The 144,179-nt window shown below is 35.7% G+C and overlaps 2 protein-coding genes across 3 annotated transcripts; one reads left to right on the top strand and one right to left on the bottom strand.

The window, feature by feature from the left end:
* Window positions 1-29,078: 29,078 nt before the first annotated feature.
* Window positions 29,079-87,454, top strand: IL7 (interleukin 7). 2 transcript variants are annotated; one of them, XM_047074062.1, is made up of 5 exons: window positions 29,079-29,579; window positions 35,781-35,914; window positions 74,197-74,277; window positions 75,371-75,502; window positions 86,410-87,454. In XM_047074062.1, exons 1-5 carry the CDS (start codon window positions 29,570-29,572, stop codon window positions 86,527-86,529), a joined length of 477 nt encoding a protein of 158 aa, XP_046930018.1. In that variant the 5' UTR covers window positions 29,079-29,569; the 3' UTR covers window positions 86,530-87,454. The 2 variants fall into 2 exon arrangements, with proteins under 2 accessions (XP_046930018.1, XP_046930019.1); XM_047074063.1 differs by lacking the exon at window positions 74,197-74,277.
* Window positions 87,455-95,861: 8,407 nt separating this feature from the next.
* Window positions 95,862-137,994, bottom strand: ZC2HC1A (zinc finger C2HC-type containing 1A). The gene is made up of 9 exons (XM_047073862.1): window positions 137,991-137,994; window positions 133,747-133,820; window positions 131,520-131,636; window positions 123,778-123,919; window positions 121,819-121,967; window positions 114,205-114,304; window positions 113,476-113,575; window positions 100,776-100,883; window positions 95,862-96,030 (listed from the first exon to the last, which is right to left on the bottom strand). Exons 1-9 carry the CDS (start codon window positions 137,992-137,994, stop codon window positions 95,865-95,867), a joined length of 960 nt encoding a protein of 319 aa, XP_046929818.1. The 3' UTR covers window positions 95,862-95,864.
* Between the last annotated feature and the right edge of the window lie 6,185 nt (window positions 137,995-144,179).

Below are 144,179 nucleotides of genomic sequence, written 5' to 3'. Positions count from 1 at the left end.
GAAGTTTAGACAGGAAAGGGAGAGTAGTTGGAGGTTTACTCTTCAAGAAGCAGAGGCAGAAGAGGAGAGAGGCTGAGGGCAGAACTCTAGCAATTTTGACTGACCTTAGAGCACCGAACTGCCCTGAGCTACCATGGTTAGGGTGCCCCCCACACATCCCCACATGCTTGTGCACTGTGATTATCTAAAAAAACAAAAAAGAAGGGGTGCCTGGATGGCTCAGTTGGTTAAACGTCCATCTTCAGCTCAAGTCATAATCTCTCAGTTCATGAGTTCGAGTCCTGCTTTAGGCTCTGTGCTGACAGCTCAGAGCCTGGAGCCTGCTTTGGATTCTCTCTCTCTCTCTTTCTCTCTCTCTCTCTCTCTCTGCCTTTGCCCCTCCATTGAACCACACTCAGACCAACATCTCCAATGACCTCCAGATTACTAAATCCAATTCTACCTAGTCTCAATTTTCATTTTATTTGATCCACTACAAAGAATCCTTTAAAATGGTTCTTTACATGGCGTTCAAGACATGTTCCAGATTTTCTTCCTCCGCACCCCTCCTGCCCCCACTGGTTATTCCTCCTCCATTTTCTTTTCATCCCTTCCTCTCCTCCCAGATCCTTTAATGCTCAAACATCTGACACTGAGTCTTTTAGCCCCACTTCTAAGTACCTTAACTGCTTTGGTGATTTTATCCTGATTCATGGTTTTCGATATCACTCTGTCATGGAGAACACTTTAATTTATATCTGCAGCTCACAATCTTCCTGAACTACATATTCATACATCTAGGGTATTTATGTGACATCTACAATTTAGATTAACATATCCAAAACAGAGCTTTCTTCTTTCCCAAATGCTGCACCTTTTCCCCATCCCTGGTAATGCAATTACCATCTATTCAGGTGCTCTGATCAAAACCCTTGGACTTGCCTTGATTCCTCTTTTTCCGCATACCTTACATCTGTTCTCTTAACAAATTCTGATGACTCATTCTAAAAATTATATATAGTATCTAACCTCTCCCTAACACCCTCAATATCATCACCCTGAACTATGTTACTAGCTCCTCTCACCTGGATTATTACAACACCCTCTGAACTGGTTTTCTTGCTTTCACCCTTAACCCACTCCAGCCTGTCAATAAGGCAGCCAGAGTGATCATTTAAAAATATCACTCATAGCCAATTACTCTTCTGCTTAAAACCTGCCTGTAAAATAAATATGCATTTGAAACCCTGCATGTAGGGGCACCTGGGTGGCTCAGTTCGTTAAGCGTCCGACTTCGGCTCAGGTCATGATCTCACAGTTCGTGGGTTCGAGCCCCACATCGGGCTCTGTGCTGACAGCTCAGAGCCTGGAGCCTGTTTCAGATTCTGTGTCTCCCTCTCTCTCTGCCCCTCCCCCACTTGTGCTCTGTCTCCCTCTGTCTCAAAAATAAATAAACATTAAAAAAAAAAAAAGAAACCCTGCATGTAAAATAAATAACTCCCACTTTAGAGCAAAAGCCAAATTCTTAAAATTGCCTACAAAGTCCTACACATCTGGCCCCACCATTGTCTCTCTGACCTCCTGGTGTCCTGCTCTCCCCCTTGATCCTTCTGCTTTTGCTACAATGGATCCACTAGTATTCCTAGAAGAAATGAGAAACTCTTTTGTCTCAGGGCCCTTGCACTGGCTATTCTCACAGCCTACATCCAACCTGTTAACAAATCCTGGTGGCTCTATCTTCAAATTAATTCTAGAATCTCATCTCTTCTTAACACAACAAAAAAAATGTTCTCACATTTCCACCCCAAATATCTATAGGGCTCACTCTACTCAGACATCACCTTGCCCATGAGGCCTACCCTCACTGCAACCCCTAACCCTCTGGGTATTCCCAAACCCCCTTATGTTGCTTTATTTTTTTTTTTATTATACTTACAATCTTCTTACATACCTTGCAACTTAATTGTTTATTATGTCTTATTGTTTCTCTCTCTCTCTCTCTCTCTCTCTCTCTCTTTCCTTACCAGAATAGAAGTTCTGTAAGAGCAGGAATATTTGCTGTCCTGTTCACTGTTTTATTCCCACTATCTAAAAGTACATTAAAACATAATAAATCAATAAATCATTACATGACTGAATGAATAAATGAATCTAATTGAGTAACTCATTACCACAATGGGATTTACAACAAGAATATTTTGCTTCCAGAGTAAGCTTGGTGTAACTGTCAAAAACAATGACATCTTACATTTGCTTAGCACCTTACTCACTGTTACTCACCTCAACTCAGAGTTGCAAAATGATTTTCTAGAGAAACAGGTTTCCAATTTAAAGCTTAGATAATCAACAAGATATTTCCAAATAGTTGAATCTTTGTTAAAACTCAGCCTTGGTTTGTGATATCCCAGTATTTAAGCATGTGAATTTTCCACCTGCTTGCCTCATATCCTTAGATTATTAACTGACCCACTCTTTCCTTTTGCTTGTCACAGTATATTTTAAATTTATCTAATAAAACATGTAGCTCAAAATATAATTTAGTCTGTAAACCCATCTGTTCTGTGACCTCTTTCTTGTATAGATAACTTGCCTGGTAGTGCACTTGAAGCTCTAAGTATAAATAACACCAAGGTCATTTCCCACACAACATTGGAAGTATTTAGATCATCTTCTGACTGTATGTGGACATGTTGCAATTACATTTCAGTATTAATAACATATCAATTTGTGATAAAGGATGATAATGCTTTCTAATCTGTAGAGTATACAAATCTGCTTTTGAAGATACCAAATTGGAGAAATGAGACCAGATTATATAAAGAATGGGTCTGTGCTTTGAGAAATTTAGAAATGTGATCCTGTCAATTTTTCGATCACCTGTCTTTAAGCACAAAACATCACTGATGCGTGGGTGGGTTTTTCCCCTACCTCTTCTAGATGTTAAAATACAATGGATTTCAAAAAACAATAACTGATGAAATGTTACCAATATTTTTTAAATTCTATCTAATATCAAACCAACAGATCAATTCTATGTAGATTTCCAACTGCAACTTCCTGGGAAACCATGATGGAAGCAGTATTTTAAGCTGACACAGTAGGACTTGATATTTCTGCAAATGTAGAAAACTGGTAATGTGACTATTACCAGTACTCTGCATTGGTGGTACTAAGACTCATCTTCCTGTTTTCCTAGAACCATTGTAGCCCAGGATCACCTAAAATTCTTTGCAAAGTGAGTCAGGCTAAGACAGGGTGAGAATGTGGTCCACTTCATGGAAGAAAAAGACCCACTGCTAAAGCAGAAGACTGTAGACCATGTAAATAAACCTGCCTCTGGCCAGGCTGCATCTGGTTAGGCTCTCTCACTCTCTCTCTGTCCCTGTCAGTCTCTCTCTCTCACTCTCAGTCTTTCTCATTGCCTTTATACCACCCCCATCACTCAGACACATTTCTGATTGCGATTTGTAGAATCTCAGTTTTGTGGATTCTTATAGATCTTGTGTTCACCAGACCTTTGTGTTAAGGGAGCATCTACATGTACTTGGTTAGAGAACTGAGGATTATTACATCCTAATATAAATCTTAGAACATATGACATGTAACTGAAAGAAATAACGAGATAATTTTTCACTATCTATACCGTCTTTATCTCCAAGCATAGTGAAAGTCTCCATTACTGTAAATTACTACACTGTTTCACTTACAAAACTGAAAAAAAAATTTTAAAAAGAGTGTTTCCCATGAGCCTAGCAAAATGCTTCTCAGTCCTCAATCTATATTTTACTACCACATAAAAGACTGAAATATCACTAAGTGAAGAAATCAAGTGCTAACCAAAAAGCGACTGAGGAAGAGAGCTGTTTCCCGCTCTAGTTCCAGAATGCTTGCATCACAGAATCAGGCCATTTCCCCTTGCTGCTGGAAATGTCTCTGCTTCCTGCATGTCCTCCTGTGGTGGGCTCTGTGCCCCTGTAGTAGATAGACAGATCTTTAGCGTAGTGCTAACTGGCCAAGGTGTCCCAAAGGCACTGAATGGATAATTAATGTGATGAGGATGTTGTTTAGGGAGGAATAATTCAAAAGCACACCACCAGCATGGTCTTTTTAATTTGGAAAGAGCCAAGTTTTAAGACCATGTTTTCACTACAAAGCTATACCCCTATCTGGCACACACATCAACATAAATCACAGCACAGATTACAGAATTTTATGTTTTAAAAAATAAGAAATAACAAAGAGAATTAACTAGAGAAATGGGTCAAAGTGGTCAGAATTTTACAAACTTTCAGTTATAAAATAAGTAAATCCTGGGGATATAACGCACAGCATGGTGACTATAGTTAACACTATTGTATTGCATGTTTGAAAGTCCCTAGAAGGGAGTAGTAGACTTTAAAAGTCCTCAATGAAGAAACAAATTCTGTAACTATGTGTGCTGAGGGATGTTAACTACCTTATCATGATAATCATTTAGCAATATTCACATATATCAAATCATTATATGATACACCTAAAACTTATACAATGATATGTCAATGACATTTCAATATTTAAAAAAGCTAGAGAAAAAAATCAAAATATCAAATTTCAAAAGACCTTTCTCATCCTAAAACAAGAATAATTTTAAATTTTTATAGATTACTGTATATATTATTTTAAAATTTCTGAACATGAAAATACATTATAAAATCAAAAGGTAATTAATTGGAAAAATTATGTCAGCATAGATGAATAAAAGGGTTAATGTTACCTAATATATAAAGATGTTTTATAAATCAATATGAATAGCCTGGTAGAAAAATAGGTAAAGGACATGAACAGGAATTTTACCAAAGAAGTACTAAAGACCATGAATAACACTTAAATGTTCAATAAGCATATGAAAGCTCAAACTCATTAGTATTGTGAAGAATGAAAATTAAAACCAATGGTGCAATGGTTTTTTTTGATAGCCTAGGTTATGGTGTGGCACTATATTAATTCCCAAATCTCCATAATTTAGCAAAAGAAAGCTGGTTTCTCATTCATGCAACAAATTTATCACAGATTAGAGGGGAGCTCTGTTTCATATAGTTACTTAGAGATCTACACTGAAGAAGGTCCCACTAACTCACAGCTCTTCAATCTGAAACCCGTGCCCTTCTTAGCCAATGAAGTATGAGAAGAGATATGAGAATCACATATAATCTTTTCTTTGGCTTAGCCTAGAAGTAACACATGCCGCTTCTGTTCACAATTTCTTTGGCTGATACTTATCACATGCCTTTCCAATTTTAGCATTGTTCTCTGCCAACCTTTCAAACTGGCAAAGATTTAAAAAAAAAAAAAAAGGATGGACGGATGGATGGACAGAAGGAAGGAAGGAAGGAAGGAAGGAAGGAAGGAAGGACCTGTGTGGATCAAGATATTTATCAAAAAAAAAAAGCCATGCAAGTAAAGGAAAGAGACATGAAACTGTATGACACATTTGGAATTCTGCAAGGTATTTGCCTGGGAGAGAAATGAAGATAAGAAATAGATTGGGAGGCAAAGAACAGCCACCTGATAAAGGTCCTTAAAGGCTCCACTCTGGAGATAATGGGTATTACTGATAAATTTTAAGCAGAAGAATGGTATGATCAAATGTGCATTTTTTAAAATTGCTTTGGCTTCTATAAAAAATGGAAGCAGAAAAACTGGAAACTGAGAGATCAAGGAAGGCACTGTTGCAGGTAGTAATAAAAGTATAAATTAAAAATTAAGAATATCTACCACCTAACAAATTTGGGTATGTCTATTATGTTAAATCAGGAGGGGGGGATCATATTTCCATGTCAATTTCATACAAAAACTGAGCATTAAAAACCAACTTTAGGGGCGCCTGGGTGGCGCAGTCGGTTAAGCGTCCGACTTCAGCCAGGTCACGATCTCGCGGTCCGTGAGTTCGAGCCCCGCGTCGGGCTCTGGGCTGATGGCTCAGAGCCTGGAGCCTGTTTCCGATTCTGTGTCTCCCTCTCTCTCTGCCCCTCCCCCGTTCATACTCTGTCTCTCTCTGTCCCAAAAATAAATAAAAACGTTGAAAAAAAAAAATTTTTAAAAAAAAACCAACTTCATCAACCAAACTATAAGATTTAAAGTTAATATTGCAGCTGGTACAAGAAGTTGCAAAACCCTTTTCCCGACTGTTCACAGCACTGGGATCTTATCCTTGTGTGTGACATTTTTTGGATACTGTGCCCTCCTTCCAGTTACTGTAATGAGATGGGTTCTAATAAGCTGCAGCCCCCAGTAAGCCATCTATCTTCAACAGCATGCCTCTCCCTTTCCAAAATCCATAGAATACATGCAACCTTTATTTGATTTCAGAAGGAGGGTTCTTAGTGTCACCTTCTTACTATGATCCTCATTTTTTTTCTATATGGCTTGTTCTTTCTCTCTCTATAGAGTTATTGCAAAGCCCCTTTGATACCCTTTGCCTTTCCTCCTCTATCATTCCACCAACTGATTTAATATCTCACTTGGAAGAGAGTAGATTGTAGCAGTTAAGAGCACAGACTGAACCAGACTGCTTGAATTCAAACACTAGTGCCATCATCTAATTACTCCATGACCTTCATCCACTTACTTAGCCTCTCCATATCTCAGCTTCTTCTAAAATGAGCATAATACCCATCTGTGGAAAAAGTTGCAAAAATGGCTCCAGTTCTTTACTGGATCCATACACTTGGCATTTGACTTCGCAACTGTTCTTATAAAGAAGCAGATTCTATTCCCCATCTCTTGAACTTGGACTAATGTCTCGACCTACCTTGTCCTTTTGAATATATAGGAAGTGATAGTGTGCAGTCTGAGCTTGGATTTCAAAAGTTCCACTTTTCTTTCTTGGAATCTTGCTGTAGCTGTGAGAATAAATCCTAGGCTGACCTTTTGAAAAATTGGGGACCACACAGAAAAGGACCAAGTTGTCATTTCTGAGACCTTCCTAGACCCCACAACTCAACCCAAGTAGGCAGCTGAGTGTAAACAAGTGAATGATCCAGGTCAAGGTCTTTTGGGCTTAGTCCAGATCACCAAACCAGTGACTTCTGAAAAATAATAAACAGCTATTGTTGTAAATTGTTTAACATTTTTAAGTTTTAGAGTGGTTTGTTATACAGCTATTATGGCAATGGATAACTGATACACTATCTCATAGGGTTGAGGCTGAAATTAGTTAATATGTGTCAAGTACTTAAAGATGGTTAGCATTTAGTGTTATTTAAATTGGTAGCTAGATTTATGGCAACCACCCAATTCTAAGAGATAGGAAGAATCTTCTCTGCTTTTAGCAAGAGACGCAGATAACAAAACAAAGAAAGGGGGTGGGAAAGACTCAAATAAGTGCAGATAATGTAGGTAAAAAATGGGACAATTAAATGTCTTTTTCTCTCTCTCAACATAAAAGAAAATATTGCAGCCACAAATCAATAAAAGCTTCTCTACAAAAAAAATAAAAGCGGGAATCAGAAAATAAGAGCTCAAAAGTTGGGGTTTAATTAATCACTCATTACTTTAAACTGAGACATCAAGGGGCGCCTGGGTGGCGCAGTCGGTTAAGCGTCTGACTTCAGCCAGGTCACTATCTCGCAGTCCGTGAGTTCGAGCCCCGCGTCGGGCTCTGGGCTGATGGCTCAGAGCCTGGAGCCTGTTTCCGATTCTGTGTCTCCCTCTCTCTCTGCCCCTCCCCCGTTCATGCTCTGTCTCTCTCTGTCCCAAAAATAAATAAAAACATTGAAAAAAAAATTAAAAAAAAAAACCAAAAAACTGAGACATCAAAAAGTTGTGCCTTCACGGTAGGAGCACTATGAGCAACACAAGCCTCATCTACGCTGATAGTCTGGTTTTTCGTTATCTGGATGGTCCAAGAAACTTCAAACCTGGAACTCAGATTGATGGCCCCAAACTGGAAGTACATCTAGTTACCTGTCATAAGAACACAAAAGTTCTGTCTGGAGAAAGATGTCTATCATTCTAGACCTCCAGTCATTCCTACAAATAAGGTTTCTACAACAATGTCTGGTGCAAAATGATAGGACCATAACCAGGCACACAAAGAAACAAGACTTTACGAGTGAAAGCAAGCAGAAATAACAGTAGATAAAAACATACCCACAAATACTTAGCATACTATCCTTACCATAAATAAGTGGAAGTATAAGAAAACTATAAAACACACGTGCTTACTTTATTCAATAAAAAATAAAATTTTTTAATGTTTTTTATTTATTTTTGAGAGAAAGAGAGACAGAGTGCCAGCGGGGGAGGGGCAGATAGAGGAGGAAGACACAGAATACAAAGGAGGCTCCAGGCTCTGAGCTGTCAGCGCAGAGCCCGATGCAGGACTCCAACTCATAAACCACAAGATCATAACCTGAGCCAAAGTCGAACACCCAACTGACTGAGCCACCCAGGCACCCCTATTCAATAAAAAATAAAAGACCAAGCTTAAATATTTCATCAGGGCACTATAAACTACCTGAGTAAGTTTTACAATGTATCATATCAAAAAGTAAATCTCTAAAATAGAGTTAACACTTCCTGTGAGTTAGGCCATTCTTCTGTGTGATGGCCCTAAATGTTTAAAAACTACTTTCTTCTGCTAAGCCAATATCTCACAACTCTTGTGTATAATGGTGTGTTGGTAAATGACACATCTGTATCATTTTCTAGTTTCTGTGGCAGAAATACCGTGGCTGGCTTCAAGCAACCAATAGGATGTCACTAAATGCGCAGCTGAGAAGAGATGCATACAGTCAGCTCTCCTAGTCCAGTATGAACCAACACACTGTTGGATGTATTCCTGATCATGTCTTTTCTTGCCAACGTTAAATATCCCTAATTTTTTGTTATTTCCCCCATGCAGTTGATTATATGTGGAATATTCATTCATTCAATGGGTATTTATTAAAGGCCTACTATTTCCCAATAACTGTTCCAGGAACTTAATATACATCAATGAACAAAAAATATCTTCATGGAGCTTATGTTAAAATGGAGAGGAAAAGATAATGAATAAACAAAAACAAGTAAACATACAATCTGTCAAATGTCGATAAATGATATGGAGAAAAATATATGGGGATAAGGTAGGGGGGATTTCTATTTTATATGGGGAGAAGGCCTCACTGATAAAAGACCATATGATATATTTAATCTTCACAGTTTTCCATAAAGCTTTTGATAAATTAGAGAGAAAAGCAGTTGGTGTGTAGAGAGTTGAACTTATAAAAACTTTAAGAAGCTTTCATACAATATAAGTACTATGAAGAGGTATTACTCCTAAGAAGAGATTGCAAATGAAGTGTTGAAAAGAACTGACCCACCATTTAAAAATTGGAAAGATCCAGTGAATATGCAAATTTTCAGTTTTGCCTACAAGACTGGAAAACCAGGCAATGCTGATCCTACATTCTGATTTCCTTTACAAAGGCCTGATCTCCCCAGGCAGTCACTGCAGTCCCTAAAAGGCTGTCTAGCTTTCAAATGGCCCCTGCAGCCATTTGAATTCCTGACCTTGCCAAAATTAATTAAAAATTATTTTTTTAAGGATTCCACTGGAGTGCCTGGGTGGCTCAGTCAGTTGAGTGTCCCACTTCAGCTCAGGTCGGGTTCTCAGGGTTTGTGAGTTCAAACCCCACACCGGGCTCTCTGCTGTCAGCCCAGAGACTGGCCCCCTCTCTTTCTCTGCCCCCTCTCTTTCTCTGTCCCCCTCTCTGCCCCCTCTCTTTCTCTGCCCCTCCCCTGCTCATGCTCTCTCTCTAAAAATGAATAAACATTTAAGAAAAAGAATTCCATAATTCTTTTAGTTTCCAAATCAGTTTTTTCATTGTCTTTGAAAATCAAACCACAAACTTTTAAAAAGTAATATACTAATGAGGCTCTGTAACCTATTCTATAAGGTGTTTCTAAAATACATTTTGAAAAATGATGGCATGAACATAAAATTGATTTATAAATTCACAAGATAGCCACTTTAAAGGGAAAAAAATTAAGAAGTAAAAATTCCAGAATGTTAAAATAGTCATAATACTTTTTATTAGTAATCAAGATATATAATATTATATAGATATTCATATTTTTCAATATGTGTCCGTTTCAACATAAATTGTTAGTTTTGGAGCATAGTTTTTTCTTGTGATTGCCCTTACCCTATCAGCATTACTAAAATATAGTGACATACAAGTGGCATTTCATACTTTGAAAGTATTTAATATATATTAGACAATATGGAGGAAGTCTGACAAAATTAATTACAAATTAATGAAAATAACTTCATCAATGAATGAAGTGTAAAGGATATCAAATTACTGCCCATCCAATTCAGATAGAATATTTCTTTAATTCATAATTCCAGAATGCAAATAAAATTCAAAACAAACAGCAAAACCAATACCTACACTAATTTATAAAACAAATTTTCTGGACTCACTTTATGCAACATCACCTTCTGTCTGCCAAGACACATACTTAAAAAATTTTATTTACAATGCTGCCTAGAAACCACTATTAGTCATCATAAATATTGCTATAACCAAAATAATTCCCATAAACCAAATGTTGCAAATAAAAACAAGTGATTCTGGAATAATTTCTAGAACCAGTCTCCTTGATTTCAAATTGTTTGTTTGTGGGAAGGAATAGGAAGAGGATAAAATAACTAAAGTAGATCTTACAACTAAACCTATAATATTTTCAACTTAATAGTATAGAATGAATGGAAATGTTTGACAAAAGAAGCTATTTCATAATTAATTCTCTTCCCCATCACTTTACGATTTCCTTTTATGTATTTCTTAGTTATAGAACACATACAACACACACAAAGTTGTTTCATCTTTATAGTGTTATTTTATGTAGATTATATGAGATTTAAAGATATTGAATTTTCAGGACAGTAATTGTCTCTTATAGCACATTTTTTTTTATTTGAAAGAGAGAAAGAGAGAGTGGAGGAGAAGGGCCAATGGGGGGGGGGGGTGGAGAGGGAGAAAGAGAGAGAGAAGCAGAGAGAGAGAGAGAGAGAAAATCTTAAGCAGGCTCCACACTGAGTGTGGAGCCCAACATGGGGCTTGATCCCACGAACATGGGATCATGACCTGAGCTAAAATCAAGAGTCAGACACTCAACCAACTGAGCCACTGAGGCACCCCTCTTATACTACATTTTTAACATAGCCAAATATGTTAGTATGTTGATATCAGATATGCATGATGAAATCATAATACATTTGTTGTGCAAGTATATAACTAAATTGAATATGTCTAAAAGGTAGAGTCTGTCTGTATTTAGAATTTCTGAGTGAGATATTCCAAATAATCTAAACCCTAGTTATGAACTGATGTGTAAATAAACCAGCATGAATACATGCACCTACCTCTAAGATGATATTGGCTACATGTGTACTGAGTGCCTGTGATGTCCTGGGATTATGCTAAATACTGAGAATAGAACCAAAAATAAGATAGGTGCCTATCCTCAGGAAACTGTGAAAGTCTAATAGTGTAACATACAACAGTGGAAGTAGCCATCCATTCATTCAACACACATCAAATGCCTAAGGCAAGATAGCTTTGTGCTGGGCTCAAAAGATAGCATAAACAAAAAAGAAGTCTGTAGCCTCAAAATCATCAAAACAATTACAATATAGCTGCTAAGTGTTAGATAAAATAAAGACCTAGTTCATACAAGGGACACTAGATAGAACGTCCCGTAGGAAATAAAAACTGAGCTTAACCTGAAGAATGTTAAGAGCACTCTAGACTGCAAGGACAGCAGGTGCAGAGCGAGGGAAGCCTGGGAGTCTGAATGACTTGAGGATTCAGGATGCTGGTGGAGTGTCTGTCTAAATGATTGGATGGCAGGAGGGTGGAGCTAAGTCATGAAGAATCTTGTATTCCATGCAGAGTGTCTATTGACACAGCCCTTAAGAAACAGGAAGTCACTGAAAAACTTTAAGCAAGGAGTGACATAGCTAATCAATTTTTTTTCAAAAACATCTTTTAAGGAGGTTTTGTAGTGGAGGAAAGAGAGAGTGATTCCTATTGCCTAAACAAAGGCAATGGATGAGAAGATAGTAATAAGCAAATGGTATCACAAAGGGTTTAGTGGTTAATTTTATTATTCCTAGGTTTCTAGCCTAGGGGATAAAACGTACAATTAAATTATATATTCTGGAAGGATATAGAGTGGGAATAATGAGGTAGAAAATAAGTATATGATGGTATATGTTGAGTTTGAGATATGTTTGAGAAACTCAGGTAGATGCACCATAGCCTGTTGGATAATGGGATTGGAATTTAAGGTCAGGTAGGATTATCCCAGAAACAAAAAATGTAGGCAATGAGCAGAAAGTAATGGTTAAAACCGTCTGAATGAATGAAGTAACTCAGGAAGTGAGTGTAGCATGAGAAGAGATAGGTGAAAACAGAACCCTGAAAAATAGAAATGTTACAGGGGTGCCCGGGTGGCTCAGTCGGTTAAGTATCTGACTCTTGATTTCAGCTCAGGTCATGAGCTCACAGTTAAGGAATTGAGCCCTGTGTCCAGCTCAGTGCAGAGCACAGAGTTTCCTTGGGATTCTCTCTCTCTCCCTCTCTCTGCCCCTCCTTTGCTCGTATACATGCATGCTCTCTCTCTCTCTCTCTCTCTCTCACTAAATAAATAAACTTGAAAAAAAAAGAATAGAAATGTTACAACAAATAGGCAGAGGAAGAGAATCAAAGGAATGAGAAGGAAAGATTTTCAGTTTACAAAATGAGAATTAAGGATGGCCATGAAAACATAGGAAGGAAAAAATATTCCAAGAAGGAGTGATTAAGTGTCAATGTTTCCGAGACATCAAGTAAGCTAAGTAGTAAAATGGACACAAAGTGCTTTTACAAGACTGCATCCAAACCAAGTGGCCAGCAATAGATAATGTTTAAAAAATTATGAGCCATTTATATATAATGCAGCTACCACACACACACACACACACACGCACAAAGTCTCTATGCTCTGGTTTAGAGAACATATTTACCTACTGGGGGAAGCAAAGAAGGGATAGAAGAGGAAAGAGAAGTAGAAGTTCTGCCACACAGAACTTCTGTAGTAGGCTTTTCTATGTATCTCAATTTAGAAAATATCATTGGAAACAACTGAACCTATCATATATTAAATCAGCAAAATAGCCATAAATAAAAAAGATTGATTTTAAATTACCCTATAATGCAACATTTTGATGCTATATATGTCCTTAGAGGGATGTGTTCAGGAACAGAAAGAAGTATGTAAACGGTTTAAAATTCCATTAGAAGGTATGTTGTTTAATATAATATTAGTATTACTATTTTGCAACTACTTTATGTCTGTTGTCAAAAAACAAGGAGTTAATTTAGGGATATCAAGAGTCAATATCCTTCAGTGAAAGAGAAAAGTGATAACATTCTAAATAAAGAAATTAAGTGAAAAAAAGCTGAACTATTAAAATGTAATTAGAAAGATCAACACTAACTCATAATTTTTCTCCGCTGTGGCTACTGAAAGATCTAGAAGAAATGGGCACTTCTAGTGCCCAGAATGTGATCTCTAATACAATAACCTACTAAAATAACCCAAAGCTCTAGTGTAATAGAGGTTTGGGGTCAATTTTGGAAATTTGAATATCTAGATATTAGATATGAATTACTGAAATATAAAGGTAGAGACAGATAAATGAAAACGAAGCATGTTGCAGATCAATATGTATAGTATGATCTCACTTTGATTAAAAATATATATTAACAGCATGACCATCATAAATATGATGGCTAGATGGAGTGTTAATTTTTTAAAATTTGTATGCCTCCATTTATTCAATGTTTACACTTTACATGTTCTGCTTTTATAATTTTAAGAAGTCAATTTAAGAAGCAACATCATCAAGAATTTACCAACTAGTTCTCTGAAGACCTGGAACATGGTAGACAGAGGCCAGAGTGCAGTGATGAATGAATAGGAGTGGAAACTGTAAGTGAAAACTATTCGGGAGTCCCATGCCGAAGAAGGGGAGAAAGAAGGAGAGCAATTAGAAGCAGGCAGCTCAAAGGCTCAAATGCCTGTGGGGTGGCTGCAGGCTAAAGGCATTCTTTGCCCTAGAGTTTTGGTGCTGGATTTCCTCTCTCCAGAAGATGCTTCTTAGACATATCCATGTGACTCACTCAATTACCTCCTTTCAATCTTTGTTCAAGTGTCAGCTTCCTACTGAAGTCTGTTCAAAATCACAGCTCTCTCCCCTACCCTCTCTTCCACTTGCACAAAGCCCCTGCCCTGATGCTACTTTTTTTCCATTGATCTTGATAATTTTCTAAATTTTATATAATTTTTACCTTTTTCTTGCTTATCTCCTCCCCTGGAATGTAAAGTCAATTTAACAGAAATTATTTTGTCTTTTTTATACACTGATATATTCTAAGTACCTAGAACAGTGTATGCCACATAGTTTACTTGATAACTATGTTTTGAATTAAAAGAAGGGTTAGTTAGGACTGGGAAAGACTTAAGCACATTTATGTGCTAATCTTAACTATTCCCAGGAAGAAAGGAAGAAAGGTAACCCCTGATCAATGAAGTTCACGACGGCAAAGCAATCTTTATGACATTTCCTTTGTATCTTCCTAGAGCGTATATATCACATGTATAGCAGTAAGCAGATAAAAACAGTCCAGGATGTCTTATATGCCATTGAACGAGTGGAACTGATTACCATTTTGTGTACTTGCTATTTGGCTTTTATTTCTAGTAACATAAAATGCACTGCCAGAACAGCTATACCAAATTTTGTTGGTGCTTTTTCAGTGGAAGATAGTCATTGCTTTGGCAACCATGCATTTCAGAAACACAGGCTGTTTGAGTTGGTACTAACTACCATGGAAAAGCAAAGGTCCGGTTAATTCCATTTAATGATATGATATATTGAATTAACTGCATGCACACAGAAGGAAAAGTACCAAAAGAGAACTGTCAAAAAGGTCTGCTTACAAGAACAGGGGTGTCATAAGGTTTACTTCCTTTTACAGTTTAATATTCAATAAAGATTAAAAGGAGGGGAAAAAAGCAATTGTATTAAGTCAAAGTCAACAATACAAATATTTATTAAGAGAATCAAAAGACATAGAGGAAATTAAAGTCAGAAAGATAGTAGTCTCAATCAATATTAACACAAAGTAACTATAATAATATGTTGGAGGATGTGACTGCTGGTTGACCTTGAACTGGACCACCAAATCAGAGATTCCTCACTGCCCTCCTCCTCCCCCCATTCCTTGTAATGTAGGTTCCACTTGCATTCTCCCTTCCCAGTGGCTTCTTCAAAGATACAGCCTTGAAACAATGATGTGGTGTTGAAACCATCTGGATGGTATACGTGATTGAACTCAGTTAAGGCCTCTGTATAAACTTTTAAGATTTGGTGGGCAGGTGCAGAGATCTACTCATCTTACTTCTGCCCAGGACAAGCCCCTTGCCAATCTGGAGTGGCCTGCCTCTTTCTTCTGTCTCTCCCTGACCCCTGAGAACATGGACCAGTTTTAGGTTACACCTGGGAGGTTCCTAGGAGCTTGCTTGCAAACTGAAACAAGAACAAAAGTATGAATTTGCTCTACTCCGTATCTCCTAGCACTTTTCTAGATCACCTCCTGAAATTTCTTTGGGCCTTTAATCTTTTTTGCCTTTTGATAGTGTCTTGTGGCTCTTGAAAGTCTTCAGTTTTGTATTGTTCTGATTGTTTGGGGATCTTACTTTAAAGTCACTGATTTATATGTGGCTATGGGACGATGCTTGAAAAAAACTTCTAGTCTCAAAGGATCATTCTTAAATGATCAATGCACCAGCACATGCAGTATTTGTTTTCGTCTTGTCTTTTGGTTAGATCTCATTGGAAGCCACTTAGATCATGTATATAAAATGAAAATATATATTCTTAAAAGTTTAAAAGGAAATTTAAATCATTTAATACCTGAGGACGTATTTGTACTTGGTAAACAGCTCTAATTTCATAAAGTTTAAGATTAAAAAAAAAAGTTCCGAGGGCTCCTGGGTGGCTCAGTCAGTTAAGCCTACGACTCTTGATTTTGGCCCAGGTCAGGATCTCATGTTTTGTGAGTTTGAGCCCTATGTCGGGCTCTGCACTGACAGTGTGGAGCCTGCTCGGGATTCTCTGTCTCTCTCTCTGTCTCTCTCCCTCCCCCTCTTGTGTGTGTGCACGTGCTCTCTCTCTCTCTTTCAAAAAAAAAAAGTTCTAATATGGGTTAGTTTGGAATTAGAACGAAAAGATCCTCACTTTTCTAACATAAATAAAAGTTTAAAAGTCTCAGAGAATGAAAGTAACACAGAACATCATTTTGAAAGGAAAGAAATAATAAGAAATAGAAATTATTGGTCACTGGGGGGAGAAGCCAAGATGGTGGGACAGCATGGAAGTTTTTTTTGCATCTTGCCTCTATGAAATGCAGCCAGATCAACACTAAACCATCCTGCACACCTAGAAAACTGATTTGAGGATTAACACAACAATCTGCACAATCTGAACCACAGAACTCAGCAGGTACGTAGTGCAGAGAGGTGAACGAGGGGAGGGAGAAACCCACAGAGGACAGGGAACTGTTTTTGCTTGCAGGAAGATGACAGAGACGGGGTGTGGGGTGGGGGAGCTTGGGAAAAGCACCCTCCCCCCCCAAAGTAGGTGGAGAGAAAGTGGAAAAGTGGAAATAGCCACAGGGACTGAACTGAAAAGGGAGAAAGGAGAAAAGAGTGAGTTTAAATGCCATTAAGACTCTATAAACAAGGGGAGCGGAGAGTCTGCAACTCCGCAGCTCTATACCTGGTGGTGCTCTGATGAGAAGGGCGAATCCCCAGGAGCAGAGTGAAGTCCGGGCAGTTCTCGGGCGACATGGGGAAAAGCGGCTCCTTTGCTGGGAGGACATTTGGTAGAAGCTGTGCAGCTGACAAAGGTGCCAGCAGACCCCAGGGAACAAACACATTCTCTGGTGCTGGAACAAAGTCGCTAGGAGTGAAGCCTGGTGCCAGATGTGTGTTGTGATTTTCCATAATCCCCGAAATGCTGCTGCTACACAAGTGCATGAACATTTTCTGGGGTGGGCTGGCATCCAGCAGCAGTCTCTGGACACCAGCAGCAGCACAGTCCTGCAAACGTTCCAGGGTGTGGCCGGCACCCGGCCATTGCTCGGTGAGAACCTCCCCCAGAAAGTCAGAGCGGGATAAAGCCACAGTCCCCAGGAAGTGAGGGGTTGGGAAACACAGCCACATCTGAGATACAACTCAGGAGGGAGGTGCCGCCGGGCAATCTGACGGCTTGGTCACGGGCAGTGTAAACGCGGGGAGTGGACAGAAAACAGAAACAAAGGACAGGCGCGCGATTGCTGATCTGGAGAACAAAGGTCTGTAACTACAGACTCGGTAACTGGCTGACGCCATTTTCACCCCTCCCGCGCATGTGCATACACACCTACAAGCGCCACAACAATCCACTCCAGTAAGCTAAGCAGCACCATCTAGTGGAGAACAGAGCTGTTACACTAAGCCCCGCCCACCTGGGCCAACCTCCCTCTTCAGGAACACCGCAAGTCTCTCCGCCTGCTTAGTATACGGACTATAAATTGCTTCATAGTTTGACTTCTAGGGGAAAATGATGTAATTTCAGTAGTAATTTGGTCTCTTTGCTGGTCCATCTATTCAATTTTCTTTTCTTTCTCTCCTTTTCATTTTTTTTCTTTTTCTTGAATACAGAAAGAAAAAAATATTTTTATTTTCAATTTTTATTAAAAATACTTTTCTTTATTTTTTACTATATTTTTTACTTTTTTGTAAATTTCTCAAATTCGATTTTACTTCCATAATTTCATATTATTCTATTTCATTGTATTCATTTTTTCAAATTTTCAAACGTTTTCCTATTTTTTTTCCTTCCTCTTTTTCTCTAATCTATCAACCTCCATTCAACAACCAGACCAAAACACACCTAGGATCTAGCATCATTTATTTGATGTGTGTGTGTATGTTGTTTTTAATTCTTTACTTTTAATTCTTTTTACCTTATTAATTCCTCTTCTCCTGTCAAAATGATGAAATGAAGGAATCCATCCCGAAAGAAAGAGCAGGAAGAGACAACTGCCAGGGACTTAATCAACAAAGATACAAGCAAGTTGTCTGAACCAGAATGTAGAATCACGATAATAAGAATATAGCTGGGGTTGAAAATAGATTAGAATCCCTCTCTGTGGAGATAAAAAAGTAAAAACTAGTCAGGATGAAATAAAAAATGCTATAACTGAGCTGCAATCTCGAATGGATGCCAAGGTGGCAAGGATGGATGAGGTGGAGCAGGGAATCAGTGATATAGAGGACAAACTTATGGAGAATAATGAAGCAGAAAAAAAGAGAGAGACTAAGGTGAAAATACATAATTTAAGAATTAGAGACAAGAGTGACTCATTAAAAAGGAACAATATCAGATCATAGGGGTCCCAGAAGAGGAAGAGAGAAATGGGGGAAGAAAGGTTATTGGAGCAAATCATAGCAGAAAACTTTCCTAACCTGGGGAAAGACACACACATCAAAATCCAGGAAGCACAGAGGACTCCCATTAGATTCAACAAAAACTGACCATCAGCGAGGCATATCATAGTCAAATCACAAAATACTCAGGCAAGGAAAGAATCATGAAAGCAGCAAGGGAAAAATGGTCCTTAACCTACAAGGGAAGACAGATCAGGTTTGCACCAGATCTATCCACAGAAACTTGGCAGGCCAGAAAGGAGTGGCAGGATATATTCAGTGTGCTGAATCAGAAAAATATGCAGCCAAGAATTCTTTATCCAGCATGACTGTCATTCAAAATAGAAGAAGTTAAAAGTTTCCCAGACAAACAAATATTAAAGGAGTTCATGACCATTAAACCAGCCCTCTTCTGCAAGAAATTTTAAGGGGGACTCTCTGAGGGGAGAAAAGAAGGAAAAAAAAGACCAAAAGCAACGAAGACTAGAAAGAACCAGAGAACATGACCAGAAACTCCAACTCTACAAGCATCATAATGGCAATAAATTCACATCTTTCAGTACTCACTCTAAACGTCAATGGACTGAATCCTCCAATCAAAAGACAGAGGGCAACAGAATGGATAAGAAAACAAGATCCATCTATATGCTGTTTACAAGAGACCACTTTGGATGGACCTAAAGACACCTTCAGATTGAAAATAAGGGGATAGAGAACCATCTTTTGCTGAATGGTCGACAAAAGAAACCTGGAGTAGCCATACTTATATCAGACAATCTAGACTTTAAAATAAAGACTCCAACAAGAGATGAAGAAGGGAATTATATCATAATTAAGGGGTCTATCCACCAAGAAGACCTAACAATTGTAAACATTTATCCTCCAAATGTGAGAGCACCCAAATATATGAACAATTAATCACAAATATAAAGAAACTCATCAATAGTAATACCATAATAGTACTGGACTTCAACACCTCACAGCAATGTACAGATCATCTAAACACAAAAGCAACAAGGAAACAATGGCTTTGAATGACACATTGGACCAGAGGACTTAACAGGTATATTCAGAACATCTCATCCTAAAGCAGCAGAATATACATTCTTCTCCAGTGCACATGGAACATTCTCCAGAATAGACCATATACTGGGACACAAATGAGCCCTAAGTAAGTACAAAACAATCGAGATCATAGTGTGCATATTTTCAGACCACAATGCTATGAAACTCAAAATCAACCAAATACTTGGAGACTGAAGAACATCCTACTAAAGAATGAATGGACCAACCAAGAAGTTAAAGAGGATAATAAAAAGTATATGGAAGTCAATGAAAATGATAACACCACAACCCAAAACCTCTGGGGACACAGCAAAGGCGGTCATAAGAGGAAAGTCTATAGCAATCCAGGCCTTCCTAAAGAAGGAAAAAAGATCTCAGATACACAACCTAACCTTATGCCTTAAGGACCTGGAAAAAGAACAGCAAATAAAACCCAAAACCAGCAAAAGACAGGAAATAATAAAGATTAGAGCAGAAATTAATGCTATCGAAACCAAAAAAAAACAAAAAAAACAAAAAAAACAAAAAAACAAAAAAACAAAACAAAACCACAGTTGAACAGATCAATGAAACCAGAAGCTGGTTCTCTGAAAGAATTAACAAAACTGCTAAATCACTAGCCAGTCTGATCAAAAAGAAAAAGGAAAGGACCCAAATAAATAAAATCAAGAATGAAAGAGGAGAGATCACAACCAACACAGCAGAAATAAAAACAATAAGAAGAGAATACTATGAGCAATTATATGCCAATAAAATGGGATATCTGGAAGAAATGGACAAATTCCTAGAAACATACACACTACCAAAACTAAAACAGGAAGAAATACAAAATTTGAACAGATCCATAACCAGTAAGGAAATCGAATTAGTAATCAAAAATCTGCCAAAGAACAAGAGCCCAGGGCCAGATGGCTTTCCAGGGGAATTCTACCAAACATTTAAGGAAGAGTTAACACCTATTCTCTTGAAGGTGTTCCAAAAAATAGAAATGGAAGGAAAACTTTCAAACTCTTTCTATGAAGCCATCATTACCTTGATTCCAAAACCATACAGAGACCCCACTAAAAAGGAGAACTATAGACCAATTTCCCTGATGAACATGGATGCAAAAATCCTCAACATGATATTAGCCAACTGGATCCAACAACACATTAAAAAAATTATTCACCACGACCAAGTAGGATTTATACTTGCGATGCAGGGCTGGTTCAATATCCGCAAAACAATTAACATGATTCATCACATCAATAAAAGAAAGGACAAGAATCATATGATCCTCTCAAAAGATGCAGAGAAAGTATTTGACAAAATATAGCACCCTTTCTTGATAAAAACCCTCAAGAAAGTAGGGATAGAAGGATCATACCTCAAGGTCATAAAAGCCATATATGAAAGACCCAACGCTAATATCATCCTCAATGGGGAAAAACTGAGATCTTTCCCCCTAAGGTCAGGAACAAGACAGGCATGTCCACTCTCCCCAAGGTTATTCAACAGAGTATTGGAAGTCTTAGCCTCTGCAATCAGACAACACAAAGAAATAAAAGGCATCCAAATCAGCCAGGAGGAGGTCAAACTTTTACTCTTCGCAGGTGACATGATACGGAAAACCCTAAAGATTCCACCAAAAAACTGCTAGAACTGATCCATGAATTCAGGAAAGTGGCAGTATATAAAATCAATGCACAGAAATCGGTTGCATTCCTATACACCAGTAATGAAGCAACAGAAAGAGAAATCAAGGAAGCGATCCCATTTACAATTGCACCAAAACCATAAAATACCTAGGAATAAATCTAACCAAAGAGGTGAAAAATCTATACACTGAAAACTATAGCAAGCTTATGCAAGAAATTGAAGAAGGCACAAAAAAGTGGAAAAAGATTCCATGGTCCTGGATAGGAAGAACAAATATTGTTAAAATGTCGATACTACCCAAAGCAATCTACATATTCAATGTAATCCCTATCAAAATAACACCAGCATTCTTCACAGAGCTAGAACAAACAATCCTAAAATTTGAATGGAGCTAGAAAAGACCCCCAATAGCCAAAGAACTCTTGAAAACGAAAACTAAAGCAGGAAGCATCACAATCCTGGACTTCAAGCTGTATTACAAAGCTGTAATCATCAAGATAGTATGGTACTGACACAAAAACAGACACTCAGATCAATGGAACAGAATAGAGAACCCGGAAATGGACCCACAAATGTATGGCCAACTAATCTTTGACAAAGCAGGAAATAATATCCAATGGAATAGAGTCTCTTCAGCAAGTGGTGCTGGGAAAACTGGACAGCGACATGCAGAAGAATGAACCTGGACCACTTTCTTACACCATACATAAAAATAAACTCAAAATGGATGAAAGACCTCAATGTAAGATAGGAAGCCATCAAAATCCTCGAGGAGAAAGCAGGCAAAAACCTCTTTGACCTTGGCCGCAGCAACTTCTTATTCAACATGTCTCCGGAGGCAAGGGAAAAAGCAAAAATGAACTACTGGGACCTCATCAAAATAAAAAGTTTCTGCACAGTGAAGGAAACAATCAGCAAAACTAAAAGACAACTGACGGAATGGGAGAAGATATTTGCAAATGACATATCAGATAAAGGGTTAGTATCCAAAATCCATAAAGAACTTATCAAACTCAACACCCAAAAAAACAAATAATCCAGTGAAGAAATGGGCAAAAGACATGAATAGACACTTCTCCAAAGAAGACATCCAGATGGCCAACCGACACATGAAAAAAAGCTCAACATCACTCATCATCAGGGAAATACAAATCAAAACCACAATGAGATATCACCTTACACCTGTCAGAATGGCTCACATTAACAACTCAGGCAACAACAGATGTTGGCGAGGATGTGGTGAAAGAGGATCTCTTTTGCATTGCTGGTGGGAATGCAAGCTGTTGCAGCCACTCTGGAAAACAGTATGGAAGTTCCTCAAAAAACTAAAAATAGAACTACCCTACGACCCAGCAATTGCACTACTAGGCATTTATCCACGGCATACAGGTGTGCTGTTTTGAAGGGACACATGCACCCCCATGTTTATAGCAGCACTATCAACAATAGCCAAAGTATTAAAAGAGCCCAAATGTCCATTGATGGACGAATGGATAAAGAAGCTGTGGTATATATATACAATGGAGTATTACTCGGCAATCCAAAAGAATGAAATCTTGCTATCCACTACGTGGATGTAGAGGGTATTATGCTAAGTGAAATTAGTCAGAGAAACACAAATATCTTATGACTTCACTCATATAAGGACTTTAAGATACAAAACAGATGAACATAAGGGAAGAGAAGCAAAAATAGTATAATAATACAAAATAAATATAAAAATAAAAAAGTAATATAAAAACAGGGAGGGGGACAAAACATAAGACAAAACTCTTAAATATAGAGAACAAACAGTGTTACTGGAGGTGTTTTAGGAGGGGGGATGGGCTAAATGGGTAAGGGGCATCAAGGAATCTACTCATGAAATCACTGTTGCATTATATGATAACCAATTTGAATGTAAATTTAAAACAATAAATTAATTAAATTAAAAAAAAGAAATAGAAAATATTACATTTCACTGGTAAAAACAATGTCTTACCCAGGACAGACCAGGAACAAAAGTGTTTGTCAGAGAAATAATGTAATGAGGAAGACATGATTAGAAAATTTGTTAGTTAAACATTAGGGAGAATTGCTAACATAGTAAAAGAAACAAGGAAATCAAAGCATATAACCGCCATTTCATAGGCCATATTACTCAAGAAACCAATGACACTCTGCTCCATTGTTTGAAGAAATCATTTCCTGAAACACTAAACTCAACAGCTCAGTGTTTTGATCTCTCAAAAACTTCCATTTTTGTGCTTTTCACATTGAAGTGTATATGTCACTACCAGCTAATATATTGAATTTTTAGGCAAGCATGTCAGTGGTAGTTCCAGGCTTTTGGGTTGCTAATTAATCGACACACTATTGGCATAGAGGAACAACTGATACCCTGGGAACTCAGGGACATATAAGATCTTTTTTAATTATTACTATTTATGGACTTAATTACTGCTGCAATACACTTAATCATTCTATGTCATGTACAAGTTAATGGATATTCTAAGAGTCCAATCAGAATCCGACACAGTGACAATGTGCTGGAGCAACTTGGCTTGCCTGAAGGAGAAGCAGATTGAACTAACTTTGTAATTTAATAACAATAAAAGGATTTAAATAAGACACACAGTCCTCCATACTAGAAAAAGAAGTCTAAATTTAAATTAAATATAAGAATTTTGACATGCCTACCAGATCCCTAGACATATCGATGTCAATCAGTAGTTGTTACTATAACATTCTTGGATATTACCACAGGTTTGTCGAGAGCATTGGTTCTCTGTAAGAATAGCAAGTCAAGACCCGCGCAATTGGATATCTCCCTTTTCTACAAGTCATACTTGGAAAGAATCTGTAACTTGAATTCTATTGATTTCAGAGAATTCCAGGTTGAATAAGATACTGTCGCTATTGTCCATGGAGCTCACAAGAACAACTCAACATCTTCACATAGCAACTGGCTGATATTAAGGGACTCTGTCCAGGGATTTTAAAGCAATAAGGGGAAAATATTTTTCCACTTTCTTCAAATAATCTCCACGAGGAAAATTGTCATAAGTGTAATCTTCTTTAATTAATCATCTATAAAGGCAATAGTTAAAAGCACAGTCCCTCCAAAATTTAGTACCTAAAAGAAACCCCTAATTGCCAACAACATACCCATTAGTGTAAAAAAGGACGGGATGATGCAAACTACATAAGCTACTGCTCCTCCCTCTGAAAGACAATTTGGGCAATATTTCATCCTTACCCTAGCCAATACTCAATCCAGAGTACACAGGTGAGGTCATAGAAGACATTGCAATAAGAAACATGAAATTAGACACCAGATTTATAATCAATTCTGATTGTTTAGAATTACACAATTTAAGGACTAAAATGAAAGAGGAGAGAGAAATGAAGGGATCACATGAAGAAATCGTGTATCTTGGGTTTCTCAGTTCCATCCTTTCCTGCTTCTTCCAGAGAACCTAATTTCACTAATTATTATATAAATATGCTTTAGTACCACTCATGCATGAAAACAGAAACTTCTATTATGCTTTACATGCCTTTCAAACCATAGCCGGATTTCTTTTATCTTACCAAAGATCTTTTAAACGCTGTCTCTTCTCCTTGCATCTTCCCTGGTACCCCACAAATTGGAATATAGCTTTTCTCTATACTGCTCTTCTCAAATAGTTGTCACAAGAACCACGGACAAACTCTGCTCTGCCAAATTAGTGGGCACACTTTACAATCTTCATTTTTCTCGATCTTTTTGTGACATTTGGAAACACTGACGACTTAACCTATTTTGAAATCATATCCTGGGACACTGACTTCTGCCTCTCCCACTCTGCTGTCCACTAGTTGTTAGTTTATTGGTGGGCACCCATTTCTCCATCTACCCTAATGTTTGTGTCTCACGGTCCCTCCTGGCATTAGCCCTCTCTCTTTCTTATCTCTTCTAAGTTGGATGATTTCATTAATTTTCAATGGCTCAAGCAATCATTGATATGCTGACATACACATTTCCAGTAGGGTTCCTGATATTCTGATTCAGCCTCAGAAGAATCTTTTTATTTTGACTCTTCTAATGCTTGAAATTGACAGTCTCATCTGATCCCTGGGCTGTATCCCATGAAATTCAGTATGTTTTCTTGTTGAACTCTAGTCAATCACCCAGAAACAAATAGTTCATATCATGATTAAACGTTTACAGTTTTAGAAAACAATAGAATTCCCAAATTCCTTTGTGAAGCTAAGAAAATCTGATGAAATATCCCAAGTCTGGTTAAATATAATATGAAGAACAAACACATACCAATTATAAATATAACTGCAAAAGTCTAAGTTAAATATTAGCAACTTGAATTTAGCATTATGGTAAATTTGATTCAGGAATACAACAAGAAAAAAATATGACCATGTAAATAGACGCTCAGCAGTCATTTGATAAAATTCAAAATCCATTCTCAAGCTCAGGCTTGAAAATAAAACAGATATGATTTAGAATTATAGGTTATCCACTTACAGCTATTTTTCCATCAGACAGGTAGATTAACATTTTTTAGATTTTAGTTTCACTAATTTTTAAAATGGGTCTAGATTGCCTTAACCCTTATTTGACATACACTCATCCTTTCCTTTTCATAACATTCTTTATCTTTGAAGTCATACGTTTAACATACATTCCCCCCCTCCCCAGATTGAAACCACCTTGAAGACATGCATATATGTGTATGTGTGACCAGTTACAGAATTTGCAGGGCCCAGCGCAAAGTGAAAATGAAAGTCCCCTTATCCAAAAATAATTAAGAATTTCAAGACAGTGACTGCAGAGTATTAAATTAAGCAGGGAGCCCTTACATGCATAGGCCCCTGTGCAACTGCACAGTACGTATAAGGCTTTATGTGTGTGTGGTGAGTCTGTGTGTGTGTCTGTGATTGACATATGTTGAGTATTATGCCTGGAAAATTAAGTCATAGATACCTCAAAAAATATCCATAGACAGGGGTGCCTGGGAAGCTCAATTGGTTAAGCATCTTAATTCAGCTGAGGTCATGATCTTGCAATTCACGAGTTTGAGATCCATGTCCGACTCTGTGCTGACAGCTCAGAGCCTGGAGCCTGCTTTGGATTCTGTGTCTCCCTCTCCTCTCTGCCCCTCCCCCCCGCCAAACTAAAATAAAAACATTAAATTTTTTTTGAATCCATAGACAGAAAGATAGCTAGCATTCAGATCTCAGACTATAAACAATAGTCATATTAAGTTGGGTAAAAAGTAGTTCATATAATTAATAAAGAAAATGTTTTCAACTTTACCACAAACTAACTAGTTTGACTGAAGATTGTAGAACAACTAAAAAGACATTGATTAACCTTTAACGATTCTCTCTTTAAGTAGACATTCCTATCGTTTTATTTCAGTTCTTTCTATTATATTGTTTAAATCATTCTGAGATGATGTCTTCCCTCTTAATATTTATTGATTGTAATTTATAAACTGTGTACTATTTTGTTTCCACGGTGATTTTTCTGCACGATTCATGGATTCTATGAGTGAACATTATAGTAACCACTCCATTTCTCTAGTTATAAAACATGAGCATATAAAAAAAATAAAATGTTTAATCCTTGTCCATCTGTTTGATAAAAAATAATGTTCAGCTTATCAAAATATCAACCACTGATTTAAGACTTCATTTTGGAATTTTTTCCAAACAGTATTTATTCTCTTACACACAGAAAAATAATAACTTGATGTAGTCACAATGTATCCCTTTTCATATATCAATAGCAATTTCAAATTCTTTATGAATATTTTCTTCAGAGTGATTCTTTACATTTGGGGCCAAAATTTAGTGAGGAATTTACATGTCCTCTCCTGGAGCTCTACATAATTTCCCTTCATGATTCCCCAAAGTTCATTTATGCACAAGCCTTTATTCTGTCATGTTTTATGGTGACTGCATGAAAAAGGAAGACGGATTTCCTCTTGAGCAAGTTATTGATGAATGCTCTTTTATTTGTCCCTGAAAAGTTTTTTTTTTTTTTAAAGGTGTAGGCTATGTGCAATTGCATACCTCAGTGGTGCTATCAGGGATTTTAAATTTATAAATGTCCAATCTAGGTGTGTTCAGTTACAGAATTCATTTTTAAAAGTCATTCCAGCCTCCTGTTTCTCCACTCCCCACTTGCCACTCTAGGTTCCACTCAAATGGAAATACTTGGCCTTTTCCACCCCATTCTGTCTCCTGGTCTCTATTGCTTCCCTCCACTCTTCCTCTTTTCTTCTATTCCCCTCTGCCTTTATGTACGTCCTCTTCATGTGTGTTCTCATTCATGCATTTTCATACAATTGTTCTCTCTCATTCTGTCACTCACTTCCTGAATGCTTGTGTACCGGGTACTGTTCTTCTAAGTGGATGTAGGCTTGGCTGGGCACAGGAAAGAAAAGGCTTGGGGAGCGTTGTGAGATGTGCAGCAGGGAAGATCAGAGACGGCAACAGTACCCAGATCACCCTGAACCTGGAGGGCTCGGTACACAGTGGGAAGTGGCCAGAGGGTGACCACAGAAGGTGGCATCGTGGAAATCAAATATCCTGCTGCTGTGAGGAGAGTGAAGGAGTCTTCAGCAAGGGTGAAAGCTGGATGATCCCCCAGACAGCAGGGTTTTAATGATCGGCCCATAGGCAATTCACATAATGGATAGACTGGTTCAGGGTTCATTTTAGAGGTAAAGTTGACAAGACATGCTTATGGATTGGAGGTGAGAAGTGAGACTAAAAGAGGAATCACAGATCCAACTGTCAGGCTTGAGCAACTCTGTCTCACTCTCTATTTCACTCTTATTCTCTATTTCTTTCTCCCTTCTTTCTTTTCCTCTTTTCTTTGTTCACACTGTAATAGACTCTGGAAGGTTCACATCCCTACTTTAGTTCCTGCTTAAGTCTCCATTTAGAACTCAGAAACTCCAGAAAGCTTTCCTGAGGTCCCTACAGTGGGGAATAGACACACCCACATGATACCTGACCCTGCCTCCCTCTTGGCACCAATCTCTACACTATTCACAAGGATCACTAACACAGAGTTTGCAAGCATGAACTCTGAGTCAAAATACAGCAGGTTTGTGCCCAAGCTCTATTACTTACTAGCTAAGTGAACTCTAGCAAGTTACTTAAGGAAGTCTCTGTTCCCACATCTGTGAAGTGTAGATAAGAAAATTGTCTACTCAGAGAAAAGTTTGCATGAGAGGATATATATAAAATGCTTAGTACAATACTACTACAAAGCAAATGCTAGATAGATGATAGCCATTATCATCATCATTATTGTCACTTTACAGTACCCATCTTCTTTTAAGCAGGGTTCCTGCCGAATATCAGAAAACAAATTCAAACAGGAAATAGTAAAATAATTCAGGCTTAGAAAAACACACTAAATCTTCAGTAAAACACGGTAAAAATGGATAGTATGATTTATTGGCCAATTCTGACAAATGTATACGTGGAAGTCATAGTCGGGTTCAAACATACCACTTACCAGATTAGATGCACCCACAGGGTTATTTTTCTTTGAGGTCTCACCTGGGCAGGTGCATCTACAAACCACAGGGCAGAAAGAGACTGATTACAGAGGTTGAGGGGCTGAGGGCGTGACCCTCTTAAACATTCTTTACTTCCTTCCACCACCCCCCCACCCCCCACCCCCACCCCCGCCCCAAGACGTCTTGGCATCACTACATCCGTGGCGACGCCTCCCTTGTGGCGTAGGCTTGCAATAGCCCAGCTTTCGCCCTACACATTTGCGGCTTCCGTGGACACATTAGCAACCAACGCTTTTAGATCCCAGTCGCCTAGCTTTGCCAAGGCGGTCAGAGGTCACTTGGAGAGTGTTTTGCCTCGAATGGTTCTCATTCAGAAGGCCATCTCATTCCTTCTGTGGTGCTTTGGAAATTCGCGCCCTCCTCTGGTCCCGGTTCAGGTGCACAGAAACGTCTGGGGGAGGACGCAGGTGCTCAAGAGAGGTGGGGCGCTGAAGGCGCCCGAGTGGTGAACCCAAAGATCGAACCTGCAGACCCAGCGCAAAGTAGAAACTGAAAGTACATTGCCGGCTGATCCTACGGAAGTTATGGGAAAGGCAAAGCGCAGAGCCTGGCCGTGGTGTGTGCCGCCCCCCTTGGGATGGATGAAGCAGCAGGCGCGGCGTGGGTGAAAGGAACCAGCCGCAGAGACCGCCCTACCCCGCACGCGCTCCCAGCAACTCCGCGGAAGACCAGGGGCCTGGCAGCGACTATGGGCGGTGAGAGCTTGCTCCTGCTGCAGTTGCGGTCATCATGACCACGCCCGCCTCCCGCAGACCATGTTCCATGGTAAGGACTCCTATTCCAGGCGCACCGGTTCGCGCGCCCTGCACGCCCGGGGACTCCAGGACGCTTTGCCGGGCCCGGCGCCCAGGCGCGTCCGGGAACAGTCCAGCCTTGCACTTTGGACCTGCCGAGAGCACTGGCTCTCTCACAGGCAGGCGTCAGCCGCGCCTCAGTACCCTGGCCCACAGCCACTTGCACTTGGGACTGCTGCTCCTGGCCGGCTGCGAGAAGCCGTCCCAGACGCCGGCTTTCCGTCCCGAGCCCTAGAGCTGCAGCCTCGGCGCCGCTCAGCGGTGGCAACCAGGTCTCAGAGGTAGCCAGTGGCTCGCCGTCAGTCTTCCCGAGCCAGCGCTGTCCTCGGTCAACCCGGCTCCCAGCCCGCCCTTCCCGTGCTCCTGGCGGCGCCCAGTTACTCACAGGCGCCTGGAGAGGGGCGAGTACCTGGGCTCCTGTAGCTCCGTACTCTCTAGAGAAGTGAAAGCGAAGCTCCCACGGGACGCGCTTTTAAACCCTAAAGGGACAGGTCTCTGGAAAACCCCGCTTCGCCCCCTCAGTGAGGCTGGGAGTTTCCGACTGGGGCTGTACCTCGTGCCCTTTGCTGGGAAACCGAGTCCTTGAGCTGGCACCGAGAAAGGCGAGTTTCGGGTTTTTGCTTTTTCCTATATGGGTACTCCTTGGAGGAGGCAGGATTAAATAGGCAAAAGTTCAAATTCTAGACTTTTGCTAGGATCCGATATATTTTATTTGTGCGGACTACGGACAGAGAGTAAAAAGGACAAGGGCAGAGCTGAGTCGAGGGACCGGGATTCCGGTGGCAGCCATATGGCCAAGGAAAAGAGCCAGAAAGTTTACTGGAAGGGGAAAAAGGAGAAGACGAGATGTGAGGGGCGAAGATCTGTTGAGGGAAATTAGAATGCTTTATAGTGAATACTTCCTCAAGCAAAAAAAGACGGGTGGGGGAGGGTGCGGGAGTAGGGAGCAGTTTGCTCTTCCGTTTGATGCCTGGTCTGTGCGCTTTCCAGGCTACACCGTTAGATCAAAGGAGCCTTTCCTTCCTCTCTCGTAGGTGTTAAAGAATCAAGAATTGGCATAGCGAAGAAGTACCAGATCAGTACCAAAATAAAGGGGGTTGTGGGGATAGAGTGTGGAGGACAGTTATGGAAAAAGATTTGTAATGGGTGCCGTCCAGAAGTTCAGCATAGAATTAGAAATTAGGTATATCCCTGCCTTCCTTACAATGCCATGGATCGCCTGCAATTCTTTCTTTCTTATTGCTCTTGGTTCTAATCTCTGCATCACCTCTGATTTTAAGTGGAGAGGTTACAAAGAGAAAAGAAAAGAAATGGAAGCTAGGGTATGCATTATTAACAGGGAGATTTATTTCCTGAAGTGTATCTATATTGTTCATTTACCATAAGGTATTATTAGCAAACAATAGAATAGAAAACTGAACTTCTCATAATGTGTGGCTTTTGCATTTTGTTCCAAGAGATTTCACTAGAAGCTTAAGGACAGAGTTACTGTAAAGAGGGGCTTTTTTGTTTGGTTTGGTTTGGTTTGGTTGGTTTTTGTTGTTTTTTTGCTATTTGTTTTGGGAGTTGAAGTCGTTGAGACCCTACTATGTGGTTCTCAACTATGCTGTCTAGTTTAGGTAATGTAATCATATTTGAGGGGCAAAAGTGGAATAGTAATAAAGACAGGGAACCGAGAAAGATGAGAACGCCTGAACAGGTACACAGGACAATCACACATGGTACCGCATTGATATTTCCATATCTGAAACAAAAATGAAAAGGCTATTTTATAGGACCAAGTTACATGTCATATTCACACTCATGCACATGAGATTATTTTCTAGGATCTCACCTCTGACACATAACCTAGTGTAATAAGAACAAATATTTAGTGTCTGTTTTCTGAAATAAGAGTGTATTATGGTACAGTATTTCAGAGCTTGGCCAGGAAGCACCTTAGTGAGGTTCATGTGGGAAAAGATGGGTTTTTGTACATTCCCCCTAACTACACACACACACTTTTTTTTTTTTTTTTTTGTAGCAAGCAGTGTAGCTCGGTGGCTAAAAGCTGAGTTTCTAAATTCTTCACTCTTCACAAAGTTTCTTTGTTCCTCAGATTCTCCATCTGCAAAACTGAGTAACTGGTAGTACTTACCTACAGAAGTGGTTATGAGATTAAATGAAATATTGTATGCAGTATCATAGGACAGCTGCAGAAATGTCTTTAAGGGTTTATCATGGGATTTGTGGATAGAGTTTACAGTGCAATCTTAATATTGGCTGTGGCAGATATTAGATTTCTTTAGCTATAATCAAACTTATGTTTTGAGATGATTTCCATACAGCAGATGGTTTTCTGTTTATTAATTTTTTGTTTGCTTTATTGCACCAATTTGCTTGCGCCGGTTGTTCATATTAAAGGCAAGTCTTATATATTCAGATAATGTTTTCTGTTTCATCCTGAATGTCTTTTGAGTACTTTTTTTTAATTCCCAGTGAAAATGGGTCTATGAAATGTTATAATGGATATTAAATAAGCACTTATTGGTCTTAAAGACTGATGAAAGATTGGATTTGATACACAGTAGAAACTAATTTTTTCTAAGTTTATTTATTTATTTTCAGAGAGAGGGGCACAGAGAGAGAATCCCAAGCAAATTCCATGCTGTCTGCACAGAGCCCGACTCAGGGTTCAATTTCATGAACTCTGAGATCATGACCTAAGCAGAGATCCTGACCTGAGCCAAGATCAAGAGTCAGACGCTGAAACCACTGAGCCACCCAGGCTCCTCTGTAGAAACTAATTTTTTTACGTTCACTTTGACCCCATAACTTATACAGCTGAGGATTGAATGTATTATTTGGCTTAAATTAAAAACCAACAAGAATTTTTTAGACAGTCATCATTCTGGTTTGACCAAATTCCCTACTGAAAACAAATTCTACAGTTTCAATCCCTTCAGGAAATCTAAAGACAATTCCACAGGCCCAAGCTTGCCTTGCATTATTCCTTATGGTTTGTCTTTTCTGTAACCTGAAGAAAAGTTCAGGGTTGGGAAAAGGGTGCATATCTATGTATAACCTGAAACAAAACAGAATAAAAGCAGAGATTGTTTCCTGTTGTGACAACGATGTCAAAAGCATGCTCACACGAGGCAATATTAATATGTTTACTCTCTATATGGTGTGCAGAAAAGACTTCAATTGCAGACCAAACTGCAAATTGTTAATTCGAGAGGTGGGAACCTGAGAGATGTGAGTCTGAAGCCCTGGTGTGTTTGCAGTATTGTCCAGAGGTGATGTCAAGTCTAAAGAAATGCCTTATTTGGATGGCCAGGGGGATTCTTAGAATTACGGTGCTTGAAAGTTGAATGAGACGTTGAGAGATGATTTAGTCTAAAGATTTCCTTTTACAAGTCAGTTAAACGAGACTTAAAAGATGCTGTCATTCAATCAGTCTCACAACACGTTGTCATACAACCCCTTGTCAGAGCAAGACAAAACCCCCAAGTCTCCATACTCCAAACCCTCTGTGTTTTGTATTGCTCTAGTCCCTCTGGAGCTAAGCTGTTTAACAACAGCAACAAAAGACACTCTTTACAGACAAGGCAAATTATGTTTCAGAACTGAGAAATTAGTTGTAGTACATAAAAAAGACTGAGGTTTCTACCAAGCCATCATTGAAAGCCCTGATAAAATGTCATTCAATGAATAACTGAATTGATACGAATTTCGGGAGCACTAATTACTGAAAGTTAGGGTGAAGAGGACACAACACATACTGCTCATAGAAAGTAAAACAGCCTCCTTTATTAAAACATGAAAGGTGGATGTTTGAAATAACATTCATGTTAAGTAGTAAAAATGTCTCTTTTTTCATTAGTATTTAATTATTTTATTATATTCCCCCTAAATTGTATGCTGTATAGCTTCTCCTTATCATCTACTCTTTCCAAATACCTTTGGGACACCTGTAAAACGACAGAAAAAATGAAATTTGGCTGTATGCAATCTATACAAATCCAGTATATTTAGTGAATAAATAGCAATTGATTATTGTTTGAGAATCTTCAGGATGCAGGAACATTAGTACAAGAGAGAGGCAAAGCTGTGTAATATTACACAGAGATGGGTTTCATTCAGAGGGCTAATGTAATTACATGTTATTAAAAGATTATGGCCATTTCTGATAAAATGCTGGTGAGGCAGTAAACTCAGATTAGAATCTGGACCTGGGACCTACCATCTGATTTTTAGAAAAAAAAATTTGCCGGACTCTTTTGATCTTTACAGATAATGTATGTAAGGTAACAAAGTGCTTGGCACATGATAGGTACTCAAGAATAACTATCGTCATCATCATTATTCATCTCCTATGTGAATTTTGCCTGAACGCATATAGACACTTAGCGGCAGAGCTATGAATACATTACGTGTCTCATTTTCCTTCTCTTACCTTGTCAAGTGTCCATGATATATGAAGATGAGATATAGGATTCATATTTGTTGTTACACCTGCTATTTAGCCCAGTTCCACTATTTGTAAAAATCTGGGTCACTAATAGCATATAATTTATTGGGGAGTGCTATTGATTTTTATATGACAGATAATGATATAATAGATGATAATGTTATTGGGAACTTTATGATGTATTTAACAGTGCTTAGATTGTCATATTAGGCCCTTGGGTTCCAAGGAGTATTGTTTGTAGTACTACTCAGAAAAGGCACAGATGTGAAATGTCTTGCAGTCAACAAGTACAATTAAACTTCACTTGGAAATTCACAGGAAATATATTGTCAACTTAGGTCAAAAGTTTGCAGAAAGATGCAAACAAGACATTTTCACAGGCTTACGAAGAATAAGTCTGTATATGACCAGATTTTAATGTCTCTGGGAATAACTGGCTTTCCATCAGTGCATTATTACTGTCTGAAATGATAACCATTTTTAATTTCATTCCTTTTGTTTAGACGATTGTCTCTAACTGGGAAGGCTTACCCAAAACAGATATAAATCATTAGCTAACAGGGTGTGAATTTATTTATTGGTTTTTTTTATAACATGTCAAGAAGCTAGATAGAACTGTGTTTGAAGAAAATAGGAGTCTCTGGGCACTTAGAAACTGAAAAGATAAAATGTCAAAATATAAATGCCAACTTTGTCACAGTTCTGGGAAGGGTAAACCCTTTAAGGTCCGGTATTAGAAAGAAAGAATGTAATTACAGTGCAGAACCTTCTGCACTGCTGCCTCCAGAAGCAGCTGGATACCTGGGCAACCATCAAGGTTTACATAAATATACATGCCACAAATCATAAAATTTCAAAAAATTTTAATTGTTTTTTTTACCTATAGTTTACTTGTTTACCTGTAGATGCTTTTTTTGTAGAAATGTTCAACATAAACTGAAATTGAATAAACTGATTTATACCCTAGAGTGTTTTTCAGAGGCAAAGAGGCTGCTTTCATCACGCCTGTTCGGCACTTTTCCAAAGAGTAATTTTTAAATAAAAAAGTAAAAGAAATCTGAACTCTAAAATGTAATCTTACTTTGGCTGTTACATAATATTGAATTTTAGGGTTCTTCCCACACTATCCAAAAGCCAAGATGCATTTTAAAAACTTACTAGAAATAAATGGTCAGTCTGGGGTGCCTGGGGGGTGCTGAGTTGGTTAAGCGTCCGACCCTTAATTTTGGCTCAGGTCATGATCTCACAGTTCGTGGGATACGCCCCATGCGGAGTTCTAGCTGAGAGCTTGGAGTCTGCTTGGGATTTTCTCTCTCTCTCTCTCTCTCCCTCTCTCTCTGCCCCTCCCCGGCTTGTGCTTGCTCTCTCTCTCAAAATAAATTTAAAAAGAAAGATAGAGGGGCGCCTGGGTGGCGCAGTCGGTTAAGCGTCCGACTTCAGCCAGGTCACGATCTCGCGGTCCGTGAGTTCGAGCCCCGCGTCGGGCTCTGGGCTGATGGCTCAGAGCCTGGAGCCTGTTTCCGATTCTGTGTCTCCCTCTCTCTCTGCCCCTCCCCCGTTCATGCTCTGTCTCTCTCTGTCCAAAAATAAATAAAAAACATTGAAAAGAAAAAAAAAAAAAAGAAAGATAGAAATGGTCAGGCCAATTGAAACAACACAATCAAACTATGTAATATGACGTATAACATTTAGCTTATTCTTACTCACTGTTCAATTTAGTTTCTTTTAGGTATATCTTTGGAATTCCTCCCCTGATCCTTGTTCTGTTGCCAGTAGCATCATCTGATTGTGATATTGAAGGTAAAGACGGAAGAGAATATCAGCACATTCTAATGATCAGCATCAATTACTTGGTATGTGCTTGTTTGTTTTTCTCACATTTTAACAGTTTTATATTCAAGTATCCATCTGTATTCCTTGGAAGAAAGTGGAATAACTAAAGAGCAAAATTTAATGAGCTACTAAGTACATATTTTTATAGTTGGCATCATTATATCCTTTTAAAATAATTCCTTAGTAGACCTTCAGATTCCCACCACTATCCATTTCAGCCCAGTTCCATTCACTACTAAATTTCTTATAAGCATAATTTAGCATAACTATCTGCATTTCCTCACTTCCTGATGACAGTCACTGTAGAACACTATAATAGAAAAGGGAAAATAACAGAATACAACATTAAAAAATTATCATGAAAAGAGGTATATAGTTATTTTATCTGACTGTGTGTACATGCATATGTATTATACAGATATTTTTATACCCATGTATATAAGTAACTTGCTGTGAATTAATTTTTTAATTTACTGTGGACTTTTTTTTACAATATATTTTATATTTTAGAGCAGTTTTAGGCTTGCAGAAAAGTTAAACAGAAAGTAGAGAATTCCCACATACTCATTCTTCCTCTGTACAATTTCCCTTATTATTAACATCTTGCATTTGTGTGGTACATTTGTTAAATTGATGAACCAATATTGATACATTATTATTAATTAAGGTCCATAGTTGACATGAGGGTTCACCTTTTTTGTTGTCCAGTGCTTTGGGTTTTAACAAATGCAGTATCATGTATCCACCATTACAGTATCAGAAAATAGTTTCAGTGCCCTTAAAAATCCTTTGTGCTCCACTGATTCATCCCTCCCTCCTTCCCTCCACTTGAATCCATGGCAATCATCAATCTGCTTATGGTCTCTATAATTTTGCCTTTCTAGGATGTCATATAGTTGGAATCATGCAGAATGTAGCTTTTTTAGACTGGATTTTTTCACTTGGCAATGTATATTTAAGGTTACTCCATGATTTTTTTTGTGTAAGTGTTTGGCTTAATAGCTCGTTTCTTCTTTTGCTGAATAAAATTCCGTTGAATGGATATACCACATTTCTTTCTCCATTCATTGATTGAAACACATGTCTTGGTTGCTTCCCATTTTGGGCAATTATGAATAAAGCTTCTATAAGCATTCATGTACAGGGTTCTGTGTGGACATATGTTTTCAATTCATTTGGATAAATATCTAGGAGAGTTATTGCTAGATCATACTGTAAGACTGTCTTTAGTTTTATATAAAACTGTCAAAGGGTCCTCCAAAATGACTATACCATTTTGCATTTTTACCAGCAATGGATGAAAGCTCTTGATGCCTTTACCAGCATTTGGTGTTGTCAGTGTTTTTAATTTTAGCCATTCTAATAGGTGTGTGATGGCATCTCATTGTTGTTTTAATCAAGTTCCCTAATATCGTAACATGTTGAACATCTTTTCATACGTTTATTGCCATCTGTACATATTGATCGCTGAAGTATCTGAACTCACATCTAAACTGAAATCTTTTTTTTTTTTTTTAATTTTTTTTTCAACGTTTATTTATTTTTGGGACAGAGAGAGACAGAGCATGAACGGGGGAGGGGCAGAGAGAGAGGGAGACACAGAATCGGAAACAGGCTCCAGGCTCTGAGCCATCAGCCCAGAGCCTGACGCGGGGCTCGAACTCCCGGACCGCGAGATCGTGACCTGGCTGAAGTCGGACGCTTAACCGACTGCGCCACCCAGGCGCCCCTAAACTGAAATCTTAAAAATATTAAATCCTATTGTGAAATATCTTTCCATTTATTTAGATCTTTCTTTGATTTCTTTCATCAGTTTGATATTTGTCCTCATATAGATCCTGCTTACATTTTCTCTGATCTGTATCTAAGTATTCCATATTTATGGTGTTATTGTAAATAGCGTTATGTTTTGAATTTCAAATTCCAATTGTCCATTGCAGATATGTAGGAAATCAATTGACTTTTGTATATTATCCTTGTATCTTGAAACCTTACTGTAATCACTTTACTAGTTCCAGGAGGAAAAATCCTTTGGGATTTTTTACACAATTATGCCACCTACAAAAAATGAATTTTTTGACAATTTAAGAGCTATATCAACATAATCAGATGTGTTGATTTAACAGATAATCAGTTCTTGAAGCCCCAAATGGCAAAGGAGAACCTCTCAAATGTTCATGAGTTGGGAGAAATTGTCTAATCTGCCCCCTCCTGCCATTCCTTATCATCCTCTCCACATGCTTATACTAAAGTAGCACGTGACACATAGAGAAAATCATTGTTCTACCTCTTAGAGGGATATGGGAAATTCAAGATAATATTGAACAGGGACCACAGAGGTCCCTGATTTTTCTCATTGACAAGGAAAAAAATGTACACTAAATGGTAATTATATCATTTTATATTTCATTCATTTTTGACACTTGACATTTTCTGCATTAATGCTACTAAATTAATGTTTTTGAGTCAAGATAATGTTTTTATTAAGTTTTATTATCTGGGCAAGGAATCAACTAGTATTGGTCCTACATTTATAAATAACTATTATGTGTGTAAAACTGCAAAAAAAGAAAAAAATGCTACTAGCAATCCAAAAGGAGAGTTTTATCTACCAGATTCATAGCACATTTTTCCTGGAAATTTAGAGGAGCTTATCTCATTAAACCACACAGCAGCAACAAGAACAACAGCAGCAGCAATGATGCTATTTAAACAAAGCAAAATATGGCTACTCTTCTTAAGAGATTAATTCACAAGACATGGAAGAGTGTATGAACTAATCAATTCCAGTGAATAGTGCCATGATAATCTCGAGAAAGCTGTTTGTAAATGTGAGGTGATAAATCAGAAGGAAGGAGAAAGAATTCACAAAGAATTATTCATATCAACATGAAGACTATTCATTCACTCAGTGTGTGGACATTACTGGGTTTGAGTCTCAGGGACACCATAATAATACTAATATTTACGAAATGTTTGTTATGTTCCAGGTGCTAGCCAAATAAACAGTATGCCTATAAGAAAGGTGCTTTTATCACATTTATTTCACAGAGGAAGAACCTGAGGCTTGGGGCGCCCAGTTTGTGTCAGAACCCGGATATGAGCCTCTGCTGTTAACCAGCACACTCACCTGCCTCTTGATAGCAATATCTGTGTTAGCGTATTCATGAAGCAAACATCTATTTGGAGCCTGCTATAATGGAAAACCTTTCTGTGGGGTGAAGTGGTGGGGGCTTCAGGGTAGATATAATGATGGACTAGGTATGGACCCTTTTTTAAAGAAGCTTTCATTTGGTGATGGTTAAGTCTTGGTGTGAAGTATGCAACTTGCATACTTCATACGGAGCAGCTGCCATACCGTCATTCAAAACAAACAGACTGGTTGCGAGCTAGATTTGGGAATCAGAAGATATAAGCTGGGTTCTCTGAGGAGGAGAATAGATTAGCGTGGCCCTAGGAGAGAGACCATGCTGTGGGATAGTGCACTGATCTCCAGACTTTAGACAGTACACTCGTTAGTAACATTTTTGGAGCCTGCACTACAAATACACAGTTAGCATTTATTTACATATTAGAGCATTTCATAGTATCTTTTTCATGCATTAAGAAATATATATATATATATATATATATATATATATATCAGAAGAAAATTTACAAAGGATGAGATAAAAACCACATGTAGATAGGATTTCTAAAATTTTCTTCCCACACAGCAGTGAAATCCCAAGCAGGCCCTGCACTGTCAGCACAAAGACTGATGTTGGGCTTGAACTCATCAACCGTGAGATCGTGATCTGAGTCAGAACCAAGTCCGACGCTTAACTGACCAAGCCACCCAGGTGCCCTCACATACATTATCTTATTTGAGCTTCACAATACCCCTATGAGGTGATAATAATAATAATAGTAATAATAATAACTAATACAAATACAAGGTTTACAATGTGCCAGTGCTGCTGTGAGCACTTTCTGTGTATCAACTTATATGATTCTTTTTTTTTTTTTAATTTTTTTTTCAACGTTTATTTATTTTTGGGACAGAGAAAGACAGAGCATGAACAGGGGAGGGGCAGAGAGAGAGGGAGACACAGAATCGGAAACAGGCTCCAGGCTCCGAGCCATCAGCCCAGAGCCTGACGCGGGGCTCGAACTCACGGACCGCGAGATCGTGACCTGGCTGAAGTCGGACGCTTAACCGACTGTGCCACCCAGGCGCCCCTCAACTTATATGATTCTTAAAACACCTCTAGTAATGGGGAAACTGAGACCTGGATCACATAGGTAGAAAGTGGCAACACTGGAAATCAAACCCCAGCAATCTGGTTCCAGAAAATACACTCATTATTGTGAGGAAAAACAGAAAATAGCTCTGCTATTGTTTTGGCTATTTCAGGTCCTTTGCAATTTCATATGAATTTTAGAGTCAGCTTTCCATTTTTAGGAAGAAGTCAGTCAAGAGGCTGATAGGGATTTTGTTGCACCTGCAGATAAATGTGAGGGCTTTGTCTGTTCAACAATGCATAACAGTGCTTCTGATTCATGAACACATGAACATGGGATGATTTTCCTTTTATTTAGATCTTCAATTTCTTTTAACAAATATTTTGTATTTTTCAGACTGTAAGCTTTGAGCTTTTTTTGTTAAATGTATTCCTGGGTAATTTATGTGTCTTCGATGCACTTGATATTGTTAATGGGATTGTTTTCTTAATTTCATTTTAAAATTGTCTGTGGTTCTTAACCCAGTACTCCTTGTACACTTACCTAAGTTTATATCTTATTTCCCCATACTAGTCAGTAAGTATCTTAAGGACAGTTTATGCTTGATTTATCTTTGTATCCCATAGAATGTTTAACAGAGTACCTTGCATATAGCAGTTTTTCATAAGTAACTATATGAATTATAATAATATATGATAATAATAAATGAATTCAAAATCAGTACCATAAGTTAATGAGAACCCAGACCTTGTTTCAAATAGGCTAGAAGTCTCTTTACTTGAACATCTGTTTCTTTGGTAATTTGTTATGAATCAAATGTCAGGTACCTTCCTGATATTAAGTCTGAACTACTTTGAGATGGTGAATACTGTTGTGTTTTTTCCATAAAAAAAATATTTTGCCTAAACATGATTCATATGGTTGAGTTACATAACTCTTAGTCACCAAAACAGAGGCTGATAAAAAAAAAAATGCTGCTAGATATGGTCACATACTTTCTAGGAATGAGTCAGTCTGATTATAGGCACATGAAGGGCTGTTCTTTATTGTAAGTTATTAAGTTATAAAATGTGAATAGGTGATAACTGGCTTTACAATTTCCAATGTCCTTAACTCCATCTCCATCTTTATTTGAGGGGCCTTCACGGATTCAACTTCCGTCTTTGCATACATAGATGGCCCTAAGGTTTACACCCCTTTCATAAACTTTAGCACCATTTAATTTAAATATCAATTAGAAGGGGCGCCTGGGTGGCGCAGTCGGTTAAGCGTCCGACTTCAGCCAGGTCACGATCTCGCGGTCCGGGAGTTCGAGCCCCGCGTCGGGCTCTGGGCTGATGGCTCAGAGCCTGGAGCCTGTTTCCGATTCTGTGTCTCCCTCTCTCTCTGCCCCTCCCCCGTTCATGCTCTGTCTCTCTCTGTCCCAAAAATAAATAAACGTTGAAAAAAAAATTTTTTTTTTAAAAATAAATATCAATTAGAAGTCTTTACTCAGATGTACTGTACTGGCACATCATGCGTAATAGAAAACTCATTATCATCACTTTTCACCTGTTCCTGCTTCTACATTCTCTATCTTAGGTAACATCATTTGCATTTGCCCGGTCTATCAGTGTTGAAAGCCTGGAATTATCCCTGGCACCCTCACTCCTTCATTTCATCCATCACAGATTATTATACCTCCTTAACACCTGTTTAAGTCATTCATCTATTGACTTCCACTAGTATAATTTTAGATCAGGCAGTCCTCGAACATCACCGAGATGGCTTCCATAGCCATCAGGAGGTTCCCCGCTGTCTGATCTCCCCGCCACCAGAGTGCATCTGTCCTCTTTGCTGGCACTTTGTTATCTTTCCATAATTCAAACCTGATACACTCTCTCTCCTTTTCAAAAAGCTCTTTAACATTTAAAAATCTCTCTCACCTGATACCTATTAGACTTTGATCTTGCATTTCATTTCATTGGTTTGCTGATAAAGGTAGCCAAGAAAATAAATGATCAAAGTCTTGTCAAACATTACCTTATAAACATGTCTAAATATGTTTAAAAACTGTTATTAACAGAAGAAAAAAGATTTAAAGGAGCTAAAGTAAACCTTAAATTAGTTCTTTTTATATCAGATTATGCTAGAAGATAAATTCTCTGTGTATATAATTTAGCAGTCTGACTGAATCAGTTGCAATTTAACAAGAGAAGTTAGCTTTTAAGAGGCCAGTCTTTTTGTTCTATTAATGCTTTATTTTAGTTATAAAAATAAAATCAAAATACACTACTTCAAAGACAGATTTTCTGAGTGGATTTTTTTTTAAAAAAAAGGAAAAAAAAAGGCCCAACTATATGTTGTGTACAAGAAACATACTTTAAGTATAAAGATATACATAGACTAAGAGTAAAAAGATGTAAGATGATATGACATGTTAACACTAAACAAAAGAAAGCTGAAGTAGCCATGTTCATTTCAGGCAAAGCATGCAGTAAGGAAGATTATCAGTAAGGCATTAAATAATAATAAAGAGGTAAATTCTTTAGGACAGCATAACAATATTTAACGTGTATGTGCCTAATAACAGCATCAACATTTGTGAAGCAAAAACTGGTAAACTGCAAGAAATAGATACATCTGTTATTATAATTGAAGACTTCAACACCCCTCTATCAGTAATTGACAGATTCAGCAGATAGAAAATCAGTAACCATATAGTTGAACTGAAAAGCACTATAAAAACTGGACCCAAACGACATTTATAAAATACTTCATCTAATAACAGCACAATACACATTTTGGGCAAGATGACATGGAATATCATTGGAATATCAATATCCAGGTCTGAACATATTCTGGGTTATAAAACACATCCTAACAAACTTTTAGCATATAGAAATCATGTGAAGTATGCTCTCAAACTAAAACATAATTGTAATTAAACTGGAAATCAATAACAGAAAGATAGATGGAATATTTGGAGTTTAAACAACATTTTAGATAACATATAGGTCAAAGAAAAAGTCTCAAGAAAAATTTAAGAATATTTTGAACTAAAGAGAAAATATACATTACCAAATTTGTTGGACACAGTGAAAGCAGTACTTAGAGCATTGAATTCATATATTAGAAAAGAAGAAAGATGTAAGTCAGTCATTTAAGCTTCCATATTAGGAAAATAAAAAGAGAACAAATTAAAACTAACTTAATCAGAAGAAAAAAGATAATGAGAATTAAAAAAGTAATTCAAAACAAGAAATCAATAGAGAAAATTGGTGAAATCAGAATCTGGTTCTTTGAAAAGATCAATAAACTTGGTAAACTTTTCTCTAGCCAGGCTAACCAAGAAGATAAGAAAGACACAAATTACACATATTAGAAATAAAAGAAAGCACACCACTACTAATACCATGGATATCAAAAAGATAATAATAGAATATTATTGTGATGGTTAATTCTATGTGTCAGTGTGGCTAGGCTATAATACACACCCATTTGGTCCAGTAGCAGCATAAATGTTGCTGTGAAGGTATTTTTTAGATGTCAACATGGAAATCCATAGACAATGAAGAAAATAGATTATCCTTCATGATGTGGGTGATACTCATTTGTTATGGACTGAATGGCTGTATTCTACAAAAATTCATATATTTAAGCCCTTAACCTCCAATGTGATGATCTTATTAGGAGGTGGGACTTTGGGAGGTAATTAGGTTCAGATGAGGTCATGAGGGTGGAGCCCCCATGATGGGATTAGTGCCCTTAGAAAAGCAGGAGAGATACCAGAGCTTTCTCTACCATATGAGGCCACAGTGAGATGATGGCTCTCTGCAAATCTGGAAGAAAGTTCTCACCAGGCACCAAATTGACTGGCACCTTGATTTTGGACTCTCCAGCCTCTAGAACTGTGAGAAATAAACATCTGTTGTTTAAGTCACCCAGTCTATGGTATTTTGCTATAGCAACCTGAGCAAACTAAGACATCATTCAATGTTCTGAAGGCTGTAAGAAAAAGCACTGAATTGTCCCAAAGAAGAAAGAATTTTGCTTTCAGACTTAAGACTACAACATCAACCTCCCTGGGCTTCCAGCCTACTGGCCTATCCTGTAGATTTTGAGCTTGCCAGCCCCCAAGATCAAATCAGCCTATTCCTTAAAATACCACCCCCCCCACACACACACCTCTTTCTTCCCCTCCCTCCCTCTCTCTCCCTCCCTGTCTCTCTCTCCTACTCCTTATCTATCTATCTATCTGTCTGTATCTCCTATTGGTGGTTCTGTTTCTCTGGAGAACCTTGACTAATACAATTATGAACAACTCTATGGACACAAGTTTGATAATTTTGATGAAGGCACCAGTTCCTTAAAAGACACAAATGATAAAAACTCACACAAGAAGAAATAGATGACATGGATAAGACTATTTATTAAAGAAATTGAATAAGAATTGATAACTTTTCAGAATACAAAATGCCAGATCCAGATGGTTTCACTGGTGAATTCTACCAAACATTTAAGTAAGAAAGTATACCAGTATTCTACAAACTCTTTCAAAAACAGAAACAGAGGGAATACTCACCAACTCATTCTATGAGGCCAGTATCACCCTAATACCAAAATCTGACAATGACACTGCATGACATGAAAGCTGAAGGTAAATATTTCCATGAACAGATGGGGAAAAAAATACCTTAACAAAATATCAACAAATTAAGTCCAATGATGTATTAAAATAATTAAACATCATGACTATGTGGGATTATTCCAAGTATGCAAGGTTGGGTCAACATTTGAAAATCGATTAAAGTATAATATCAACAGATTAAAAAAAATCATGATCATATCAATAGATGCAGAAACAGGATTTGACAAAATCCAACAGGGATTCATTACAAACGCTCTCAGAAAACTATGACTAGAAAATAATTTAAGCAAACTGATAGAATTCATTTGCAAAAATCCTACAGGCAACATCATATTTAATGGTGAGAAATCAGATACTTTCCCTTAAGATTAAGAACAAGTTAATGATGAAGGGTCTCCTGAGTGGCTCAGTCAGTTAAGCAGCTGACTCTGGTTTTGGCTCAGGTCATGATCTGAGTGGTGAGTTTGAGACACATTAGGCTTTGCACTCACAGCACAGAGCCTGCTTCGGATCCTCTATTTCCCTCTCTCTGCCCCACCCCCACTCGCACTCCTGCTCCCTCACACACACTCTCTCTCTCTCTCTCTCTCTCAAAAGTAAGATGTGGTATGTATATACAATGGAATACTACTCGGTGATGAAAAAATGAATTCTTGCCATTTTTAACAATGTGGATAAACTGGAGGGTATTATGCTAAGTAAAATAAGTCAGTCAGAAAAAGACAGATATCGTGTTTTCACTCATATGTGGATCCTGAGAAACTTAACAGAAGTCCATAGGGAAAGAGAAGGAAAAATAAGTTACAAACAGAGAGGGAGGCAAACCATAAGAGATTCTTAAATACAGAGGGTTGATGGAGGTGCGGAGTTGGAGGGTGGGGAAAATGGGTGATGAATATTGAGGAGGGCACTTGGGATGAACACTGGGTGTTGTATGTAAGTGATGAATAATGGGAATCTACTCCTGAAGCCAAGACTACACTGTATACACTGTATGTTAGCTAACTTGACAATATATTATTTTAAAAAAGAAGAAAAAAAGGTTAAAAATTTTTAAAAGGACAAGTTAATGATATACCCTCTTATCACTCCTGTTCAGTATTATTCAAGAAGAACTAGGTGATACAATAAAATAAGAAGAGAAAATAAAATATACTCAGGAGAATTAAAATGGTTTGTGTTTACTGGTGACATAATTATCTTCATAGAAAATTTAGAATAACCAAAAGAACTCCTGGAATTAATAAGCAATTACAGCAAGGTTGCAGGTTACAAAAAGACAAAAGACAATTGCTTTTTTATATACCAATAAATGAACAATTGCATTTGAAATTAAAACACTACTTACATAAGCATAAAAGAAATTAAATACTCATGGATATATCTAATAAAATATGTATAATATCTATATGAGAAAAACTATAAAACCCTAATTATCAAAGAAATTGAAGAAGAACCAAATAAATGGAGATTTATTTCATGTTCATGGGTAGGAAGCCTTAATATTGTTAAGATGACAATTCTTCTAACTTGATCAAAGCATTTCAGTCAAAATATAACAAGTTATCCTGTGGATCTCAAAAACCTGATTCTAAATTCACATGGAATGTCAAAAGACCCAGAATTGTCAACACAATACTGAAAAGGAAAACAAAGTGTCCTGACATTGTCCAAACTCAGGACTACTATAAACCTAGAGTAATAATAGCAGTGTGTTATTGGTGAAATAATAGACTAATCAGTAGAACAGAATAAACAGCCCCAAAGAAACCACACTAATATAGAGAATTGATCTTTGACAAAGGATCAAAGCCGATTCAGTTGGAGAAAGGATAGTCTTTTCAACAAATAGACCTTGTAGCTTTCACAAAAATTGACTCAAAGTAGAAAGTAGTCCTAAATGTAAAACACAAAACTATATAACTCATAGAAAATAAAATAGGAAAAAAAATCTAGGTAAACTTGTATTTGGCGATAACTTTTTAGATATGATACTCAACAGTGCAACCCATGAAACAAACAAACAAACAAAAAACTGAGATTGGACTACATTAAAATTAAATCTCTGCTGTGAGAAAGACACTGTTAAGAGAATGAAAAAACAAGCCACAGACTGGGAGAAATATTTGCAAAACACATATCTGGTAAATATCCAAAAAATTATTAAAACTCAACAATAACAACAACAACAACAACAACAAAAAACAACCTCATAAAAAAGAGGCAAATACCGGACTAGACACCTCACCAAAGAAGATAATACACATAGGAAATAAACATAGAAGAAGATGCTCAAGATCATGTCATTAGGGAATTGTGAACTAAAACAGTGAGATAGCACTACACACCTGGTGAATGACTAAAATCTGTCATGACTAAAATGACTAAAAACAGTCACACATCAAATGCTGACAGAGATGCAGCACAATGAGCGCTCTTATTCATTACCAATGGGAGTGCAAACTGATACAGCTATTTTGGAAGACAGTTTGGCAGTTTCTTACAGAGTTAAACATAGTCACACCATGTAATCATGATTCTAGGTAGTTACCCAAATAAGTTGAAAATGAATGTCCATGCTAAAACTGTCATGTTAATGTTTATAAAGGTTTTATTTATTCATAATGGCCCAAAATGGAAGCAACTACATCATCCTTCAACAGGTGAATGGATAAACAAAGTGTGGTACGTAGATTCAGTGGCATATAATCAGTGATAAAAAGATACGAGCTATCAGGCCACAAAAGGACATGACGTTATCTTAAATGCATATTGTGTAAAAGAATTCAGTTAAAGGGCTACATACCTTATGATTCCAAGTATATGCCATTCTAGAAATGGCAAAACTATGGACAAAGTAAAAAGATCAGTTGGGGAAGGAGGAAGGTAGAAATGAATGGGTGATGCACAGAGTAATTTTAGAGCAGTGAAACTATTCTATATGACACAGTAATGGTGGATACATGACATACATTTGTCAAAATAGACTTTATTTCATAAAGAGAGAACCCTAATGTAAACTATGAACTTAAGTTGATAGGAATGTAACCATACTGATTCATGAACTCTAACAAAGATACCACACTAATGCAAGACATTAATAAAGGGGAAATGATGGATAGAAGGAGTGGATATATTTGAACTGTGTCCTTTTTTCCAAGTTTTTCTGCAAGCCTAAAACTGTTCTAGAAATAAAGTTTATTAAGGGGCGCCTGAGTGGCTCAGACGGTTAAGCATCCGACTTCGGCTCAGGTCGTGATCTCGCAGTCCATGAGTTCGAGCCCCACGTCAGGCTCTGTGCTGGCAGCTCGGAGCCTGGAGCCTGCTTTGGATTCTGTGTCTCCCTCTCTCTCTGTTCCTCCCCTGCTTGTGCTCTATCTCTCTCTGTCTCTCAAAAATAAATAAATGTTTTAAAAATAAAAAATAAAGTCTATTAAAACAAAGCAAAATTCACTCATTCATTCATTCATTAAAAAATAAAAGAAGGCTAACAGTACTTATTTTATGGCTACAAACTTTCCAAATCCAACATCCTTTTGTATGTACAAGTAGTTGCTGGGGAGGAAATGATTCTATTTCCAAAGACAGTTCCCTGGGCAAAATGAGATTAAGAACTCAACCTCTTATATTTTGAGGCCCAATGAAAATAGGTTCTTTATGAAGGACTGAATTGTTCCTGGCTGATATCCACTGGCAGGAAGATTCATCATGAGAGAAAGGAGTCTTGACTGGTTACCTGTACTGAACACCAACAAGATACTTACTATTGTTCAAGATACTTGTTAGGAAAAGTTTACTCTGGAGAACAGTGTAAGGATTGGCATCACTTTTAGATCTGAGTACCCCGCTATTGTAGATCTCTTTGGAGACAATGGTGGGCATACAAGAATGAATAATTGTGAATTTGGGACCTCAAGCCTGTGCACAGTTGGAGCATATACACATATATGGACCAGGAAGAACATCAGACTATGTTGCACTGATTTTCTGTGTTGATACCTTATATCCACAACAGAAATTAAAACAGAGAGAAAAAGCATAAGCAGAAAGCTATGGATGGATCACACAGTCCTGTTTTCTTTACATGGAATTTGGAAGGAAACTTAGTCTGTTTGCACTGAATAAACCCTCCACATTCTTGGCTAATTCAGAAAACTGAAAAGAGAGATTTATACAAGTGTAACAAGTGGAAATAGAGCTAGTTTAGTTGGAAAGTTTTTAAAGACGTGACATTCTGACTACTCTTAGTCTACTGAAGCGTATCATACCTGTTTTGAGAACTACTATGATCTCATTACATACAACAAAGAAATGACGTAACATATGTTCTAACCTTCATAGCGGGCTTTAACAGGTGATCACACAATGGAGTCTAAAGGTGTATGTATCATTGGTATTCATGATTTAAAATGTACTGCTGGGGTGAGATGACAGATAGAAGCACATTAAAATGAGCTAAAATTGGGTACCTAAAACCTTACAAAGTATAAAACAGAGAATCAAACTAAGGAAAAGACACTTTTTATGCAAAAAAGTCATGGAAAACTGTCAGCCCCCAAATGAGAAAGATCTTTCAGGAACCCTCACGACTTACAGCATGTCCTAAAACAACACCCCTCCAAAAATGGTAATATAAGTGGTGTAGTGGTTTGAATGGTGGCACCTCTATTACACCTGGGATGTATAAATGTGATCTTATTTGGAAAAAAGGTGTTTGCAGATATAATTAAGAATCTCAAGGGGCACCTGGGTGGCTCAGTCCGTTAAATGTCCAACTTCGGCTCAGGTCATGATCTCACCATTCGTGAGTTCCAGCAGCCCCACATCAGGCTCCATGCTGACAGTTCAAAGCCTGGAGCCTGCTTCGGATTCTGTGTCTTCCTCTCTCTCTCTGTCCCTCCCCCACTTGCGCTCTGTCTCTCTATCTCTCTGTCTCAGAAATAAATAAACATTTAAAAAATTTTTTTAAAAATCTCAAAGTCAGATCAATCTGGATTAGGTGGGTTCCAAATCCAATGACAAGTGTCCTTAGAAGTAAAGAATATGAGAAGAGACAAAGAAAAAGCCAGGTAAAGAGAGACAGAGATTGGAGTTATGAAGTTACAAGCTAAGGAATGCCAAGGATTGCTGGCTGCCTCCAAAAGCTAGGAGAGAGGCATGTAACTCTGCCAACCCTTGATTTTGGATTTAGGCCTCCAGAGAATACATTTTTGTTGTTTTAACCTACCCAGTTTGTGAACATTTGTTATGGCAGCTATAGGAAACTCATATAGATGGTGGCAAAAGCGTACATAATTCTGAAAAAGATCTCACTAATAACTCCATCTTGGAAAGAAGCAGTGGAAATATCTGCTGGGGAAAGGCAAGTGAAGCAGACAGAGGACTCCCTGAATATCAAAGTCTCTACCAAAAGCAAAACACCTTACTCTTAATTGGAAGAGAACCTTGAAAGTGAAGTGACCACTCTCTTTCCAAGAAAGGCAGCTCACCAAACCCCCCACAATGGACTTGAAAAGATTGTTATGGAGTAGACAATACCATGACCTCATCTACAAGTACTGAGAAGAGACAGTGTTCTCTAATAGGTGAGAAGGGACATATGAGGTCAAATAAATATCAGCCTAGAGTGGTTCCCTATAAACTTAAGATGAAAACAACATGGGTACCCTGCAGAAATATCACAGACAGTAATAAGTCAATTTATGAATAATTATCTCTGAAAACCCATCAAATGGGAGAGTAAAATAACCTATGATAGAGGAAAATTTCCCCCAAAATGGCTGAAAAAATGGAATTAACAAATTAAAGGGGCGTATCATGTACTATAAAAAATTGATATAACATGATTGTCAGTGAGTTATATCTTGGTAACGTGATTGAACTTCAAGATAAAGGAAGAATAATTCAAGCATTCAGACAGAAATGGCAAATCAATTTTGGGAAAATCAGAGTGGCTTCAGATTTTTCACATCTAAATGCAAAAGATAATGAAATAATAGCCACAAAATTCTGAAGGAAATAAAATGTGACTCAAGAATTTTATACCTAGCCAAGTTATTGTTTATGCATAAAATGCAGAGACAGAAAATTATGCATCAATGCCAAACTGTAGGGGAACAGAGCACTCATAAGCCTTAACGAAAAAGAAGAAAGGGGCACCTGGGTGGCTGAGTCAGTTAAGCGTCGGACTTCGGCTTAGGTCATGATCTCACAGTTCGTGGGTTCGAGCCCCACATTGGGCTCTGTGCTGACAGCTCAGAGCCTGGAGCCTGTTTCAGATTCTGTGTCTCCCTCTCTCTCTGCCCTTCCCCTGTTCACGCTCTGTCTCTGTCTCAAGAATAAATAAACATTAAAAAAAACTTAAAAAAGAAGAAGAAAAAAACTACCAGCCACAAAATCCAGCTAGCCAAGAGAAAAAAGGATACAGTAGCAAAAGGTTAATTGATGAGCATAAAATGTACTTTCTTTTAAAGTTAGAGTGGTCTCTCCTCTCCCCAAAATATATTGTATTCTTTTATTTTTTTCATGGTTCTTACTAATATCTGAAATTTTCTTATCTGTGAGGCAGAGGCTTTCTTGTTAATCACTGTATCCCCAGAATCTACAATATTACCCAGCACAGAGTTGACCCCCTCAAAAATATTAATTGACTGACTGAGTGAACATACTTTACTATATTTACATAAAAATCTTAAATGTTAATTTCAAATTATAGTGTAAAGATGTTGATATGCATTAGTGAAACTGTAAAATTTATATGACTTACAGTTTTTACCATATTGACTGTACTCATGACTCCTCACCACTCTTAGTTTATCACTATTAGAACATGTAACCCACCTAATGTCTTGCTTACTGTTGGTGGGCCAGGCAGTGTTTACAGTTATGCTGCCAGAGTAAAGCACTCCCTTCTGATTCTGCATGATACTTTGTTCTACCATATTTGATTATATTGCTTTGCCTGACATTTTCTTCAGTAAATCTTCATCTTTGTTCTACCTGTGACCACCCCACTTCAGCTCACTATAATCTCTAAATATAGTCAATCTAGAACTTGGTTCACTCATATTCTCTCATTAATAAAATTTGATGTGTCCTAAGGTTGAAAGTGATATATAAAGTTCAGGCAAGTAATAAGACAGTTAGAAAATGATGATTTTCATCCTTTAGCATCAGCACTGATGATTACAAATTCATATTTGGCACATTTTTAATTGCTGGTTGTTATACTTGTAAGATGTTATATAATCATTACTGCCTATTAACATTAACACTGGTGAGTGATTAAAATCTCCTAAAATGATTAATGTGCATACGTTGGCAGGTTTGCAACTGGTTTTCCTGATATATGTAAAATAGCAACTTCTGTTCCTTAGTGGTTCAGTTAAACATTCATTAAGCATCTGACAATTGCAATCTTCCAACTCAAAAATGGATCTTATTCTAAGAGCTCTAGTGACTGAATGGAAAATTACAATTTTTATAGGGCTTTGAAGAATGGTAGGTCTTAAGGAGGCAAATGAAAGAGAATAGAGGACTACTTGAATCAAGTTTGAAGTCCAAGGTTTTCAATGCAATTTTGTATGCACTTATGAAATTCCTGTTAGTGGTTGTATGCAAGCAGTTAGATATTGAACATAAGTATAAAAAGACCAGTCTGGCAGAATGGGTTCCAGTCCTGTGAAGTTCACAGTTTTGTCATTCTATGAGGCTAGCATTACCTTGATTCCAAAACCAGACAAAGACCCCACTAAAAAGGAGAATTACAGACTAATATTCCTGATGAATATGTATGCAAAAATTCTCAACAAGATACTAGCAGATTGGATCCAACAGTACATTAAAAGAATTATTCACCATGATCAAGTGGGATTTATTCCTGGGCTGCAAGGATGGTTCAATATCCTCAAATCAATCAACGTGATACATCGCATTGATAAAAGAAAGGATAAGAACCATATGATCCTCTCAATAGATGTAGAAAAACATTTGACAAAACACAGCATCCTTTCTCGATAAAAACCTTCCAGAAAGTAGGGATAGAAGGAACATAGCTCAACATCATAAAAGCCATATATGAAAGGCTCACAGCTAATATCATCCTCAATGGGGAGAAACTTAGAGCTTTTCCCCAAAGGTCAGGAACACAACAGGGATGCCACTCTCACCACTGTTGTTCAACATAGTACTGGAAGTCCTAGCCTCAGCAATCAGAAAATAAAAACAAATAAAAGACATTGAGATCAGCAGGGAAGAAGTCAAACTTTGACACTTTGCAGGTGACATGATACTTTATGTAGAAACCCCAAAAGACTCCACCAAAAAGTTCCTAGATCTGATACACAAATTCAACAAAGTCGCAGGATAGAAAATCAATATACAGAAATCTGTTGCATTTCTGTACACCAGTAATGAAGCAGCAGAAAGACAAACCCAGGAATCGATCCCATTTACAATTACACCAAAACACAAGACACCTAGGATTAAACCTAACCAAAGAGGCAAAGATCTGTACTCTGAAAGCTATAAAATGCTTTTTAAAGCAAGATTCCAAAGGAGTAGGTGGGACTAAAATAGCCCCCAGGGGTTGGAAAACGAAGAAGTGGGAGTGGATTAAGTCCCAAAAACCATGTGACTGTTAAATAATGAAGAGGGGGAGGAATTGATAAGATATGGAAAGAAAACACCATAGGAGCGTTTGGAGTTCCAACAGCCAAGAAAATGCTTGCTACACAAAAAACTGTGATTCCTCTCCACGACTGGGTGGGAACATTGTGGTTGTCACTAGACAAACAGCTTTACCCAACAAAGTCGTGATTTCATGAATATCATCATTTTTAGAGGAAGATCTTGACAGAAAGTTGACGAGATCAAACAGAAGAATTGAGGAGTTATTACAGAGTAAACATTAGATAATACCCTGAGGACTTCCAGAAATAACATGGCACTTTGAGAGGAGTTTATCTCAATCGGGTAGGAAGTTAAAGGCTTATATTATAATGATGTATGTATAAAAAAGAAGAGTGAATTTATGTTCTAATCATTAGATGGACACACATGTAAAGATCTCCTAAAAAGAAAAAGGAAAAGCAAAGACTTTATGTAACTATACACATTACTTTTCTACCCACTTATAAACACTGTCTTACAAACACTGGCACAAATAACTACCTATTCATCTGTGTATGTGTGAGTATACATATTTAAGAGAAGGTAATTGATACCAAAGACGTAGTCCGGAGAGCTAATCTGTGAAAACAAGTGATTCTAAAGAAAAAAAAAATGAAATAGAAGCAGAAATTCCAAAATTGAAGAAAGATCTATTTCTGTATTTAAAAATATGTATATAAAGTCTCTTGATTATGTCAACAGTAATAAGGAGAGACAAACACTAGGGTATGTCAAAGAGAAATTTTTCAAGCAAGCATTCATCCTCGAAGAATAAAGAGGAAAGGTTTCCAATAAAAGAAAATAAAATTTGGCTCCTCTCCATTTTTTCATTCATTTTTACCTCCAGTTGACCAGTCTCTACTGAGATTTATAATAACAAGAGCATGAATCCATAATCCTACACATAGGAAAATTTTAATTAATGTGCCAAGGGAAATAAAGATAAACAGAGCTCAGTTAGGATACAACTTTCTTATATTAACAACAACAACAACAACAACAAAAACCTGACTGCAGGATTGTCCAACAAAAGAAGGTATTAATATATTTCAATAGTGAAGAAATGATACTATAAAAATGACTACTATTAAAAACTGAACTGTTTGGTGATGTCTGGATGGTTATTATAAATATAGAAACAATAACATGTTTTGCCTAAAAACTAAAAATATTCAAAGCATGTGATTACAGAGGGACTGAGAGGAAGTAAAAAAATAAATAAATCCCTCTTCACATTTCAGAATAACCAAATATGTTTACCACTTATATTGAGAAAGAATATAATTTTAACAGTTTTTTGGAAAATACTTTTTTTTTTTATTTTTAAAGAGAGACAGCATGCAAGCGGGGACGAGGGGCAGAAGGAAAGAGAGAGAGAATCCCAGGTAGGCTCCATGTTCAGCACGGAGCCTGACATGGGGCTTAATCCCGTAACCATGAGATCATGATCTGAACCAAAATCAAAAGTCCACTGCTCAACTGACTGAGCCACCCAGGCACCCCTAACTTTCTCTTTTGATTGTTTTATTGACCCATTGGTCATTTAGTATTATGTTGTTTAGTCTCCATGTGTTTGTGATTTTTCATTTTTTTCTGGTGATTTCTAGTTTCATGTCGTTGTGGCTGGAAAAGATCTTCTTAAATTTATTGAGGCTTGTTTTGTGACCTAACATGTGATATATTTTGGAGAATGTTCCATATGCACTTGAAAAGAACATGTATTCTGCTGTTTTGGGATGGAATATTCTATATATATCGGTTAAGTCCATCTGGTCCAATGTGTCATTCAAAGACACGGTTTCCATGTTAATTTTCTGGCTGGGTAATCTATCCATTGATGTAAGTGGATTGTTAAAGTCCCCCACTATTATTGTATTACTATCAATTTCTCTCCTTATGTCCATTAATGTTTATGTATTTATGTGTTTCTGTGTTGGGCGCATAGATATTTACAATTGTTACGGTCTATTTTAAAGTCTATTTGATTTGATATAAGTATTGCTAACCCAGTTTTTTCTTTTTAAGATTTTAAAAAATGTTTTTTATTTATTTTGAGGGAGAGAGAGCATGAGTGGGGGAGGGACAGAGAGGGAGAGAGAGAATTCTAAGCATGCTCTGCTGTATGCTCAAACCAGCATACAGTCAGATCATGATCTGAGCCAAAATCAAGAGTTGGGCACTTAACCAACTGAGCTTCCCAGGCATCCTTAACCCAGCTTTTTTTCCACCTGCATTTGCATGGTAAATGTTATTACAACCCTACACTTTTAATTTGTAAGTGTCTTTAGTTCTGAAGCAAACATCTTATAGGCAGCATACAGATGGATCTTGTTTTTTAATCCATCCTGCCACTTTATGTTTTTTGATCCAAGCATTTAGACCATTTACATTCAAAGTAATTATTTATTCGTGTGTACTTATTACTATTTTGTTATTTGTTTTCTGGTAGTTTTTGTAGCTCCTCTCAATTCCTTTCCTCTTCTTTTCCTCTTTGTCATTGTGATTGATGAGTTTTTAGTGTTATGTTTGGCTTTCTTTCTCTTTATTTTCTGTGTATTTGTCATAGGTTTTGGGTTTGTGGTTACCATGAGGTTTGTGTGTGTGTATACATATATATATATATGTTTCATGTATATGATATAGTGATTCAACACTTCCATACAACACACAGTGCTCATCACAGTAAGTGCCTTCCTTCATTCTATCACCTACTTAACCAATCCCCCCACCCACCTCCCTTCTGGTAGCCATAAGTTCACCTGTATAGTTAAGAGTCTGTTTCTTGGTTTGTCTCTCTCTTCCTTTTTTTCCTCTTTGCTCATTTTTTTTTGTTTCTTAAATTCCACATATGAGTGAAATCATATGGTATTTGTCTTTCTCTGACTTATTTTGCTTAGCATAATACTCTCTAGCCCCATCCATGTCATTGCAAATGGCAAGATTTCATTCTTTTTGATGGCTGAGTAATACTCCATTGTGTATATATATACCACATCTTCTTTATCTATTCATCAGTTGATGGACACTTGAGCTGTTTCCATAATTTGGCTATTGTAGACAATGCTGCTATAAACATTGGGGTGCATGTATCCCTTTGAATTAGTATTTTTGTATCCTTTGGGTAACCTATCTAGTAATGCAATTGCTGGATTATAGGGTAGTTCTATTTTGAGCTTTTTGAGGAAGCTGCATACTGTTTTCCAGAGTGGCTGCACCAGTTTGCATTCCTACCAACAGTGTAAGAGGGTTCCCCTTTCTCCACATCTTCACCAACACCTGTTGTTTCCTGAGTTGTTAATTTTAGCCATTCTGACAGTTGTGAGGTGATATCTCATTGTAGTTCTGATTGGTATTTCCCTGATGATCAAATGGTATTGGGAAAACTAGACAGTAACATGCAAAATAATGAAACTAGATCACTTTCTTACAACATACATAAAAATAAATTCAAAATGGATTAAAGACTTAACTATAGGACATGAAACTATAAAAATCCTAGAGGAAAATACAGGCATAGCACAGCCATAGCAACTTCCTACTAGATATGTCTCCTGAGGCAAGGGAAACCAAAGGAAAAACTATTGGGACTTCATCAAAATGAAAAGCATCTGCACAATAAAGAAAACAATCAATAAAACTAAAAGACCTATGGAATGGGAGAAGATCTTTGGAAATATATATATACACACACACACACACACACACATATATTTATATATATGGGGCATATATATATATATATATATATATATATATATAGGGTTAGTATCCAAAATGTATAAAGAACTTATAAAACTCAATGCCCCAAAAATGAATAATCCAATTAAAAAATGGGCAGAAAACATGAATAGACATTTTTTCAAAGAGGACATGCACTTGGCCACCAGACACATAAAATGATGTTCAGCATCACTGGTAATGACTTTTTAAATAAAATTCCAAAGGAATGGTTAATGAAAGTAAATGATAATCTGGAGTTTATTAAAATCAAAACTTTCAGGGGCGCCTGGGTGGCTTTGGCCCAGGGTCGGTTAAGTGACTGACTTCAGCTCAGGTCCTGATCTCACAGCTTGTGAGTTCAAGCCCCGCATAGGGCTCTGTGCTGACAGCTCCGAGCCTGGAGCCTGGTTTGGTTTCTGTGCCTCCCTCTCTCTCTGCCCCTCCCCTGCTCACGCTCTGTCTTTCTCTGTCTCAAAAATAAATAAACAAAAAAATTAAAAAAAAAAAAACAAACTTTGGGGTGCCTGGGTGGCTCAGTCGATTAAGCGTCCGACTTCGGCTCAGGTCATGATCTCACAGTTCGTGAGTTCGAGCCCTTTGTCGGGCTCTGTGCTGACAGCTCAGAGCCTGGAGCCTGCTTCACATTCTGTGTCTCCCTCTCTCTCTGCCCCTTCCCTGCTCATGCTCTGTCTCTCTCTGTCTCAAAAATAAATAAACATTAAAAAAAATTTAAAAAAAAATCAAAACCCATTCATATGTATATATACATATATGTGTATATATACAAATATATATGTATATACATATATGTACATATGTACATACCTATATATACATATATGTACATGTATGTGTATATATACATATATATGTATATATACATATATATATTTCCCCTGATTCTAGTAATTATAGTAGCACTATTCATATTTATATATGTATGTAATGTAATTTATGATATATGTAACATATGACATATGTTATTGTAGCACTGTGTACATATAGTTACATATTTATTATATTCACACACACATACACCTATGTCTTTGAAAACAAAGTTTGCAAAATAAATGTTTTTAGGGACTTGTTTACTAAGGTTCTTCACATAGATAAGCAGGGAATCAACAGAAGATAAACATGCTATCATCTAAATGACTACACCTCTGATTAGCCTTGCAGCCACAGTAAATAATTTCTTAAGAATCTAAGTGTCTTTAAATGATGCCATTCCACCCAGAGGTGATTTTTCCCTAGACCAGATGAATACCAATGTAGAATTATAACATTTTTTTACCACATAAGGTTGTACGAAGTGATTTAGCATACAGTCAAACCATAGATTCCTGCCTTAACTGTATCGGCCTCCTAGACATTTTTTTTTTAGTTAAGATATAATTGGCACGCAACATTAGTTTCAGGCATCCAAAAGTGATTCACTATTTGTGTATATTGCAAAATAGTCACCACAATAAGTCTAGTTAACATCCATCACTACACAGTTACAATTTTTTTCTTGTGATGAAAGTTATAAGATTTACTCTATTAGCAACTTTCAAATATACAGTATAGCACTATTAATTATGGTCACCATGCTTTACATTACATTCCCCAGACTTAGTAATTTTATAATGGGAATTTTGTACCTTTTGAGAACTTTCACCCATTTCGCCCCCTGCATCCAACATTTTTAGAGCATATTTGGCTCTATGTCAGGCCCTAGCACACAAACATGCTGGAGATAGGATTGTTGTATTTGAAAGGAAACAGCTTGTAGACTGGAGGAGGTAGAAACAATTTTAATTGGACTGAGGTAACATTAAAGTTTATGGAAAAAGTGGAGAAAACAGGAAAATAAAGAGGGGTATCTTAGTAATAATGATAATATAATTGAATTTTTAAATTTAACAGATATTTACTAAACAACTTAAAGATTCAGGTGTGGTTCTAGGGACTGAAGATCCACAGATGAAAAGGTACTCTTATGATACTTTCATTCACAGTTTTCAATGTGTGTTTCTGTAAAAGACACAAAGTTTAACTACATATCTCTCCTACTCTCACAAAGACCTTTTGAGTTCAGTACTATTATTATTCCTTTACTACACTGGGATATAATATACAGTTTCTTTCATAGGAAAAACTGAGGCATAATGAAATAAAGTAATTTGCCCAGAGTCACAGCTAGTGGATACTAGAATACAAAATTATGCCCAGACCATCTAAATCCAGAGCCCTTTTCATAACTGTATTGCTGTAACTGCTTTCTTTTGGAACAGTTATATGACATATTTGTTATGGAATGGGATTTTTTAGTAGAAAAGCCAGTGTTTCAAGAAAAAGAATAAACAAATAATTATATCCAAATTGAGTCTGAGCATATAAAATTTCAAGAGCATTTTCTCCAAGACAGAAGGGAATGAGAAGATTGGCATATTTCTAAGACAGGATTCTCTTATTTTGATTCACTTATTTTGAGAGACAGAGAGAGAGAGAGACAGACAGAGAGAGACAGAGAGAGAGAGAGAGAGAGAGAGAGAGAGGCAAACCAAAAAACAGATCCTTAACTATAGAGAACAAACTGAGGCTTACTGGAGGAGAGGTGGTTGGGTGGGGGCATGTTAAACTGGTAATGAGTATTAAAGAGGGCACTTGTGATAAGCACCGGGCATTGTATGTAAGTTATGAGTCACTAAATTCTACACCTGAAACTAATATTGCTCTATCAGTTAACTAGCTGGAATTTAAATAAAAACTTGGAAAAGAAAAAAAAAAGAAAATGTTCTTCTTTGTTCTCTGTGATAATACTTTTGAAGTTTATTTTTTTCACAGGGTGACCACATACCCCAGTTTTCTGGGACCATTCTGGATTGTACCAGAATGGCAGCCTATTTGGTTAGTTTCCTCTTGCATTCTTAAAAGTGTTCTAGTTTGTGCAATAAATTTTTTGCTCACACTATTTGTACTATGCTACTTTAATTTTTGGTTTGCATGGTACAGAGCTTTCCTATATTTGCATTTTTTACTTACTTTGAACATAAAATATTTTTAATGTCAAATATGTTACTTGTTTGCCATTATTCAAACAGTACTGAGATGTATGAAACCTTTTTAATTTCTCTCCACTGTCCCCACCAGAATCATGCACCTGAAATAATTAATATTAGCAGTTTGATGAAAATATCCTTCTTGCTCAAGAAAAGCTATGCATATATGTATTGTGCATACAAACATACAAAATTCACACACATATCTGCATATATAGGACATATGAAGGTATTTTCCTTTACAATTTTTAATAGAGGGTTCATAATATATTCATGGCTCTTCTATTTGTTATGCATTATTTTCACTTTATATCATGACTATCATTCTAGGCCAAATATATCTAGAACAGTTTTTTTCATAAATGCATTATGTTCCACATTTAGTGTATTCTACAGTTCTTCCAACAGTTTTCTTATTGGTGATCAGTCAATATTTAATCCTACAATGTTACAACAGACATCTTTGTATGTGTATACATATATATATTTGTATGTGCACATTATCTCCTTTGAGTTAATCCTTGAATTTCTTTTTTTCAAAGTTTATTTATTTGGAGAGAGAAAGAGCACTAGCAGGGGAGAGGCAGAAAGAGGAAGGGAGAGAATCCCAAACAGGCTCAACGTTGTCAGTGCAGGCTGGATGTGGTGCTCAAAACGTGACCTGACCTGAGCTGCAACAAAGAGACGGACGCTCAGCCAACTTAACCACCTAGTTACTCCTTATCCTTAAATTTCTGTAAAATTGGTTCCCCTAATTGAGATTTGCTGAAGAAAATGGTATATTCATTTGAAAAATGATTCACACTTTGACCAGCAAATAAGGGAGCACATTTTGTCACATCCTTGCCAACAACAGATGTCATTAGCCTTTAACATTTTTACCAATCTTGATAAGTGAAAATCTGTGCCTAATTATAGGCTAAATTTGCATTTCTATTGCTACTATAAAATGGCCATCATTTCATGTTGACAGTGTGCATTTCCTTTTATATTAATCAAGCCTATTCTTACCCATTTTTAGGTTGTTTGTCTTTTAATAATCAATTTGTACATTTTATGTAAGAAATATTTTTAAAATTTGTTTTATTTCCATTGTATATCTCATATAATCCATTTTTTGTGCAGTTAGTCTCAATTTCAGAGTTTAAAGTGATTCATACTTACTGTCAGATACTATTCTTTCTTTATGCTTCTTTTCATATGTTTTATAATTTTGGTATATGAATTTTGGTATTTAAGATAATTCTTAAAAAGAATTTTCCAGGGGTGCCTGGGTGGCTCAGTCACTTGAGCATTTGACTCTTGATTTTAGCTCAGGTCATGATCTCACAGTCAAGGGATCAAGCCCCACATCAGGGTCCACGCGTAAGCCTACTTAAGATTCTCACTCTCTTTCCCTCTGTCCCTGCTCACACGCTCTCTCTCTCTCTCTCTCTCTCAAATAAAAAAAGAGAGAGAGCAATTTTTTAAAATGGAGAAAAGTGAAAATGAAAACACAATGGTCCAAAATCTTCAGGACCCAGTGAAAGCAGTTCTAAGAGGGAAATATATAGTGATACAGGCCTACCGCAAGAATAAAGAAAAATCTCAAATAAACAACCTAACATTACACCTAAAAGAACTAGAAAAAGAGAACAAACAAAACACAAGGTGAGTAGAATAAAGAAAATATAAAGAAATAGGTGAGATAGAGACACACACAAAAAAAGGAATAAAGGGAAAAAAATTAATGAAACCAAGAGCTAGTTCTTTGAAAAGATAAACAAAATTGATAAACCCTTAGGCAGACTTATCAAGAAAAAAAGAGACAGGACCCAAATAAATAAAATCAGAAATGAGAGGAAAATTAACAAGTGACACCACAGAAATACAAACAATTGTAAGAGAATACTATGAAAAATTATATGCCAACAAATTGGACAACCTAGAAGAAATGGATAAATTCCTAGAAACATACAATCTTCCAAAACTGAACCAAGAAGAAATGGAAAATCTAAACAGACCAATTACAAGTAACTGAATTGAATTTGCAATTTAAAATAAAAGGTAGCAAAAAATAAAAGTCTGGGACCAGATGGATTCACAGGTGAATTATGCCAAACATTTAAAGAAGAATTAATACCTATTCTCAAACTATTCCAAAAAAATAGAAGAGGAAGGAAAGCTTCCAAATTCATTCTATGAGGCTAGCATTACCCTGATATCAAAACTAGACAAACATACCACAGACAAACAAACAAACAAACAAAAACACTACAGGCCAGTATTCTTGATGAACACAGATGCAAAAATTCTCAACAAAATATTAGAAAGCCACATACAATACATTAAAAAGATTTTTCACCATGATCAAGTGGGATTTATTCTTGGAGATACGTGGAGGGTTCAATATTTGCAAATCAACAACATGATATACCACATCAACAAAATGGAGGCTAAAAAACTTATGATCATCTCAAGAGATGCAGGAAAAACATTTGACAAAATTCAATATCTATTCATGATAAAAAAAACTCTCAATAAAGTGGGGTTAGAGGAACATACTTCAACATAATAAGACTATATATGAAAAATGCCAAATCTGCCAAAATTTACCCAGAAATAGACAACCTGAATAGGCCTATCAGTATTAAAGCAATTCAGTTAATTGCCAATAACCTTTCAAAACAGAAATACCAGGCCCAGATAGATTCACTGATGAATTCTATCAAACACATAAGAAATTATATATAGCAGATTATGTCTTTCAAAAAAGTGGTCCATTTTATCTATGTTGTCAATTTGGAGATATAGAGTTATTAATAGAATTCTCTTAATTGTCCTTGTAATGGTCATGGAATCTGTAGCGATGTCCTCTTTTTCATTTCTGATATTAGTAATTTGTGTGGTTTTTCTTCTTAGTTAAACTGGCTAAAGGTTATTGATCTTATTAAACTCTTCAAAGAAGCCACTTTGGGTGTTACTGATTTTCTCTGTTGATTTCTTATTTTCAATTTAATTGATTTCTGCTCTTTTATCATTCTTCTCTTTTGCTTACTTTGAATTTAATTTTCTCTTCTTTTTATAGTTTCCTAAGGTGGAAGCTTAGATTACTGATTTTCTTAGATTTTTACTTAGATTTCAATATATATATATATATATATATATATATATATATTCAAAATCAATACTTTTTCCTTTTTTTTCCAGATACTTTTTCCTTTTTAACACAAATTTAAAGCATTCAATACTTTAAATTTTCCACTAAGGATTGCTTTCACTGCATCTCAGATTTTGATAAATTATATTTTCATTTTTATTTATTTCAAATATTTTAAAATTTCTCTTTAAATTTCTTCTTTGATCCATATATTACTTCAAAGTATGTTGTTTAATCTCCAAATATGTTGTGATTTTCTAGCTGTCTTTCTAGCTTAATTCCATTGTGATCTAACAGCAGACATTGTATGATTTCTATTCTTTTAAATTTGTTAAGGTTTATTTTATGGCCCAGAATGTGGTCTGTCTTGGATCATATTCCATGTGTGCTTGAGAAGAATATGTAATCTGCTGTTGGATTAAATGGTCTTGGATATCAATTATATACAGTTAACTGACGGTGCTCTTATGTTCAACTTGTGTTCAAATGTCCTTACTGATTTTCTGCTTGCTAGATCTGTCCATTTCTGAGAGAGGGATGTTATTGCTTCCAATTATAATAGTGGATTCATTTATTTCTCTGCATCCTATCAGTTATTGCCTCATTTATTTTGTCTCTGTTATTAGGCACATACACACTAAGAATAGAATTGACTCCTTTGCCATTATGTATTGCCCATTTTTTTCCCTGATAACTTTCCTTGCTCTGAAGTCATCTCTGTCTGAAATTAATACTATTACCCCTCCTTTCATTAGTGTTGGCATGGTATATATGTCTCCATCACTTTACTCTTAATCTACATGTCTCTTTATATTTAAAGTGCGTTCAGGGGGATGAGGTGCCTGGGTGTCTCAGTCGGTTAAGCTCCGACTTTGGGTTGGGTCATGATCTCACGGTTCATGAGTTCAAGCTCCATGTCTCATAGTTCGTGGGTTCAAGTCCCATGTCTGACAGCTCAGAGCCTGGAGCCTGCTTCAGATTCTTTGTCTCCTTCTTTTTCTGCTTCTCTCCCACTCATGCTCTGTCTCTTAAAAAAAAATACATTAAAAAAATTTTTTAATAAAATTTTTAAAAAGTGCATTTCTTGTAGACAATATATACTTGAGTTATGTCCTTTTGATCCATCTGACAATGTTTTTTAATTGATGTAGTTAGACTATTGACATTTAAAGTGGTTATTAATACAGTTGGATTAATGCCTACTATATATTTTTTTACTATTTTCTATTTGCTCCTATATTCTCTTTGTTCCTATTTTCGTTTTCCATCCTTTTTTTTTTGCCTTTTGTGATTTGAAATTTTACATAATTCCATTTTCTCTCCTTTGTTAGTATAGAAATTATACATTTTTTACTTTTTTGTAGCTACCCTAGAGTTTTCCATATATATTTACAACTAATCCAAGTTCATTTCCAAATAATGCTATACCACTTCACAGGTGGCACAAGTACCTTAAAATAACAAAATATTCTCAATCCTTTTCTTCCTTCCTCCTGTCACTTGTATCATTGCTTTCATTCATTTCAGCTATAAGCAAACATTATACATACACACACACACACATATATATATATATATATATAATCAAGTTATATATATATGTGTGTGTGTATACATATATATATATACACATATATATGTATATATATTCAAATGCATCATTGCTAATATTATTTTAAACGAACTGTTAGGTAATAAGAAAATAAAAGTTGTTATTTTATCTTTAATTATTCTCTGATGCTCTTCCCTTTGAGTGTGTGTGTATGTGTGTGTGTGTGTGTGTGTGTGTGTGTGTGTTTCTGACCTATATAATCTTCCTCCCCTCTGAAGTACTTTTTTTTTTTTAACATTGCTTTCAAGGTAGGTCTATTGACAACAAATTACCTTAGCTTTTATTTGTCTGAGAAAGTCTTTGTTTCTTTCCTCTTTCAAGTATAACTTCTCAGGGCACAGAATTTCAGGTTGGTGGTTTTTTCTCTCAACACTTTAAATATTTCACTTTACTCTCTTCTTGCTTCAGTGATTTCTGAGAATTTGGATGTAATTCTTATCTTTGCTTCCTTTATAGGTAAGATTTTTGCCCAACCATCTCCCCACCCATGGCTTCTTTCAAGATTTTTTTTTATCTTTGATCTTCTAAAGTTTTAATACAATATGCCTAGATATAGGATTGGGGTGCTTATTCTGCTTAGTGTTTTCTGAGCTTCCTGAATCTGTGGTTTGGTGTCTGGCATTAATTTGGGGGGAAATTCTCAGTCATTATTGCTTTAAATATTGTTTGAGTTCCTTTTTATCTCTTCTTTTGATATTCCCACTGTATGTTTGTTACACATTTTGTAGTTGTCCAGGATTCTTAGGGACTCTGTTATGGATTTTTTTCTAGTATTTTTCCTTTTTGCTTGTAAGTTTTAGATGTTTCTATTGTCATATTCTCAAGCTAAGAGACTCTTTCCTCAGTCATGTCTACTCTAATAAAGATCATTATTCTATCATAAGAGTTTTGATCTCTAGAATTTATTTTTATATCCTTTCTTAGAATTTCTCTCTGTTACATTATCCATTTTTCTTGCATGTTGTCTACTTCTCCCAATAAAGCCCTTACTGTAAAATTCCCAGTCTGATAATTCCAACATCTCTGCCCTATCTGATTCTGGTTCTGATGCTTGCTCTGTCTCTTCAAATTGTGCCTTTTGCCTTTTAGTATGCCTTGTAATTTTTTTATTGAAGGATGGACATGATGTATTGAACAGGCATCTGTGGCAAATAGGCTTTGAGTAATGAAGTGATAAGACGTGGGGAGAAAGGGAACATTTTATATCACTATGATTAGGTCTCAGTCTTTTGATGAGTCTGTGCCCCTGGACTGTAAACTTTCCCCATGCTTCTCAGTATCTCCCCATGTTAGGTGAGACAAGATGGCTAGAGGGGATGGAGTTGGATATTTCCCTTACCCCAGATAGGTTGGGCTCTGATAAAACCCATCAGGTTAGGTTCTGTTTAACTAGTTTCTCCTGAGGTAGGCCTTGTTAAGAACAACATAATGCTCTGACATATTTGAAAATCATTTTGTTTCCTTCCCTCTGCCAGAAGCACATGGGGATTTTTCTTAGATATTCACTGTGAGGAACTCATAGAACTTCTATAGGAAAAACTCAGAAGAGTGTGCCTCGCCCCGCCCCACTACACACACACTGATGATAGGGTACCCTTGGAGTTTTACTCTCAAACTTGTCCACTCAGCATTCAGCAAATTATAAATTATGGATTAGGTTTTTCTGTCTAGCTGGCTCCCATGGAGATTTATGCCGCTATAAATTGTGATTATTTGTATCTACCTGTCTATCTCTCCAATATTTGGGGCAGCAGTTTTCCCTGTAAACTCCCTTTTCTGACAGATATAAAGAGTTGTTGATTCTTCGGTTGGTTCAGCTTTTTTACTTGTTATTATGACAGAGTGGCAGCATCTAAGTTCCTTACATGCCAGACTATAACTCAGTGTTAAGGAATTGACTTAGTAAATGTGCAATTCAAGTCATAAGAGCAAAAATGTATGAGTATATCAGGAACTAGACTACTAGTTGGGGGTGTTCAGTGTGCTGTGGCATTGGCCAATATGTTTTTACAGAAAATATAGAGATTGTACAGAAAATCTGTACAGATTGTACAGAAAATACAGAGTATTGACCAAACTAGAAAGTTAGTTTAATGTTGATCAGTTAAGAGAGCCTCTCCTATATATGTTCATATGTGTGCATATGTACATACATTTGAATATATGCTTTATGTAATATTTTTTTCTTTTGATGTTTTATTATAAGCATATTCCTTTGTTCACACACATTACCTCAAAACAAATATAATATCTGCTTAATATTTTATGTTCCATCATTAGTATTACCATTTATTATCAGTTTTTTCCTACTTAAGTTTGCTCCTTTTATGTGGATAAATTTCATACAGAACTTAGCTAACTTGACCTTTAAAATTTTTTTTTAATGTTTATTTATTTTTGAAAGAGAGAGAGACAGAGCATGTGTGTGGGAGGGGCAGAAAGAGAGGGAGACACAGAATCTGAAGCAAGCTCCAGGCTCGGAGCTGTCAGCACAGAGCCTGAGACAGGCCTCAAACCCACGAACCACGAGATCATGACCTGAGCTGAAGTCAGACGTTTAACCAACTGAGCCGCCCAGGTGCCCCACTTACTTGACTTTTTAGTTGGCATTTTGGATAATGGAACTTCACCTCTTTAAAACAATCTATCCTTCTGGTTTTGTTTACAGTTCTCTGACTTTTCTATGTATGTGTCTATTTGACATCTGTTCTTAGATCTCTGAACATCAGTTCAAACTTCATCTGTTTAAAATCACACACATGACTTATTTACTCCACCTTTTCTACTATTCCCTTTCTCAGTAAATTGCAACACAGTACCAGAAAAACCATCAATCATCCTTGGTATGTCAATCTCCATTAACTTTAATTTTTAAATCATGTTAAATTGGCTTCCTAAAGATTCACCTATCTCTACATTCTCTCCCACCACCAGGTCCAATAAACCGTGATCTCAAGCACAGACAATGCAATAGCTTCCTAAAGATTCATGCATATACCTTCTTGAATTCTTCTGTTCATCAGACTGCTATTAATATAATCTCTGAAAAAGGTATTTAGCCATTAACTATTGCTTTTAGGATCAAGACAATGCTCTTTAACATGTTCTTAAGCTCCTGCATAATTTTGTCTCTTCCAGCCCTTCTGTTTTCATGCAGAACCAGTGATTTCTTTTGCTTTCTCAGCTATACACCTGCTTTCCCTTACTCTTTTTTTCCAGAAGCATATCTGTCATTGTCCCCCCCCCATTTAAATGTAGCCACACATGCAGTTTCCTACATCACAAATCCTCCTCTATTTTCTCTTTCTTTAGTTCACTCATGGTTCAGATCTCAGTTAAAGTATTTCTTTCTCATGAAAGTCTTCACTGAGGTTCTTAAGTAAAATCTTGTATAGGTTCTTGTATAGGTTTTCATGGCTGCATATGCCCTTTATTCTTAACAGTTATCAAGTTTGGATTTGATTGTGATTATTACTGGATTAATGTCTGTCTTTGCTACCAGACAGTAAAATTCCTGAAGTTTGCAACCATTTATGATTTTGATCACAGTTCTGTCTCTACTACTGTAAAGTACATGGTAGATGCTCAACAAATATTTGATTGAAGAATAAACGAATGACATTTTATTTACACTAAGAATCAACTACCAATTCATACTACAGTCTGCTAAGCTACCTGACAAATGGTAAAATTTGTACCAATTAAAATAGGATTCCAAGAGCAATATACACCTTTTCAAATTTCAGATGTAGTACAGATTTCACCAAAAATAAGTCTCACTTTGAAAAGGCCCTCCAAATGAATCTTTATATGGGACAAGGCTTTAGACCATGGATAGGTTGTGATAGTGATGATCAGAAATTAAGACTATTTCTGTAGGCAACAAGTTCATTTTCAGAGAATGGCAAGGTATGAGTCTGAATCTTTATCTTCTGCATCAAAACCCCAATCCTTAGAATCAGCCTTGTCCTACAAAATGAATAGGAAGATAGAAAAGAAATAGCATGTAGCTGATGACCAGAATCATTTATCAGCAATAGACATTAGTTCATTTAGACACATGTGACCATGAAGATTCCATGTAGACCAGACTGACCTTCTCTCCTAAAGGAAAAAAAAAAAAAAGGAAAAAGAAAAATTAAGAAGAGAACTATCTCTTTATGATGCTAATTGAGTAAGAATGTTCTAAGACAATATATGTGAACTGAAGGTACTAGCTGCCCCAGGCCATTACCCTTGCCCCTTCCACCTTATTTTTGGCCATTAATTGATCCAAGAAGCAATAGTTTTCTGTGAGTCAGCTTTCTGTGAGTCTGCTTCTTGAGTATGGACTGTAATTAGTGACTCACTGGCAACCAATAGAATAAGATGGAAGTGGCAGTGTGTGACTTTTGACCAGGTCATAAAAGACATTTTTGTAGCCTCCTCCTTGCTCTGTGTTGAACTGCATGCTTGTGAGGAAGCCAGCCACCATCTTGGTAAGGATACTTACACCTATGGAGAAGCCCATGTGGTGAGAAATTGGGGCCTCCTGCTAGTAGCTATATGAACAAGATCTCTTGAAAGTGGATCCTTTAGACCTAGTCAAGCCTCACTTGACTACAGATAAGGCCAACATCTTGACTGTAGCTCCATGGAAGATGCAGAGTCAGAAGCACTCAGTTAAGCTCCTCCAACATTTCTGGGCCCCAGACACTATACGGTAATAAATGTTTCTTGTTTTAAGCTACTAAGTTTTGTGATAATTTAGTAGGCAGTATTAGCTAATGAACAAGCTGCTACCAGAGGCTTATTCTCCTCATGTTGAAAGACATTGGTGTAAGTAGCCCAACTCAGTTGTGCAAATACATTTCAAGCCTCTGCTCTTGTCCCATCTGCAAATGTCCACTATCCAAAAGCACAGTATTTTGGTCAAACTCAACATCAATGGGCAGGGAAGTACTTCTCTACAGGAGGCTATGGTCACTTGATGACATCAGGTTCAAAATCTTTAGAAATTTATAAGGAAGAAGAGTCTTTGCAGATGTGATTAAGAATTTTGACATAATGAAACTATCTTGGATTTAGGCCCAGTTGGGCCTAAATGCCATCACAGGTGGCATTCTCTTTATAAGAGAAAGGTGGGGGTGCCAATGCAAACTGGTACAGCCAATCTGGAAAACAGTATGGAGCTTCCTCAAAAAGTTGAAAATAGAACTGCCCTACAATTCAGCAATTGCACTACTAGTTATTTACCCAAAGAATACAAAAATACTAATTCAAAGGGATACATGAACCCTGACATTTATTGCAGCACTATCAACAATAGCCAAGAGCCAAATTATGGAAAGAGCCCAAATGTCATCGACTGATGAATGGATAAATAAGAAATAGTATATATATATATATACACACACACACACACACACACACACACACTAGAATATTTCTTAGCTATCAAAAAGAATGAAATCTTGGGGCGCATGGGTGGCGCAGTCGGTTAAGCGTCCGACTTCAGCCAGGTCACGATCTCGCGGTCCGTGAGTTCGAGCCCCGCGTCGGGCTCTGGGCTGATGGCTCAGAGCCTGGAGCCTGTTTCCGATTCTGTGTCTCCCTCTCTCTCTGCCCCTCCCCTGTTCATGCTCTGTCTCTCTCTGTCCCCCCAAAAATAAATAAACGTTGAAAAAAAAATTTAAAAAAAAAAAAGAATGAAATCTTGCCATTTGCAATAACATGGATGGAGCTAGAGAGTAGTATGCTAAGCAAAATAAATCAGGCAGAGAAAGACAAATACCATATGATTTCACTCATATGTGGAATTTAACAAACCAAACAAATGAACATTGTCGGGGAAAAGAGAGGCAAACCAAGAAACAGACACATAACTATAGAAAACAAATTGATGGTTACCAGAGGGGAGGTGGATGGGGAGATGGTTAAATAGGTGATGGGGATTAAGGAGTGCACTTGTTGTGATGAGCAACAGGTATTGTATTTAAGTGCTAAATCACTAAATTCTACACCTGAAACTAATATCACATTGTATGTTAACTAACTGGAATTTAAATAAAAACTTGGAAGAAAAAGAAGAGAGAGAAACACAGGGGGAGATCTAACAAATACATAGAAAAGAAGCTGACGAAGTTGCAGGCAGAGGCTAGAGCCATGTGGCCACAAGCCAAGGAACGCCAAAGCATGCTGGTAGCCAACAGAAGAAAGAAGAAGTAAACAATGGATTCTCTCCTAGAATCTCTGATACCTTCCTTTTGGACTTCTGACCTCCAGAATTGTGAATAAATTTCTGGTTTTTTTGAGCCACCAAGTTTTTGGTAATTTTCTACAATAGCCCTAGGAAACTAATACGCCCTCTGATAAGGTGGAGGGAAGAGTTGTATACTGGCTGAAAAATCATCTAATTTACTTTAGCATCATTTCAAAAGATAACCAGACAATAAAAAGACTATGTATTGATACTACCAAAATAAATGAACAAATAAACACATAAATAAGCAATGAATACATAGATGAGAAAAATGAATTCATATCAAAGATGAATTATCCATGAAAGCAGTAGAAAATGTCAAAATTTTTCTTCTCAACACTTTCTAAGAAACCAAAGTAAAAAGATCTAAAAATAATACAATGTAAGAGAAGAGAAAATAGAGAAAATTAAGGTGAGCTCTTTAGATTTAGGGGGAAAATGGAGGATAGATGGAACAAGGAATAAGTGCTGTGTTAGAACAGGCATACGGAAGATATGGGGGAAAAACACAAAAAATGAGATTTTTAAAAATCAAAGATAAATATATAAAAGAAAAGATGAAATCCATTTTATATACAATTAGTGTTTCTGAAGAAGCTACTGTTACAAACATAATAGGAAAAATTCCCAAGAAGAAAATTATACTGAAAGACATGTCAGTTTATAATTGAAAGGACATTATGTATTTTTAGAACAATTTATATAACATGTTTCATACTGGAAAATGTTGCAGTTCAAAGTCAATGTGATCTTGGCTTTTCTTTTTTGATTTTACCTATTCATAATAAATATGAAGAAATCTTCAAATATGTCATGATGCCTATAAGAAATTATTATTGATAAATCAAGTAAAGTAACTCAAGAGATGGATATCTAAGGTTCTCTTCAACTCTGTGATTCCATTGACCTTAGTCTGAAACATCCTTCTCATCAAGTTTGCATAAAAACAATTTCAGAAGCCAACTGTAATTGGCACTCATGTGCACCTGTTAATGTATTCATAAAATGCACTGGAGTCAATAATTGTTACCTCTATAGAAGTCAACCTTTTAAGTGTATTGTCACTTCTTTATATACTATAACAAGCATTTGGCAAACAAATCAACTAGCATAACATTACCTTTCTGTATGTTATACATACATACAACAACATATGACTACATATCAATGAGTTGTTTTTTTTTAATACTGGGAGCAATGGCTTCACCAAATGGCTTTTCAGATATTCATGTGCCATGCAATTTGTTACAATGATCCAATAAATGTACTAATTATGTACTCATTGTGTATATTTTGTATATTTTTGGTAAATTGGAAAACATTACCGATTAGCCGCAAATTTGTCTATCTTCTTTTTTTCTTTTTTTTTTAAACGCTTCAAGTTCTTTTTTAAATTCCAGTAGTTAACATATAGTGTACTTTTAGTTTCAGGAGTAGAATTTAGTGATTCGTCACTTACATATAACACCCAGTGCTCATCACAAGTGCCCTCCTTAATACCCATCACCGAGTTAGCCCATCCCCCCACAAACAGCAACCTGTTTGTTCTCTATAGAGTCTCTTCTATAGCTTTTTAAAAATAATGTCATGACAAAAAAATGCTCTGTGTTTTATCAAAGAGAAATATATGTATTATTTATTGGGTTTTTTTGGAATTAAATGGATATCCATAGGAAAATGATTTAATAGGCAAATGTCAATTCTTCACTTCTTCTAGAATGTGTATAATGGCGACATGAGTTATAGAAAATATACCCATTTTCACTTGAGACATTTTCAGTATAATGGGGGTGGTTAACACTAACAAATTTTCTGTTTACAAAAGGATACTTTTCCAAAGGTAAAAAGTGATGTAAAAGTGTCCGAGGGATGCAGCACCTGCCCTTTGTATCAAATGGCACAAGAAACTGGGACGGTGTTTTCTTAGTCTCTTTTTCTCATAGGGCTGGGCAGGAACCTTGCACTTTGGCTGATAGTAAGTGTTGAGTGGTTAAATGAATGTTCAGACACTAATTCCTGCAGGTAAAGCAGGATATAGTGCTTTATAGTATAGATAGTATATACTACTATAGTATATATAGTATATATACTATATAGTATAGATAGTATATACTACTATTAAGGCCAACATACACCCAGAGACCATTTATGCTTTTCATGGGTAACTAGAGTAATGCACACTTTTCTGAGAGAAGACCATGACTAAAGTTTGCCATTACTCCATTTCTCCTGTTTCTTTGGTGACAACCTATAGGCTAAAATTACTTGAAGTCTTTCTAGAAGCTCTCATACCATGGAATTGCTGGTTTGCTTGACAGAATAATCCAATCCTGTGCATAAGAGAATCTGAATCCTTAGGAAGTTCTTCCTAATACCTCAACTAAATTCTTGATTCAAGTAGTCCCCACATTTTAATACTACATTCCTTAGAAATGAAAAATGAACATGTACTATCTGCCTCCGTACTCCTACATTACAACACACACACATTCAATCCCATTGTTCCTAGCAAAGTTCTATCTCAAGCATCCCAGACAAATTGGATTATTAAAAAAAGCTGTGTAGAATAAATACAATTTCACTGTGTCAAGAGGTTTTCTCTTATTCTAATGTAAGTTTCTTTTGTTGCTGTTTTGTAGTGGCAGGAAACCAGACTGGAAAACCTCTTAAATGCATCTCAACTTCATGATTTCAAATTTTATAGTATTTTGTCTACATAACATAACTTCTGAAATATGTACTTACTTTTATTTCCCCAAATGAACCAGATTCTCTCAGTGACTTCTGGGATTAAATTATGGAGTCTGGGGGAAGCTCTAAAGATGTGAGGGGTTGTATATATATTTGTTTATTCTTCAACTACAGAAAACTATTCTTTATGCCTACTCAGCTGAACCAGGCTAGAGTTATTTTCCTTAAAATGCATATATTAAGACAAAGTTTTATAACGTTGTTTTAAAAATTGCTACATATTAGAAAAGTCCCCAATTTAACCATACTGTTATATAATTACTTTCTACAGGACACCATGATAAAAAATCGTACCAATTGCCCGAATAATGAACCTAACGTTTTTAAAAAACATGCATGTGATGATAATAAGGTAATAATAATTACTTGGAATTTATGTCATTCAAATTTGACTTTATAGAAGCTTATATTATTTGTATGTCTGTTAGAGATAATTATATTGCTTATATTCATATCATATTCTTTTGGTTCTCACCAGACAGTTCCCATTGACCTATTAGGTTATACTGTGGTCTTCTTTTATAATTATTTTACAAAGATCCCTATGCTTATTTGGTAAATAATTTTTTTCTATTTTAGCATTTCTATTTTCACTTTGAAAATGTTAGAAGAGCTGATGAATTCAAAGACATACATATCCCTTATTTCTGAAATTCTTCTGCAGCAAAATATTTGTTAGAGTGATTGCTTACATATTCACAAACATGTCATGACGATAATTTACTTCTAGGGCTTTGAAATTTTTTCTTTCAATATTTGTTTATCTTCAAACAACTATTACCTCTGGTTGGTGGAATATTACAACTTACAAACCTTACAACAAAAGTCTGTGTCATTTCCTTCTACAGAAAATAGTATGTGTTATTTCCATCTACAGAAACCAGTATGATATTCAAGTCTTTTTTAAATTCACAGTAACCAAGTTAACCTCATAGTATCTCATAGTGTATTCATAAATTCTTTTAATTTTAATTTCTTTAAATATTTGAAAGACTTGTTTGAAGTGAATATGGACCTTTATTTTCTTATTGCCAGCTATTCATCCATAGCTCAAAAGGTACAAAAATAATAAGAGAAACCACATACCTTTCATTACTGTTGCCTCCAGAAGCCCTCTCCTTTGGTTATCTCATTTAAAATTGAATAATCTTATTATATGCTCACTCATAAGTGATGAGATCATAAATGTATATTATAAAGAAAGGAGACTTTAAAAAGTCAAATAATCATTAAACCAAATTCTAGGGACTTCAGACTGTCACTTAGGAGCTACACAGTTTTAGTCTAGTTATTTGTCAGTCATGTGATTAACTGGAATGGAAATCTGGGGTGGAGGTGAGGCATTATTTGGCAGCACAGCTCTGGCTTTAGGCTCCTTACGAAAGCTTATCATTTCTTCATATTTTATTTGAACCACAACCCTTCTGATTTTTTTTCTATAATAGGAAGCTGTGTTTTTATATCGTGCTGCTCACAAGTTGAAGCACTTTGTCAAAGTGAATAACAGTGAGGAATTCAATCTCCACTTATCAAGAGTTTCACAGGGCATGTTACAGTTGTTGAACTGTACCCCCAAGGTAAGTTGTTTATTTTGAACAGAAATACAAACTAGTCCTCTGATAGGGTGCTATAATTCTCTTATGGATGTATCTATTATCTTAGAATTCTAAGTGCTTATTATTACCTGAGGTTTAAGTACATTTACTCAACTCTAGTAGAGTAAATCTTACCAATTCTTAGCTGGGCAAATAGTTTATGAAAGAAGAGTAAAAATAAATGACTGCATACCTCATTTCTATAATAACTTTCCAAGAGGCTAATGTGATAAATTTTACCTCTAAAACACATTAATAATTTTAATCCGTATATGTACACATTTATAAGAACTCATAGCCAATAAAAGAGATCATCTAATGTATTTAACAAATATCTTTACATGTTAAAACTGGACATATATATATGTCCAACAATTTTTTTTATTTTTTTAAATAATTTTGATAAGTTGATAGGGCTAATTTTCCCCTACTTGTCTGCTAGTGGTTATGAAATATAAACAGCAAAACAAAATTTGGAAGACACTATCTTGACACTAGGCAACTGTTTCTTCATGTGCAAAATGGAGAAAAAAATAGTATCTGTTATAGGAGGTTGAAAGGATTAAATGGCATAATTCATGTAAAGTGCTTAGTACTAAAAAAAGTTTCAACAAATATATTATTACCATTGCCCCCCCTTGAGGAATTTTACCAGCTGTGAGAGAAAGCCAAAAAGTTTCTTATGCTTTTTTAAAAAGAGATTTTTAACATTTTCATGATAGGGAAAGGGTCATGTGCATTTCTATTTTTCAATACCAGTAGTTGCCCACAGAAGGTGAAATGGTAAAATTATCTTTGAGCCCTATTGACAGTGATGAAAATAAAAACAATGGAATTTGAACTTCATTTATCATTACATTATCTACCTGATGCAAGCCAGTCTCCTCTTGGTGTCCTGGATTTACCAAGCTTATTTCCAATTTTTCCCCTTACTTATGTTAGTCCTTTATGTGGAATTTCTACTGTCCTTTTTTCTATAACTTTGGACTATCCTGTTCTATGCATCCATCAAGGCCAAGCTTACATCTTGTGAAGGCATATACTCCAGGCGACTGCCTTTTAATCCTTATTTAGAGTGATTTCAAAGCACTGTCTAATGGAGGAATGGCAGATAGGCTCCTTATTGCTTATACATCCAGTTGCTTAATAGTGACTGTTGTTGGAAAAGTTATGTTGAACATAAAGTCTCAAATCAGGGCTGAACTGAGAAGTCTGCAGACAAAACTGGTGATATCAACTCTTGGCTTAGGAAGCAGTAAGGGTTAGAGGTATGCTGTATATTTGCAATTCCTTCTCTCATGTGTTGAATGTTGCATGGAATACCATGTTCCAAAATCAACTAATTGTAGAAGAAAATACACAAATAATTTCTACCTTGAAATTAAATTAAATTCTTACAAAGTTAACTAACCTGATACAGCCCACCTTTTTCTTGAAATTATAAGGCAAAATGTTAAATTTTGAATTTAGCTACAGTGAATTTCCTTCATGAGTCAAGCATGTTATAAGCTTTCATTGTTATTTAATTCATTTTGCTTCCGATGGATAAAGCTTATTAACATTTATGGTCAGGATTTAATAAATTAATGCTAACTTTATTTTCATGTTGATTAAAATTCTACTTTTGTCCCGGTTAGTATACCCTTCTATATTAGTTTTTCATATCTCACAGGCATTAACATAGTGCTGGACATGGGAATGCCATGGAATTCAACTTTTAAAGTGGATCCCCTGAGTGATTGCGATGGAATTAAGAGACATTTCAAAATAGCTACCAAGGGTGGGGAGATCTTGGAAAGGAGACACAAATAGCACTGAAATAATCAGTTCTGTGGTTCATGGTGGCAGAGCTTGATTGGGGTCAGCAAAGATGGGGCTCGGAAGTAGGATTCTTATTTGTCCTTTACTCTGACACAAATTCTCCAGATATGTTATTTTTAACAACCCTTATTTAGTGCTAAGAGAGTACCAGGCACTGCTCTAGGTATTATATATATATTACCTCAGACTTTACAAAAATCCTGCAAGTATGTACCATTAAGAAACTACAACACAGAAAAAGTTAGAAACATTCCCAAGGTCACAGATTGGTATGAGGTACATCTGGGATTCAATTTAGGTGGTGTGGTTTGACGCTATGATCTCTCACGCCACCACACTGCCTCAACTGTAGACCGATTTTATGGCCAAATTCTGTGAATGAATTGGGAAATAGACACAGAAGGCAGATATGAATTAAAAGTGGGGCTTTATTGCCAGAGAAGCTGGATTGAAGAACATGGCTTAGACCTGAAGTCAAAGTGAGGACTCTGAACACTTCCCCAGGAGTCTAGCCCTGTATGCAGCAGGAGTCCAAAAGCCTCCCCAGTTGGAGAGAGAACCTGAACTGACAAGTGCAAAGAGAAAGCTCAGCCCAGACTGTGCATTTTGGCATCATTTCCTAGAACTTACCCCTCAGTAAAGCACACCCTATCCTTTGCTAGGTGTGATGCCTTCAGAATTGATATTAAGTCAAGTAGGAGTAAGTCAAGTAGGAGTACTATCATTTATTAAGCACTATGTATCTAGCCCTCTCTATAACCCTAGGAGAGGTGGTCGTATTGCCATTATAGAGATGAGGACACTGAGCTTCAAAATATTTAATTTCCCCAGGGATATACAGCTAGTAAAAGAACAAATTGGGATTCAAACCCCCATCTGTCTGAATATCTTGCTCTGATCCACACCTAAAAAACCTCTTTGCCTTTTTCAGAATCCCATTTTGAGGGTCAATGTAGTGATTGAGTTCAGATTATATTCAACATTAAATTAGAAAGAGAATGCATTCTGGATAGACTGAAAAGGACATTTGTAATTCAGACTGAATATGTCCAGAAGGGGAAGGGAAGTAGGTATGGGGTAGGAAATATCTTACCCTTGAGATTGCTGCATACCCTAAACACGAGGCATGCTCTCCAGACAAACCTCTTTCAGCTGACTCAATGGTAACCAATGCAGGAAGTGATTACTGCCTTGTCTAGCTGCTGATTCAAGTGTAGTTTCTATCTTCCTTCTATACCAGTAGTGAAGCCTCTGGAGTCAGACTCTGGATTCAAATCTCAACTGTACTATTGACTGATGGCATGAGCTTTATTTTTTTTTTAATTTTTTTTAAGGTTTTATTTTTGAGACAGAGAGAGACAGAGCATGAAGGGGGAGGGGCAGAGAGAGAGGGAGACACAGAATCGGAAGCAGGCTCCAGGCTCTGAGCCATCAGCCCAGAGCCTGAGGCGGGGCTCGAACTCACTGACTGCGAGATCGTGACCTGAGCTGAAGTCGGACGCTTAACCGACTGAGCCACCCAGGCGCTCCTGGCATGAGCTTTAAAAAGTTACTTCTTTGAATCCCTGTTTCCTCAGTTCTGCATTAAGACTAATAGAAGTAGCTACCTCTGTTATATGAGAATTAAATATGATTATATAATATGCTTTAAAAAGTGTTTGCCACATAACAAGCTTCAGTGAGCAATACAGCACCACCAGTGGAGGCTGGAACCACTTACACCAAACCCTGCCCCCCTGTATCCTGCAGGGGCATCTTTATTAGGACAGGTCTGTGAGCAAGCACAGCAGGTCTCTTCCCCAGAGGACCAACACAGACACCCCGCATGCAGCAGGTCTACTGATCATAGAGTGCTCCAAAGTTTCTGCTTCGGTTCTGGTGGAAATAGGACTGGGCTTTTTTTTTTTTTAATTAGGCTTATAATTTTTCTTTGTTTGTTTGGGTTTTTTTCCTTTTCCCATTTATGGATCAGGTCTTTCTTTCTTTCTTTCTCATTGGAATCAGGCATAAAGTTTTTTGGTTGCTTATTTGTTTTTGTTCCTTTTCTTTTTCTCTTTTTTTGGAGGATTTTTTTTTAAAGTCAGGCTTATTTTAACAAACAAATCAAATACACCTATTTATAAAGGCCCAAACACTCCCCATTGCAAACAAGGGGGAACTCTGCAGAGGACTGACCTGGGGAAAGAGCAGCCAAATCACAAAAGTAGAGACTGCACACAGCATACACCAGAAACACTTCCTAAAGCACCAGGTCCTGGACAATGTATGATCCCTTCTTAATATAGCACTACTCTCAGGAGCAGGAAACAACAAGCTTTCATAACACGGAAAAGACAGAAACTTAGACAAATGACAAGATGGAGGAATTCTCCCCAAAAGAAAGATCAAGATGTAACCACAGCCAGGGATTTGCTCAAAACAGATATAAGCAGTATCTGAACAAGAATATTGAACAACAGTCATAAGAATACTAACTGGGCACGAAAAAAGCAAAGAAGACACCAGAGAAACGCTTGCTGCCGAGATAAAAGATCTAAAAACTAGTTAGGCTGAAATAAAAAATGTTTTAACTGAAAGGCAAAACCAACTGAATGTAATCACAATGGGGATAGAAGAATCAAAGGAATGAATAGATGATATAGAAGATAAAATTATGGAAAATAATAAAGTTGAAAAGAAGAGGAAAAACTATTAGGTCACAAATAAAGACTTAGGGAACTCAGTGATTCCATAAAGTGCAATAATATCCATATCATAGGAGTCCAAGAAGAAGAGCAGAGAAAAAGGGGCAGAAGGTTTATACGAACAAATTATAGCTGAGAACTTCCATAATCTGGGGAAGGAAACAGGCATTCAAGTTCAAGAGGCACAGAGAACTCTCATCAAAATCAACAAAAGCAGGTCAACACCATGATATATCATAGTGAAACTCGCAAAATACAAAGGTAAAGAGAAAATTCTGAAAGTAGCTAGGGACAAAAGGTCCTGAACCTACAAACAGAACAGAACATAAGATTAGCATCAGACATATCCACAGAAACTTGGCAGGCCAGAAGGAAGTGGCATGATATATTCAACATACTAAATGGGAAAACTATGCAGCCAAGAACCTTTATCTGGCAAGACTGTCACTCAGAAAAGGAGAAATAGAGTTTCCAAGACAGGCAAAAAAACTAAAGGAGTTGGTGAACACTAAACCATCTCTGTGAGGATTTTTAAAGGGGGCCCTATGAGCAGGAAAGAGATACCAAACACAACAAAAACTAGAAAGGAAAAGAGACAATCTACAGGAAGAGTGACTTTACAGGTAATATAATGGCACTAAATTCATATCTATCAATAATTACTCTAAATGGAAATGGACTAAATGCTCCAATCAAAAGACAAAGGGTATCAGAATGGGCAAAAAAACCCAAAAAACCAAAAAACTCCTTGATATGCTGCTTACAAAAGACTGATTTTAGCCCAAGACACCTCAACATGGAAAATGAGGATATGGAGAACCATTTATCATGCTAATGGGCATCAAAAGAAAGCTGGAGTGGCCATACTTATCTCAGACAAACTAGACTTTATTACTTTGTTTTATTTTATTATTTTATTTTATTTTATTTATTTCATTTTATTTTTTAAATAGTTTATTTATAAATAAATAAAGACAGACAGTGTGAGTGAGGAGGGGCAGAGGGAGGGAGACAGAGAATCCCAAGCAGGCTCCATACTGTCAGCACAGAGTTCCATGGAGGGCTTGAACTCATGAAACCACGAGATCATGACCTGAACTGAAATTAAGAGGTGGACACGTAACTGACTGAGTCACCCAGGCACCCCCAGAAAAACTAGATTTTAAACCAAAGGCTGAAATAGGAGATGAAGAAGGGCACTCTATCATAATAAAGGCATCTATCCATCAAAAAGATCTAACAATTGTAAATACTTATGCCCCCAGTGTGGAGCCACCTAAATATATAAATCAGTTAATAATAAACTTAAATAACTTAAAGTGAATAGACACTTCTCCAAAGAAGACATCCAGATGGCCAACTGACACATGAAAAAGTGCTCAACATCACTCATCATCAGGGAAATACAAATCAAAACCACAATGAGATACCACCTCACACCTGTCAGAATGGCTAACATTAACAACTCAGGCAACAACAGATGTTGGCGAAGATGTGGAGAAAGAGGATCTCTTTTGCATTGTTGGTGGGAATGGAAGCTGGTGCAACCACTCTGGAAAACAGTATGGAGGTTCATCAAAAAAAAACCCCTAAAAATAGAACTACCTTATGGCCCAGCAATTGCACTACTAGGTATTTATCCAAGGGATACAGGGATGCTGTTTCAAAGGGACATGTGCACCCCAATATTTATAGCAGCACTATCAACAATAGCCAAAGTATGGAAAGAGCCCAAATGTCCATCGATGGATGAATGGATAAAGAAGGTGTGGTATATACATACAATGGAGTATTACTCAGCAATCAAAAAGAATGAAATCTTGCCATTTGCAACTATGTGGATGGAACAGGAGGGTATTATGCTAAGCGAAATTAGTCAATCAGAGAAAGACAAGTATAATATGACTTCACTCATATGAGGACTTTAAGACACAGAACAGATGACCATAAGGGAAGGGAAGCAAAAATAATATAAAAACAGAGAGGGGGACAAAACATAAGAGACTCAAATATGGAGAACAAACAGAGGATTACTTGAGGGGTTGTGGGAGGGGGGATGGGCTAAATGGGTAAGGGGCAATAAGGAATCTACTCCTGAAATCACTGTGGCACTACATGCTAACTAATTTGGATGTAAATGAAAAAAATAAAATTAGTAATAAAAAGAAAAACAATAGTAACAAACTTAAAGAACTCATTGATAATAATACAATAATAGTAGGAAACTTTAACACCCCATTTACAACAATGGACAAATCATCTAAGCAGATCAGCAAGGAAACAATGGCTTTGAATGATACACTGGACCAGATAGACTTAACAGATATATTCAGAGCATTGCATCCAAAAGCAGCAGAATACACATTCTTTCTGAGTGCACATGGAACATTCTCCAGAAGAGATCACATACTGGTCAGAAATCAGGCCTCAGGCAGTACAAAAAGATTGAGATCATACCACACATATTTTAAGACCACAACACCATGAAACTTGAAGTCAATCACAAGAAAAAATTTGGAAAGACGAGGTTACAGAACATCCTACTGAAGAATGAATGGGTTAACCAGGAAATCAAAGAAGAAATTTAAAAAAATACATGGAAGCAAATGAAAATGAAAACACAACAGCCCAAAACCTTTGGGATGCAGCAAAGGCAGTCTAAGAATGAAGTATGTAACAATACAGGTCTCCTTAAGATGCAAGAAAAGTCTCAAATACACAACCTAACCTTACACCTAAAGGAGCCGGATAAACAACAGCAATTAAAACCCAAACCTAGCAGAAGAAGGGAAATAAAATAAAATAAAATAAAATAAAATAAAATAAAATAAAATAAAATAAAATAATTAGTACAGAAATAAATGATACAGAAATTTAAAAAAAAGAATAGATCAACGAAACCCAGAACTGGTTCTTTTAAAGAGTGAACAAAATTGATAACCCCCTAGCTGGACTTAACAAAAGAAAAGAGAAAGGACCCAAATAAATAAAATCATGAATTGAAGAGGTGAGATCACAACCAACACTGCAGAAATACAGAGAATTGTAAGAGAATAATATAAGCAATTATATGCCAACAAACTGGGCAATCTGGAAGAAATGGACAAATTCCTAGAAACATATAAACTACCAAAACCGAATCAGGACGAAATAGGAAATTTTAACAGACCCATAACCAGTGAAGAAATTCAATCAGTAATCAAAAATCTCCCAACTACAAGGGTCCAGGTCCAGATGGCTTCCCAGGCGAATTCTACCAAACATTTAAAGAAGAGTTAATACTCATTCTTCTGAGAGTGTTCCAAAAAATAGGAATAGAAGGAAAACTTTCAAACTAATTCTATTAAGCCAGCATTACTTTGATTCCAAAACAAGACAAAGACCCAACTAAATAGAATTTCAGACCAATATCCTTGATGCACATGGATGCAAAAATTATCAAAAAGACACTAGCAAATCAAATCCAACAGTATCATAAAAGAATGATTCACCATAATCAAGTGGGATTTATTCCTGGGCTGCAGGGGTGGTTCAATATCCACAAATCAATCAACATGATACACTACGTTAATAAAAGAAAGGATAAAAATCATATTACCCTTTCAGTAGATGCAGAAAAAAGCATTTGACAAAATATAGCATCCTTTCTTGATAAAAACCCTCCAGAAAGTAGGGATAGAAGGAACATACCTCAGCAGCCTAAAGGCCATACATGAAAGCCCCACAGCTAATATCATCTTCAGTGGGGAAAAACTGAAAGCCTTTCATATAAGGTGAGGAACACGGCGAAGATGTCCACCCTCACCACTGTTGTTCAGTATAGTACTGGAAGTCCTAGCCTCAGCAGACAACAAAAAGAAATAAAAGGCATTGAAATTGACAAGGAAGAAGTCAAACATTCGGTCTTCGCAGATGAGATGATAACTCTATGAAGAAAGCCCAAAGGACTCCACCCCAAAATTTCTAGAACTGATACACAAATTCAACAAAGTTGCAAGATATAAGACCAACATACAGAACTGTTGCATTTCTATACACCAATAATGAAGCAGCAGATGGAGAAATCAAGAAATCGAACCCATTTACAATTGCACCAAACTGTAAGATACCTAGGAATAAGCCTAACCAAAGAGGCAAAAGATCTGTACTCTGAAAACTATAGAACACTTTTGAAAGAAATTGAAGAAGACACAAAGAAATGAAAAAAATATTTCATGCTCGTGGATTGGAAGAGCAAATATTGTTAAAATGTCAATACTACCCAAAGCAATCTACACATTGAATGCAATCCCTATCAAAATGCCACCAGCATTTTTCACAGAGCTAGAACAAACAATTCTAAAATTTGTATGGAACCAGAAGAGACCCTGAAGAGCCAAAGCAATCTTGAAAAAGAAAACCAAAGCGGAGACATCACAGTTCCAAACTTCAAGCTGTATTACAAAGCTGTAATCATCAAAGACAGTATTGTACTGGCACAAAAACAGACACAGAGATCAATGGAACAGAATAGAAAGCCCAGAAATGGACCCACAATTATATGGTCAACGAATCTTCAACAAAGCAGGAAAGAATTTAAGAAACAAAACAAATGTGCATCAGGGAAAAATAGAGAGAGAGAGAGAGAGAGAGAGAGAAAGAGGCAAACCAAGAAACACTCTTAACTATAGAGAAGAAACATGGTTACCAGAGGGGAGATGGGTGTGAGGATGAGTTAAATAGGTGATGGAGATTAAGGAGTGCACTTGTGATGAGCACATAGTGATGTGTGGAAGTGTCGAATTACTATATCGTACATCTGAAACTAATTTAACACTGTATATTAACTATACTAGAATTTAAGTAAAAGCTTAATACAAAACTTAAAAATGATGTAAATATTAACTACAGTGGGACATGGAAAATGAAGACAGTTGATTCATAGCAATGATGGGTTATTTCCGTTATTTCACATTTCTGTTACTATTATAATGTTATTCCACCAATAGATATATGGGAGCATGGAAATCCCTTATTTCTCTTAAAGAAGGAGGGGGAGTTGCATGCTCTGGGACTCAGGAAATCATAGGAATTCCAGCTGAACTGGAAGAGTGGAAATGAACACGAGCAATATAAATACATTGAGGGATTCTGGCTAAGAAAATCTGGAAACAAAGCTTAGAGAAGGGAGATAACATCTGTGTTCCCAGGATTACAGAGGTAAAATGATGGTTTTTTTGCATTTGTCTTTTTAATGAATGCTCAATCTTGGTGTCCTAGGAAATGTCACTTAAATTTTCACATCTATGCATTTCAAAACTGCTTAGTCCTATGAATTTCAGTTTGTATTTTGTGAAGATGTCCTAGACCCTCAATAAAATGAATATGAGAAATTCTCCTTCATATTTTTCTTTGAAATCTATTTAATCTTTTAAGTGTATTATTTAAAGGCTATGTGTTAGTGTTACTAAATATATAACAAAGAGAGATCCCAATTTGTGGCTAAACTAATAATAGGACAGATGATCTTAAACCACAGGTATTATACTTACATGGCTATGGTAGCTTATTTATCCTCTTGCAGCTCAGTTCCCTCATCTGTGAATGGAGGCAAAATCATCAACTTCATAAAGTCATTAAGTAGATAAAATGAAATAATGTATGTAAAGCATGGAACGCAATACGTGACCTAGAAAACACTCAATAATTGGTTGTTATCCAAAAGGTGAATTACGCTACCCTCCATGAATCCCCCTTCCAGGGGTTTACTGAAATGTGATCAAGTGTATACAGAGCTGCTCCCTTATGTATCTATTCCGTGTGAAGTATTTCTTTCTCCACTCTCTGTAGGTTGTACAGGTAGCCTTTTGTAAGATTTTCATCAGGGCCTGAAAACTAGTTTTGAGGCACGTGTCTTCTATACTCTAGTGAAAACCGACCAGATTGTCAGGGTGGACCTTAGGGCACAAGCTCTACCAGGTAGATCATCATCAATCAACTTTGCCAAAATACCCTGAATGTTTTCAGTGTTAATTCTTCCTTCCACAAAAAAAATACACTTTTTCCTATATTAAACAAGACGATTGAGTAATCCACAAATATCTTTTCCATGTAAATTTCAGCAGAATTTCAATAGCATGTACACTGTTGCAGTGGTGAAAATGGCAGCCACCTGATGTAGCTCTTTAATCCTAAATCTTAAACCACAACAATCTTGAATTTCCTCCACATCAATTATCACAAGTATAGTTAGAAATCATAGTTCAAAAAATATCATTCAAGATTCTCCCTTTTCAATTACACCAAACTTTCAGCATAACCTAATAGGATGGAAATTAATAATTGAATATTTTAAAAGGTGTTTTTTTAATGTAAATTTAAAACTTTTTAAATTTATTTTTCTAGGAAGACAGCAAATCTTTAAAGGAACAGAGAAAACAGAAGAGCTTGTGTTTCCTAGGGATACTACTACAAAAGATAAAAACTTGTTGGAATAAAATTTTGAGGGGCTCTAAAGAACATTGAAAAATATGGAGTGGCAATATAAAGACATATGACTTTAGTTGTATCTTCCAAGAATCTATTTGCTCATACAGTTTTTGGGGGTAGAATACCCTAGAAGTGACAGAATGCCTCCTGGTAAAAGTGGATTACAGCAGCTGAGAAATTCATACAATAGAACTAGAACTAGATGGACGCAGACAGTGGAAACCAAATGCTGCAATCAACAAACTATTTTATATGTTTTTGGACATAATCAATCAGTATTAATTCTGTGATTTTTGTAAGATAATCCATGTAAACTATTAGTTGCAATAATACTTTTTAAACCTGTTTTAAAATTTCAGAAGAAGAGAGAAAATCTGTGAAGTATATAAAGGTTGCAAGGATTAAAAAATAACATTGCTTTATTATCAAATTAATTTTATGCATCAGCATACTACAATGAGAGTGGAAATTGGTGTCTCTGTGCTGAAAATGTTTCAGAATTAACAGTGAGATGTGGGTAACGTCCATGAGAGGAGGAGTCATATACCTTAAAGCAGCAGCAGTATGAAGGAGTACAAGAGATTTAAGAGAGAGATTAAGACATGTAATCATACATGAATGTATAACACAGTGCCTTCACTAGATGGTATAGCAAATGTTTTAAGATGACCATAAAGAATAGTTTCACAAAATAGAAACTCACCTGTTCTAAGGATGCTAAACCATAATACTGAGTTATTTTGGTCATTTGTATGTAATAAAATTTGTCTAAATGAGTTTGCAATTTGGGAAGTATATTTTTAACAGAATAATATATGTTGACCTTTTAATTAATGAAATGTGTATATTTAATTTTGACACTGTATCTGTATTATATACAAATATTTTCATACAGTATTACAAACGTTGCTTAGTTTGGATAACATTCCTCCTTTGATAATAAATGGCCTATGTAATAACACTGTCAGATTCACTTAATGCCTTTTAAAACAAGATTTTAATACTGTACCACTATTTGATCTCTCACTGTCATTGAATATGTGACTTTTAATACCTTATTACTCAGAATGTGCATGAAACCAGGACCCAAAACTATATAAGAACAGGAACTTTGCTTTCTATGTTAAATTTTAGTCTTTTAAAAGAAGCTTTTGTATATACCACATCCAGTTTAGAAAAGTCTGCCAATAGTCTTTGCTCACTTATAAAGGGAAATGAAAAACCTATTCTAGCCAGGCCAGAGTCCTTCAACAGCCACCACTTTGCTTAACTCACAGCCTTACTGCTCTTTTATGCTTTCATTACCACCTGGTAAAGTGCTGACCGGCTTTGAGCTTCAGATGAGGCTCTGGTGCCAGTGTGTGGTGGTAAGACTTTCCTCTCAGTTCAGGTTTGTGTCCCTGCGTCTCTTTCTCCCTCTCCCTAAATCCTATGGCGTTTCACCCTCACTGGTGCAGGTAGCTGTGTAGAATTGTACAGACGGTTGTACAGAATTCACTGACTGCTCCATTAATAGGGCTTTGAATCAAGTATGTTTTTTGTTTGGTTTTCATTATTAACTCTAGAAAAGGGAGCTCACACTTTCAGGAGCAAATGATTCTTCACCAAGCTCTTTCTTCAGATGGACTTTTCCAAGTAAGCTATGCTTCCTTCCACCATAAAACATGGTCAACTGTGTGGTACACCTTCACTCTGATGAACTGGTATTGTCGGTAAACCATCAGCTGTAGAAATGAGGGAATTTTAAGTTTCTAAGGCAAGCTCTTCAAACTGTCCTTGAAAGTGTTCCTTGAAGCCTGTCTCAAACATCCCTAACAAGTGTTGAAAATGATTCTGAGATTATGGCAAAATAAAGAACAATATTTTTAAATACTTGCAATAAGTTATTAAAATTTTCTTCTTGATTTTCATTTGTTTATGATATGTTTGAATTTTAGAGAAAATTCACACTCAAAACAGTATTCAGCCTATACTGTGTACCAAATGCTTGAAAAAAAAAATACCCAGGCATTTATGGTTGTATTTACCTTCGTTGTTTCCTACCCACTAGGAAGGTAAGTGGAGACAAGGCAGGCTAGTTAATAACGAACTTGGATATTATATTTTTATATTTTTACTCTCCATTTAGAGACTTGTTTTATCCCAATGAACATTTTCTTTCCAGTATGTACATTTACAATGCTTTAAAGCAGTATTTTCTAAAGTTTGTCCCAAGTAATCCTAATCCTAATGCTACAGAAAAAGATGATGACAGCACAGAAGATGAAGAAAGATGAGGAGGAGGAGGAGGAGAAGGAGAAATATAAAAAGAAAAATAAAAAGAGGGAGGATTCTGAGTTCTGGAGTCAGATAAATTTTCTTTCAGAGATTTACAATTTATACAAGTATATTAAAGGATGTATAAACACATACAGCTTTAAAAAAAAAAGCTTAACACTAAAAATCATTTCCAAAATTTGACTAGAGAGCACTACTTTTATGTAAAATCCATTACCTAAATGTACTTTGGGGAATATTGCATTATATAAAGGGTCTCAATTAAAAGTCTTTTAGAATAGGCTCCCAAGGAATCCGTTGAAGGAAATACTCCTTCCAGGATTAAGACAGTTCTCTTAAAACTACAGATCCTGCTCAAACTTCAAGGGGCATCTCAATTCCTTTCTCCTCAATTGCTATGGCTTCCATGATGATTCTAGATAATGTTAATATTTCTTCCTTTCGTTGCCCAGCACTTAATTTCCGGTATCACGCATTATTATTTCATCAGATTCATCTTAATATTTTATCTTAAATACAACTTATTATTTACATAATTTGTTTTCTATCCACATTTGTTTAAAATGTTTTCTCATGAAAAAGCATATGATCTTTTGCGTTCCTTTAAGCTTCTAATGGGAAAAGCTAGGTATATGGTGGTTAATACATAAAGACAAATCGCATTAAACCAGTGTATCAATAAAAATCTAATTATCAAAAAAATACTTTACTGCAATAAAATACAACTTACTTAAAGGTAGATATGATAGGAGCATAGAACATAATTAATTTAAACCAATAGGACTCCACAGCTTTGTGTTCTCAACATCTCCATGGAATTTTCATTTCTAAACTGTGTTGTGAAACAGCTTTCAGTCTTGATTCTGACCAAATAATAGAATCTGTGGAGATATTATAGGACAAGAAAAATACAATAGGTAGGTACATTGATAATCACCAATTCCAACAGTTTTTTATGTCTCAGTACCTAAATATATGTATGCACCTAGATTCACCAAGTATTTAGTATTTGAGAAAGATGCAAAATGGTTACTTTGGTTTGGAATAACCTGGGGTTTATTTTCACTTATTTGTTTTACATCCTCTTCATACACAACGGTAAGAAAAAACTGCGGTTTTCTGTAGAAAACAAGTTTTCTAAGTAGGGGGGAGGTTAGATACACTTTAAGATCTTATTATCAAAGTGAATCAATTTTCTATCTGTATCTTACATGGGGAATATTGTGGAAACATTTACAATTTAGGGCTCACTGCTCCTGTTTTTCTTTCTTTAAAACACAGACTTGGGGCGCCTGGGTGGCGCAGTCGGTTAAGCGTCCGACTTCAGCCAGGTCACGATCTCGCGGTCCGTGAGTTCGAGCCCCGCGTCGGGCTCTGGGCTGATGGCTCAGAGCCTGGAGCCTGTTTCCGATTCTGTGTCTCCCTCTCTCTCTGCCCCTCCCCCGTTCATGCTCTGTCTCTCTCTGTCCCAAAAATAAATAAACGTTGAAAAAAAAAATTAAAAAAAAAACAAAAAAAAAAACAACACAGACTAAGGGTCCCATCCTTTCCACACTTCCCAGGTGGGATTGATGATTTTTTCGTTTGTGCCACCACTAAGGTCAACAAATAACTCAATAATCTATCAGGTGCTACCATGTGAGAGATGGGCATGTGCTTGCCAATTTCTACCTTTGATGCTTATCACAAATTTTATGTTTGAAAATAATCTGAATCAAATGGGAACATTTTACCTAAGAATTTAATTGGACAGGAACTCTTATAAATTGTTCTGGAAATGGTCCAAATCCTATCAAATGAAAGGCGGTTGGTTTGAAGAACATCTCATCAGGTGAAGTAAAAGCTTTCTAGGAGAAATCAGAAAGATCTGACAGGAAAGTATAAAATCACAGATATCTACCTTATCATCTCCTTACCCAGCATTCCCAGCAGAAAGGAAAGGATTTGTCTTTAGCTGTGAAAAAGTTTAAATATGTAGACAAATACATCTTTATACTTAAGAAAGAGGAGTTACTGTCATCAAGGTTAAGTTAAACACTATGGTTGGGACTTGAATCTTCACAGCCCAGTGGGTTTAAAGAAGCCCCATCCTTTGAATACCACTTAACAGGAAGATGCAACACAGATACAGATAATTCACTCAACAAATATTTATTAAGTATCCATCTCTAATGTGACAGTTCTGGACCTAGAGGTACAAGAAAGCCCCTGCCTTCAGGGAGCATATATTCCAAAAAAGGCAACACTCAACAAATGAACAAAATTATTACAGAAAACAAATTCTCTGGAAAACAAAGAAAGAAAAAACAAGATTGATCAACAGAGGAGGTATTTTAGGTAAGATGATTAAAGACCCCTTTGAAGACATTTGAAAGTATGTTATTGGTCTCAAAAATGTCAACATATATCACTGGCAATATAAATTTCATTGATTCAAGTTATTTGCAAAAAATCAAAACAATACTTCAGCTATAGTACATAGTACACTGTAATAGAAATAAATTATGAAAATATCGATTGTTTGACTCTGAAGCTGTATGTTGCCCTCAAGTATAAGCTTTATTTATATATTTTGAAATAATTTCAGATATATAGGAGTTGCAAAGATAGTACAGAGTGTTCCTGTATACCTTTTACCAAGTTTCCTCTAACGCTAACATCTTACATAAGCATGGTACATTTATCCAAACCAAGAAATTAGCATTCTTTGTTGTGGGGGGTGGGTGTGTGGTGCATGGTTGAATGATTGGCAGCATCCCTGGTCACTACCAGAGAAATTGAGGTTACGAGAGGGGAGGGATGGGGGAAATGGGTAAAATAGGTGATGGGGATTAAGGAGTGCTCTTGTCAGTGATGAGCACTCTGTGATGTATGTATGGATGGATTGTTGAATCACTATATTGTACACCTGAAACTAATATAACAGGGTATGTTAACTAACTGGAATTAAAAACTTAGGAGCGCTTGGGTGGCTCAATTGGTTAAGCATCTGACTCTTGATTTCAGCTTAGGTCATGATCTTGTGGTTTGTGAGATCAAGCCCTGTGTTGGCTGCATGCTGAGGGTACAGAGCCTGCTTGGGGTTCTCTTCCTCTCTCCCTTTCTGCCCCTCTCCACTCTTTCTCTCTCTCTCCCTCTCAAAATAAACATTTAAAAAGAAAAAACAAAACAAAAAATAAAATTAGTAGATGTCACTCACCTATATTAAATATCGTTAAGTTAGGCTAGATGATTAAAAAAAATTCTTATCTTAAAAAAAGATTGTAACTCTCGTACAACTAAAATGAAATATTAAAGTAATAGCATAAAGAGTATCTGGTAATGTTTGAGTAATAGGTTTGAGATGCATAAATTGTTAACAAAATGTGAGGGTTAAATATTAAACATTCCTATTAATTACTACCACAATGGTGCCTAAAATGAGCTAGATTAAGGTTCTTAAAAATCAGCATATGGGGGCGCCTGGGTGGCTCAGTGGGTTGGGTGGCCGACTACAGCTCAGGTCATGATCTCACGGTCTGTGAGTTCGAGCCCCGCATGGGGCTTTGTGCTGACAGCTCAGAGCCTGGAGCCTGCTTCCGATTCTGTGTCTCCCTCTCTCTCTGCCCCTTCCCTGCTTGCTGTCTCTCGCTCTCTCAAAAATAATAAACATTAAAAAAAACCAGCTTGCGAATTATTAAAGTCACAACAAAATGAAGAATAAAAACTATCTTTTATAAATCTCCATAATGTCATGAGATAGATATAGATATATCTATGTTGCGGAGAGGCCTTTAAAATAAAATTGGAAGCTGGTAATATTAAATTATCTAAAAGCACCCTCTAGTGGCAAAAAAAGCAATCCACATATAAGCCAAGCAAACTTCCATATAATGAGTATTCTGATAGTAGTAATTAACTAAAAAACTTCTGAACTTCTGAAAGTAAGTGTGGCTATCATTAACTTGGTTTTAATGATTTTCTACTGCTCAATTCAGTAACACAGTTGGAAAAATTATCTTAGTACTAAAAATATATCCACCACATAAAATACATATACCTACAATGCAAATATATTGCATTGAGTACAAATCAAACATGTTTAATTTAATTATATTAAAAAATTTTTTATGTTTATTCATTTCCTGAGAGAGAGACAGAGTGCAAGCAGAGGAGGGACAGAGAGAGGGAGATAATCCAAAGCAGACTCCAGGCTCTGAGCTGTCAGCACAGAGCCCAATGCAGGGCTTAAACTCACAAACCGCCAGATCACGCCTGAGCAGAAGTGGGATGCTTAATCGACTGAGCCACCCAGGTGCCCCTAATTTGATTATATTTTTACTAGAGACAGCTCCTGTTTAAAATTTTAAATATGATAGTCTAAAATTACTAAGTATTGATGACAAACCAATACTTTTTGCCATTAACTGCAACATTACCTAATTCGAAATATACACACAACGTTTTCTATCAATCTTAAGTTCACTAATGTTTTCAACTGCTATATTTTACTGGCCATGAAGAGAATTTACTATGCATTAGAAATCTTGTAATGAAACATTTAGAATACTTTGAAGTCAGAAAACACTGCAATTCAGTAAAGTAATAGCAATTTTTTTAAAAGCTGATGGCACAAAAAAATGGCCAATTAAAAGCTACTTTCTGCCATTTAAAAAAGTTTGTATTTAGACTTTGAATATTTTCTTCATATTTCAGTGTGCTCTTATCTTTCTACCTATGTCTGGGTAAAAGCTAAGACATTAATAAAGACCGACTGGAATTTTTTTTGTTTTTGCTTCATCTTTATTGAATAGGTTCAAAAATGAAGACAATATTTATAATAAAAAACTGTGAACAAGAGACAACAGCAACCATAATAATTTTACTTTTTCAAGCTAATGACTTTCAGAATAATATATAAGCAATTTTTACATTTTAAATTTAAGCTTATAATCATTTTTTATTCTACCACACTGGCAAATACTTGTGAAAATAAATAAAAATAAACTAAATGATCTAGGAAAATTACTCATAAACTGAACTATTGCACAACAAATCAATGTGAGAATAATATATGTAAGTAATATAAAAATGCATTTAAACACACTGTCACAACATGTTTCATAATTCATAAGTATACTTCACCAACTTACTATTTATAATAATCTCTGGGTTCTAGAATTGGATGATTTTTTTTTACCAACTCATTTTCCATGTAGTACATTGTAACATTTACTTGCTACTGCAAAATTCTGTGAGAAACAAACACGTGCCACTTCTGTTTAAGTTCATTTTATCTACCCTTCCCCTTGGGCAAAAATTATGAGGTCTTAAAAAAAAAAATAGTGCTCAGTTCCAGGTAAAACAAAGTTTAAAGTTCTTCCTATGATTTATAACAATTAAGACAGAATAACATATTATAGAAATGAAAATCTAATACGTACATTATTCTCCTAATTAATTACAGCTTATTCTAATAAATGGACTTTTTTTAAAGACTAATTTGACTGAATGAAGACAACCAGAAAAAAAAAGTTAATAAAAAGTCAGGAAAGAAACCATAAGGAAAATAAAATAACAATTCCCATTATCTCAAGTTTACATACCCTGCCCAAATGAAAAACAAAAACAGAAACAAAAAACAAAAATCCCAAAAACTAATGAATACAATTACAAAGTATAAGCATAAATAAATTTCAGAAAAATTGTAAGCCACAAATTTCTACATTAACCCTTACAGTTGATCACAGTCATAAACGAGAAGCTATAAACTGCCTATAAAAGATTTGCTTATAACTTTATAAGATCAAAGCTCTTTCCATTCAACAGAAATTACTAATAAATTACAGAATATGGCTGCATAGGCGATCAAAGAAATCTGCTAAATACTGTTACATTGAAAGTGACAATGATTAAAAGCTACATTTTAGCCAAAATTAAAGTATAATTAAATTTTTGTGAATGTTTAATTACTAAGTCAACTAATGCATTAAAGCAATGCATTATCAGTGGGGTTTTTACTGTGATGTGAATGGTGTTTTGGCATTGAACACTAAAAAGAAAATATAAGTAGGAAAATTAGATATTCCCTTGACCTACTCATAACTACATCTAACTATACTTCAAGGGAAATTAAAATTTAATAATTGCTAATGATTATCCAAATTATTTATTAGGTGAGGTGGTTTGTTTTAAAATCTATTAAAAATAATTTTTTCTAATTACACAGAAATAAATGTGTGGAATTTTGTAAGGAAATTTACGCATTTTATATTATTTTCAAACTTTGCAAATAAAAAAAGTAGTAAAATAAAACTCTTTAGATATGAGGTTATGAAAAAAATGAAATATGGAGATACAATTAGAAATAGAATATACATTCAACTAACAAAGAAGTAAAAAAAAATCATTCAGTTATGACTGGAATAAGACACATTTGTATTTTTCAGTCTTGTGTTTCTAAAAAGGAAACTGCATAATTACATTTTAAAGAATGAGTAAAGACCTTTAAATTATAAAATTAGTGACATACTGAGTAAAGGACAACCTAGACCCGTGGGGCTTTTTTCCTTTCTTTTTTAATATTTATAAAATTAATTGTTGGGAAGCTCTACAGAAATGATCTCACATAACTAGTTGTAACTAAAAATATTCTCTTCATTTCCAAAATTTCAAGCATCCCATCCTATGATACTATCTGAAAATAGGCACCAATAATAAATATGTTTGTTCTGATTTTTTGCTCAAGGTAATGATCATCCCTAAAGCTTGAAGGACTGAGCACTAGTGTTTGATTTTGTGGAGGTATGCTTCATGTGCTTTAACAACAATAACAGAAAAGTAACACCTAAGTTAATGATTCCACTTGAAATTATTTTGACAGATGAGTGAATATTTCCTTGAATGGCACAGTTTGGGGCATCAGGTATTTATTATACACAGTATATGTACATAAATATATACACACACACATTACACAGCCAAAGATTATGCTTCAAAAATTGCTGAAAAAAGTATTTTGAATAATTTTAGCATAAATTCACTAGAGGAAGTGCTTAGCTGTCCAAGCAGCAACAGTCATAAAATTTTAGACTTAGCTTTTTTTTGGACTCTGTTCACAGAACCATTCTTCGAATGCCACATTCACAGCAGAACTTTGCCCATTCTACAGGGTATTTAGTCCCACACTCGTGGCAGAATTTTGGTAAGTGTCCTGTTGAATTTCCTTCCATGCCTTTAATGTTTCCGCCATTAAGTGAAGATACACAGTCTCCATCTGGCCTGAAGAAGTATAGGAAAAAAGTGGAAACACAAAGTTCTTGTCAGTAGTTTTCATAACCCTTAGAAAACACAACATAAAAATATTAAGTACAACTAAAACATTGTTTAACCTCATTTTTAATATTCTTCTAGTTTAGATTTAAAAAAAAAAGAATCCCTTTTAGTTAATAATGAAATTCTAAATGTTTTCTTTGGCATTTTATTTGTCCCTGTTATGAGAATCTTTCAGGAACAAATGCCACCATACTTTGCATCTCCTCAATATACTACGTATTTACTACAATGGGAGCATGATGGAAATTTAGGTGTCCCTTCTGCAAAACCATCTCTACAGAGAAAACTGGAACTCTGCCCTGAGGAAAGGTGGAGGTCTTGCCTCCAAATATACATCATAATAAATATGTACATATAACATATATTATAAAACTAAATACATAATTTCTCCCAATCTATTATGCTATTTTCACTGTATCCATAGTATCTTTTAAAATTCTCATCATTATCATTAGGTCCTTTGCTCTAATTTAGTTACACTAACACACTCAAATTCTTTCATCCTTTATCCCCTGTACTGCAACCCTCATGGCTCTGGACACTCTCACTGTCACCTTGAACTCTGTGTCCCCCTTTGCTTTAACTGTTGTCCATCTGACATGCAGTATATGTTATTTATGTTATGTCTTCTCCATAAGATTGTAAGCTCCCTGAGTGCAGGGATTTTTATCTGTTTTATTATTGCTCTAGGCTAGGATCAAGAGAAGTACTGGACATAAACTCATCTCTCAGTAAATATTTTTTTAACGAGTAAGTGAATGAGTAATACATGACAAAGATAAAGAAAGCAAAATATTTGGTCTGTTTAAAATGCCAAAGAAAACTTCTCTCAAGAATGATCAACAAAAAAGGAACAAACAATATTCAGAATAAAAGAGGGATGTAACTACAGATATAACAGAGATTTAAAATTATTAGAACAATTCTATGCTAGCAATTTGAAACTCAGATGAAATGAAAAATTTCCTAGAAAAATGTACTTATGAAAACTGATTTCAAATAAACTAGCACTAAACAAACATAATCATTAAATTACGAATGAAATAGTAATTAACAGACTACCCCTCCTTATCACGTAGGTACACACACACATAATGGATTCAGGACAGTTTTACATGGTAAATTCTACTAAACTTTTCCAAAAGAGGGAGGTGAAAAACAATATTCTGCAATTTCTTTTCAAAGGTTGTTTGAAACTCAAACTAATAAGATAATATAAAATTAAAATAAATTTTACCTGTTAACTTGGAAATACATGTAAATATCTTCAAGAATTTCAGCAAATGCAATTTACAAACATGCAATTCAGGACACTTTATTTTTTTTTTTATTATTTTTTTTTATATATATGAAATTTATTGACAAATTGGTTTCCATACAACACCCAGTGCTCATCCCAAAAGGTGCCCTCCTAGGACACTTTAGATTTATTTCAGAACATAGGACTGATTTAACATTAGGAAATATATTAATACAATTTATCACATAAACAGACTAAAGGATTTAAAAATATTAGTTATATGTACATATATGATATTCAATAACACTCACCACTTATTCTTGATTAAAAAAACACTTAGAAAATTAGGAATAAAAGGGAATGTCATTATATCAATAAAATGTATTTAACAGAATTCTGTATCAGTCTCCCTCTTTAATGGTGACATGTAAGAATTTTCTTTAAAAACAGAAATGCCACAAGAATGTCAGCTATAATCATTTCTATTTTAATATAACCTATAATGTAGCCTAAGGTGAACTCCTTGTTTCTGTGGACACATCTGACACTGGGATAGCTTCCCAGCCTTCTTTAATGAAAACCTTTAAAAAGGTGGAATGCCAGCTGTGCTTCCAGGCCATAGAGCTTATACGCTGTCCACTGAAACCAGACATCCCTCGGGACAAACTGAAAGCTATGTCCATGGACTGTTATGTGAGAAACTCATTCCCTTTGGGGGACACAGAATTTCCTATTAAACTGATCCAACACACATATATAAGATCTTGTTCTTTCACACCCAAGCTGTCACTTGGACGGTCAAAGACCAGCTCCAGGATGGGGGCAAGGATTTCCAGGAAAGAGACACACCTGACACTTCTTGCTATCATTCCCTATTTCCTGTCAGTAATCCCAATGCCAAATGTCATATATTACCATGTGACTACATCTAGCTGTGCCTCCGGATGAGCATTTCAAGAGTCCTGGCTTAGAGAAGAGGCATGAGGAGAGGGGAAGGCAAAGTTGAGTTTCTAAAGCTCCACTTTGTACAAGTCCAACAAACCAACTCCTTTCTCCCACAATGACATTAAAACCCAAGCCTTTCAACAGGAAGATCAGTAAAGCCTCAAATGTAAGTGCAGTGTCAGGGTTAATTTACCCATTTGACCTCTAGTTTCCTTTGTTTATTTACCTGTGGAGGTTTCCTTTACCTTTCTGAGAGCTAAGCTATACATTCAAAAGGATATTTGTTCCATTTTGTGTAGTTATTTCTAGGTATTTTGGGTGGAAGAACCATCCAGAAAATGTAGTCTCTCAAACTTGCAGGAAAAGATATCTATGAGATTTCTTCATCTATTATGGTTGTAATTACTCCATCTGGGTAGGGTAGTAAGTCAAGTGAACAAGGTTCAGGGTTTCCTATCACATATCAACCATTTAAAAAGAAAGAAAAGAAAACCAAAAAAAGAACCCAAACTCATTTTTAATGGATTTTTACCCCTGATTGTTGACACTTCTTTTGTCTACCTCTTTAGAAAGATTAAATGATCTTTTTATTCAAGCGCATGTATTTATTAAGCTTTCTACTTTATAAGAGAATGTAAATTCTACACTCAGAATGGCCCTATACTTACACAACAACATACTACAGCCACATGTCAGGAATCCAAGAAACATTAAGTTCACTTCTTTAATACTTAACATGCATCAAAACCTCAGCTGAGACAAACAATGTTTATTAAAGAATGTAGCTGGAAAGGTAGTAATTCACCTATTCATCTATTGCTCTCATTCCATGTTATGCCTAAACATCACTCTTAAAACTTTAAAAATCCAAACCAAAGAATTCAAACTCTCTGGGAGGGATGTGGACCTGTTCATTTTCAGAAAGTTCCACAGGTGCTTTGTTCTGAAGGGTAACAACCAAGATTGACAGCTAGGATTTAGATACTTGAAAATCTAACCCTGCATTAAATCTAAATAATGGATAACTGTGTATGTTATATACTTATAACAAAAGCGGACAACATATATACCTATACATAACAAATATATATCACAACAATTTTTGGTGAATTCATGTTATAGGCCTGCATTGAGGGCATCTTAAAACACCCTATGAAATTTATTACCGTATTTACAGTGGAGATGTTAATTAAGAAGTTATCCATTGGATGGGGAGGATAAATTAGAGGAAGGTGGTCAAAAGGTATAAACTTCTAGTTGTAAGATAAATAGGTACTAGGGATGTAATGTACAACATGATGACTACATCAAACAGTGTGACAGATAGGAATGTTTCTAAGCGAGTAAATCCTAAAAGTTCTCAACACAAGGTGAAATCTTTTTTTTTTTTTTTTTGCTTTTTTCCTTCTATCTGTGTTAAGAAGATGGATGTTAACCGAATATATGGTAATCGTTTCAGAATATATGTAAAACAAAACCATCATGCTGTCTGCCTTAAACTTATCCAGTGATGTATGGCAATTACTTCTCAATAAAACTGGAAAAAAAAGTTATCCATTAAATTACTCAGTTCCTCTTTTATAAGAATTCACAGGCAGATTTCTGAGGCCTTGAGACTAGTGCTTTCAAAGAGAAATAATTTTTGATTTTTAAATATAACATCAATCATGTAACTACTCTTCTCTTCTCCTGTACTCTGGCTGCTACAAAGTTTGGACCCAATTTATGGCCAAGGGCTAGGCTGTGGACTAACTTCATTCCTTTTTTTGCTTTATCTTTTAATTCTCATTTTTCCTTTTCCTATTCTTTCATTTTTATACAATACTGTATCTCAACGTGTATCTCTGTATATAGCCTTAAAGCTTTCTGGAATAGTTGGAATACACACACACACACACACACACACACACACATTTTTATATAATATTGTATCTCAACATGTATCTCTGTATATTGCCTTAAAGCTTTCTGGAATACTTGTGATTGATACACACACACACACACACACATATATATACTAGCTGTAACTGGAAGGATTTCATTATATGCTTAAACACGGAGTGAATGTCAAAGTTGTACAAATATTGTGACAGATAAGAAAGGGAAGTACATGGATATTCACAACCTCAGTAGGGGAATTTAAATGTATTAAAATGCTGCTGAAAATTACAATACCAGTGGTATAAAGGGTCTATGACTCAATTTGTTGAGGTAAAAAGAACTACGTTGCACTTAAAATTAAGATATAAAATACCAATGAATCCAGTGAAACTGAACAGATTACTTTGAGCATTTACAACATTAATAACTACAAGGTATAGGAAACTATTATTTATGCCCAAATTATTTCTTTAGTGTACAGCTTAAAAACCAAACTAAATCATTAACAGTAAAGGAAAATTAGATTTTCTATTAACAGTCTGATACATATTTTTGTATATGGTCCTTAAAAAACTACATATATTCATTTTTATTTTAGTTCTTACAATCTCAGAGCTAAACATACCTGGCTATGTAGCTCTCAGTATATGTTTTTCTTTTGTTTGTAAGCACACCTGAAGCAGGATTTCGTGCCAAACTAGGTGGTGTGGAATTTCGAGGTTTGATGTTAGTTCTAAGAGAGAAAGAGATGACATAATGAAAACATAAAAAATAGTAACCATTTATTTCTCATATTGCTTATTTGCATGATTAGAAAAATAATTTGAAGCTGTAGAGAGGTGAATTCAAAAGATTAAAATACGAGTAATTATTTTAAATCTGAAAACAATAGTTAAAGCTAAGGATAATCCAAAGCACTTTGCATTTACTAACAGTATCCTGATGGCATATAAAATCAACTATACATATATATATATATATATATATATATATATATAATATATGTTACGTGAAATTTAAAGTTAATAATTCTGAAGGGCTTCAGGATTTTAAAAGTTTAAATCTATAGTTCCTTCAAAATAGAGATATTTGTTAAATGCCTATGAATACCTGTTAAATAATATGTTACACATTATGAGATGTGGTTAAAAAAACAACAAGAAAGAGGGCGCCTGGGTGGCTTAGTCGGTTAAGCATCTGACTTCGGCTCAGGTCATGATCTCACAGTTTGTGAGTTCAAGCTCCGCATCAGGCTGACAGCTCGGAGCCTGGAGCCTGCTTCAGATTCTGTGTCTCTCTCGCTCTCTGCCCCTCCCCTACTCATGCTCTGTCTCTGTCTCAAAAATAAATAAACATTAAAAAAAAAAGAAATATTAGCCAGTATTAGCCAAATATTAGCCAATAAATATTTAATAATTTTCAATAAATGAAAGCCTACTCTTGGAAATAGCAACTAAAATAAATGGGTTAATATAATTTCCCCCTTTTAAGATTTAATCTAGTCAACTACACAGCCTGGACTATCTGGTATCAGTAGACGAGTTCTGGTTGGATCATCACTGAATTCCCTTTATGAAATTTCAGGAATCAAAGAAAGCTTAGACGGTTGAATAACAATACAGTGGTAAAAGTACAAGATTTGGGATTCTGATGAACCCGGATTCAAACCCAAATTGCTACTGACTAATGTGGCAGTAGCAGGCAACGTGAGTCTAAGTTCCCCATTTCTAAAATTAACTATCATCAGTTTTCTTATAGAAGTTATGATATGCCAGCTGCAATTTATATAAACATTCAGAATAGTTGACGATGATGATAATACTATTTTATTACTACTATGGCTATTGTTACTACTACTACTAGTTAACATTTACAAAATGGTGCTTACCACATTTGGTATAGTTATATTTCTAATTGCCTTCATATATAAGCTTACTTAATCCTCATAATAATCCAATGAAGTAAACAGTATTAATAACTCTACTTTAGAAATGAGGCAACTAAGGCAAAGAGTGGTTAAGTAACTTCACCAAGGTGACATTCAAATGTGTTGCCAAACAGATGTTAAAGAGCTAGTTCCTTCTCCCTCTTTAGAGATTTAGTCAACTCTTTTCAGAGATATCCAATGTTGTGTCACATGAACAAGCAGAATACATTTAAAAATTCCTTTAGATGGTAAGTTCTTAAACAATGGCTGAAATTCTTCCTCCTTAGCGAGCAAAGTTGGAGACAGTCTCTGAAATAGCTACCTCCAAAATAGACATAGGTAATAACAACATCTACTGTTTTTCAAATGCCAAATATGATGGCAGGTACTATACATACTTTACTTTGTTTAATCTTCACAGAAATCTCAGAAGATATTATTATTCCCATCTTAAAGCTGAATAAACTCATACTCAGAGAAATTAAGTAAGCTGCAAAGCTATAACATGGCCACAGTATTTGAACTTGAATTTAGATGGGTTGTTACATTTCTTATATCAATATGCAATGCTGTCATTCAAAAAGAGGCTGCTTTCAGTAGTTACTTTAAGTTATTTCTAAACTTTGGGACGCCTGGGTGGTTCAGTCAGCTAAGGGTCTATCTCTCGGTTTCAGCTCAGGTCATGATCTCGCAGTTCGTGAGTTGGAGCCCTGCATCAACTCTGCGCTGCCAGTGTGGAGCCTGCTTGGGATTCTCTCTCTCTCCTTCTCTCTCTGCCCCTACCCTGCTCTCACTCTCTCTCAAAATAAGTAAACTATAAAAAAAATAAATAATTTCTAAACTTTGACAAGAATCACCTTGGTGTATGAATGGGTTACCCTGGACCCTTCAAATGGCGACTGACAGTCTAGCGATGAGGTATATATACTCTTATATAGCCAGCCCCTCCAGGGATGTTGCAGAACTGCTACAGTATCTTTTTGGGAATTCAATCTCTAAAAACTAATTGTCAAACAATGGCAATTCCTCCAGTGAGAGTCAGAAGAGAAATAGGAAGGACACTTTTTTTTTTTTTTTGGCTCTAAAACAAAGTCTTGCTAGAAATCCTATCACCCTCTTATATTATGTACATGAGATGCACAGATAATACAAACACACCTATAGATATACACATATAACCTCACCATATCAATGAAGTTATTCAAATAATTAGAAAATTGTTTTAAAATTAGAGAAAAATTAGATTATCAACAAGAATCATCATTATGAAATATCAATCATGTACTTTTAGTAACATCTTCTAAGAGGTGGAATCTGAGTATCAAGAACCATTCTTAGGAGATTGGGAAAAACAGTCTTGATCAGTACTTAAAACATGCTGCCCCAGTCCCACATGGTCAGCACACTTTTGCTCCTGGCCAGAGTTTGAAAAGTGCTACCCTTATTCTGTATCTGTAATCTGCTTGACCTAGGTCACACAGTAATAAAGAAAGTTTAATTTTGGAATTACACTTACTCTACCTTGCCACCAGTCACTGTTTCTTTGAGATACACTTCAGAGCAAATAGAGAGCAACAGGAGTACTAAGAAAATGGCTCAGGGCACAAATTCTTCCGTCTAGGATTGATCACTAACTACTTAAAAAGAACACATGGTTGCTGCTAATATCTCAAAGACTTCTCCCATCTTTATTTTACTTTATTTTACATTTAGTTAAATTTATTCTTACTTTTCATACATGGTAAGAGAATGCTGTAGCAGGCATCGGTTTAAAAGTTAAGTAAGTGAATTCTGATGAATAATACACATTTCAACTTTAATAAGTAATTTATCAGATTCTGATTTCATCATTTTAAAATGAGAGGGCTAGACTTGGGAGTTGGAGCCCAAACTAGAAAACCCTGAAGACTTATGTGGAAGAGTTCCAAGATGACTGCCATCAGCACTTGCCACTCTTCTCCGCTTTCTAGGCCAGTATAGAGAGGGGAGTGTACCTGGCAGTGTCTTATCCTTTCCCAGTTTCATGTGTTATTTGTAACCATGTAACCAAAAGGATGAGAATTCCTGGACCAAATGTTTTCTAAAATCTTTTTTCTGCCTTTTTATAATAATTCATTATCTAACTAAAAAATAATACAGGAATATTACACATTATGTAGGGCATAATATCCCCTATTCTCTTCTTTTTAAAAATATTGCTTCTAAAAGAAAGCTTCATAAAAATAACAATTATTGAAGGTGGCTATTTCAATCCTCTAAAAGTTAAAATTTAATGTAAACAAATGTATGCTAAAACCAGCTTTATGTAGAACAACAGAAATGCTCATCTAACATCAGTGTTTTAAATCCTAGAAGATTATTTAGCACTTCTAGGCTTACAAATGATTAAAGAAAGATTTTTTAAGTATAGGAATGTATAAGTTTATAATATTCAATTACATAAAGCCTTTAAGGAAATATCTGAAAAAGATTAACCAAACTGAGTTACAAATACTTACTTGTAAATGGGTAATAACTCATGTCTTTTGATGGCACTGTCTGATTTTGTATCACTGTCATACAACCTTTGCACATGTCTTCCAGTTCGAAGTGGAGGGCCTAACTTGTCCATCTTACTATTAAAATATATAAAGGTGTACCCATAAGGAGATTGCTACTGTTTGTTTCTTTATATTAAGAAAATATTTTTAACATTATTCTTATTCATCAGAAATCTACCCACCAAGCTCTAAATTATCAGACTGCCAGGGTAAGGACTATCAAAAAGAATCCTCAGTTCATACAAAGTCTACTACTAGATATGAAATTCTGACGAGGCAGACACCCTGCCAATTTTGAGGAACATCCAAAAAATGCCACATTTTTATATAGCAGGGCAATGGAATCAATAAAGCAAGTTAAGAAGGACAATGGCCATTTCAAATAAAACTTGTAGAGCTAGAAAAGTTATTATTCTGGTAAATAAGACTGATTTGATGTTTGTTCTTATGGAGTTCACAAATAATCTAATTTCCACGTTTCCTGATTTCATAGTAAGTTGTTTTTTCTTCTTTATTATTTTATAATTTCCTCTGCATTTTAAAATTCCAAATATAAAGGAATCAAATAAATTATATATATCTTTACCCCTGACTTTCTAACAAAGAATGATTATTTCTAAAATTTATACAGAGAAAGGTAAAGCATAATATAGTGGGGAAAAAAAATGGATGGCAATTCTGAAATATCACATGTAGAAATGTTAAGTGGCCATGTCATCTGAAGTTTTTCCTCCAGATGGAAGACTGCAGGTTTGTTGAAATGTCATTGTTTTACATCAACCAAATAATTAAATCCTACATACTATCACCAACCAATATCCATTCATGGTAGGGACCAGGAAAAATTAAAATAGGAAAGTGACTACTGAATAATACATCAATGCTCATTAACTTAAAAAGGATACTCTTTTTAAGAGATGCTTGTTTACTCCACTTAATCTTCCATTTACTCACTGACTCTACAAATCCTGAGCACCTACTATGTATCAGGCACTATGCTACATTCTGGGGATATCCCGGTAAATGAAACAAAACTGATCTTGTTTGTGCAGAATTTAGTGTCTAAAAAGAATCCGTTCATTGCTCTTGATTATAAGGGTCTCTATAGAGGGACACATTTTATACATTTTAATGTTTTTTCAGTATCCTATACATAGCAGATATTTCGCTGTGAAAGTTGGTATTAATGCTTTGCAGGTGGTGGTGCTTATATTAGGTGTTTACATCACAATATTTAAAACACTCTAAAGTTTTTTAAAAAATGCCTTCAATAAGATGTGGGATACACACACACACACACACACACACACACGTGCACATAGGAATATTACCTAGCCATAAAAAGGATAAGCCTGCACCATTTGAGACAACACAGATGGACCTAGAGTGCACTATGCTAAATGAAGTAAGTCACACTAAGAAAGACAAATACCATATGATTTTACTCATATGTGGAATCTAAAAATCAAATGAATAAACACACAAAGAGCAGAATCAAGTCTATAAATACAGAGAAGAACTGATGGTTGCCAGGGGGGTTGGAGGTGGGAAAAAGGGCAAATGGGTGAAGGGGAGCAGGAGATACAGGCTTCCAGTTATGGAATGAATAAGTCACAAGAACAAAAGGCACAGCTTCAGGAATATAGTCAATATTGTGTTGAATGGTGACAGATGGTAGCTACATCTGTGGTGAGCACAGCATAACATACAGAGAAGTTGAATCGCTATGTTGTACACCTGAAACTAATGTGACACTATGTGTCAACTATACTCAAAAAACTTCTTAAAAAATACCTTCATTAAATATATATATTTTACATAATTTCTAAAATGTTTGAAATTAAAATTAGGTTTCATCTGTAAAAGATTATTAATTTTACTATTTAGTAAATGTCAGTAAAAACTTAGTAAAAATCAGATTTTTCTTTGAATTGCTTAACAATTATCAAACCTTTAGTGTTACAAATAGTGGTTATTTTACAAAAGATATCTGTGTCTTCGGAATAAAGAATGAAAGATCTTATTTTCTTTCTCAGAAATTACTGAAATTAAGATTTAGAAAATTTTAAACTACATTTTTAAAACAAATTTTTCTAATAGGGTAAGAACTATTCAAATCTGACATATGACACAACAAAGTTCAATTTGATAAAGGAGATGTATAAAATCTAATAAAATCTAAAGGTAATTATCTAATGTGAGTATTATATATTTTTCGTATATGAGAATTAACCAGCATTTTCAGATTTTGAAAATCTAATTGAATGTCAGTTTCCAAATAAGGATTTGTTTCGTAGCCCATATACCTGTGTCATAAATTTTAACTCAGTTGACCTATCTACCTATGTATATGTTTATGTATATACATATACACACACAGACACAATTCAAATATTACTTTAGCTGAATGTCAGTAAATGCAATTCTTATTTTTAAGTTTATTTATTTATTTTGGGAGAGAGAGAGAGAGAGAGAAAGAAAGAGAACACAGGGGAGAGGCAGAGAGAGAGGGAGGGAGAAAATCCCAAGCACACTCTGCACTGTCAGTGCAAAGCCTGACACGGGGCTTGATCCTATGAACTGTCAGATTCAAGAGTTGAATCTGTCAAAATCAAGAGTTGGACACTTATCCAACTGAGCCACCCAGGTGCCCCAGCAAATGTTATTCCTAAACTCAGTTCACTTAAACTTATGCTCTTGTATAACTTGCTATTGTTATGCTATGTTATCAAGGTATAAGCAAACAAAAACAAAATTTATAAATCCCCATAATGTAATCAAGATTATATATATACCACACATAAAAATTTATATATAATGTACTTACTTTATAAACTATAGTATTTTTATAAATTTATTTATATGTAAACTTTATATATTAAATATATTTTTATATATAAAATCTCGATTACATATATTTTTTGGCCATGCAATAATAATCAACACTGGGGGGGCACCTGGGTCGCTCAGTTGGTTAAGCATCTGACTCTTGAGTTTGCTTCAGGTCATGACCTCATGGTTCATGAGTTAAGGCCAGTGCCGGGCTCTGTGCTGACAACATCGAGCCTGCTTGGGATTCTCTCTCTCCCTCTCACTAAATATAAATAAACCTTTAAAAAAAAATCGACATTGAGGCTATTATGTAAATTTAAAAATTATTAGTTTATGAAAGAAGACCTTTCAAATAGTTAAATCTTTCCCTAAACTAACCCAGATCATAAGATATAGCAGATGATTTCTCGTGTACCATCTGCGTATTTATTTTACTGAGCATGAACACTTCTCTACTCACATTTCTTTTTATATCAAATCCCTTCATTCTGTTTTTCAACCTCCAACAGCACTAAAGATAAGTCAAAGCAGCAACAAGATGAAGGGATATTTGGAAATAAATTAAAATCTTTGCAAAAGTAGTAACATGTTTTCAAAAGGAATTTAAAGGGTTCACCCCAGCAGATTGCTCTTTGGTTGAAGTTTCTTCTCTTTATCTTTCTTGGTTGTGCAAATCATCAGCAACTGACTTAAGGAAGCAAATAAAATGAGTTTAGGAACCTGGAAGCCTGTGTCTATTTAATGTTTTGTTCTCAGGGGCATTAGATGTTCAAAGCTATGAAAAAAATTCACCTTTATTGATGTTAACACTGAATTTATACACCCGGGGTTACTTTGAGAATAAATCTGGGGAAAGTAAATTATCTATTAGGTATTTTTAGATTATTCACAAAGTTTGAGCAATATAATTTCAATCTGATACTAATCCATTATGGAACTATCAGTATCAATGTTTTTAGAGTGCTTGTATGCTATTTTTCTTTTAAAGGTTCCAACTGGTGATGTCAATTATATACCCAAGGGCTAAAAGAAATTAAGGCAGAAATAAACTAATCCATTCAGCAGTAGAAATAGTCTTGCTACTGCTAAGGAAAACAGAAGATGATATTTTAAAGTCAACTAAGCGCACACACATAGCATACATCTAGTGCATAATAAGCAACCTGATACACATAACATACGGTTTCAATCCCATATGAAATTCAAGGATATGCCCTTAAATTGGCACTTAGATTTCATCAGAGTCAACATGAAAGTATATTTTCAATTTCTCACTGTTCTTTCAATACAAGCACACAAATGTGCTGGGTTAGTAAAAGTTAAAAAATCCTTTGGTTCCATGGACCTCTAATCAATGGTCAAAGTTTCCAGATATTCCACACAACCGAAAAAAAAAAAAAAGTTCTAACTTTGGGAATAAAGAATCCTTAAAATCCATACTTTCAAATTATAAATGTCTAATCACTATGATAATTTACTTATTCTAAAATACAGAATGGCAAACTTTTCCTATGAAGGGCCAACCAGTAAGTATTCTAGGCCTTATGGGCTATGCTTTGTCACAAATACTATCTGCACTACTGTAGCATGAAAGTAGCCACAGACAATACAATACATAATACATGGTATGGCCATGTTCCAATAAAACAGTTGTGGGCAAGATTTGGCTCTCAGGCCATAGTTCAAGAAGACTACCTGATCTAAAATATAAAAACTCCATATATGAGAGGATGCCAGTATTTTAAGATTTTGAAAATGTAAATGAAAACCAGATCTCAGTGATGATTTTTAAAGTTTTACCATATATATAAGGGTTACGATGGGTATCACTACATTACTTATAATCCCAGACAAGTATACATTACTTTTTGCCAAGCTAATAATACATTTCTATAGATACTAAACTGTAATTTTGACCAGGACTTTTTAATTTAAAATTACTATCTGTAGTTGCATACAACTGCCACAATATAAGGAGTGTACCTAAAAAGGAATAATACTTTTGCAATTTTTCATAATATTCATAGCTGAGTATGAATTCCCATCTTAAGAAATATTTGGCAATGATATCAACCTACTGAAATAGGTTTTAATTTGAAATAAATATTAACCTTGAGAAGGTCCTTGTTTATTGTTGATACCATGAGAGCAAATTACTCAGGAAATATGTAAAACACTCAGTCTTTTAACACTATAGCAAGCAGAGTAGGTATAATAAAAAGGTGACTTCTTAAAGAATATTGGGAAAAATTACCGGTTTGTATTTTGTGTCTGTGTAGACTCCCAAAGTTATGATGTTCTGAGGCATTCCAAGTTTTTAAGTGTGTTATACTTCTATTTTTGACCCTAAACTCATCAAATCCTATATACAGGGCAAAGTTAGTTTCCCTAAACCAATAGCCTCAATCACTGTTGCCCATATAAGAAGCCAAACTCTGCAATTCTGGTTTTTTAAGGCATTTCTAGATCAGTAATAAATGACAATGAAATTCATAAAAATTTACAGTGTTCCACACAAAATCAATTCACACATATCAAAACTCTGGCTTATGAGAAAGGCCTATTTCCACTTCTACAAAAATGTACTTAAAATTTAGATATCGGTTTCTTACTTTTATCAATATAATTAAAGTAAAGGAAACCAAATTCAATTTATTAAAAAATGCTCCTTAAATGCATTCCATTGCTCTAGTTTCACTACATGTATAACAGCCTATCTCCAAAGTAAATGTCTGTTTTTGATAGTAACTGAAAAGAAGTTAAGTCTTTGATATTTAGTATTTTACCTATTGAAAATTATTGGCTAAAATATCCACTTAAGCTGGTAATTAGCCATTATGAAAGCACAAACCTCAAGGCATGACTGTACATTCTGTGACACAATTCAAATGTGGCAGTATTTATTTAAAAGCTTTGCATTTCATCATACTTCTAAAATTTCCTGGGATTAAAGATAATCATCTTTTCAATAAAGGAACATTTTTCCATTGAGAATAGTTTTGGCTTTAAAAAAAATCTGATAAAATCAGCTGACCCACAGATTATCTGGAAGTTAATTACCAAGTATATGAGAATTTTTCCAAGATAAAATTTTTCTGTAGTATGAGTCCAATATCCACTAAATATGACACATCACTGTTATACATGATTAAAGCTGGTAGCAATCAAGATTATATACACAAGGCATTATTTAAACAATCCCAAGCTACGGAAATGATTGTTTCATTAACCTCAGAAGGTGCTCAATTTCTTGAACATTGTAGCTAACCGAATGTCTTAATTCTATCTTTACTCAATCCTGAATCATCTTTGTCAATGGAAATAATGATTGCCATACAAACTTCAAGTAATATCCTACCACTATCAGGACCATGGTTCTATGCTGTGCCAATAGGTTAACAAATAAGGGATTTAATTTATTATTTCATTTTTTGTTTCATTCATTCACCAAAAATTTATTATGTGTCTCTATGCCAGGCATTAAACTACATTTTATAGCTACATTTGTAAGCAAGACAGACAAACACATGAGCTTTGGCCAGAGAGCTTACGATCTAGCAAAGGAAAAGTATAAATCAACATAATCAATAAATAACAATACACTCAATAATTCAAAAAAAAAATGAACTCTGACACTAAATAGGTAGCAATGAATGGTTTTACTTAATATAGTAATATAGTAACGTTCCAGTTAATATGGTAACATACTGGCCACAAGGAAACACCAAAGCTCTCTGGCAGTAGTTGGAAACATTCTTCTAACATGTAAGGACTATATATAAAATGGACAATTGACATTTACACAGTTATGTTTGACAGTTTAATACCATGTGAGACAACCAGAAATTTTAAATCTTCATGGCATTGTAAGCAGTGCATAATTTATAAAATTACTGTGCTCAAAGTCTTTGCTAATTGTTAGTAAAAACAAATTTTCTCCTCAGGATTATATAAATGTTGATCAGAGTTTCTTAGATCATTGAGTGAGACAGAGGAGATATGCACCAAGTTATATGGCCATTCAGTGGCAAAGTAGGATCTAGAAGCCTAACTTTCTAATCCAAAGTCAGTGCCCCTTTTCATTACACCTGCCAGTTTAACATGCCCTATTAAGAATACAGGGTAGGGTGTCAGGACAACTTAATATTGCCAACAGATAAAATTACTAGTAGGAGAGGAAAGGCACTAAAAAAATATGAGCTTTTAATTCATGAACAACTGTAAATGAAACTATAACACAACATGGAAGGCAGTTCTGTGATATGGTAAAAAAAAGCTTTGTAAAAGTTAAAATGCATATATTACTGTCTTCACTTTAATTAAAAATTATCTGAGTCAATTCAATAGAGAAACTAAAAAAATATCATAAAATCGTTTTTTACAACCAAACTTCCTACTTTTTAACCACCTGTTCTACTGATAACCTCTTTCTTAAGGATAGCCTGTGTCTTCTTTATGGAAGCACAATAAAAAGAAAAAAAAACATGTAACTAATCAGATCTTGTTAGCTGACTTTTTCTTTTTCTACAATGATACTTACATTAACTTAATTTAGATTTTGTGCTTTCTATGTAGTCCAAATTAGGGAGTTGGAGGGAGATAGTTACTCTTACTTTATAGATAACTCTCTATATATTTCCTACATTAAAAACAAAAATGATAACCCATATCTGAAAATATGTGTGTTATATTTCCTAAATCAACTTTATTAGTATCTGTATAGACATAAGCTCTCATTCTTATTTTTTTTTGAAATTTTTTAATGTTTATTTATTTTTGAGAGAGAGAGAGGGAAACAGAATGTGAGCGAGGCAGGCAGGGGCAGAGAGAAAGACACAGAATGTGAAGCAGGCTCCAGGCTCTGAGCTGTCAGCACAGAGCTCAACGTGGGGATCGAACTCACGAACCGTGAGATCATGACCTGAGCCAAAGTCGGAGAATTCACGAACTGAGCCACCCAGCTGCCCCATAAGCTCTCATTCTAATGATCACGTGGTAACCCTTAATTTTCTGATTTATCAAAATGAGAGAGAAAAAGAGTTTCTACTGAGATAGGAGGATGTTTAAAATCTGTGGTGTTACAAAATTTTCCCACATTAACGTAAAATAATTGTGGAAAGCTTAATTATACTACTTTCTTAAAACCCATGTATATAAGACTGTAGAAAGATAAAAAGTATTTAACAAGTCTACTAAATAGAAAATAATCATCCACTGTTAATATTTCAGCATATTTTGTCTACATGCATTTTTATAGCTTCTATCACAGTATACATGGAGTTTATATCCTACATTCCTCTCCTATAATAATAGAATCATCTCCTTAAAATTTATATACAGTTTACGGTGGTATAATATCCCTGTGTAGATTTTCATAATTTTCTATTCAAACAAAAGCTAGAAACTTAGGTGGTTTGATTTTATTTTTTTACGTTGTAATAAAACCACATGAAAAGAAACTAATGTTTACAGCCAAAGAGACTCCAATTGGTATCCTGCTTCCAACTCTTAATAGCTGTGTGGCTTCAAGCAAATTACTTTGCTTCTCCGATCCCCTCATCCTATGATGGTGGGGTGGTTTTAATAAAAATATGTGAAAAATGTCTAGCACAGTGCCTGATACATAATTTTTAATAAAAAATGGTTATTACAAAAATCTTCTGTATTTCAAATGATTTCCTTAGACTAGATTCCCAGAAGTAAAATTATTCAACTGAATATATGAATGTGTTTTGGGCTCTTGATACATGCTACTAGATTTTTTTGCAAAATGGTAATCCTAATTTAGACACTGAACAGTAGTGTATGTGCCCCTGAACAGCAATATATTAAAAGACAAATGAAATTTAGAAAGAAAATCAAGGTTAATAAAAAGGCCAATTATCTAAACATAAAACTTTGGCATCACTTACATACATACATACATACACACACACGTACACATATACATACACATATGTATACATGTATATATATATATCCACACACACACGTATCACTAATCAATTAAATTGAAACTGACTTACCCTACATGAGGAGCTGCTATCCCTTTATGGGAGGGAGATAAGGTCTGAAGTTTGCTTCCCAAAGAGCTGCTAACTGAGGACGCTTTACCTGAAGGCACACCTTATAATAAAAAAGGTGTTAGTTTTAACAACAGACTGAAAGAGAAAAATCACATAAAACAGAGAATCTGACAAGGAAAACGATGCTTTAGTCACGATGAATCTTTGTGGCAATAAATCAAAACAAGTTATCAACTAAGAAAATGTTTTTTTTTAATGAAATTTCCAGAGAACAACATATAACATCCTTCGTTTAAAATTTCCATATTCCTTTATTACAATTTATGTATAAATAAAGGTACACTTCAGTTAATCAATATCTTCTTCAAACCATTAAACGTGTCTATTAGGACAACTGTCAAGTTTAGAGCAGTACATATAGAAATGAGTGGAAAATGCTGTGGTTAAAGAATCAAGAAAAGAACTTGGTTGATCAGACAGGTTGACTCTGACAGGTTATGTATCAGTAAAAATATCAAGGACAGACATTTAAGGTGGGGAAAAAAGCACTATAAAATATCCTAAGTAGAAGTTATTGAAAATTATTTTTACCCACAAAGAATTATTTATCCTCCACATCTGTTCCAAATTATAAATCTATTTTAATAATCCAAAACAGAACACTCTCTTAATTTCCATCTCTACTCTCCACCCCAAAAAAAAGTCAAATTATTTTATGGAGCTCATTACCTACAACAGTTTTGCTAGTGCCACTTGGTTGTGGTAATCGTGAAGATCCTGATGGTGCAGTTCCAGGAGAATTTGACTTTTTAAGTGCAGGCGGCTTATACTAAAATAATGAAAAAATATTTTATCAACATCACTTTTTGATTATGGATTGTAAACTAGCATTTCAAAAGCTCCCATACCCTGAAATGAGCAATTTTTTATTAGGTACTGAATTACTCAAATTGAAAGAGTATAGATTAAAATACATCATCTCAGAGAGAGGTTTCCCAAAATACATTCGCTCTCAAAACTAGTATACTAAAAGTTTGGCTCAGATATTGCACTGCTAAAATAAACTAAGAACAGCTTTACTCAGTTCACAGGGGAAAAAAAGGTCAATGGAAAAAATTTCTTCAATGTTAAGATTTTAAATGCCAAACAAATATTAATAGAAAAAGAAACACCCAATGATGCTCACTTAGTAGTGCAGATTTAAAAGTCAAAATTTTTACATATTCCTGAGCATGGTTTTATATTTCACATACATAATCCAGCCATATTTTCTACTGATAATTCATAAGATTACAAATAAGTTTGGATAAGTTTTTTTTTAAAATTTTTTTTTTTTTCAACGTTTATTTATTTTTGGGACAGAGAGAGACAGAGCATGAACGGGGGAGGGGCAGAGAGAGAGGGAGACACAGAATCGGAAACGGGCTCCAGGCTCTGAGCCATCAGCCCAGAGCCTGACGCGGGGCTCGAACTCACGGACCGCGAGATCGTGACCTGGCTGAAGTCGGACGCTTAACCGACTGCGCCACCCAGGCGCCCCAAGTTTGGATAAGTTTTAACAATAGCTGCCTTATGGATTTCCTGAATGCAAAGAGAAAGAGCTAATTTTGGCTTCACTATCCTCACCAGATGTTAGATGAATAGAATATAGGTTGAGAAAAGATAGAGTATTTATTTTTTCTCCACTCTCTAGAGAGATATCATTAATTTTAGGCCGTGGAGCCTGCTTTGGATTCTGTGTCTCCCTCTCTCTCTCTGCCCCTTCCCTGCTCTCTCTCTCAGAAAATGAATAAAACATTAAAAAAAATTAAAAACAAAATAAAATAAAAATAAAAATAAAGTATCTTGTTGATCACCTGCTCCAATATAATGAAATGAACTTTCCCACAGTAACACTCCAACATAATCACAGAACAGGAATTAAGACTCATGCCATTCAGTTCTAGCCCTTCAACTATAAAGTGCTTACTATACTTGAGATTTAGCCCAACGCATATTTAGACTGCTTAGGACTTCATGTGAAAACTGGTTTTAAACCTAATTTTCAAAAATCAAATCATATTTTATAACCAATAATCAGTATGAAAGTTAAGAAGCACTACTACTAAAAATTGCTAAACATAAATTTTAAAGTCAAACATTACACCCATCAAAATTTAGTATGTGACCTTTTAATGAAAATAAATCTTGATGAAAGGGTCTCTCTCCCCCCTCCCCCCACACACACATTCCATGCACCTCTGGCACTACTATGCAAGAGATTAAACTTTTTTAAGCACTTGACACTTAGAAAACCTTCAATAACTTTCAAATGAACAAATGACTAGGATCCTTTGGAGATAAGCCATATAAAGATACGGTTTCTCTCAAAACCCAAGAGGTGTTTCCGGTATTTAAAAGGGCATCTGATTAGTATCGGTCTCTCCCACTAAAATACCAATGAAGGTATTAGGAAAGATTTTAAAGCTAACAATATGGAAAACAAGCCCTAACAAAGACCTGTTAAAATATGAGGCATGTCTACTAAAAATAGGCTCAGTAAAACTGGATTAAGAAACAGGACTGGTGAGCCACTCATATTCTGTGAGCTACCAAAAAAATAACAAAACAATTAGCATAGACAAAGGGAACTGGTACAGCATATTACATACAGAGAAGTCAAATCTGTAGGCTGGGCACGGGTGGGAAGAGCTCTGGTACCATTACATACTGAGGAGTAAATATTTTTATGCACATATTAGAAATTAACTTAATGGTGTACAACTAGAAAATAAATTTATTTCAAAAGGTGTTCTGTTTTTCCCCTCTCTATATTAGGCCTCCTATTGTTTTACCCAATTTTTTTGTCAAGGTTTCCTGAGATATCCAGAATGTAGACTAATCTCATCTATCTCCTATATTTCCTTTTACTTTTGACCAGAACTAGTCAGGTTTGTTTCTTTACTGAATCCTCATACTACTCTGCACGTTTAAACCATATTCACCTGCCTCTCAGTAACTTGCTGTTCTCCTGACCTAGATAATCCGACTCCTTCCTTACTGAGCTGTATTTCCTTTGTTCTACAGCTAGCTGAAATTCTACTGGTATAATAAAGGTTTTCGGGATGACTCTAGCTATCAACCATTTTATACAAATCCATTTCAGTCATCAGAAAAACAAAACAAAAAAAAAAACCAAAATCACATTATTTTTATAGTTATATATTTTTTTTTAAATTTTTTTTAACGTTTATTTATTTTTGAGACAGAGAGAGACAGAGCATGAATGGGGGAGGGTCAGAGAGAGGGAGACACAGAATCCGAAACAGGCTCCAGGCTCTGAGCTGTCAGCACAGAGCCCGACGCGGGGCCCAAACTCACGGACCACGAGATCATGACCTGAGCTGAAGTTGGCCGCCCAACCGACTGAGCCACCCAGGCGCCCCTATAGTTATATGTAATACATATTTTTCTCATTCATTAAATATGCATTTGTTAGTTTATTATTTCATGTGTTTTTATATGGTCACAAATCTAATAAATTTCCTTAGTGAAATACTTATGTTTACAAAGACTTTTTCTTGAAATTGGAAAGAGCTTAAAGAACATAGAGGGCATTCGTTTTTAATAACATAGTAGAAGGCACTATTTGGATTGACCTCTCAACTAAAAAGTAAAAATGCTCAGGAAAGTATAAAAAAAACACTTTATAAGCACAGAATGACAGAAAGAAAAAAATAAAGTGGTAGGCCAACACCATTTGAGATTATAACAAGTCTGGCCATCACATGGATTTGCTGTATAAATCTGCATTACTAGGTGGTCAGGCAAACTAAAGCCAATAATTTAAAAGTGCCTTCACAGTGGCAGTACTCTTAGATACCTGGAAAAAACAAATAAAAAGGCTCTTCACATGAATAATTCTCATGAATAATTTTTTAAGGGCAATAAGCACCAAATGATCAATAATAATTATGTACATAATGATATAAGAAATCATAAATGAAAAAAAGCAAGAACATATCCATAAAAATCAAATGATATCACAATTATATACATAATAGAAAACAATTATGTTTACTACACTTAAATAAAAGACAACTCTGAAATACAGAGAGGGAATTGGAAATAATCAAAATAACATAGGAAATTAGAAAAATAATCAAATACAAATCAAACAATCAAATTAAAAATATAATAACAGGTTACAAAGTCAATGGTGGGGGCGTAAAACATATGTTTAACTCTCCTATAGATAATAATTTTTTAAAAAGTATCTTAAAAAAATAAGATGCTAAGAAACTGGAAACCATCCAAAAGTAATTCTAGAAAACTGGTAACTGTGTATTCTAGGTTTAACTGCAGGAAAGGGAAAGGAACAGGGAAGAGAAAGGGGGCGGCAATGAAAGAAAAGGGAAAAGGAAAGACAAAAGCATGACCCATATTTATTTGGCAAAAACAGTCAACAAAAATGGACCTAAATGGGCACAGGTGTATTAGATTTAGAAGTTAAAAAGACCTTCAAAACATTTACTTACAAATACGTTCAAAAAGTAAAGGAATACATACACAAGAATTAAAGGAAAATATGGTAATAGTGAATGAACGCACAGAGAATCTCAACAAAGAAATGAAGGCAAAATCGGGCATTTTTTCAGATATCCAAAACCAGAAAATTCCCTTCTAGTATATCTGCACTCTTGGAAGGCTCAAGAAGCTTCTTCAGGTTGAAAGAAAATGACATTATATGGTGACTGAGATTACAAGAAGAAATCTGAAAATGATAATATATGAGTAAGTAGTATGTAAGTTAAATACAATATGTATATGAGGCGGCAGCAGAAGAAAAAAAGTATATGCGTGTGTGCATAAATATTCATGTGTGTATACGTATATAAATGACTATATATTTACTTTATTCTCCTAATTTCTTTAAAAGACAGATGACTTTTAAAGGTGTAAGTAGAACACTGTAATACAGCACATATCAGGAATATCCATCGGTTTATAAGGCTATAGAGTTACATATATATAACAATAAATTAAGACTGGTAAGAGATATATGGAAATATCCACAGATATGGATAAGTTAAAGATGCATTTTGTTATTCCCAGAGTAACCATTTTAAAAAAATATGATGATTTATAGCTTAAAAACCAATAGGGAAAATAAAATGTCTTTCACTAAGACAAAAGAGGCAAGGAAGAAGTACCAGAAAAATTTGTAAGGGGGGGGGGGGGCACCTGGGTGGCTCTGTGGGTTAAGCATCTGACTCGGTTTTGGCTCAGGTAATGATCTCACACTTTGTGGGTCTGAGCCTTGCACCAGGCTTTGAACTGATGGCATGGAGCTTGCTTGGGATTCTCTCTCCCCCTGCTCTCTTTCTGTCCCTCCCCTGCTGGCACTCTCTCTCTCTTGCCAAATAAATAAATAAACTTTAAAAAATACTTTTAAAAAGACAAAAATAGAAAACAGACAGCAACATGGACTATTCACCACAAACATCAATAATTATATTGAGTGTAAATGCCTAAATACTTCAACCGACAGTTTGAAGCTGCCAGATTCGAAATACTTGAACCAAAAACTGGCAAATTAGTAATACTGAAAAAGTCACAATCACAGTTGAAGACTGTAGAAATATTCACCAAAAAGACCATATGCTAGGCAATAAAACAAATCTCAATAAGATGAAAATCTCACCAAGTATGTTCTCAGACCATAAAAGAATTAAGTAAAAAACAATAACAACAACGACAACAACAACAAACTAGCAATAAACATCTAGAGGAACACCAAGATCTGGAAGTTAATGACTCCCATTTGGATAAACTATGAGTAAAAGAAGAAATTACACCTATAGGCATTATTGCATTGAATGCTCTTGATAACTGTTATGAGGTAGGTACATATTATCCCCATTCTATAGATGCAAATGTGAGGGAAACCAATCTACCCAAATCAGGGTAGATTTTACAGCATGTAGGGAACTAAATCGGTTGAGATGGATGGAAGGTTTGGATTATGGAGGGTGGGAAAGATCAGGCACAGTGCCTGATCAGGCACCTAGGTGGCTCAGTCAGTTAAGCATCTCATGGTTTGTGAGTTAGAGCCCCGCATCAGGTTCTGTGCTGACAGCTCAGAGCCTGGAGTCTGCTTCAGATGCTGAGTCTCCCTCTCTCTCTCTCTCTCTCTCTCTGCTCCCTCCCCTCCCCTGCTCACGCTCTGCCTCTCTCTCAAAAATAAACACTATAAATACATAAATAAATATGTAAAATGTCATGAATTTGCTAGAATTTGCTAAAATTCCTAATGAAGAAGAATGATGGAAAATTAAACGAAAAGATTGTTTTTACCTATTAGAAATAGATCTTCATTGTATTTTTATCATTATTTTGATCAGAGCTGGGTCAAAAAGTGGGCCGTAATTGGGCCAGATTATAGTTACTAAATATGACAGGGATTCATTTTAAGCATCTTTAGGAAAAGTATTCTATTTAGTTTACTAATGTAGACCAGGTACTTGGTAAAGTGTCTAATTCAGAGAGGGTACTCAATAAAAATTTCTTGAATAAATAAAGATGAGAAAATATGGACTTACACTGAAATGACTATATAGGACTGGGCATAGAATCAGAATTGATACACTTTAAGTGAGAACTATCAGCTACCTGGATTTTACACTTATAATCATTGCCTCCAAGTTGTTGGAACACACACATTCTATTCTATTTCCTTTACTGATTATTATGACTAAAGAAAAAAAATCATATTAATGATCTTAACTGTCTTAAGTCAAAGATAAATGTTGTTTGACATCTGTTTTGGAAATTCTTCAAAATGAGTTTTCTTCACTGTTCTTTCCTCACAATGATAATAATAATGAAATGTTCTATTCTCAATAATATTAACAGAACTTCAATATGGATTTTTCTCAAGAAGGTTCCCCATTGTAATGGCATCCTTTAATCCCATATTTTATTCCTAAGTAACAAACAAAATGAATTTCATGATTATTTACTGCCTATTAGATTTACAGTACTAGCAGGGAGAAGATAAAAGTGAAAATAAAAGATCTGTTTTCTAGGCTGTGAATCGGAACTGCATAGGAAGAACTGTGAGGGTAGCAGATGGAAGGAGAAATTTGAAAGGGAAAAGAAGGGCAAGAAAATAGACTGATATTTTACATACATATTAGAGGAGAGCTACCTATGTTCACATATAAACTAGGAAGACAAATGTGATATTCTGAAAAGAAAACAAATAATTTTTAGAAATTATAGTACATTTTGAGAGAATCTTGTATTTATTTTCCCTCAAGTAGGCTCTATGCCCAGAGCAGAGCCCAACATGGAGCTTGAACTCATGACCCTAAGACCAAGACTCAAGCCATGATCAAGAGTCGAATGCCCAACCAACTGAGCCACCCAGGTGCCCCAAGAGAAATCTTAGAGGAAGATTTAAATAAATGTAGGAGTAGTTTATATATTTAAATAGAAGCAGCATTTGGATAGGGTATAAAAAGGGTTACTGATATTTTTGTGATTATTAATAGCTGATGTGCTTTCTACTTTCTTGCCAGTGATACTGAGAAAAGTAAGTGAAATGGTTCAAAATTAATTAATAGACTTTTCAGTTCCAAACCAAATGCTCATGTTTTTAGGCATAAAGATATAGTAAAAAATAAATAAACTGTATATAAAAGCTTTGTGAAAAATGAAGTTTGCTTAAAAGTATGACATTATCAAAGTTTTTGTGTCATAATATGCTTAATGAAAAACAACAGTGCTGTACAAATTTCATATAACAAAATCCTTTCATGGTTTATGGCTCTAGAGGTGCTTTCACATACACCATTTCATTTGCTTCTCACAAAAATCAGGTAGATTACTTCACAGACGAAGAAAAAAGGCTCTTATGTACTTGCCTGAAAGTTCAGAAATAGCAGTTGGTCTTGACCCCAGGATTTCACTCTCTCATGTGTATGGTCACATATAACATGGAAACATTCAGTACTCACATAATTTTCAAATGTGTATTTTTACTGCCATTTTCTCACTCTTCTAACCCCACTAGGTTCCTCTGAATCTCCTTCACCTACCTTTTAACTAGTTTTCTTACTTTTTCCTAATACCTTTATCAACCTGTGTATTTTCAAATCTCTATAAGCTCAAGTCCATTTAAAATTAATACTTTTAATTACTTGTTATCAATTAAACACTCAAATTTCTTACTAAGTCCCTGAACAGTAATAAAACATTTTAGCAGGTGAGAAAATTATAGCCAAATGTTCTGTAAAGCATATGCAAAAAACTGTAAAACTGAGTCATTTTCTCATTTGTAGAAATAATTGAACATTTCACCTGTGTCCGAGAAGTTGCCTTTCCTTTGGTATCAGTAGAAAATTTGCCTTTGTTACTAATACGTGCTGCCTGTTCTTTACAGAAATTAATATGTCTATCAGCTGCATTTTCATTAAACCTCCTTTGGCAATATGGACACTGAATATAATCTAAAACAGAAAAAAGAAACAAAATAATAACATAATTCTTAAAGTGAAACATAAGGAATTATAAGTTTTTTGTGGACAGTAATTCAATACGTGTAACAAAAGCAATAATATTTGATACACAAAACTTGTTATTTCCTTATAACCACCCAACCTGACCACTAAACTTGGTAAAGACATTTAAGAAAAAAGTCTGCTAGCATATGGTAAATTCTGATTTTCTCCCAGCTTAGAATCTTATTTGAGGGGAACAAAACCCAAAACATAAATCCTTAGTACAAAAGAATGAATAAGTAGAGGAAAAATAGGATTTCTTCTTTGTCTTTATAATATATCATATGTTTCCACAATATATACATATTTTTATACTGGAGACTAAATTATTAAGCAGTAATAACATATTACATTAAAATAAAATTTAAAATTTGAGCTCATCTGTTAAAATTTTTCATTTTAATTAGAGTAAAACTGTTGGGCGCCTGGGTAGCTCAGTTGGTTGAGTGTCCAACTCTTGATTTTGGCTCAGGTCATCCCAAGGTCGTGGGATTGAGCTCCACATTGGGCTCCATGCTAAGCATGGAGCCTGCTTGAGATTCTCTCTCTCTCCCCACCTCTGCCCTTCTTCCTTGTTAGCACTCTCTCTCACTAAAAATAATAATAATAAATAATGATAATAATAGGATAAAACTGTCAAGAAATAGTTTGACTTTATACAGTTTTATTTTCTCTTCGAAGTTCCAACAGATAAGATAAAAATATACCTCATTACGATACGATCTGGCCCTTTAGAGAAATAGTTTGTTAACCTCTTCACTACAATAAAACGTTAAAAACGATCATATCTAGGTTTTCTACAGGACTCCTTTTAAAAAATATATATATATTATTGAAGTATAGCTGACATACAATGTTACATTAGTTTCAGGTGTACAACACAGTGATTCCACAATTCTGTACATTACTCAATTCACACCACAGTAAGTGTAATTACCATCTGTCAGCATACAATGTAATTACAATATTATTGACTCTATTTCCCTATGCTGCACTTTTCATCTCCCCGACTTATTTTATAAGACTTTTCTTTACTGAGAAATAAATCTCAATCACAATACTAACACAATTTAATGCAGCTAACTTGTTATATTAAAATAACTACCTCTTCAGACTACTCTAATAGTCAATGTCCAAGTGTCAATTGTGTTATTTTAAATCTTTCAATATCTCAGTATCTTATATGAGGTTGCCAGCATCTTACCTTGCTTTTGGTAACAACAGATAAGCAACTTTTATCTACCTAATGAAGAAAGTATAATAATACATGAAATTAAGGCATAATTTAGGTAAATGAATTTTTATGGTGGTTTCCCTACATAAACATGTACCTCTTAGAAACAACAGTATGTTTTTTTTCCTTCCCAGATAAGAAGATACCAAAGGCATCAGGCAACAAAACAATCTGAATCTTACCAAATGACTACATTTCAATTGATAGTGAGCATCTTCAAATATTTCCTGGTATATTAACATTTGAAAGTGACTATAATAATGTTTCAAATGATATTATAATGCTTTATGTGTAAATAACAGTATTGAAATAAAAAGAAAATGAATTTCTATGTTCAACACTGATGTGTCTTTATAAGCCTAAATGTCTGAAAAAATCAGCATTATTTTATAGTTAAACTTTTAAAGATTATGCTTCCTCAAGTTCCATAATTATACATTAACTTTAATAACAATTTAAATTTATAAAAATTCGATCAGTATTTCCTCTCCATATGAACATTTCTGTCAACAATATTCCACATACCAGGATCATAAGAAGGTGGAGGAGGAGGAGGAAGTTTTCCACCCTCTTTAAGTGCCTGATCAAGGCCTTTAGCTGCTCTTATGGTGGCAATGAATTCTTCATGTTTTCTTCTCCAATTAGATGGTTTCTTTGGTGGTTCAGGCTATACAGAAATAAAGAAAAACCCATTTCAAAACATTTTTTTAATTAGTTGAGGGGCGCCTGGACGGGTCAGTTGGTTAAGCATTAATTTTGATTTTGACTCCAGTCATGATCTCAGGGTAGTGAGATGTAGCCCTGCACTGGGCTATGTGCTGAGCATGGGGCCACTTTGGAATTCTCTCTCCCTCTCTCCCTGTCCCTCCCCAACTCGCATTCACACACACACTCTCTCTCTTAAAATAAATAAACATTAAAAAAAATAATAAAAAATAAAAAATAACTGAAATAAAACTTGAGGAAATGCTATGTTATTTTAAATGTTCTCTTATTAGAAGTCCTTAAGTGACTTTCTCCCCAAATTTATAATTTTAAAAATAAACTTCATGTAATTGTATTATATGCGATTTTTAAAATGCAATTGTAATTGTTAAAAACACTGCTAAATTGACTTCTGTAGGTGTTACATCCATTTAAGCTCCACTAACAGGGTAATTTCCCTATTTTCCTATGCTTTCTCCAACAGAGTATGTTATTAAACTTCTATTTTTTTTTAACTCACTGGAGAGGTGAAAAATACTTCTCTCTTTGGTTTTAGCTGGCTTTTCTCTTATAAAAAGTGAATTGAGCATCTTTTCGTATCATTAAGAATCATTTGCACTGCCTTTTTTGTGAACCATTTATGTGCCTAGTCAAATTACCTGTTGGGTCACTGGTCTTATTTTTAACAATTTCTAGTTAACTCTTTATAGGAGACTAGCTTCAGCCCTCCCCTGCAATATGGCTATCTTATGAGCTTGTCTAAGGCTGTTCTGATATTAGTAATTATTTTAAAATACAGTTTATTTGTTTCTTTTATGAGTTCCAGATTTGTAGTCATTGTTAGCAAGACCCAACCTCACACTAAGGTAAATGGAATTTTCCCATGTTTCCCGCCCCCCCCCCCCGAATTTTCATGGTTTTACTTAAAATTTTTAAATCTTTCATTCATTTGGAATTTATCATGAGTTATGGTGTGATGTATGGATTCAACTTTATTTCTTGTTTTTAACATGGCTATGCAGCTGTCTGTCTCAGTATCCTTTATTGACTTTTCTCAACATTGAACTGATAACTTTTATCATATTCTCTTTTGTATTTGGGTATTTCTGAACTTTCTCTTCTGTTCCACTGTTCTGATTATCCTTGTGTTAGTATCAGTGTTTTAAATGTTAAGACTTTATAATATAATACTAGTTTAATATCTGATAGGATAACCCTACTTTAGGCTGCTTCTTTTTCTATCTTTTCTGGTTATTCTTGTTATGTACATTTTCCCATATGAACTTTAGAATCAGCTTGTCTAACTTTTTTAAACTATATTTTAACTGAAAAAATTAAACACTGCATTCATAAACAACTTAAGGAACTTAATACCTTTATTTTTTTGAACCTGCCTACCCAAAAACATGAGATATTTTCATTTAAAGAAGTGTTTGTGTTTTTCAGTTTTTTTAAAGTATTCTTTGTGGAAGTCTCATACCTTATAAGGCATAATGCATACCTTATACCTTATACCTATATAATTCCTAGATATTTTCTATTTTGTGTTATTTTTTTTATAGAGAGTCTTTTCTTCTTTTTTATGTTTCAAGGGGTTTCTTGACATATGATACTCAGTAATTTCTGTATATCTCAGAATTCTGTAAAATGAGCATTATATCTCATTACTTCACTGGTTTCTCTTACTGTTTATAATCATTTAACAGTTGATTCTCTGGAGTTTTCCAGGCATATCATCTAATAATGCTACTTTTACTTTCTCTTTTCTAATCTCTATGCATCTAACATCTAACTGTGTCTGTTATAGCAATTACTATATTGGTTAGAGTTTAATCTTGTTCCTATCTTTAAACGCCACCTCTAAGTATCTTTCCATATGCATAATGCTGGCACTTGTGCTACAATAGGTTTAGTTGTGTCATATTATTGAAACACCCAACTATCTCTATTATGTCTTTATTTTTTAAGTCAAGAATATACATTGAATCAGCAAAGTCAAAAGACGGTTCTTTAAAAAGAGTAATAAGCAGGACTAGTAAGGAGAAAAAGAAAACACAAAATACCAAGGAATGGAAAATAGTACACGATAGAGTTCTTATAAACATGAGGAAAAATGAAGATATGTACTATAATGTACCTTATGCTAATAAATTCGACCACATTATATGAACACTATCCTTGACAAACACCACAAAAGGGATACCAGAAGAAACAGGAAATCACAACAGTCTTACATTAATTTTTTTTAATGAATCTATTATTTAAAAACCTCAAGACAACTTCTGGCCCAGATGCCTTTACTGTTGAATTCTTACAGACATTTAAGAAAGAAATAGCATTAGGTGCCTGGGTGGCTCAGCTGGTTGAGTGGCCGGCTCTTGATTTCAGCTCAGGTCATGATCTCACAGTTCATAAGATTGAGCCGAGCTCTGTGCTGTCAGGTTCTCTCTCTCCCTCTCTCTCTATCCCTCCCTGCTCATGCTGTCTCTCTCTGTGTCTCTCAAAATAAATAAATAATATTAAAAAGAATTAAACAAAAAAGAAAAAGAAAGAGTATCAATCTTTTAAAACTCTTTCAAAAAATAAAAAAAACTAAGAGAACAATTTTCCAATTAGGTGTACAAAAGCAACAAAAATTTGATAGAAAGAAAAATGACAAACTCACCTCTCTCGTGAAGATAGATGCAAAACCTTAACTAAATACAAGCAAATTTAGATACTGGAGATAACTGACCCTTTAAAGTTTCTTATTTAATAGTGAAAGGTCTGAATACAACATTCATCTGCTCCATGAGTATAACTCATCTACTGGTAAGTTTTGGTGCTCTACCTTTTTTCTCATAGCATCCTTGTGTGGTTTATTATTATTCATCATTGAATGAATTAGTTTTTCCTGGTACAGCTATTTACAAGAGGTTCTGCAGAGAAGGAGAGGTCCACAGTCCCTTTCCAGGCTACACAAACCAACAGCTCTCTTCTCCTTTGTAGATACACATGTAAATAAGGCCTCTCCATGATTACAAGACACACCTCTCATTCTTCTCTAAAACAATATGGGTCCAGGAAGGCCACTGCTGCCAGCCATGCTTCCCTCAGTAACCATACTAACCACTTCAAAAAAAATAGGACCTAGCTCTTTAGAGTGGGCCCCTTACCTTCAGAAAGGGTATTTTATTTTCATTAGTGCTTTTGGAGATCTTCTGACATTGGGCTTCTTCAACTCTGTGCCTCTTCTCCCTACTTCCTCCTTTCTGGCTTTTGTTCAAATTAAGCGAGGCTCATTCCACTTCCTGGCCATCCAGGGTCCTGTACTCACCCCAGTTCCTGCTTTGGCTATAGTAAACAAGGGATATATACTTCCTGATTAGACTCCTCTCACATAAGGAGTCACCTTTAAGGTGAGGAGACCCTTCACCATCGAGGTGGCAGGTTCCCATTCTGGGCCATGGGTCCCTCCGCAACTTCCTACACTTCCTCTGTGGGTAGGTTCTCCTGGCATTCAGTTGCTTTGGGCAGCCCTTACAAATATTTTGTAGTCTGTGGATTAGTTTCTCCCAAAATGGAGTTTGTATCTGCTTTACTCCACTCTGCTTATGATTTTGTAGTATTTCCTTGATACAGATACAGAACTACACTATGATGTTTAAATCTTCTAATACACAGATTTTCAAGGGGGAGGAGTTAAGATGGTGGGACAGCATAGAGACCCTCAGCTTGCCTCGTCACTGAAACACAGCTAGGTCAGCACCAAACCATTTTGAACACCTAGGAAACTGATGTGAGGATTAACACAACAATCTGGGTACTTGAGCCACAGAACTCGGCAGGATGCAGTACAGAGAGGTGAACTGGGGGAGAGAAAAGCCATGGAGGGTTGGGAGCTGTTTTTGCAGAGAACAGAGAAAGAGTAAGGGGGGAGAGTGCAGTGCATCGGGATCATGCAAGAAAAGCATTCCTGCAAAAGTAGCTGGAGAGAAAGAGTGAAAACACTCACAGGAGACTGAACAAGAAATTTGTTCTCCATAACCGCTAATGTGAAGAAAGGAGAGGGTTTCAATACCACCAAGATTCCATAAACAGTGGAGTACAGAGTCTGAAGTTCTGGGACTCAGTGCCTGGCAGAGCTTGGGAGGAAGTAGGGCGAATCCCCAGGAGCAGGAAATGGGGTCTGAGGGATTCATGTGCCACATGGGGAGAAATGGTTCCCCCACTTGGAGTGCATTTGGTAGAGGCCATATGGCTTTCTCACAGGCAAAGGTCCCAGTGGACCCTGGAGAGTAGCCATGTTTCCTGATATTGGGACAAAGACGTCAGAGTGTGGTGAAACCTGGCACTGGCTATGCATTGTGATTTGCCATAATCTCTGAACCTCTGCTGCTGTGCGATCACATGAATGTTTTCTGGGGGCAAGCCAGCACCCAGCCATTGTTCAGCAAGATTCTCTGCCAGAGAGTTGGTGCAAGTCCAAGCAGAGGTCTTTAAAGTGTGGGGTTTTGAAACAAACCCTATCTGAGATAAAACTCCAAAGGGAAGTGCTGCCTAGCAAATGGACAACTTGGACACGGGCAGGGCAGAAGCAAGGAGTGGATGGAGGCCTGAAACAAAGAAGGGGTGCTTGATTGCTGGTTGGTGAAGAGTGCCAAGTTCCTGTGTCAGAGACTAGGGAGCTGGGTGAAGCCATTTCCACTTCTCATGCACACAGGCATCACACTGATCTACCCCAGTAAGCCAAGCAGCACAACCTAGTGGAGAACGGAGCTGTTATACCAAGCCCCTCCCAACTGCACCCCCCCCAAGCACATCCCCTAGAAGACCAGGACAAGTCCCTCCACTTCCTTAGTGTACAGACTATAGAGGGCTTCATAGTTTCAGTTCTAGGGGAAATGGGATGTAACTTCATTCAGGTTTCATTCTGTTTGCTGGTTCATTTATTCATTTTGTTTCTGTTTTTGCTTAAATTGACTTTTTTTCTTTTTTTTTCCTTCCTCTTTCTTGGGTACAGAAAGGAAAAAAATTATTTTTATTTTTTTATTTTATTTATTTTTTAAAATATTTTATTCTATTTCATTTTATTCTACTTTATTATATAGTTTTTAAAAATTTTTTCTTACCTTTTTTTTTTTCTTTTCTTTCCCTTTTTTTCTCTATCCTGTCAAGCTTTTTTCAACAAACAGACCAAAACACACCTAGGATCTAGCTCCCTTTATTTGATTTTTTTGTTTTGTTTTTAATTTTTATTTTTTATTTTATTAATTTTTTTTCTATCCTCCAAAATGACAAAACAAAGTAATTCACCCCAAAAGAAAGGACAGGAAGAAATGACAGCCAGGGCTTAATCAACATAGATATAAGCAAGATGTCTGAACTAGTCTGAACTAGAATTCAGAACCACAATAATAAGAATACTAGCTGCAGTTGCAAAAAGCATAGAATCCCTTTCTGCAGAGATAAGAGAATAAAGTTTACTCAGGACTAAATTAAAAATGCTATAACCGAGAAGCAATTTCTAATGGATGCCACAACATCAAGGATGGATGAAGCAGAGCTGCAAATCGCGATATAAAAGATAAAATTATGGGGGCGCCTGGGTGACGCAGTCGGTTAAGCGTCCGACTTCAGCCAGGTCACGATCTCGCGGTCCGGGAGTTCGAGCCCCGCATCAGGCTCTGGGCTGATGGCTCAGAGCCTGGAGCCTGTTTCCGATTCTGTGTCTCCCTCTCTCTCTGCCCCTCCCCTGTTCATGCTCTGTCTCTCTCTGTCCCAAAAATAAATAAACATTGAAAAAAAAATTTTTTTAAAAGATAAAATTATGGAAAATAAGAAAGCAGGGAAAAAGAGGGAAGCAAAGGTAAAAGATCATGATATAAGACTTAGAGAACTCAGTGACTTATTAAAAAGGAATAACATCCAAATCATAGGACTCCCAGAAGATGAAGAGAGAAAAAGGGGCAGAAGGTTTAAATGAGCAAATTATAGCAGAAAATTTTCCTAATCTGGGGAAGGACACAGACATCAAAATCCAAGAATCACAGAGAACTCCCATTAGATTCAACAAAAACCCACCATCACCAAGGCATATCAAAGTCAAATTCACAAAATACACAGACAAGGAAAGAATTATGAAAACATCAAGGGAAAAAAAGTCTTAATATACTGATTTTCAAACTTTAACATGAATATGTCTTCCCAAGGATTTTGTTAAAATGCAGATTCTAATTCAGTATGTCTGGGTGGGACCTGAGATTCTGCATTTCTAACATGTTCCCAAATAGTGCTGACATTATTGTTCTATAAACCACAATTTTAAGTACCAAGAAATTAAACTACTTAATGCAAAGCAATGGTTTTTACCTTGCTTTTATCTGAGGCTTAATTTTTCACTATTGGAACGCTTCTCCTTTAAAAAGAAATAGGATAGCTAACATTTATTGAGACATCATCATGGGTAAACTCAATGTAATCCTCATAAGAACCCCACAAGATAGATACTACCATTACAATCACTTTACAGATAAAGAAAAGTATAGATTAAGTAACCTGTCCAACACAATATGGTAAGTAACAGAGTAAGGGTTAAATCCAGGCAGGCTGCTCTTGAGCCAGCTTTCATTTTTATACCCACTATATTACATTGCCTCCAAAACTTTCAATAAACAATAGATAGTTTAACTATCTTAGCTAATTAAAGCCAATATAATCATATATCTGGAAGACATACTAAGAAAAACTTCAAATAATGGTTTATGTACATTATTCAAATTTCACTATTCTTGACTTAAACAGTCACAGACTGAAAAACAAAGATGAACATTAGATTTTTCTATTGTCAAATAATTTTATTGTAAGATTAATTGCCCCACTGGGAAATGTTTTCCTGTAGCACAAGAAGAAGTCATTATCACTGAAGTAGAACCCATACAATGAGGTACTCAAATTTTTACTATTTCACTGAACTATTTAAAACTATGCCCAACAAAGTATGTATGTGATTTATTGTTAGCAATATAACATATCACAGCTAGCATTAAGGAGAGATTATGAAAGCAGATTCACTGCTTTCAAAGAAAACAAGCTGACAATGGCTATACATGGACAGATGAGTAACTGATCAAACTTCCCCAGAAAGCATAAGATCACAATTACTGACAATCGAAATAATCAGTCTCTATTATACTAAGGTATCTATAAATTATAGCTTTACTTTTGCATATAGGGATTATACTACTGATATGACACTTAAACTTATACACAGTACCTAACTTATGTTTGAAGTAATTGACAATGACTTAAAAAGAATATGTGAAAACTTTTAAATTATTTTCATCCTACAACTAAGCAATTGACTTTCCAATGCTATAAAAACCTCAGTGTAATAGGTTTTTAGACAGTAGTTGGTTTCTTCTTTGCAGAAGTTTAAAATAAACAATTTTCTGATCATTTATAAACTGAAAACATGAAACAATTCTCCTTAATTTTCAATCTTAGCACAACAGATAATTACAATTTTTTTTTCAATATATATAGCAGGAAAGTCCATACTATTCAAAAAGCTATGTAATTACCCTAGGTTTAAGAGGCTTTACTGTTGGAATATCAGTTCCTTCAGCTCTTTGTCTGCTTGAATCAAAAGTCTTCCGTTTTTTAGTGGCAGTTTTCTGGCAAATAGGTCCATGTTTTTTCTGTCAAGATGAATAAATGCAATGTATCATTTTCTTTTCTATAGAAGGGAATTCTAAAAAACTTTAAATTGCCATTTGAGACCAATTTAAAAACTGGAAGATGAAATAAAAATAAAACATAAATTAAATAAATAAATAAAACATAAATAAGACGTATTTTGCTTTAAAATTGTTAAAAAGTATATATGATGCATGCTGTAAGTTATCTTTCTCAAGAAAGTACAATTACTATATACAACAAGAGAGTATAGAAAAATACTCTTCCAAAATTTTATTAAGTTATTGAATATTCTAGTTTTTATACTGCTGAGAATAAGGAAATGTAATGTAACCAAATTGAAGCTATTGAGTGAAAAAAAAAATTCCCTTCATCACTAAATACATGAAAATAGATACTAGAAAAAGAATGTAAACAGAGACTGGATTAGTGTGAGGATCACAAAAAATTAACAGAATAGTAGTAGTCTGGGCTACTAAAATTATTAACATAACAGTAGCATGTTAATGTAAAGTTAACACAAAATGATAGGACACAGTGGTCCGATTTCCTTCACAATCATCTATTTCTTCCCTTTTGGAAATCAAGTTCTCTGCCTTTCTTTACCAAGGATTTTTCTTGAGCTGTCTAGCCTTCCACTTCTATAGTTTTGTGTTGTTTTTTTTTTTTTTAAATACAGCTGGCAGCTCATTCATTTAATCTTTCATGCATTCATTTCAATGGAAGCTCTCATAACTGATTCCAGTTAACCTAATGGATAATCATTTCCCCTCCCCTAAATAAAACACGTTAACAAATGACATCAGTGCACTATATGCACTTTTTTTACTTCTGTATTTTGATAAACACTGAACAAGCAAGAACTGTTGAACTTTATCTGAGAAAAGAGGAAACCTCAGAACTGGTTGGTTTGGTATCATGGAGCCTCTTATATTTTCAATACACAATCAGAAATCAATTGTTCTATATACATGTTTTCAGTTTTCATTTTCAACAAGCACTGTAATTATAGCTATTAGAATAAAAATCTCTTAAATATGAACAAAACTAAAAGTGTGGCTAGCAGGCAACTTCCTAATAGATGTCTATTCTCACATTGAGTTGTATGTGTCAAAAGTATGTAGCGCTTATTCCCAAATAGTGATCACATTATTTAATTAAATAAATAAATGAGGCAAAAAGGGCAACTTTTTTCCTATGTAAACTGAGCTGAATGCTTTGAAAATAGTTTGAAAAACAGTGAATTGATTATAGTAACAAGAAAAAAAATCACTAAGTGTGGGCTAGATGTTTTTAAAGGACAAAGGAAAAAAAAATATTATTTATAAGAAGTCCATAGTCTGATGGACATTTTGGATCATTAAATCCTCACTTTGCTTTAAAGAAACAAACTGGAAATAGTAATAGACATTCTGGATTGTGGCAGAACTCTAGCCAGCAGATCCATATTCAAAGAAAACTCTTTATTCTACATCAAAATATTAATAAATGTATATTTATATTTAAAAGTAAAAATCAAGTATTTTATTAGTACATAGGCATTTTTTCCCTTATTCTCTAGTTGGCTATTGTTATAGTAAAATCAATTAAAAGTGCTTATGTTTGTGTACATCAAATATCTAAAAGTATCTAAAGAATGCATAATATATTTTAGGTATACTTTTAATTGAAAACAATTTTTCTTCAGAATATTTCAAATATATTTAAAAATTAAGAGCACAGTGTCATGAACTCCTATTTCCTCATCAACAATTACCAACAATTCAGCAATCTTGTCATCTATACTAGCTTTTTTTCCTTAAGTACTTTAAAGCAAATCCCAGACATCATATCATTCTGTCTTTAAATACATTATTATGCATTTCTCAGAGTTTTTGTTTAGTTTTGCTAATATTCCCAGAGAGGAACACTTTAACACAGTAGTTCTGAAGACCAAACTCTAAAAAAAAGAGAACATTCTGGAAGAAAGATCTAGATGAAACTGATATCTTTAACAAAGAACACTGGCCAGTATATCTTTTAATTATTCCACAGAGGTTCTTTCTGTAATGGCTGTCCTGAAGTATCAAACAATTACAGATCTGCCATAACCCAAAGGAAAAAGGTACTCACTAATGCCACTGGAAAGAATGTTCTTCCACAAATCTTGCATGGTAACAATTCTCCAACTTGGACACTTCCATTTTCTGAAACAGAAAAGAATTTTTTTTAATGTTTATTTTTGAGAGAGAGATAGAGTGCGAGTGGAGGAGAGGCAGAGAGAGAGAGAAACAGAATCAGAAACAGGCTCCAGGCTCTGAGCTGTCAGCACAGAGCTCCATGCGGGGCTTGAACCCATGAACCGTGAGATCATGACCTGAGCTAAAATCAGACACTTAACTGACTGAGTAGCCATCTAGGCGCCCTTAGAAAAGAATTCAATCAGTAAATTCTTTGCTCAAATTGTGAAAGTTTCAAATTTCAATGTCTTCCCTTGGTTTCATATGCAAGTTGTGAATTCTTGTGGAAAATGACTTGTTTCATTTTGGAATAAACAATATTATTGATTAAAATGGGCACAAGATAACCACAAGTTCTCAGTGGTCAAAAAGGCCATGCCAAATACTGAAGTCATGATTTAAGGATAACCAAATGCATATTGCTGGAAATATGTAGTTTTCTTTAATTTTAACCAAACCAATTTGTCATATTCTCTGAACTTATAGGCTATCTCTCCTGTAAATTACCAAACGTTAAAAACCAAGTTTATCTTGGGGTGCCTGGGTGGCTCAGCTGGTTAAGTGTCTGATTCTTGATTTTGGCTCAGGTCATGATCTCAGGGTTTTGTGAGTTCGAGTTCTGTATGCTGACCACACAAAGCCGGCTTGGGATTCTCCCTCTCTCTCCGCCCCTCCTCTGCTCGTACTCTCTGTCTCTCTCAAAGTAAGTAAACAAACCTTAAAAAAAAGTTTACCTTAAGGTTAATAATACGTATTATTAATCCTCAAAGCATTAAGATATAACATTGGTGATCAGTGAGGTGGCTTCCTGAGACGATCTAAGGAGTCTAAGATAAAAAGAATCTTGTTCTGTTTAACACCAGATAACAGGAAGTATAATGCTTTAAAGAAAAAATCATCTAGTTACTATGCTGCCCTCATTATATGAATTGTTCATTATTTTATACATACAATATTATATTAGGATTCAATGGAGATATTACAATTGAGATATTCTGACAATTCATTAAATAAGGAACAAGTAGCTGAGACTTTTACTCAATCAAAACTTAATACATCTATCACGCATTTTCATACAACACATTTTGTTACTAAGTTGATTTAAAAAAAAAACAACTACATTCTTTGGAATTCTACGTAGCTGAGTCAATTTGTCATTTTATTTTCTAGCCAATCATCAAACCTAAATTTATTTCCATATCTGTAATTTTCTAAAAATGATACTTGAACCTGTATCTTAAACATATTTTCTGCTGAATATTTTACTGATTGTTTTATCACATGAAAGACAAATAGAAGCCACTTTGTTTTAGAAGTAACCTAAATAAGTTCATGAAAAAAGTACAATTAGGACTTCATATAATTTATTCCAAAACATTTAGTGAGTTCACAGAAAACTAATAGAAGAATCAAAATAGAAATTTTTGAGAATACAATCAAACAGTACCAGAAAAACTGCTGTGTTCTCTAATTCTCTTAACACTCCACTACCTTATTTTAATTGTAGACAGTGACTATTTGTCATCTCAGATGGAGGCAATGTCTCTATGGTGGCAGTTAAGCAGTGGGCACTACAAAGGCAAAGCTAAGATTTGCATGATTTGTCCTTCTCCAATACCACATGTTAGGTTATTTAGGGAGAGCAACCTCATTTATAGGGACTTAATTCCACTATCTAAAAAGCTGAGGCAGTTGCTAGATAGAATCCATTACATACATTAAGATAAGCATGTCTTCATAATGATGGTCAAAGTGATATCACATGATGCATAATCTATTAAGCTGCTTATTTATAGTTTTCATATACTCTTAAATTCTATGCAATGATTTAAAAATTCATTAATACAAAATGTTAAAAAGAATCAAATATTTTATTTGCTTAAAAGTATATTTCAGTATCTCCTTGTTAAATAGATGACAAAGCAAAATTTTATAAAAATTAACTATTGAGAAAAATAAATTCAACCCATGGAAATAATGTGAGTGCCTGTGTGAGCACCCACAACTTGCCAAGCACATATCAAGCCATAGTGACACAGCATGAAATAACAAAATCACTGTTCTATAAAGCTAACAGTCTACATGATTTACTTCTTCACTATATCTAAGAACCAAATCATCTCCCATTTTTTAATGTAATAGCAACTACAATACTAACATATAATAAAATCCAACTCCTGGGATTAATTACAAGTTATCAAATATGTTCAAATTGTCTTTAAAGGAAAAATCTTTATCTCTAAAAGGTATAAAAAAGAGGAAAGCACATTAAAGAGAAAGGATTTAAAAACAATTATCCTGAAGAAAAAAAAATTAAGTCATTACTTCATTCAAAATAAATAAAAATGTAAAGTTATAATTTCTTCCCTCTTATATTAGCTGGTCATGGAGGATTGCCCTATAATTCACAAAATATAACACATGTATGTATGTTAGTGTCAACACCTCCTTCTACCAGCAAGTCATGATAAGCAGCTTAGATTCAGTCACAAAGCCAAATTTTGTTGTAACGGTATTCATTAAAAGATATGACAGCTTAGCAGAAAAAGTACTGGTCCCAGCTCTATCACATAGAACTGTGACTCCCTGGGCACCTAAGATTAAGCTTCCTCTTGTATAAAATGAGAAAGTTAGGTTAAATGGGCTACATGGCCCCTTCTATCTCTAATATATCATAATAAATATACTATATTCATCTAATAAAATCTATCTTAAGACCACATTAGGAAGAAAAGTACATGGATGATAACATATCTCTCTTACCGGTATTAAATTAAAAAAAAAATGGTTATATGTAAGGATGATTAAACCAACTGACCATTGCAGATGGTGGAATGAATGCTTCAGGTAGCATGTAGAATGTTGAGAAAATCACTTCCATTTGTCTACATACAGAACTGAGAATCTACAAGGAACTATTGCAAAGAACATGATGTCTCTCTCCTTGTTGGAAATGTCTTCAACAAGAAAATGTATGACTAATCATATAAATAGCTTCAGTTTAAAATTTGTTAAATGAGGATATTATCTGTTCAATCTACCTTATAATTTAAGGGATCATCTAAGATGGTATATATAAAAATGCTTCACAATCAATGAAATAAAAAAATACTACTCTGCAGCGCATGCGGGCAAACTCCACTAATCTGTCCTGAGTGGCAAAAGCTAGCAAATTGTGAGGCTTATAAAAATATAGTAGAGATGATATGCAGAGGGTTGACTATTGTAGCAGAGAGCAAGCACTGTTGAAAGAAGCATTCAAACTAAGGACAAAAGTAAATAAAGTACTTTAATATTCTAAAACTCTCAAGAAGGTAACCTCTTATAAAAGTTATCACAAACACAATATTGATTCTGTTATGCATTACCATATTTAGCAATTTCAAACGTGCACCATAAAGCTTGAAACTGTATCTTCATATAATGCTGTTACATATATATATGTAACTACACACACATATCTTCATATAATGCTGTTACATATATATATGTAACTACACACACATATATATATCATATAAAGATGTGATATATAAGTATGATATACATATTATATATTATATGATAAATATATAGATATATAGAGATGTGAAATAATATATTGGTTACATAAGACAATTATGACATTCTAAAATGTACATATTTAAGAAATAGGAAAGAATATTTTCAAAAGAAAAGAAGTCTTGAAATTCAGAACAGTTCTGGCCTCTGTGCAGCATGTCTATTTCCTCACCTCTGGTCACTGTTCATCTGAATGCAATCTTTAAAACAAAACCTTCCTTTTGCAGCACATGGCATCTGTTACACACCACCTTCTTCCAACAATTCTTTTCAAAATTTAATTACTTCCAGGTCAATAATCTCTAGTATCTCCAAGATTTTTCCTGTTGAGCCCATCCTAGATTTCAACATTTCAACATTCACACTTAACCTACTCACCACATAACCTTCACCCTCCACTCCTCTTTAGTCCATCCCTCCAGTTCAGCAAAAACAACCACTGTTGAAACAATTTAGTAAAGGTCCACATTTGACTCTTAAAATGCCCAAGCACCCTCTCTAACCACACATTTCTACCTTCTACCTCTCTCTAAAGTACTTTCTTGATCTCAGAGTGATTTGAATTTTCTTGATAACCCATCTCTGGTTGCACTTCCCTTCCTACTCAGTCTGAACCTGACTAGTCATTTCCATTTTGACCAATCACCCTCAAATCCCTTGCTCCAGGGTCACATGTTTGGAAAATGCCACATTAAATAAATGGGTATTCTTACGGCAGAACTTCCTCAGTCTTAAAAAAGAGATTAGTATATTATTATTTCCTCAACGGAAATCCTTTCTCATCAAGGCGATATTTTAGGACCAATGCCTGAGTAGCACATTTTTTTTGAAACACTGGCTTACATTTACTGACTAGCTCCTCTCTACTTCCCTTTCTCTCCCTATCTGAATTGCAGGCAAATTTTATCAGGCCTAAACACTATATTAAAATAGATCAATTTGTTGATCCACAAGTATTTGTTGAGCACCTAGCATGACACAGGAACTGTTCTATGAGGTAAGCAAACACAGATGAACTTACAGAGCTTCTACTCTTCTAACAGGGAAAAAATAAAAGCAATGAAATATATAAAATGTCAGGTGGTGATAAGCACAATGTAGAAAAACAGCAGAGTAAGGAGAGAGAAGACCGTCACAGTGCTATGTGTGTTTGAAAGTGGGCAGGATCAGGGAGAGCTTCTTTAATGAGGAGATTTTAGAGTACTGACTTGAAGACACAGGGAACTAGGGGCGCCTGAATGGCTCAGTAGGTTAAGCGACCTACTGTTGGTCTTGGCTCAGGTCAGGATTGTACGGTTTGTGAGTCTGAGCCCCACATCGGGCTCCACGTTGTCTTTCTCTGGCCTCCCTCACTTGTACTTTCTCTCTCTCTCAAAATAAATAAATAAACTTCAAAAAATAAAAAGAAATAAACAAGGAATTAAACCACTCATGAATCTAACTGCCATATCCAGAGGCATCTGGCTGGCTTAAGTGGTAGAGCATACGACTCACGATCTCATGATCTCAGCATCATGAGTTCAAGCTGCATGTTGAGCATGGAGTCTAGTTTAAAATAATGATAATAATAATAATAATAACAACAATAATAATTGTCAAATCCAAAGCCCTCTCTTCAGTCCTCATTCTACTGAATCTTTCTATAGCACGAAGCACTGTTGATCAATCCCTTCTACCTTTAAAGTCCTTTCTGTCTTGGCTTAAATGATATTTCTCCCTCCTATGCCCAAGTTTTCAGATCTCAGAAGCTAAGTAGGGTTTGACCTGGTTAGTACTAAGACCTCCAGGAATTTCTGGTGCTATAGGCTTTTTCTGGCACACATTCACTATTCAATAAATATTAGTTTCTTACCACTTTCCCTTCTTGATAATTTTTAAATCTCTTTACAGACTTCTTCCTACTCCAATTTCCTTTCCTGTTCAACCCTAAAGCATCAATTCCTCCCCAAGCTTCTTTCCACATTTTGTTACATACAGCTTTCCTGAGTGAGTACATCCACTTGCTGTCACTTATATGTCATGGCTACTAAGCTAAAAATTCCAAGTAAACATTTCCAAGTAGCCATGAGACATTTCCACTAGACAGCCTCCAAGTACTGTACTAAAATTTATAAAGCCAAACTCATTACCTCTTCTCCCACTCCACTTGGTCTTCTTGGTTAAAGATACTAACATTATCTCTTAGTTCAAGCTAGATAGACTTTTATATTTGATTCCTTTTCCCTCTCACATCCACCAGTCATATCTCACCTCTCTATCTCAGAAATATCTTCTAAATCTATCCTCCTTTTTCAAAAAAAAATGTTTATTTATTTATTTTGAGAAAGAGAGAGAAAGTGGGGGGGGGGGCAGAGAAAGAGGGACAGAAAGAATCCCAAGCAGGCTCCACACTGTCAGTACAGGGCTCAACGTGGGGCTAGAACTCACGAACTAAGAGGTCATGACCTGGGCTGTCAGACAATTAACCAACTGAGTCATCCAGGTGCCCCTATCTTCCCTTTTTAATTCCTACTACTTGTGCCTTAGTTCAAATCCTCATCACATATATGTATTTCCAGTTTCTTCTTTCTCCAGTCTATCTATCCTGCTGCCATAGGCATCTAATGAGACTGCCCACAACACCTTCCAAGCATGCAGCTTTACCTGTACCGAATCACTCCTAAGCTCCTAACACACTTCTTATGAGTTTACCCATCCAATAAACAAGTACTGAGGGGACTTCCTATGTACTAGGCACTTCGCTGAAAGCTTTATATATGTGACATCATTTAATCTTAATATAGTCAGGTAGGTCAGTATTTAATAGCCCCACTTTTTATAGCCGAGGAGACTGAAGTTCCAATTAACCAAATCATAGAGCTAAAAAGAAACAAAGCAATGATCCAAACACAGGCCTCTCGAACACTGGCTATTAAAATAATCTAGTTTCCAACTCAGCACAAAAAATAAATAAATAAATAAATAAATAAATAAATAAATAAATAAAGGCAAGATAAATTTAAAAAGATGAAGAATTGTTCAGTAAACTAGTATGTGTTTGGACTAGGGAAAAACAAAACAAAAAGGAAATTCTAATGGGTCAGGAATGCTTGTGTTAACTAAATCAGAGGCTACATTAGAGAAGAAGAATTAGACTTCTAATGAGGTTTTAGAAGATAGTACACTAAGATCTACTAAGTTAGTAACCCACAAAAGGAATGGGCAGCCTGATCTCTGTTAAAACTGTTAGTAACCACTTATCAAGATGTTATGAAAGAAATGACAATACTGTATTGATTAAATCTGCTTAAAGTTTATCATTTCTACATTTTAAGGATGAAAAGCTTGGGAGAGATTGGAACTCTCCCAAGTCTAGAACTACTTCTACTGGTCTCGAGTATACCTATTGAGCACAAGACTTAGGTGAAAAGGAATTAAAGGCTTTGCTCTAACTACACAGAGAACACAGAAGTGCTCAGATATAGATTACACAAAATCATGAGCAATAATTTATATTTAGTTTTGAAATGCAGTATTCGGACTAATACCTCATCTCGTTAACAACCAGAAAACATGAAAGTCCCAGAAGACCAAAAATAATATAAGTGGTACATGTTTTATATAAAAATAATTTTTAAAAGAGTACAATAATCTTCAATAGAATTTTTTAGGAGCCCATATATTTTCTGGTTTTATAATCAAGCTTAGTCCAGTTACTGGTTTCAACTAGAAACATGGGTATAATGCCAAACAGTACAATATTTACTCAATTACTATGATGTTGAGCAAATTCCTGAAGATTTTCTACTGGACACTTCAATGTAATGTTTATTAGACACTTAGTGCTAGATTTTAACTTCCAATAAGGGGAAAACTTTATCTTACTTATCACTGTATCAATGTTTATTAAATGAAGACATAGATAAATGAATTAATGAATGGTAACCTTAAGATTCAAACTTATGATCTTTGCAAAATGTGACCTCATAGGGACTGATTTAAAAAAAAAAGGAAAGAAAGAAAGGCACTGTCCTAACTTCAACAAAACTTCTCAGAGCTTTTGTTGTATTAGTTTAAACCACTTTTGAAATTACTAATATTCAATTACTTTTCTGTACAGAAAACCAATTTAATATACTTTAACCTAATTCATTAGAACTAAACACATTACAGTTAATGATAATAACTAATTTTGTTTAAAACTCAAAACAAAACAAAAACAAAAGTAAAGGGCAAGTTACTATTTACCATGATACATCACAAGCTGGGCCCACAAAACGTGCCCCTCATAACACACTATATTAACATCAGAATACATGTATTTCTCCACCCATGTAATTGAGTACTATAATAGGTTTTCATTATATTTTAAAAGCATTCTTATTAAGATTTCAATAGTAATGTCTTAGTACTGCAAAAATGTAAGGTTTACTAAAATACCGACTTAATGAGAGCAGAGCTTTGACTTTATATTTTTTGCTACGTCTCCAGGGCCTACAATGATGCCCACCATAGACAAAGTCATTAATCTAACAACAAATATTTATTGAGTACCTACTCTGTGTCAGACACTGTTTTAGGTGCTTAGCATACATAAGTGAAAAAGCAGAGGAAGATCTTTGCCTTAATTACAAATGTTGAATAAAATAATAAAAATCTGCAGAAAAACTGTTTTAAAGCATTTTAAGTATGTTTTGATAACTTCATGAAAATTCCAGAACCCATTATGCTATAAGACCAACACATATTACAAAATACATTAAAAAATATAAGACGCCGGGTCACCTGGGTGGCTCAGTTGGTTAAGCCTCCTACTTCAGCTCAGGTCATGATCTCACAGTTCTTGAGTTCAAACCCCACACTGGGCTCTGTACCGACAGCTCAGAGCCTGGAGCCTGCTTCAGATTCTATGCCGCCTTCTTTCTCTGCCCCTCCCCCGCTCGCTCGCGCGCTCTCTCTCTCTCTCTCTCTCTCTCTCAAAAATAAATAAATGTAAAAAAATTTTTAAAAATAAGATGCCTCCAAGAGTCCTCTAAAAAAAATATTGAAAGTAAGGAATGCTATCATTACAATTCCTATCTCATGGAAGCTTAATGATCCCCCTAAAATAAATTAAATGATCAAAGACTAAGACCTTCATTTGCAACAGTATACTGCAGCTGCCCACACATGGAAAATTATCAGAATTCTTATCTACCATTCTCAAGCTGTTTACTATGAGAGCAAAAGCATGAAACACTATCATACTCATCATTACACTTGTTTTTTGGTGAGCTTAGGTAACTGCAAAAAGTTACCAGTTATTACTTTTCATAACATAACCTGAAATAATTTGCTCTCTGGCATGCAACAATACAGGGCTCAATGTTTCTGTTTATTTTTAATTCCACCTGAATCTATGTAAACTAGGAGGGGGGGGGAAAGAGCTAAATCAAGGCAACATGATTTTTCAATTCTGCAGGCTTCTTCTTCATGGAAAGGATTAACCACAATTTGAAAAATAATCTTGAAACTGTTGTTGCCAATGTTAGTTGGGTTTTTTTTTCCTTTGTTGTTTTTAGGCAAACGCTATACTACACAGGATTAAATGGATAAAAATAATAGAGAAGTGAAAGAATTGGGAAAAAAGCAAAATCTGGAGTCATGGTTACAGCACAAGGATAAAGTCAAAAGATAAAGAATCAATGCCGGCTCTTTCTTACAGAATCGTAATGAGTAAGTCTTAAATCCTTCTGTTAATCTATTGTCCCGGCTCTAAAGCTGGCCAGTGACTCTTCCTTGGGAGATGCTCTTGGCATCCCTCCAACAGAAGATGCGGTACAAATAGAAAAACGGTTACCTAGGGAAACTGGCCAAGGAAAGTGTCAGAAGCTAGAGGCTGGAAACAGCCTAGAGGTGGAAATACACCCCGAGGCCCCCCAGGAAAGGCTAGCGGTAGGGAGCCCATGGACAATAATAAAGAATCTACTTTGCAAGAAAAATAAAATCTGTCCGGAGTCTATGATTACCAAAAGGACACTCAGGAATCAGGCAAGACCAGAAGATGTTAGGAAGAGACCTGCAGGCAGATGCCAAAGGCAGTATCAAGCTCGAGGTGGAGAACCCCAGCTGAAGACCGTCTGAAGCGGGGTAGCCAGAGGATCATTAGCTCCACCGTGTCGGGGGCTGTAGAGCTACCGCCTGCCAGGGCCTCGGGAGGAGCGGCGGGGTCCACCACTCCGGACCCGCCCTCGCTTCCCCGGTACAGCTCTCCTGGGCACCCCTGGCTGCTCCGGGTCCGCTCTAACCGCCCGGCCCGTATTCCTTCACCTCCTCACCTTCCAGTCCCTCCATTGCGCCACCACCTCTGATTCCGCGAGATTCCTCCGGCAGCGCCCGCAGCAGCTGCCACCGCCGCTGCCGCCGCCACCGCCACCGCCCAGCTCCGGCTGTAGCAACCCGGCCGCACCTCCCACCCGCTAACATCCCGGGCTCCCATTGGCCCGACGCTGGCGGGGCGGGGCTCCTGAAGGGCGGGGCCTCATGAGGAGGCGCGCCTCTAGCAGCCCCTGCGCGGCTGCCTCCTGGCTGTGAGCTTTCCCGGCCGTCCTCCCTCCCGGTAAGCCTAAACCACTTCAGGTTGCGTACTGCCGCCCAATGACGCCTTTGTTCCTCTGACTGCAGACTTGTTTCCCTCACAGCTTATCCTTCTATTTAGAATGTCTCAGCACCTCACGGGCAGCCCTTCACCAGTCCCTCAGTCGGTCAATGCAGGTGTGTCTTCTATTCTCTCTCTGAGGACTTTAA

Source organism: Lynx rufus, unplaced genomic scaffold (assembly GCF_022079265.1).
Source record: "Lynx rufus isolate CCGP_SWC_20201006 ecotype Redwood Valley unplaced genomic scaffold, mLynRuf1.p SCAF_12, whole genome shotgun sequence".
NCBI lineage: Eukaryota > Metazoa > Chordata > Mammalia > Carnivora > Felidae > Lynx > Lynx rufus.
The sequence above is the reverse complement of the archived record's forward strand: the minus strand, read 5'-3'. Positions and strand labels throughout refer to the sequence as shown.

What these genes read in the sequence shown, in the direction of transcription:
- IL7 (XM_047074062.1), top strand. An exon ending in ATGCATGTGATGATAATAAG is followed by an intron (nt 74,278 to 75,370) that starts GTAATAATAATT and finishes TTTCTATAATAG; the next exon opens with GAAGCTGTGTTTTTATATCG. An exon ending in TGTTGAACTGTACCCCCAAG is followed by an intron (nt 75,503 to 86,409) that starts GTAAGTTGTTTA and finishes TTATTTTTCTAG; the next exon opens with GAAGACAGCAAATCTTTAAA.
- ZC2HC1A (XM_047073862.1), bottom strand. An exon ending in AGGCAACTTCTCGGACACAG is followed by an intron (nt 114,305 to 121,818) that starts GTGAAATGTTCA and finishes TCATTATTTTAG; the next exon opens with TATAAGCCGCCTGCACTTAA. An exon ending in ATAGCAGCTCCTCATGTAGG is followed by an intron (nt 100,884 to 113,475) that starts GTAAGTCAGTTT and finishes TTTCTCTCTTAG; the next exon opens with AACTAACATCAAACCTCGAA.